The 144,179-nt window shown below is 42.3% G+C and overlaps 1 protein-coding gene across 1 annotated transcript; it reads right to left on the reverse strand.

The window, feature by feature from the left end:
- Positions 1–27,866: 27,866 nt before the first annotated feature.
- LOC147460839 (endoglucanase 24-like) lies at positions 27,867–91,903 on the reverse strand. The gene is made up of 6 exons (XM_086508529.1): positions 91,193–91,903; positions 90,632–90,918; positions 55,432–55,872; positions 55,073–55,220; positions 28,654–28,817; positions 27,867–28,501 (listed from the first exon to the last, which is right to left on the reverse strand). Exons 1-6 carry the CDS (start codon positions 91,407–91,409, stop codon positions 28,163–28,165), a joined length of 1,596 nt encoding a protein of 531 aa, XP_086364655.1. The 5' UTR covers positions 91,410–91,903; the 3' UTR covers positions 27,867–28,162.
- Positions 91,904–144,179: the final 52,276 nt, after the last annotated feature.

Genomic DNA, 144,179 nt, shown 5'->3' on the forward strand with positions numbered 1-144,179 from the left:
GTCATAAGCATTTTGCTCTTTAGCAGTCCATCAATACTTAACGTTCTTCTTTATTAAGTCATGTAATGGTCCTGCTATTTGAGAGAATTTTTCTATGAAGCATCTATAGTATGCACACATACCAATAAAGCTTCTTAGCTCATATAGATTCCTTGGATTAGGCCATGCTTTTATTACCTCCAACTTTGATGCATCCATATGGATACCATCTTGAGAGATAATATGACCTAAGTATTGAATCTCTTGAAGGAAAAAACCGCTTTTCTTTTGATTGAGAAAAAGCTTGTTCTCCCTCAATGCTTGAAAGATCACTTGGAGACGTTGCTTGTGTTCCTCCAAGGACTTGGAGTAGATGATGATATCATCAAAGAACACTCCAATGAATTTGCGGTAGGGTCTAAAGATTTTCTCCATTAGACGATGGAACGTGGGTGGTTCATTAGTGAACTTGCCAAAATGCATGACTATATATTCATAAAGGCCAAACATTGTACGAAACGCGGTCTTTAGGATATCTTCATCCACTATCCTTATTTGATGATAGCGAATTTTAAGGTCAATCCTACTGAAGTAGGTAGAGCCTTGTAGATTATCAAACAGATCTTCTACTTAAGGCACGGGAAATCTGTTTTTGATAGTGATATGGTTTAGTGCTCGATAGTCCACACACATACGGTATGTACCATCTTTCTTTTGCACTAAAAGAACTGGAGAACAAAAGGGAGAGGAGCTAGGCCTCACCATCCCTTTGTCTACCAATTCTTGTACTTGCCTCATGATCTCCTCTTGTTGAGCTTGGGAAACTCAATAGAGAGGCTTGCTAGGTGGTGAGCTTCCCGGTAGGAGCTCAATTCTATGGTATCATCCCCTCGTTTTGGAGGTAAGTCCATTTGGATATCATCGATGAACACATCTTGGAATCCTTTTAGAAAATTAGACAAGTCTAACTCTTCTTGATTCCTACCATTTACATTTGAGGAAACATCAGGACCTTTTAGGGACTCTTTGACAAAAATCATGTACACAGAAAGTGAGCTTTTCATTGATTTATCAAAAGCGGGAGGATTTACAAGTGGTATAGTAGGACCAGACTCACTAGCATCTATATACATGCTCTTTCCCCTATAGGTGAAGTAGATTCTCCTTTCAGGGAACTTCATGTTGGCAGCCATGCAGTTGAACCATGGTGCCCCTAGGATAGCATCCTCATGTTGGAGAGGAGAGATGAAAAATTCTTCTTTTGTCGACATAGATTTGGACATGAAGCATCAACTTCCCAATCAAGGGAGTAACGGAGGCTTGTTGTCCCTTGAAAGCAATGTTGGCCATTATAGTATCTCCCATCTCAAAAGCTTAAATGCCCAACTTGGTGGCCAACTCCATTGATATGAAGTTGTGATTAGAGACAGGGTAAAAAAAAAAGATGAAGGCATCATGCTTCCTTACCTTTCCCCAAGCATAAGAGAGAGGTGAGCGTTTTCAATGAGCATCCACTTTTGGAGCTTTGATAGTGGAAGCTCTAGGAGTCTCATTGCGGGCATTTCTCTTGGGGCAAGAACGATAGCCATGTCCCTGGTCCCCACACTTAAAACATTTCTGGTCTTTGCAAAAAGCTTCAAGTTCTTCAGGAGAGAGTTTTTTTTACCTTTGTAAACTCTCTTCTCCTTGGACTGATTGTTGTTGTTGTTGTTGTTGTTGTTGTTGTTGTTGTTGTTGTTGGAATTGCCTTGGGAAGAATTTTGGGCATTGGTTTTCTCCTTTACATCACTCTTGTGTTTGTTTTCCATGGGCTTGACATTCTGTTTAGCCCCTTGTTGGAAATTGATGCATGAAGCAACCATGGCGTGGTGCATTACTTCGGTGATAAACCAAGCCATTGAGAGTTGACGTACTCGGCCATCTCTTCAAGTAATCCTGCACAAAATTGTTGCTTTTGCTCACGAAGTCTATCTTTTGAAAGATAGTAGCCTTGAGATGTAAATCCCAAAACTTTTCCACATATTTGTGAATAGGCTCATGGGAGAGAAGCTTCAAACTTCACCATTCGGTAAGCACTTTGTCCTTAGCATCAGCTTCATGATGGAAACTCATAGATTTTTCCATATCTTTGGGGCTTTGCCCTTGTCATGAAGGCTAGCCCACCATTGACGAGCTGATTTTTGGAAGTGCATAGCTACATGGCGTAGCTTGGAGGACTCTCTGAAGCGCTCGTCTCCAAAGGCCGCATCAAATTGCTGGATGAAGGCCAATACTTTATCGGCTGCACCAAAGGTGCCATCATGGGTGAGAAAAGAGATACTCTTTCCTCCCTCTTTGAACTTCTTGAGCTTTTGGGACCTTCTCCATGCGAGGTAAGATTTGCGATGTCCTCCCCTCTCATATTCTCTAGGAGAATAGCCATAATTTTTGTCGGAAGAGGAGGAAGGTGAAGAAGAAGGAAAAGAGGGTGACTTCTTTCTTGCCCTTTTCTTCCTTTGTTTCCTCTCTTCCCTTTCAGAGTGACAAGGAGAAGGACTGTGGGTTGACCGTTTCCTCTTGGGAGGAGTTGGTGACCGTCTAGACCACCGTCTTCGTGGAGCCACATCTTCAGAGGAACTTAGGGATTCATTACTTTCTTGTTCTTTGGATTCCTCCTCTTTTATGGGAGAGAGTCTTCTTTTGTGGATCTCATCAAGAGGCCTCCTAAGCTCTCTCTCCTCTTAGAGAGGAAGGGAAATCCCATAAGCGCGAAGTTGTTGAGTAATTTTGGCTTGCAAAGCAGGGTTGCCCATAGCTTGCTGCAACCTAGTAGCAAGATAATTGACAAACATGGGGTCATCATCATTAGCACCTTCATGTGCAAAATCAAAATTATCAATGCTCATTCTGCTCTCTTGGTTATTATTAGCCATGCTAATTATACTTATGTATAGATTACTTTGTGCTTTGATACCCTCAAAAACCTTAGTTGCTACTCTTCTTTACCTTTGAAAATCAGCACTTAAGCATCTACACCCATGGCTCAAATAGATTAATTATAGAGAGTAGTGGAGTGGATCTAATATTGTAGAATTTCCGAGGGATAGCTCCTTTCAGACTTCTTATGTCTCAATAATGGTAAAGCCGTAGGCAAGTCTAAAAAGACCCCAATATTAAGATCAAAGCTCCCGAGGTGTGCACCATATCCCACATAGTGGGCTCAACAAAATCAATAATAGATCCCAATCCCACTTACCCTAATATAAGTAACAAAATCAACCATCAATAGGATACTTAAGGACCTCTCTTCTTAAGTAAAAAAAGAAAAACCAAATGCTCTGATACCAACGTGATGGAAATGGCCTATGAAAGCATTTTTATGAGACTACTTTGAGAACATAGAAGGTGGACTTAATTGACATTAGCAACATAGTCATAGTACTTGATTCACTTGGCATCAACAATACTTTTTCAAGAGAGAGAGAGTTTAGAGAACTTGACATCAATTGAGCACCGGATTTATGTGGAGCCGGTCCCCCCTCTAATAGGCATTTGTATTATAGATTCTCCCATCAAGAGAGACTTGGTACAATACAATCTTTGTGTTCCTTGTGACCTAGGTGACGCAATGACGATGAAAAGCTTCATGCATCACGAGCATAACATAGACTTTGTAAAAAGCATTAACTATCCCAAGCCTCAGTCACAAGGCCTCAAACACCTTTAAAGGTGGAGAGAGCTAGCGGGAATGAGGATAGGAAGAGGAAGAAGAAACATTCATAGGAGAAAGAAGTAGCTCCTCACTTATCATCACTCTTCTTGCTAGCATACATAATAGCATAGTAATGAATATGGACAAGATAGCAAGCTTAAGCATTGAAGCATGGCTCTTGGTTGATTTACACCAACACTCTTGGTTGATTTACACCAAGTGAATAATGAGAGAAAATGAGAGAGAGTGTGAGGGAGTATACCCCCCAAGCACACCCCTTGTTTGCTTTGGTCCAGCCCCCCTTGTAGTTCATGCTTGAAGCTCATTGGACCCCTCCAGTCCTAGCCAATCACATGCAAGAGGCATATCAAGCAACAAGGGTAGGTTTTGGACAAGTGTCCTTCTTTCCTCTTTGAGGGAGAGAGGCTTGATAATTTCTTAGATAATTATCTAATTGCCTAAATGCTCGTTGGACACCTTTTAAGCCTATCCAATAGGATTCAGGCACACCTTGAGGGCAACATGGGTAGGGCCTAGACATGTGTCCTTCTTGCCTCTTGAGGCTTGGGGTTACCTTGTGTGTGTGTGTGTGTGTGTGTGTGTGTGTGTGTGTGTGTGTGTGTGTGTGTGTGTGTGTGTGTGTGTGTGTGTGTGTGTGTGTGTGTGTGCTCTCTCTCATCCCCCTAGCTTTAGGGTTCAACCCTCTTTTGTACGGATTTTGTTGACTTTTGGAACAGAAGCACCTTAGGCAGCAAAGCACAACAAAGCACCTCAAGCTTGGGTAGTGCGAGCCACAAGCACCTCAAGCTCCCTAGTCGGCAAGCAGAACAAGCACCTCAAGCATATTATTCATCAAGCACGACAAGCACCTCAAGCATTTTAGTCATCAAGCATGACAAGCACCTCAAACATCTTAGTCAGCAAGTACAACAAGCACCTCAAGCTTGAGCCGGGTTCCCACCTCAAGCACAACCCTAGCTTACCTAAGGTCAAAGGACTTTTAAGACTAACCTTTGGACGTCTTCAATGAAGCTAACCCTAATGTCTTTAAGCTCCATAGGCTAGACTTGCTCTTTGACAGACCGTCTCTCATTTGAGCCCCTTTACCATTGGCCCCGTCTTCAGATAGATCTGTAAACCTTTTTCTCGTTTATTCTCCCACATTAAATTATCAGTTTAATATGAGAAAATCATTTGGATTGGTTAGATATTAGACTTTATGATAGTTTATTTATTACTTGCACAAACGAGTACGCACTCATATCTTGCACCTCATGGACAATAAACAAAACCAAACCACTAAGAACACCAATGGCACCATCACCACCACTCAACACCACATTAAATTTTCAACCATCATCTCATGCTAAATGCACCACTTCAAATCCACAACCTCAACCACATGTGGATAACCTAACACCACAACCCGCTCCAGACGCCCAACAATCTCTTGAACATTTAAATTTGGAGGATCAAACCATCGTACGGAAGATCTTTGGCAATTTTCACCATTAAATCATGCCAAATGTATGCCTATGTCGGATCCCCCACCACTCTCATCTCTACAGAGAGCCACCCAAGAAATAAGAACAAGTGAAGAAGAATACTGGGGTCCGCTACTAAATCAAAAGATCTTGATTGTCGTCTCACGACCCTTGTGTCTCAAGCAACCGCGTCAACTACACAGCAAAAAATTTGGCCAAAGGTTCAAACAAAAGGTGATAAGGTAATCACAGGTGACCCCGTATCCGAAGCGCGAGAAGCCGAAAGATTAAAAAGAAATGAGGAAAGGCAAAAGAAATAGGAGGCTGAGAGAGAACACAATAGAAGTAGGACGCAAAGAGAAGGAAAAGGGAGTAGGAGGAGTGGGAAAGAGAAGAGGCGAAGAGATCCCACCTGGAAAATTTACGAACATGGGTAGAGGCAGAGAAGAAAGTGGCAGAGAATATAGCTTAAGCCACCCAATAATCTACCATTGCGAGCTCTAAGACTTCCAAGATTCCACAGAGAGTCAAACAATGTGCAAAGAAGAAGAAGGACAAGCTTACAGTCTGAAGAACAATAGGCCCAAGAGGAGTAAAGAACAAAGTATCAAAATGACCTGCCTCAATGGGCCTGGCAGCCAGCTCCTCCATCACCGCCAACAACACAAAAGAAATAGAGATGGGGGGCTGCATGAGACAAAAAAGTATCAGAAGATTATCGAGCCGATCATACCAGAAGAGGCCTTCTCTGGGTGATGAGAGATATTACGGATGAATATAGTGATTCTATAACCAAGATACCTACCTTATTGGCCTTACATGACGCCGTCGAGGATATTTTGGTGCAACTGTTCTAGGATGGCGTTTCCTGTATGGTGCATGCAAAGAAAGTTACTTTGAAAAACACAGATTAAGCCCTTGCAATCAACTTGCAAAATGAAGGGCGCCTACATAAGAATTATATTCCCATGTAACATCTCTTTTTTGAGATTTATAATGTTTTCATATAATATCGATGACTTGGATTTCTTCATTTGGTGAAATTTTAACATTGATTGTGCACATTGTGTTCTTCTAGTAAGTGTACTTTTCAAGTTGTTTAATTTAGATTCCTGACTGCGATCATGCAAACCCGATCAAAATGTTGTCTTGTGAGTCGTGGTGCACAACTCCTTTTTTTTTGCGCCCATCAGCCCTGTTGGGCAACGGCGTGCATCGTGGGTATCTCGCCATGTCCATACGGTCTCCCTGCTCCTCCATGACATCTTTTTGAATAATGGCTAGCACCATAGTCATGTTTGTGAGTATCTAAATCTGAGATATAAATTGCCCAAGCAATACCTCTTTGTAATCAATGACAAGGTTGTTCGATCTAAAAAAGAAAAGAGCTTTCTTTGTGAGGACATTGTGTTTCCTCTATGTAATCTCAATCTGAGATATACATTGCCCAAGAAATACCTCTTTGTAATCAATGACAAGGTTGTTCGATCTAGAAAAGAAAAGAGCTTCTTTGTAAGGACATTGCGTTTCCTCTATGTATTTTGTAATTGATGCAAATTTTTCTCTCATTAATAAATAAGGTGTTTTGAATCTCATCTCTAAGCATATTTTTTCCATCTTTAAGTTTTTTGGGAGTTTTTTTTTTAAATCAAGATTTCAATTGAAATGTTCAATTTCATTGATTTGGAATGCCAATGCCTTTCGTCCCGATGTCTTTTGATGCTTTTTTGTGTGTTTATTTAAAAACTATAATTTTAAGTGCTTTTAAAAAAGGTGACTTGGGTATATAAGTCACTTCTAAAGTTTTTAAACTTCATTTCTCACATTCACAAAACTCTAGCTCTAAGCTCTCTTGACATCTTCTTTGCAAATGAACCCAGGGCAACGTCCTGGGATGCACTCCTTGCACAATTGAAAAAGGTTATGAACTAGTCAGTGCGTTTGAGGGAACGATTGACATGCAAGCCACTTCCAACCTGCATGAAAAGGCATTCCAAAGTTTTCTTAATTACATAGAGTAGCACGTATAGTAATATTCCATGGTATTCAAGGGATCCGACATGGCATGGTTTCTACTGGATTTCCTCAAACACCTCTAAACGGAAAACAAAAGATTTTGTTTTTCACTTACTGAGCTTTTTCAAAGGGCTCACCAAACGGGACTACACGACAAAGGATGAGGATGACCTCAAAGACTTGGTCATGGAGTGTATAGACACCCAATTCATTGTTTGGGACATGGTTTTGGTTTTACTTGTGCTTGAGGGCATGGAGAAGGGAAAAGCAAAGGAAAAGGCCAGCAATAAACCCCCTATGACCATTGTGGAGGACTCAAATGCAGTTGTTGTTGAAAAGGTTGATGAGCAGATTGAAGCATTTATGGCACTCGTCCTCTTGCAAGCCTATCTGCAATGAGGAGGAAGGTTGGATGATAGAGGGATATGAGGTGTTGGAAGAAGTTCTTGAACTCTGAATTCTGACTTTGCATGCAGTAGTGGTGGAGGGTCATCAATTTTTGTTCCTTGAAGACATAGCTAAAACACTTCACTTTTTGTTCCTTGAAGTCATCAAACAAAATGAGTCGCTCTCAGTGCTCACTATCTATGTGGGATGAAGGATCCAAGTGAAAAGGTAGAGTTGGCTAAATTTCAAATTGACGTTTAAGACCAAAGTCTCCCGGAAAGCCTCTTCTTCCTCCGCAATGAAAAAGAATAGAATTTGGTGCAAACAGTGGCAAGTACTCTAGTGGAGATTGAGTGCTTATGGTCATATATAGCAATCATAAACCCTCAAAGATTAAGCAAGATACACCCCATTACTAGGAAGTGTCAATGTTGGGATGCTATCTCCAAGGCATCAAAGGGAACAAGGTCTTAGTTCGCTTAGTGTTGCCAACTCAGATAAGACACATAATAGTCTTTTATGTAGCTCTCTACTTCTAGAAATATAAATACTTGAATGTAGTGTAGTGTCTTTCTCAAATCTACTTTCAATTACTAAATTTAACATACATTTCTCTAATAACCATGGATAAGGTGAGGAATATAGATAGAGAATGGAGGTGGAGAAGCACATAGGAAGACTATACATAGATAGAGAGAGAGAGAGAGAGAGAGAGAGAGAGAGAGAGAGAGAGAGAGAGAGCACGTGGTATGGGGAGGGGTATGGTGGCGGCTTGGTGGGTGATTGGTTGCTTGTGGAGAGATTGACCAGTGGTGGAGAGAGGGATAGGGGGAGTAGAAGTAGGTGGCAGCTTGGTGGAGGGGGTGAAAAAGAAAATTGCTCCAAACTTGTTTCATTGAATTTGCTCCATATGTATCCCTCCATGTGAGTCACATTAAAGAAAGTTTGAGGTCTTTTTTTTTCCTTTTAACATTTAGAGAGAAAGTGCTCTAAGTCAATGATGGGAGGGATTCTGTTACAAAATTTTCTTTTTGGAAACCGCTTTTGATTTTCTAAAATGAACTTTCTTTGGTCCACAATCTGAGATAGCTTTCAAGTACATGGTCCTTTTAACTCAAGAAGGTCTCTTTCACCGACCCAAAAGATTTTTTTGAATCATCTCACGACCTTCTTTTCCCTCCTTTTCCCACCCTCTTCATCTCACCTCCTCTTCATGTTGTTCTCTCTTCACCTTCATCTGCTCTGCATCCTATTCTTCTTAAGCAATGGAGTCCATTCGATCTATTTTCCCTAGCACATCCATTGAATCCATCATCACTTATGCCACATTAGATGAGCACAACCAATGGATCCCAATATCTATAACCAAAGGCAGTTGGATTATAAATCCAAAAACCCATTCTTGTCATACTTGAAAGGAAGAGTGAATGACTGTCAACTTGTTGGAGCCAAGAAGACATTGAAAGAGGTTCTAGTGCAACATGGTTTCATAAACAAGGAGCTTCATCTACAACCCAAAAGCTCAAATCTCCTATGCACAAAGCTAGCTACAAGTGGTTCACACTTCTCTTCTTTTTTGTTGTATTATGTCATAGAGGTAACTGTAAGTGGTTCACTTTGCTTTGGTTTGTTTGTGGTTCTCTACTTGATTGTTATAATTTTTGTTTGTGTTTTTCTACTATGTTCATTATAGACCTGTATCCCTCAAGCATAGAGGAATGATAACTACTAGAGTTTGTCATATATTTATAGATGTTTTGCATGGATCCAAGGAAAGGTGAACAACGAGAGAGAGAGAGAGAGAGAGAGAGAGAGAGAGAGACGAGTTTGACACGATAACAAAAAAAGAACACGCTTGCATTTCTCGATTTAACACCTTTACTAATTTTCCATGCTAACTCCATGCAATCTCCACATATATATTGCATATGTAATTGCATACCCTATGGCATGTTCCCCCACAGGTGACTAAACTAGTGACTAGGGCTTGGAAACCCAACACTTATCTCCCTCAAGTATCTCACCTCATTGGGAGCGAAGATCTTCCCATGTAATTTAAGTAAAGGGACTTTTAGGCCTTCCCTCAATGATTTCAAAAGGTGCTTTTCTCCTAGAAGTATGGACAATATTATTGTGCGCATACTCTACAAGAGGTAAGCACTCTTTCCATTGTGAGCGTTGATCTAATTCTGTAACATAAGTCTTTAGTAGACCGAGTATCATAAGATTATCTATCTCACTTTGGCCATCCGTTTGTGGGTGATAGGCCGAAGAGAAGTTCAATCTTGTACCTAGATTTTCAAAGGGACCTTTTCAAAAATTACTATTCATTCTAGGATCTCTATTTGACATGATGGATGTTGGAAATCCATGGTGTTTGAAAATATATGCTATGAAGAGAGTTGCCATTTGGTGTGCTTAATAGTCTTTTTGGTAGGAATAAAGTGTGCTTGGTTGCTAAATCTGTCGACTATTGTCTATATTCCCGTATTCCCATTGATAGACTTGAGTAATCCAAAGATAAAATCATGGATATACTCTCTATAAGGACATGGGTCATATGGGCAAGGCCACCAACACGGCGGACAGTGTGTCGCTAGGGGGAGGCTATAAGATAGCACGGTTGGGTGGAGACTAGCACACGCATTACCACCGTCCTTTCACTTGTATCAGAGCTATTTTTGAGAGGAGGGGAAAATCGGGTTACATGTGCATGTAACGTGCTACTTCTCTCACACGGTCCATGGACAACGAGTCTCCGTTGTGCAGCAACAAGAAGACATGCACAATTTCCTATGCGCAGGGCACATGCGTGAATAGACAATGACAGCCCACATACGCCCTCCACAGCGGGCGACCAAGAAAAAATCGACCGGCAGCACGACGGCACCGAGGCTCTAAATGCTTTCGTTGGCTACACGTGTAGGAAGTCCTTAACCCTTGCATGAAGGAGGGTTGAACCCACCCCATGAGGGTGAGAGACCAACACTTTACCATCAAAGCTATTGACCCTTGTTGTGTATAATAAGGAAAGATAGCATACTTGTGTTGAAAGGAAAGCTAGAAGGAAAGGGAAAGCTTCAAACTTCAAGGAAGTAGTTTCACCCTTCCTTTTCACTTCTTGGAAGAAGGCAAGTTTTCCTCCAAAAATTATTTTTTCCTCAAGGAGGTAGCTTCAAAGTGAGCAAAAGCCTTCAAAAAAATGACGAGTTTTTGTGAAGAGGCAACAAAGGTGTTCTTATGACGAACGACACGTGAAGCGATATAATTCCCGCAAGGTGAGGTTCGTATGCAACACAAATCACAGCATACAAAACAAAAAGACTTCAATTTCACAAAGTACGAGTTGAAGTTTTTTCTCTCTTTACATTAGTGTGTGTTTATTATGGCCAGTGAGGACATCCCCCCTACATACACTTTTGATTTTGAGCACGTTGATCAAAATCAGGGCACATGGGTGCTGCTGACACTAATATGCATGATGATGATGATCTAGGAGATCATGGGCTTGTAGATATGGCTTCTTTCAAGACTTTGGAACATCACCAAAGCGTACTTGAAAGCAAGCTCTCTACACTCAATGCAAATGTTACCAATCTTACGGAGTTACTTGTGAGATTTATGAATTCACAAACGGCTCAATGAGCCACAAGTGGCATGGTTCAAGAGAACCAAGTTCGCACGACTCAAGGAGTCCAAGAGACAAGTGCATCTTCGCTGCAGAAGATGCAGAAGGTAGCAATGCATTACTTAAGAATATGACCATTCTTGAGTTTCATGGGGAAGAGCGTGATCGCAACAAGGATGCGGTCAATACGTTCTTACACAAATGGAGTGATATTCATAGATTGAGACACACCCCGGATAAAAAGACGGTTGTGGAAATAAGTCTACCTCTTAAAGGCAAGGCCTATAAGTGGTGGATGACATTTCCAATAGATGTCCGTCCTCCGTCTTCAGTTGTGTTTCAAGCTTCTTTCTCCATAGAGTTTTTGGACTCCAATGAAGAAGATAAGGATTGGTTAGCATGGGATACATGTCGTATGTATGGCCTCTCTCTCACAGAGTACCTTTCAAAGTATTGGGAAATCATATTAAAACTAGAAATTCTAGATGAATTCCAAAAGATACAGGGTTTTAATAGGGGTCTTGACAAAGATTGTCGTCTTCATGTCGAGACCCAACATCCAAAAACTTTGGAAGAAGCCGTCAGTCATGCCCAAGATATGATGATGACCAAGAGAGTAAAGGAAATGTTCCCTACTCTAAGAATATTTTTGCTAAGAGCAATGTGGCTAGGAGCCAATGGCGAGGTAGATCTCCCACACGTTCCAAGAGGAATAAGAGACAATCTACCTCTCCACACCCACAAGAGGCTAAGAAGCCTAATCACTCACAAGATACTCCACGTGGGTCTCTCACCCACGGCTGATTTTGAGCGTGCAAAGAAACACAATTTGTGTTTTAGATGTCTTTCGGACCAACATAACAAGAAAGATTGTCCTCTTTTGCAAGGCAAAGAAAAGGCCATGCACACGGTGCAACGCCTCACATTAGATTCATCTCCTAAATATTGTGTTGTAGAGGTTCTTCATATGGAAGAAAAGCACAAGTGTTGTGTGTCTGCTTCAATGTGGCAAACCACCTTTGGCCCCCATGAGTTGATTCGCATGCATGGCGCTATTAACAGACAACGTGTTCGTATTTTAGCGGATGATGGTGCAACTCATAACTTCTTGAACTATAAGCTAGTGAAGAAATTGAAGCTTACACAAACTCCCTGCTCTCACAAGTATGTGGCGGAGCAAATGTCTAGGAATGATAAATAAGTATGGGACACGGTAGTTCAAGGGGTTGAGCTTATTATTCAAGATCATACAATGACCCTTGACTTCCAAGTTATGAACATGGACCATGCTGATGTAGTTTTAGGACGGGAGTGGCTGCATGGTTTAGGAAACACATTGCACAGTAGTTATGAACACAACTCCTTATCCTTCATGACCAATGGTAAACATGTGCTTTTGCTTGGTGAGAAAAATATACCATATGCACCTCTTATATGTACAGCCGAGCTTTCTATTTTGCAGAAAGCGGACTTAATAGATGAAGTCTTTTTGTTTGACTGCTTGTCTCCAAGTCTTGTGAATTCTCAAGAGCAAAGTGCGATGAATTCTAGTAACGGTATGCAAAGTGCAAAGAATTCTAATGATAAGGAAAGTGTTACCAAATCTAACAAGCAAAGTGCTCTCAATTTTAATTCTATAGAGCAATGTGAAACTGTTGTAAAACAAACATTACAGGAATTACAAGATTCTCCATCCCAGCATAACTCTAGTTTACTTTCTCCTTTTGCACGGCAAAAGCTGACTCACTTACTCACAGAGTATAGTGATGTGTTATCAAGTGATTTACCACCAGGTTTACCCCCTACACGTGATTTTCAGCATGGCATAGATGTCTTGCCATGCACTAAACCGTTGAGTAAACCACCTTATCGTATGAGTGCTAAAGAAGCCAAGGAGGTTGAGAGTCAGTTGGCTAACTACCTCGCTCGTGGTTTCATAAGACCTAGCGCTTCGCCTTGGGCATCACCAATTCTATTGGTAGAAAAGAAAGATGGTACTATGCGCATGTGCGTAGATTATCCCGGATTAAATGCGATAACCATCAAGAACAAGTATCCTCTGCCTCGAGTGGATGAGTTGTTTGATCAACTCCAGAGGGCAAGATACTATACAAAGATAGATCTTCGTTCAGGATACCACCAAGTGCGTATCCTACTGCAAGATATCTCCAAAACTGCATTTATGCCTTTTGGTTATGCCAATGCTCCAGCTACATGTATGACACTCATGGATAGTGTCTTACGTCCCTATCTTGGAAAATTTGTTGTGGTTTTCCTTGATGACATTCTCATTTACAGTAAGGCTGAAGATGAACACATAGAACACTTACGATTAGTGTTCGAACAGCTACGAGCTCACGTGTTGTATGCTAAGCAAAGCAAGTGCAATTTCTTTAAAACAGAGATACATTAATCTCGATCATGTGATCTCTTATTCTGGCATCAAAATGGACACTAACAAGGTCACTCCCATTCTTCGATGGTGGCCACATCCCAACACGGTTGAGGAGCTTCAAATATTTTTAGGCATGGCTGGATTTTATCGACAATATATCCGTGATTATGCCAGAATTGTTGTTCCTATGACGGGTCAACTTAAAGCAAAAGGTAAGACCTTTTCTTGGGAAGAAGCCCAAAAGCACAGTTTCAAACAGCTCAAGGTAGCTATAGCCACTGCTCCCATCCTCGCAATCATCGATCCACTTAAGCCGTTTGTGGTAGAGACTGATGCTAGTGATAAAGCAATTGGTGCAGTACTTCTCCAGGAGGGAAGACTTATAGCCTTTGAAAAGAAAAAGTTAGATAGAGCTCAACAGAATTATTCTCTCTATGAGAGAGAGATCTATGCCATAATTCACGCTTTACGACAGTGGCGACACTATTTATATGGTGCCGAGTTTGAAGTAGTTTTTGACCATGACACTATCAAATGATTTACTACTCAAACGGACTTGAAGGGTCGTAAAGCTATATGGGCCAAAATCCTTCAAGATTATGATTGTAAGCTATGATATCGCAAGGGGCGATATAATGTAGTAGCGAATGCACTAAGTCGGATGCCTCAGATTAATTCACTTGCTTTCACGAAAATAAAGAATGGATTTTTAGAGTCATTACGTGGCAAGTGTGCACAAGATCAATCATATGCTAAAGTGTGGAGTGCAGATTTAAAAAGGGATCCCTCACACTCACATGTCTCTATATAACCAGATCAACATGTCTTTGCACGCGCAGATAAAAACTCCAACACACAGAGCTCCACCCCTACTCCAGGAAGAGCTTAAGCGATGGAAGAATTTTTCCATTGATGATGACTACTTACTCCACAAAGGTAGAGTATGTGTGCCAAAGGACTCAGACACTAGGTGCCAAATCTTATTTAAGTGTCACGATAGTCAAAGTGCTGGTCATCTAGGTATTCGTAAGATGTATGCCTTAGTTCGACGGCAATTTTATTTCCCAGGATTATATCATGATGTTCAAGAGTACAAACTAAACTACCAACATTGCCAAGTTAATAAGGTAGAGAGTCTTAAGGTAGGTGGCCTTTTACATCCTTTAGAGATTCCCACAAGGTAAGTGGGAGAGTATCTCTATGGATTTTGTAGTAGGACTACCTACTACAAATCGTGGCCATGATGCCATATGGGTAATTGTAGACCGTTTTACCAAGATGAGTCGATTCATTCCCACTAAGACTACAGTTAAGACACCAAAATTAGCATGGCTATTTGTAGAGCATATATATAAACTTTACGGTCTTTCAGCTAGTATCATTAGTGACAGAGATCGAAAGTTCGATAATCACATTTGGAGAGCTGTGTTGCAAAAGTTGGAAACTAAACTTAATCTAAGTACAGCTGATCATCCAGAAACGGATGGTCAAACAGAAAGATTTAATCAAGTGTTAGAGGATATGCTATGAGCGTACGTTAGCAAGAAGCAAACCAATTGGGAAGACTACTTACCTATATTGGAATTTGCTTATAATAGTTCAAAGCATGTGACTACAGGGTTTAGTCCATTTATGCTTTTGTATGGATTTCAACCTAGATCACCTGTTACGGTGGAGTTGGCTAAGGAGAAGATATAGCAAGAGAAGGATTTTCTCCAAGACCACTTTGATATGCTTCGAGTTGCTCGACAAAATGTTAAGCAAGCTCAAGATTGATATAAGAAGTACGCACATGAGCATCGTCATCTTGCTACTTTTGAAGAAGGGGACATGGTTTTCCTCAAAGTTCCAGAGCATTCAGAAATTCTGAAGACGGGAAAAGTTGTTAAACTTTCACCACGCTATTGTGGACTGTTTACCATTCTCAAACATATAGGTCAAGTGGCCTATAAGTTAGCTCTTCCAGAGCACTCACGAGTTCATCATGTTTTTCATGTTAGCCGTTTACGAAAACAGCTAGAATAGAATGATAATGTCATTGACATAGGTGTGTTAGTTGACCTTATCAAACTGCCAAGCATCCCTCATGAGCCCGAAAAGATTTTGGATTCTCATGAGCTTCTCACCAGACATCATGTTAGACGACAGGTGTTGGTAAAATGGCTAGATAAACCAAAAGAAGGTTCTACATGGGAGAATGTCTCCACACTTAAGAAACATTTTCCTACGTTCGTTTTTGTCCTCGAAAACGATTCTCCAAAGGGGGGGGGGGGGGAATGTAGGACATGGGTCCTACGGGCAAGGCCATCGGCACAACTAGACAGTGTGTACGCTAGGGGGAGGCTATAAGATAGCACGGCTGGGTGGAGACTAGCACACGCATTACCATCGCCCTTTCACTCTCCCATGGTGAATTACGGATTGGCATTGGCTGAGTAATCCAAGTTGCTTCCATGTATCATACTTAGTCTTTTGGCATACTACACATTTTGAAACATACTCTTGTATGCCCACTTTCATGATAGGCCAATAGAAGTACATCTCTACTCCTTGGAGAGTAGGTTGAATGCCTCTATGCCCCGCATAGGGAGGAGCATGGGATTCATACATAACGTTATCACGAAGGGAGTGGGTAACACATAGCCTATTACCATGGAGAAGATAACCATCTTGTAAGGTGAATGGTTCCTCTTTATTCCCCAAAGCAAGGGCTGACATTATGTCTTTAAAGTCAGGGTCAGTAGCATACTCATCTATCATAGAAGATAGATCATTGTGAGTAGCTATAGAGACCGCAGTAACTTTTGGTCGTCGTGAAAGTGCATCGGCCACTTGATTGTGCTTCCCAGCAATGTGAGCAATATGAAAATAAAATTGTGAAATAAATTTTTCCATCTCATATGTTTGTCAAAAAGCTTGGTTTGCGTCATGAAGTACTTGAGGCTTAGCCGTGACCTACAAGAATCTTTTCAAAAGATTAAGGAGGCTATATCCATCTCTCAACAGAGGAAAAAAGCTGCTACTCGCAAGCACAAAAGGGCCTTAACGTTCAAATAAAATGATTGGGTCTTACTTAAGTTTCCCAAGGCTCGATTGAGGCAAATGACGGGCAAAAATCCTACGGGCCATCAAAAGTATTATGCTAAACTAGCAAAAAGATACTATGATCCTTTTCAAATTTTGAAGCCAGTCAATGAGATGGATTATCAACTCAAGTCTCCCAACCATTGGCTCACACACAATGCTTTTCATGTGAACCTACTTAAGCCCTACAAAGGAGAGCCACCAAGTGAACCAATTATTGAAGACCCTCCCAAAATCGAAGACCAAGAAGAGGTGCTACAACCCGAAGCTATCCTTTGGCATGAAGACAAGGTACTACAACATGGTAAGATTATCCGGTGCTATCTTATTAAGTACAAAAATTATCCTTTTGAAAATGCTAGATGGATGCAAGGAGTGCAGCTTAAGGATAGTCAAAACCTTGTCAATGCTTACAATGCTACAGTAGAGGAAGAAAATGTAAAAATTTCTTTTAGATGACCAATGTTCTTCTTATAAGACTAGTTCTCTTTTTATTGTGCACATTAAGTAGTATGCATACTTAGAATCATGTTTGTGATGACAACATCTCTCAAACACCAAGTAGGATTTGTCATTCTACTTGAGAGAATGAAATGGACTAAAGAGAAAACATGCTTGCGGAAGCTATGTCTCCCAAGCACCAAATGGATTAGTCATCCGTCTTGGAATGATATCGTAGGGTAAAAAGGGATCCTCTAAGAAACATTGAATAATGACTAAAAATTTATCTCTTCTACCTCATAGTCGAGGACTACTATGATTTCAAGAGAGAGGTAATGTCATAAAATCTAATATCTAACCAATCCAAATGATTTTCTCATATTAAACTAATCATTTAATGTGGGATAATAAACGGGAACAAGGGTTAGAATATAGACATGTGCTTATAGATCTATCTCAACACGGGGCCAATGGTAAAGGGGTCCAAATGAGAGATGGTATGTTAAAGAGTAAGGCTAGCCAATGGAGGTTAAAGACCTTACCAAATGTTAGTGTTAAAAGTCCTTTGACCTTAGGTAAGCTAGGGCTCTGCTTGAGGTGTGAACCCGGCTCAAGCTTGAGGTGCTTGTCATGCTTGCTGACTAAGATGCTTGAGGTGCTTGTCGTGCTTGATGACTAAGATGCTTGAGGTGCTTGTGGTGCTTGCCGACTAGGGAGCTTGAGGTGCTTGTGGGAACACTACCCAAGCTTGAGGTACTTTGTCGTGCTTGTTGACTAAGGTGCTTGTGTTCCAAAAGTCAACAAAATCCCTACAAAGGAGGGGACAAGTCCTAAATCTAGGGGAATGAGAGAGAACACACACTCGCAAACACACACACAAGGTAAGCCCAATCCTCAAGAGGCAACAGGGACATATGTCAAGGCCCTACCCATGGTGCCCTCAAGGTGTGCCTAAAACCTATTGGATAGGCTTAAAAGGGGTCCAATGAGCGTTTAGACAAATTAAACAATTATCTTAGCAATCATCAAGCCTCTCTCCCTCAAAGGGAAAAGAAAGACACTTGTCCAAAACCTACCCTTGTTGCTTGATATGCCTCTTGCATGTGATTGGCTAGGCTTGGAGGGGTCTAATGAGCTTCAAGCATGAGCTACAAGGGGGGGTGGACCAAAGCAAGCAAGGGGTGTGCTTGGGGAGTATACTCCCTCACACTCTCTCTCTCATTTTCTCTCATTCTTCACTTGGTGAAGTGCAAGTACTCCATCAAGCTTGTTGAGAAATTGAGAGCCTACACCAACACTCTTGGCTATGGAATGCAAATCTAACCAAGAGCCATGCATCAATGCTTAAGCTTGCCATCTTCTCCATCTTCATTACTATGCTATTATGTATGCTAGCAAGAAGAGTGATGATAAGTCAGGAACTACTTCTTTCTCCTATGAATGTTTCTTCTTCTTCTTTGCTATCCTCATTCCCTACTAGCTCTCTCCACCTTTGAAGGTTTTTGAGGCCTTGGAATTGAGGCTTGGGATAGTTAATGCTTTTTACAAAGTCTATGTTATGCTCGTGATGCATGAAGCTTTCCATCTTCATTGCATCACCTAGGTCACAAGGAACACAAAGATTGTATTGTACCAAGTCTCTCTTTGATGGGAGAATCTGTAATACAAATGCCTATTGGAGGGGAGACCGGCTTCAAATAAATCCGGTCCTCAGTACTATGACTATGTTGCTATTGTCAATTAAGTCCACCCTCTATGTTTTCAAAGTAGTCTCATAAAAATGCTTTTTTTAATTCTCTTAATTCCGTTATTCTCAAAGTTCCTAGGCCATTTCCATTACATTGGTATCAGAGCATTTGGTTTCTCTTTTCTTGCTTAAGAAGAGAGGTTCTTAAGTAGCCTACTAATGGTTGATTTTGTTTATTATATTAGGGTAAGTGGGACTAGGATCTATTATCGGTTTTGTTGAACCCATATGTGGGATATGGTGCACACCTCGGGAGCTTTGTTCTTAATAATGGGGTCTTTTTAGACTTGCCTACGGCTTTACCATTATTGAGCCATAAGAAGTCTGAAAGGAGCTATCCCTCGGCAATTCTGCAATATTAAACCGATTCCACTACTCTCTATAATTAATCCATTTGAGCCATGGGTGTAGATGCTTAAGTGCTGATTTTTTCAAAGGACCTAAAGAAGAGCAGTGACTAAGGTTTTTGAGGGTACCAAAGCACAAAGTAATATATACATAAGTATAATTAGCATGGCTGACAATAACCAAGAGAGTAGAATGAACATTGATAAATTTGATTTTGCACATGAAGGTGCTAATGATTATGCCCCCATATTTGTCAATTATCTTGTTACTAGGTTGCAGCAAGCTATGGGCAACCTTGCTTTGCAAGCCAAAGTTACTCAACAACTTCGCGCTTATGGGATTTCCCTTCCTCTCCAAGAGGAGAGAGAGATTAGGAGGCCTCTTGATGAGACCCTCAAAAGAAGACTCTCTCGCATACAAGAGAAGGAATCCAAAGAACAAGAAAGTAATGAATCCCAAAGTTCCTCTGACGATGTGGCTCCACAAAGACGGTGGTCTAGACGGTCGCGAACTCCTCCCAAGAGGAAATGGTCAACCCATAGTCCTTCTCCTTGTCGCTTTGAAAGGGAAGAGAGGAAACAAAGGAAGGAAAGGGCAAGAAAGAGGTCACCCTCTTCTCCTTCTTTTTCACCTTCCTCCTCTTCTGACAAAAATTATGGCTATTCTCGTAGAGAATACAAGAGGGGAGGACATCGCAAATCTTACCCTGCATGTCGAAGGTCCCAAAAGCTTAAGAAGTTCAAAGAGGGAGGAAAGAGTATCTCATTTCTCACCTATGATGGCATCTTTGGTGCTACCGACAAAGTATTGACCTTCATCCAGCAATTTCATGCGGCCTTTGGAGACGAGCACTTCACAGAGTCCTCCAAGCTACACCATGTAGCTATGCACTTCCAAAAACCGGCTTGTCAATGGTGGGCTAGCCTTTGTGACAATGATGAAGCCCCAAAGACATGGAAAACTCTATGAGTTACCATCATGAAGCAATTCCTTGCAAGTGATGAAAAGGACAAAGTGCTTACCGAATGGCAAAGTTTGAAGCTTCTCTCCCTTGAGCTATTCACAAATATGTGGACAAGTTTTGGGATTTACATTTCAAGGCTATTGTCTTTCAAAAGATAGACTTCGCCGCAAAAGTAACAATTTTATGCAGGATTACCTGAAGAGATGGCCGAGTACGTCAACTCTCAAGGGCCTGGTTCTATCACCAAAGTAATCCACCACACCATGGTTTCTTCATGCGTCAATTTCCAACGAGCGGCTAAATGGAATTTCAAGCCCATGGAAAACAAAGACAACAGTGATGTAATGGTGAGATTGATCCCTATAAGGCTCGACTTGTTGCAAAAGGTTATGCACAACAGAAAGGTAGCTCCCACTTGTCGTATGACTACCGTGCATTTTCTATGTGCATTGGCAACTCATTTTGGTTGAGATGTTCAGACATTGTTACTGCTTTCTTGAATGGTGACATATTTGAGCAAGTTTATGTAACGCAGCCTCTCGGTTTTTTTCAGAAAGGATGAGAGGATAAAGTGTGTAGATGTAAGAAATATTTGTATAGGTTGAAGCAATCTCCTCGTGCTTGGTATGAGAAATTTGACACTCATTTGTTCAAACCTCTAGTCAAACGAGGCTTTTGTAATAATCCAACAGAAAGCACATTGTATGTAAAGCGTGAGGGTGATGTACGTCTCATTGTGGTTCTCTATGTAGATGATTTGTTGATCACTGGACCAAATGACAAAAATATTGTTGAATTTAAGGCTTATTTGAATGCTACTTTCAAGGTGAAAGAACTGGGGCTGTTGCATCATTAGTTGTGTATACAATTTAAGCAGTGTGATGGTGGTATTGCCTTGTGTCAAAAAAGTTACATAGAGACATTGATATGTAGGTTTGGATTTGAGGATTCCAAACCTATTGTCACTCCCATGGAAACACGTTTGAAATTGAGTCTTCATGATGCTGGTGATCATGCGGATGTCACTCTTTACCAAACTGCTATTGGATGCCTCATTTTTGTATGCAACACGAGGCCGGATATTCAGTTTGCAATCTCACAAGTTAGCAGATTTATGGATAGCCCAAGGTCTAAGCATTGGCAGGTTGTTAAGAGGGTTTTTTGCTACTTGAGTAGCACTTTATATCTTGGCTTGTTTTATCCCAAGTGGCGATCATTTCCGCCAAACATACATGCTTTTTCGGACTCACATTGGATTGGTTGTTTTGACACGCGTGTGTCCACAAGTGGTTTTTGTTTCATGCTTGGCGGTTCATGTATATCATGGTTGATCAAGAAGCAACCTATTGTGGTCACTTCTAGTTGTGAGGCTGAGTACAAGGCAGTCTTCAGAGCTACGTTGAGTGTGTATGGCTCAGACGCATTATGGCTGATTTGGGTGTTGGACAGGACATTGCCAACACTATCTACACTCACAGTCAGAGCGCATTGGAAATTGCGAGAAACCCAGTTTTTCATGCTCGCACAAAGCACATTGAGATGCATTACCACTATGTCAAGGAGAGGTTCTCATCAGGCGAGATCAGCTTGGCTTATGAGCCAACACAGGACAACCTTGCAGATCTTTCCACAAAGGCATTGTCTTGTGAGAAGTTCGAATCTTTCCGCAAAGCTTTGGGCTCACTCCCCTTTGTAGACTGACCATGTCCTCAGGACATGGAGCTTCCCTTTACTCTATGTGCCAGCTCTCGTTCACCGCATCACTCGCAGGGGGATTTGTTATCATAAACATATGGTAGTGATGTGTGTGAACACACTTAGGACCACCGGGGCATTTTTTCCCTCACTAGGAGGTTTTCTCCCCCGTGCATTGTATATACGTCCATCATTCTAGGGCTATCTATCTTTCCACTGCACACTAAGTAATACACTCTCTGTTGTGTGCCTTGAGCTTCCTTCGTCTTCTCCAAGCTGTGTGTGTTTTCCTACAACCCTAATTCTAACAATTTCAAGGACTCGTGTGTCTCATGTGGGAGATGAAAAGCTGCCTGCCACCAAATATTCTTCTCTAACAAAACCTCAAAACATGTGTTTCCTTTCTCATTAGCATTTAGCTCAACATTGACGCCCACCAAGTTCATGTTCACCAATGTAATGCTTACCCTTTAGAGCCGTTGACCTTTGACAACCTGCCACTCATCAAGCTTCATAACAAAGATAACCTTACCATCACACTCTTCTTGTGTCACCACATAAAACTTGATCATTGACTCGTGGAGCTTCAACAAGTCAATATGCGCATTGTTGGACTCGTTGTAGTAGCGGAAGGATTTGATGTCTTCCAAGGGCATGACATCCTTCACATAATGAAATCCGCCTAACAAGCTTGCAACATCATTATTGGTGCATTTCTTTGTAACACTCACTCTATAAAGTATTGGAAACAACCTAAACATTCCCTTTGCCTTGTGTCCTAGCATGGCAATCTTGTGCAAGGCTTTCTAAGCCTTGAAACTTATTCCTACACTATTAGATACCTCCATCATCTCATGAGGAACAAAATATTCTTCAATTCATTAAAATACTTTTGGCGCAAAACTTTAATGATGCTAACATTGGATGGATCATCCAATAGCTCCAACAACTCCTTTGGCTTGATGATATATTGTAGAAGAGTACATCCAATCGCTTCAGCATCGAAATCAATTCCCATCATCATTTGAGTCAAATTATTGCAGATTGAAATAAAGTTATAGTAGCTTGCAAAGAATGTAGCAAATTGAAAGCATGCATTCTTGCCCTTACTCAGTTTAATGGATACATTTCTTTTGAGCTCACCACCTGAAGATAGCATAGACATCACTCCTCCCTTGAGTTTGTGAATGTGGAAGCCAAGGGGGTATGTGTAGTGTGTTGTAGTTAAACGTAATTGTCCAACTAATGCTCTTGCTCCTTTTTTTTGTTGCTTTAATTTCTGTTTGAGTGTCCCCGTTTCATTGTTGAGCTGCTTGGTCTTCTCATTGGATTCCTCTCTGACTTGCTAAATATCCTTCACATACTTCTCTTGCAAGAAAGATTATGTATCAAAGTGTTGCTTTCATTTCATTGAAGAAAGTTGAATGCAATCCCCTACAATAGCCAAATAGGTCATCTATTTCATCATTTACAAAACGTAATAGTTCAGTGACATTCCAAAAAAATGTTGATGCATTGTTTAGAGGATCGCTCGGATAAATAAGACCATCAATCCATAAGTTGATTGCTTTGCACCCAATCATCCATAGCTGATCTCCAGCACTGAGATTGGATGTGCCAAGATGCACAATGGCATACTCCTACTCCAAATGAGCATTTAGACGATATTACCGTTTTGGCCAATTAGTAATGTGTTGAAATAGAAGGGGATTCAATGAAATTTGGAGTTAGCTTGATCTAGAAAATTAGAGAGAGAAGGTTCAATGGTGATAGCTACAAGAAGAGAATGTTGGCTATGGAGAGAAGAAATAGAGAGTACTCAAAGATATGAAATTTAAATGATTTTATGGAGGGAAGAAAGGGAGGGAATGCTAGTTAATCTCCTTTGAATTCAAATAGTTTCTTATGAGTGTGTTAGAGAGAAAAATGTTGTTGCACACAGATATAATGGAGTATCCCATTGCTCTCGGTTGGAGTTGGAGATAGAGAAGCATGAGAGAGAGAGAGAGAGAGAGAGAGAGAGAGAGAGAGAGAGAGAGAGAGAGAGAGAGAGAGAGAGTAACGGAAGAGAGAGTGGGAGAGAGTAAGCATATCTACAACCTTGGAGGATCTCCACTTTTTGTGATAAGTAGGCAGCAAAGAATGTCCCTTGAATAATTGGGAGAGGAAAGTGACGAGAGAGAGAGAGAGAGAGAGAGAGAGAGAGAGAGAGAGAGAGAGAGAGAGAGAGTTGGCTCATATTTTAAAGAGAGAATACAGTGAGAAAATGTGAAAATACGCTTTTCTGAGAGGGGGGCTGAAAAGTTCTTCCTTTAATGACCTCAAAGCGAGAGAGAGAGAGAGAGAGAGAGAGAGAGAGAGAGAGAGAGAGTAATTTTAATGTGTGTGTGTGTGTGTGTGTGTGTGTGTGTGTGTGTGTGTGTGTGTGTGTGTGTGTGTGTGTGTGTGTGTGTGTGTGAGAGAGAGAGAGAGAGAGAGAGAGAGAGAGGCAAGAAAAAGGTATTTTAAAATTCAAAAATATATAGTATAAAATTCAGTTACTAACCTCCCTTTTTGGTGAAAATAGTCAATTTCTGAAAGAAAAGTATAGAAATTGCTTTTTTTTAATGCCCAACATAGGCCTTTTTGCCAACTCTTTCAGGCTTTGTCAAACTTCGCTTAAGCATTGAGCATTTCCTTAATCCTTCAAATAAAGAGGCCCTCCTATACCCCATTCACTTCCTAATGCAATGATACTATATGCCCTCCACAATGATATAGCATGCTCTCCCTTCATGCTCACCTTGGACATAAGCTATCCAAGCTAGATTTGTGGTTTTCCAAGCTTTGTAGACTTGATGCTCGTTAGAGTTTGTAGATTTAGCTAAACATTTCTCCATAGGTGCCTGGGAGAATGGTTTCAAGAGTAAAACTTATTTCCACCAACTAAGGAGATTGAGGTGACGTGGCATATACAAGCATGAGATATGGATGGGAGTGTTGAGTGTTGGTGTCACACTACATCCTCCCTACCCTTCTTATAGCCCATCAAGCAACACACCATATCAACTAATATGGGATTCTCTACTAAATGGCAAATCGGTATTGAAGTTATTTAGAGACTCATAAATTAAAAATATCATCATGAAGAAAAGATTTTGAACATTTTTAAAATGCTCTCTACTACTACACCTAATGTAGCTTCACTATTTAAACCTCTAGTTTCCCACTTGTGACATGACACTATTGTTCCACTATTTGGTCAAATTTCCTAGAGACTAGACTACAATGAACTACCTAATCTTCATCAAATTCTCAATACATTACATTCTCACCATCTTCTATAGCCTCCTTTGTATTATCAAATAAGAATAATAATTTCTAATCAAACATTAGAACACATCAAATGTTACATCCCGAGCATATATGCCAGTTGAGGAAAGCGCTGAGTCTTCCAACTTGAGCATAACCAATTCGCTACGATCTTTAGCTTTATTTCACTTGAAGCTTTGGGACTAACGCTTCACTCATTTGTTGGCTCAGCTGCACGACTGTTAACTACATCAAAGGTTCTTTTTTTTTACCTTTAAAATTTGACTTTATTGCAAAGAGCTTTTACAATGGTGTAAATCTTGGAGTAATGGAGTTGCAACTCAATGCTTGGTGAGGAAGAATGCTAATGCTAAACTTTGTGTAGATTTTGTTGACTTTAATTTTTGGGTCAATCAAGTTGAAGGTGACTTTAACCTTCTTGTTGTGGTATGGAGTTGCTTCTTGGGTGCCCGTCGTTGATTAGGAAATCCACTGGCACACAAGTAAGTAGTCTTTGTTATGGTTAAAAAGCTTTTGGAATCTATACCCTTGTTTCCTTCATGAATCCATATCATCTACTTTTTTCTTTTTTTTGGGGGTTGGGGGGGGGGGGGGGGGGGGGGGGGGGGCGGTTCACTACGATAAAAAATTGCCTATCAGATGGGTTCAACAATAGAAGTTTTTTCTTTGTATTTTTTCACATACTATTGGTTTTGAAAAATAAATTGAAAAAAAAATTACACATTGAATAGGAAAAGAGTCTCTTTTATTGGTGAAAAATTCAAAGCTAAGGGATTTTATAAATAGTCTTTGAACGCACGCGATACATAGGATTTACATATAGTGACCCCCCAAGATCATCTATTCATGCTAAGGTCTCCTTGCAACTTTGATCTTGTTAAATTTGGCTTTGGGTTGATTGGCAAGCCAAATTTTTCAATGGTCTTCGAACTACCCTTGTAAAGTAAGGAGATGCTTGGTATCAGCTTTTGCACCATATGCTTTTGCAGATTGTGTTGGACCTTGGAATCACATGTAGCATCTCTAAATTTGTGTTGCTTTTGCCTAAATATTTTTAACTTTTGCAATTTCTCTTTTTGTGAATCTTTTGTACATCTTTGTCTTCACAACCTTCACCCATCCATCCTTCTTGGCGTGACTCTTAAGTTCTCTATGCTAGCGGTAATCACTTTGGTGAGCTCTTCCAGGGTGTGTATGTCGGCTTTGATCATTTCTCCTTCTCTTGAGGACCGGTCTACCTCCCCATTGAGGAGATCAAGCTCCTCTCTCATCACCTCCTCCTCTTGTCCTCCTGAGTCTTTCACTCCTCTTTTTCTTGCTTCCACTGTTCCTTCCCTGCTTTCTTAAAGGCATATATCCTCCTTCCATTTTTCAATTCCACTTGAAGAAAATTTATTTGAGCAAGAGCTTGTGGTTCATCATGACTGCTCTGCATGCGCAAAGGTTACCCTTGGTGGTGTTTGCTTTGAGCTTGTCAAGATGGACAAAGTTGAGGGGCTTCAAATGGGTTGATTAATGAACATTACAGATGAAGTAATCACATCATAGAAAAATCATCTCATGGGGTTAATCATATCATACAAGAGAAAGGCTTAGGACTATAGTTTAAACCCCATTTCTCACAATAACCCTCCTTAGGATTTATGCTAACAAGATGTACTCATATCATATACATGGATTCTAGGCACGTCCATTCAACAAACATTGTGGTAGAGACCAAGCTCTCCTAGGCTATCTCAGACAAGATGCAATGCAAAAGAGAAAGGTACATCATAATGTTTTTCTTTACGAAATGTAAGAATCTTAATCATAGTAGACAAAGTGACTGTTGACAAAATGTAAGAATCTTAATCATAGTAGACAAAGTGACTGTTGACTGTTGAACTCGTGGCTTTGTCATCTTCTTAGCTTTGTTATTTTTGTTGTTATTGCTACTCCTCGATCTGTCTTTGGAGAAATATCTTGCTAGAGGTTATTCCTTCTTTCTACAATGAGTTTTTTATGTGGTAATAACCTTTGGATACATGTCCTACCTTAGCACATGTGAAACTTGGTCGAGTCTAATGCCGGTGAAGCAGCTATGTGAGCTCCTCCCCTTGAAGTAGATTGGGTCTCCCTCTTTTGTTTCTTCTCCTTAGTTTGAAGTGAATTTATGATATCTTGTAGATCAGGGGTTTTCCCTCTCTCTCTCTCTCTCTCTCTCTCTCTCTCTCTCTCTCTCTTTTCAACCATGGCCACTAAGTTGCTATACCTAAACATTTCCTCCTCTTTGCTCCAAAGTTTTTCTAAAGAACTTCCCATGCATGTGTGGATGTGTCACACTCATCTTCGAGTGGACATACTTGACGTATATAGAGCTGATCATAATTTCTAGAGCTGGTGTAGATTTGCGCGCTTTCACTAACAGATGGATCACTTAGAGTATGTTTGACAATTGCCCATAGCAATTTTCCCACTAGATAACATTTTGCTTGGTTTGGCATAGGAATTTCTTCTCACAAATGATAAGACGAGGAAAACTTTTGAGAGAAGGCGATTGAATGTGTAATAAGAAGAAAAGATGGGTCTTTCAAGTCCACTTGCCCCATGATGTCACATTACAATTCCACATTGGTGCATAAAACATAAACCCTGGTAGGCAAGTCTTGAAGCAAGGTGCCACCACTATGCAGCTGGTTAGCTCCAGACCATGAAGTAGATGCCACACAAATAGCCATTTCAGACACCATACATAGATACCATGGCGCAGTAGTAAACAAATAAATGATCCAACCATATCCATGTCGGTCTGTTTGAGGCAGGACGTGCCTGTAGCCACATCACTACAAAGAATAGAAACAAAATTTGACATAATCGCCAAAGCCATCGGGGTTGCTTCATCATAGATATGATGGAAAGCATAAAGTTCAAATGCCTCATCAAGATATATCAACATCTCATATCGTTGGACCAACTCATCTCACAATAGCAAACTGGTTACCCCCATGACCTTCATGCCCATGAGGAGAGAGTTACTTGCGTACTCGATGTCAAGCCAGCCATCAATCCAACCAAAGCTGCTGTGTTGTATGTGGTTGGTTCATTCTGCATAGTGTTGTTGCGGCTGTCAACAAAGCTGTCATTTTGAAAAGGCCCACCCACTAATGCACCTTCTGCAATGTGTGGATTTGCATCAGATGCTGAAAGCCACACAAATCCATCTTTGCACCCATATTTTTTTGAATCTGAAGGTATTGATGCAGCTCGATGATGGATTTTTTGTGGAAAGTTCGAGCCATAGCCAACAAGGTAGCTGATCCCAGCAGGGTTCTTTCCCAATAAATAATTTGCCTGGTTTAGCATATAAAACTTGTAAGACCAGATAGTAAGAGGCAGTTGAAAGAGAAAATAAGCCTCTTTGTCATTGATACTCTCCCGTGCCCTGCTGATGATACAGAGCTTCTTACAAGCACCTACAAATTTATCTCACAGGTGTTACGCACCTGAGATATAGAAAAGCTACGAAGATCCTCTGGCGAATATGACTCTCCTGAACAGTCCAGTGTGGATTTGCTTGTATAAAGGTAGTCACTGTATATAAGAGCTAAGAGGGCAGAATTTACGGCGTGTTGGATTGGATTCCATTGTATGACCCATATAAGTCCACCTGCATGAACATTCACAATGATAAAAATCACAACTTAAGGGAAAATAAACAAAAAATTGGGACATTTTTAGGTGTCAAGCAACTCCCACTGAGAGAGAGAGAGAGAGAGAGAGAGAGAGAGAGAGAGAGAGAGATTGAATTATCGTCCACAGAGGTCATATATGACCCATGGGACCAAAAAGCACAACATTACAACAATTTCTTCTCAGTCTGGATGATACATATCAATTAGGGACCGAGGGTCCATCAAGAGGGTAGAGTAGGGGAAAAGGGAGAACAAAACCTAAAAGGGTCAGTTGAGGGGAGAGCCGGTTTGGGATTTCGAAACTCCTGAATGATCGCTTTGCCACCTCGGTAGACTGCCCATTTGCCTTGCTTATGTGCTTCATGCATCTTCTTGAGCTTGCTCGCTTTACTCTTGAGTTGATTCATGGTCAATTCTTCAACAATCCAAAGCTTTTTCCCTTGATAAGTCGAGATTGACATAGCAGCTTCATACACTCATCTTTGTCCTTGAAAGTGAGTATGCAATGCTCGGATGGCACATGTCTACATGTATCGTTGATCCAAGCAACAACTTCGGGCTTGATGTAGACAGGTTGAAGAATGTCATTGAGCTTGGTGATTGCTTCCTCAAGGGTGTCCTCCGTGGTTTTAACACGGTGAATGTAGCCCCTCAATCATGACCTTGAGGCCAAGAGATTCTTGTAGCCGGCATTCTTGTAGGGCCGCCTGTATCTTGGTGTCAATCTTCTTATGTGTTGCTTCATGTGATTCTTCCTGCGCTGCCATGACAGTTTCAATGAGTGAGGCTTCGACTGCATGTGCTTTTTCAAGAAGAGCTTGGCTCTCTACTTCCTTCGCATCTTCAAGCTTCCGTAAACGTTCTTTGAGTCTCTCATTCTCCTCGAGGAGTTCTTGAGTATGAGCCTCGAGGACTGTGATTCATGCTTCCTGGCGGGCGACGGGGTCCTTCCTTGGTGCCGCTGCCACCGCAAAAAAGCTCTTGTGCGCAATAGGGGTACCAAAGGACGACATCGAGCTACAAAAGGGGATTTCTGTTGAAGCTGCGTGAGATGGAGGGCTTACTTGGGTTTAATTTTTTGAAGTAGCATTAATCCAAGCTGTGTAGGCGAGAAAGCAGAGAAGGGAGCTTTTCGACGAGCTGAGAGAGATGGGAAGAGAGAGAGTCTCTTGAACCAGAGACCTTGGTGTGCTGATGAGCAAGCAGCAGGAGGTCGCAGCAGGACGTCGCAGCAGAGTCGTAGTAGCAGGTCGAAGGTTGCAGTAGGAGGTCGCAGCAGAGTCAAGCTGGGCATGGGGGCATGGCTTGTGTGTTAACGCCCCCCACAGGGCCGCCCTCACCCAGGGGGGACACACAGAAACGAGGCTAGCACAGAAACGCTGCTACAGAGAGAGATATAGAGAGAGAGAGATATAGAGAGAGAGAGAGAGAGAGAGAGAGAGAGATGATTCGACCATCGTTGAAAGTTTAGCTAATCGCAATGGGACCACAGTAAGATTCCATCATGCGTCATCCGAGATGAAATAAAACATGGCTACTGGCTAGTTGTGGCACGTGCTCAGAGTTTAAACCCGTGAAGTCAGGTTGAGGGATCAGCCACAAGCGCAAGAGTGAACGAGAGCCTCTTTCTTCTTATGAGTCCCATTTCTGTTTTTTGTTCTTTTTTGCATTCCACGTTCTTTCGCGTTTTGTTTTTTGTACGTTGTTTTTTTCATTGCTCTTACACGCACGCGTGTGTATGTGTGTGCATGCATGTATGGTGTGTGTGGGCATGGCATATCAGCCAGTATGGGCCTCCGCTTTCCCTCGGCAGTTTTCCCCAAACGGTTCTGGGCTTTTGGCATCCTCCCAACTTCCCTTCAACGATTTGCGGTCTTCTTCACATGGGTCAGATTTTGGTCTCTATGGTCTTTGTGGCACCAGCGCAATTTTTGCATGTTCCATCAGCATGATGCGGATCCCTTTCCTTCGTATTTCGCTTAGGCAATCCTTACACTTTTCCCTCGATGTTGGGGACATATCCACGAATATCCTACAGCTCTCCTATGTTTTCTCTTAGAGCCTTCACATTACGAAACATTTCTATGTTCTTCCCTTTGTATCTGATCTTTCTGATGGGTTTTCCTCACTTTGAGGTCTCCCTCTTGTAAATTAATCAAAAATATATACAAAAAAGCCTGTGTATGGGCTAGCTTTCATGCACCTCCCAAGATAAATTCGTCCGACCATCGGTGGATTTTGTGTTTTGCCTCCTTTTCAGGCCCTTAGGCATTTGCTTGCTTTGAGGTGCAGAAGCCAACCATATGACATTATTGACATCCATTGCCACACCCCTATTGCCGTGCCAGATGTTGACCTCAGCCACCCCTTCTTGCTGGTTTTCTTTTTGTTTTCCTTGAATTTGTGTTTGTTGTGTTTTTCTTGTTTTTTGGTTTGTTGTCCTCCTTGAAGGTGGTGGCTCTTTCACAATCAATCGAGTGGCAAATTCTCTGAGGCTGTGTCAGCACGAAGATCTTTAAATGTGACGGTGAAGGCACCTCAATGGTTATGGAAGACCCTTCGAGATTCAAGATTGATGTACTTGGTTCCAATGGTTGCAAGAAAGGCACTGCTCACAACACACTACGGTTACAATGTTGTAGCAAAGCTGATAAAGAGCAGTTACAAGCTCACTATGCCTTGATGTCTTCTCGTAAGCATGACACAATAGCCTCTTCTTCTAGCACCTTCGTTGGTGCTCTCCCGAACGAAGAGCTGAGAGGTGTTTGTTAAAGTGTGTCACCTCTCCAGCCGGTCCTTGCAGAGCTGCTAGTGCCCCACTATCTCCCAGGGTTGATCATCCGGAGTGAGGATTGTCTTGTGGCTGTGCCCGGCCTATGTGAGGTAGTCTGCTCATTATTGGCATGTTCCCGCCATTGATTTGCTCGCCCTGTACAGCTGGCAGTGTCATATTGGTTACATCTCGGTGGCCCCAGATCGGGGGTATTTTTCCTACTACCCAATATCACTGGATTCCACCCACATGCCTGTTTTTAGGCTTTTTCCTTGTTTTCCCTCTTTTAGAATTGTGGGGTTATCTATTTGTTGGGATGAGAATAGGGAATTTCTGGGAGTCCCTATATAGGGACCCCACCCCCTTGTACATCTCAACAGTGTTCATTGTGGCATCCAGTGCAACAAAGCCGGCCAAATATTCCTCTTTCCAAACTGAACAACACAGCTAACCACTTTATATCCCTTGTTGCTGAAATCCACATACAATGGCCCTCCAACGCTGAAAAAATAGCACTCTTCCTGTCCCCCTCTGTAGAGCACCTAACCAAACCATCCTCCTCTATAAAAACTGAGAAAGACAGGGGCATAATTATTTCCTGCTGAAACACGCTGTACCCATCCTCCTTTTGATGGCTGAAAGAATACCTCGAACTGCCTACTTGCATGCTTCAAGAGGTCACCACCATGTCAGACAGTAGTAAAAGACAAAGAGACAATTAGCATCAAGGCCAGGGGAGAAAGAGTGATCCCCAGACGTCTGCCACAGACTTGTGAGGAGTTCCTGAGACGGCCTTTGATCTCGTGGCCTTGTGAGGAGTTCCAAGATGGGATCTGAAACTTCTATGTCACTGCTGACACTAAGGGTAGACAGCTGGGTCAGAGTCGAGAGATCACATAACTGATTGGGCTATTTGGGATGCAGGTTCTTCTTTGTCAAAGTGGTAGCTCTCTTGAATGCATATTTGTAGGAGAGGGACAAGTACGTCCACGATCTTGGAGCACGTGTGCATCTCAAGGCACCCATTCAAATCTCTCTTCTCGATGATGGATTATTTTAAAGGATGATATTCATGACAGTACCCCCCTCCTAGCACTCATGTCCCTAATTTTACTATTGATCAGGACCTCCGACTCTCTTACCTCATCTGGAAAGAGAGGGCTCAGGTGAAAGCCCTAGCATGGGATTTTGGAGAAGGAAAAACTAAGATGAACCAAGAAGTGGGGAGGCTGCCGCAACCAAAATTGAGGGTGATACTATAAGTCAATTCAAATGATAACTTCAACGGCTATGCACATTGCACCTACTTGGAAGAAAATCCAAAAACCAATCATTTTCAAAATCTTTATAGGGTAATTTGGCACTTCAGAAGTTTGAACACTACTTCAGCTTTCAAGGCTGCCATGACAATCCAGGATTGGTAAACAATAAGGATCCATCCAGGAGAACCTAGACCTTAGATTAGTTTCAATTGAAAAGGGCATTTGTCGCAATATGGGATGTCTTGATCTAAGAGAGAAACTATGACGAAACAATACGTACTACGGGTAACATGACGTGTCTTTACTTGTCCCAAGAGAACTTCGTAAACACTCATGCACACTTTGGCCTTTTGAAGGCCATGCTGATGAAGATAAAACACATGGCATCCCTCTTGTGGGACTCTTTTGAACCATCAATGAGGCAGCCCAAAATGAAGATGTGATCTGTGGTGGAGAAGGCTCGTATAAAACCTGCCTAGCCTGGGGCTCTTAACCCCTCCCTCTTTCCATGGGAACTGGGGAATTTTTCACTTGGAGGCCAAACACCTTGAGCACACAAAATTTCACCCACAAAGTGGTCTTTTCAATATGAAGCACGACAAGGTCAAAGTGGCCCCTTTTGCGATGAACCGACACACAGCCTAAGAGACGCCTTTCTTGAACAAGGGCTTATGTGCCAACCCTCCAGATGAGGTCCAAGAGGGACCATGCAGAATGAGGTGCGTCGACTCAATGTTTGTGTCAAGTCTTGAAAGTAGCCAAACTACTCAAGATACAGATTATGAAGTAGATCATATATTATAGTGCTTAACAAGCAGTTGAGAGCTCACACAAGCAAGCAATGCGATGAACAAGTCAGCAAGGCGAATGGCAATAGATCTCAAGTAAGTGAAGCCTCTTCAACTCAACACTTCAACAACTTTTATACACAAAAGGCTCCCAAGAGCCACGCAAAATAGATTACAAGAGATCACAAGTGTCTACTAACCGCTTCAGCCATTCATCTAGAAATCCTTGGGATCATAGCCAACAAGGAGCTGTAACGAATCTAGGCCTTGTGGGATATTCGAGGTGATAATATAAGTTAGTTCAAACAATTACTTCAACATGCACCTACTTTGAAGGAAATCCAAAAATCAAACATTTACGGGATCTTTATAGGGTGGATTGTTGCTTCAAAAGTTTGAACACTACTACAAGGTCACCATGACGATCTGCGATTCATAAATGATAAGGATCTATTAAGGAGAACTGAGACCTTAAATTAGTTTCAAATGAAAAGGGGCATTTGTCGCAATATGGGATGTCTTGATCTACGAGAGCAACTATGAAGTATCCATACATATTACGGGTAACACAACTTGTCTTTACTTTTCTCAAGAGAACTTCGCAAACACTCGTGCACACTTTAGCCCTTTTGAAGGCCACCCTCACGAAGATTAGAGAAATGGCGAACACCTTTATGGTTTTGCGACGACCCAAAGCTACTTCAAGCAGAAGACTTGGATCTAACCAAGAAAATTGTCAACCTTAAGACAAAGTCATTGGAAACTCCAACCAGTGTCAACGAAGTCTACAAGGCTATGCCCTAAAGAAGGCTAGCTACTTTTATAAAATGCAAGTGCTGCATTAGGGAGATATTCTACTTTGGATTCAACTAGCATTCTCCACGTGGACAATGCAATAGGTGTATTCAAACAATTTAGATTACCCAGAGTTACCAGGGAACGGCCCCTAGCCCCCGTTCCGGGGGGCAGTTCCCTTCCTGAACGTTCCGAAACATCCCGGAACGTTAGATGTTCCGAGTGGCCAGTGCAAACCGGAACAGTCGTTCCGGAACACCCCCGGAACGTTCCGGAATGCCCCTGGAATGGCCAACAGCTACAAACAAATTTGGCAAAAATTGAAAAATTGAAGTAAATGTTTGGGCTTCTTTTTGAAGTGTGCAAGGCCTCAAGGACTCATAAAATGCACCCCCCTCTCCCTTTCTCTCCACACGCTAATCCTCAAGGCTCAAGCTCTCTCCCTCTCACACTCTCAAGATCTCTCCCTCTCAAGACTCGCTCTCTCAAGGCTCAAGGCTTCAAGCTCTCTTCCTCTCCCTCCCACTCTCTCAAATCTCTCCCTCTCCCTCTCACTCTCTTGAGTCTCGCCCCCCCCCCCTCTCTCTCTCTCTCTCTCTCTCTCTCTCTCTCTCTCTCGTCATTTTTGTCATCTTGCTACTCTGACTTTGTATCAGATCCACCACATTGTAACTTTTTGGTCTCATAGGTCACTTTGGCCTTTTGAAGACGTTAATATAACATTTCATTTCTCTCTCTCTCTCTCTCTCTCTCTCTCTCTCTCTCTCTCTCTCTCTCTCTCTCTCACATATCATCTAGTCATAGCAAGGTTGAATGGTCTTCAAAACAAGTTTTTTCAGAGTATTAGAGTCAAAGCACTCTAATACTCCTTGTATTTAAACACAAGGAGCTAAAAAATGCACTATTTGGATGTTTTTTATACCTCCCGTTCTGCGCCGTTCCCGTTCCGGACCCCTAGTCGTTCCCCCGTTCCGCGGGGATCCCGTCGCCGTTCCCGTTCCGCGTTCCAGGTAACTATGAGATTACCCTTATACAAGAAAGGTGTCGTTGCAAGGCTACCTATGACTCAGAGATCAAAACAATGGTGTCAACATAAAGCATGATATAAATTGGAGTATTTGCAAGGTCTACACCCTCCACCAGCTCGAAAGATGTAGTGAGAGATCTCATCAATAAAGAGGCCAAAGAGAGTCGGGGAAAGTGGGCATACTTGTTTCACACCAATATTGTTAGCAATGGAGTATGATAAACCTTCAAGGCAACATACTCTCCCTATCATCTACTCGTATATGGCAGCTGGCTTGAATGGCCCAAATCATCTTTGAGGGTACGCCCACTCTCTCAAGGCACTGGAAAAGCCTCTCCCATGGGATTGTATCAAACGGCTTCGGGAATCCATAGAGCAACCGTGTGGTCTCTTCTTCTGCGCTTTTGCCCATCAAGGAGGCAGGGCAAACGATGATGTGATCTATGGTGGAGAAGGCTTGTCTAAAACCTGCCTAGCTTGGGGCTCTCAACCCCTCCCTCTCTACATGTGAATTGAGCTTTGCCTAAAGTATTGCTCTATAAAACTTGGCCATGGTATAGCCGATCATGATGGTCATGTAGTTCCTTGGGTCCAAGGTGTCACCAACTTTGTGAATAGGCACAATAGTGTGCCTAGTCCACTCATCTAGAAAGCCCTCCACCATTGCCTCGTTGAAGCTCTGTGCGATCGACGGGGCTATGGTGTCGACTGCATATATGAGGAGCTCACTCTGTAGTCCAATATGATGAGTATATTTGCCCTGTTATAGTCAACGGATAACTTTCCCCACCATATCTGCAACCAAAAATGTGGAGCTAGTAGGTTGTGGCTCAGATGGCTCTAGGATCCGAGGTTGTCCTGGTACCTCATATAATCTCTCTAAGTAGTCATGCCATGTCTACATGGGTATGGTCGAGCAAGACTCTCTAAGAGTACGCCATGTTGTCTCATTATCTAGGCTCGTAAATAGATGATAGAGGTCAAGCTTTTGTGCCTCTTCGTCGAAAGCTCGCCGTTTGCGGCATGTGAGGCACTTTATTTGTCGCATGGCCTCTTGCTCTATGATCTCTCCGAGGGCTCTCTATCATAGTTACCCGGAACGAGAAATCGGAATGGGGAACGGCAACATACATGAAATGCCATTCCTTGTTTCGGATACACACGTTTGAAACACAGAACGGGGATCTAGAACGGGAAATTGGGATGGGAACGGGGAATAGGGACCGAAAATGGCCATTCCCTGTAACTATGCTCTCTATGCTCGTATGTTGCGGTATAGCTCTCTACATTCATCATCATACCATTGATTCTAGGGTATAGTCCAAGGAGGAGGGGTACATTCGATGTGAGTTGTGTGTGGCAACTTGCAAGGAGCTAAGAGCTAATGCGTGCAATAGCGATGATAGCTAGGAGATGATTGTAGATAGTAGTGTTGATAGATGAAGCCTACAAAGGCCCACATGCACCGCAATTGAATATATAGAGGCTAGCTCATGAGTAATTATAGTAGGTGTGTGAAATGTGGCAGAGAGTGAGGTATGCTTGATCAACTCCAATGGGTATGGGTGGGATGGCGAAGGAGCTAATGAGATGTGTAGCCTCTCAGGGCCCCATGATGTAGTCAATTGTACCTCCCCCCCATCTAACACTCCATCTGGCATGCATGTCAAGCTCCTTGATGTAGGACACCGTGCCATCATGTTCTAAATAATAGGACTCTGCTCTAAAGCTTGAGCGATGTCCTCCTCTAGAGCATGTATCTTTGAGTCCTCAAAGGCATATGTCTCATATTGGTGGTTGCATGTCCTCGTGTTGAAATTTCCCATGAGAAAGGCTTCCAAACATGTGGAGTACTACATGTATCTCCTCCATCAAGCTGTGTATGATGAGTCCCCATCTCTCCCTTCTTCTGCTCAATCATACAAAATTTGTAGCCTGTGGGAGCAAAATAGTATAGAGCAATGTAAATAATCTGGTCCGAGAGAGAGAGAGAGAGAGAGAGAGAGAGAGAGAGAGAGAGAGAGAGAGAGAGAGAGAGAGAGAGAGAGAGAGAGAGAGAGAGAGAGAGAGAGAGAGAGAGAGAGAGAGAGAGAGAGAGAGAGAGAGCTTTATTGACATTTTCTGGAGGCCGAAATTGGCATCTCATATGGATTGAGGTACATGCATGTATTCTCTGGCTATCTTGCAAAAGAACTAAGGTACAAAACGAAGATACTACTGCCAATAAAATACTTGAAACTAGGGAAGATTGCATGGATACATGGTGATGGAGCTTTAAAGTAAAGCTCTGGAGCTATATGCTCAAGGAGTACAAACATGATATGCATGATTATCAATCTAGTTTCATCCGGTACCAAAATCCACAGCTATCATACATGGGTGAATTACGGGGTAAAGAGTCCACGAAGAATGGAAGCAAGATACAAGAAAGATTGCTCCACCCTCTATTGTTTGGCCCATTGATGCCACGCTCAAATCTCTCTAATATCCCAATATTGTGGCATGCCGATCAACACAATCTTTGTCTCTTGTAGTGAGCATAAAATACACAACATAATACCACAGAGTAAAGGAGCCGGTCAACACAATCTCTGTCTCTTGTAGTGAGCATAAAATACACAACATACTACCACAGAGTAAAGGAGCCACCTAAGGAAACTGAGTCATGGCCACGAAGCGGCCTCCTTCGTGAAGCCGAGGCGAACGAAACAAGGCTCTGAAACCATGCCAAATTAAGCAGCAAAAGACGTTGTGATGATACGGACTAGCCTCTAATACGATGCACACCTCGACTTCAATCTCGCTCAACTCCTGTAGGATCCTCTACCACAAGAAAACAACTACAAGTTCCACATACGCATACACGGTGTTAGAGTTTGTCACCTCTCCAATCAGTACTAGAAGAGCTGCTAGTGTCCTAGTAGCTCCCAAGGGCTGATCCTAGGGAGTGAGGGTTGTTTGCAGTTGTGCCTACCGCGTGGCCTATATGAGGTAGTTTTTTCATCTTCGCTATGTCCCACCATTGTTTTGCCTGCCCTACCCTGCTCTGGCAGTGACATATTGTGTGCCTTTTGGTGGCCCCAAGCTTAGGGCATTTTGTCCCAAAGCCCTATTCCACTAGTTCGCACCTACAAGCAAGTTTTTAATATTTTTCCCAGTTTTCCCCATATTTTTTAGTCGTGGGATTTTTGCAAAGGTAGGGCAATCTAGCTTCCTCCCTATATAGGGAGATAGGGTGCCCACCCCTTGGTTACTGCAATTGTATAGTCAATTGATCATCAAATATAGCTTCCTAACGTTTTGCGTCTCCTCTCTCTAGTGTTTCTCTCTAGCCTTTTTGTCGGATTGCCCTCCCTCTCTTCTGCCTTTGCGTTTTTGCACATCCCTCTCTGATTGTGCCCTCTCCTTTCCAAGGCGACACTCCAATTGCGCGTACTCTATAGGTATAGGAGATCACCGTGACGGGGTTGCTCTCAAAGGTTCCACATTCGGAGGTGGTTGCTGTCCCCCATCAGATACAAGAGGTTGTGCACATGTTGCCGTTGTTTTACATTGCCACTTCTCATATGGTATCAGAGCTCCAATGTTGAGATCCGCCCTTGGAGCGTTCTTGCGGTGTGAAAACTCCTTTCTGAGGTTTTTAGTGAGGAAGTAGCCTGCTATTTTCAGATTCAGATCTAGATGGTTTTGTCACATCCGATGCAAGTTTTTCATGATCTTGTACGAGCTTTGCAAGTATGAAGAGGTTGTCTATTAGCTGCAGTAAATTTTAGATTAGGAGCAGTGATTTTGATTGAGTATAGACTTGGATTTGAATTGGAGGTAAAGAAGTGGTCCAGAGGATGGACAGTATCCTGAGTATCTATTTGCGCCTCAGATTTTGTGATGATTTGGAGTTGTACAGATTGATTTGGAGTTGTTTCTTCCTAGTACCCAAGCCTATCCTCTTCACATGACCATACTCTTTCTATCAACACGAAGGATAGTGACTCAAATGGTGATGGTGTTGGACCATCATCAAGTGATGTGCATGAGAAGGAGATCGGTGACAAGTGCTACATGTGATGCTGTTGGACCATCTTGTTAAATGGGATGTGTATCAGAAGGAGATTGGTGACAAAGTGGTGAAGATACCTACCCTGCCACCTTTTCCGGTTGACCATTAGTTACATGGTACCAACTATATTACTCAGAAGAGGAGGATGGCAGTATTCAACTCATATGATCACGTGTTCTTTGTGACCAAGAAGGTGGAGAAGCCATCTACAGCGAAGGAGCATGCACTTTGGGAGCATGTCAATGCTCGAGTACTATCTTTTATCATCTTGAATTGTACCCCAAGGATTTTAAATAATGTGAGTACCAAACGTACTGTACGTGGCGTATATGTACGTATTGTACGTTGTTCCGTACAGGAAAAAAATTTATGTACGTAAAAATACGTACTCTTGTAAAAAAACCGCCAAGTACTAAATTTTCTAGGACATTTCCAATAAACAACAAGAGAGAAGCCAACAACTTATAGAGACATTAAAAGACACGTTTTACAAGACAACCACATACTGTGTAACTATTGCAAGAGACTTGGATTTTTATTTTCAATCAACACAGTACGGGCTCACCCAAAAAAAAAAAAAAAACGCCATACGGTACGGAACTGATCCGTACATACGTTTTGATCCAACCTTGACAAGTGCCAAGCAGATTTGGGATCATTTGGAATATATCCATGAGCATACTACCCTTATGAAGGGTGTTGCTTTGCAATTGCAGTTGATCAACCCAGATATAGCCAAAGCTACTTCCATCAAGTCTCATATCAACAAGATGCAATCATTGCAATAGAGATTCTTTGAATGGGGAAGAACATTGCATCCAAGGACATGGCCATTTATTTTATGTCCCACTTTTACTGACGTCTTACTCCGGTTTCTGTTCTTCATTGATTACAAGTGGATGACTGAATACTATTACGAGGAGTTAGAGCTGATGCTTTTGGCCCAGAAGGAGCAATTCAAATCCCAAGTTAGAACGAGATCTTTTGATTCAATCAAGGCTGGACAGAGTTAACCCACATTCTTCGCAAAACAATGTAGAGCGAGAAGCCTTGAAAGCCCATATACATTGTAACAATTGTGGAGAGAAAGTCCGTTACTAAAGGAATTGTCCTATGCAGAGAGCGGAGTCGGTAAGACTGACTCAAGCACCTGTTTGTATCAAAAAGGTAGTTTTCTCATTTTCGGCATGTTCCTATCATTGTCTGGCCCCCTTGTACTGTTGGCAATGTCATATAGTGTGCCTTTTGGTGGCCCCAAGCTTAGGGCATTTTATCCCAAAGCCATGTTCCACTGGTTTGCACCTATGGGCAGGTTTTCAGTATTTTTCCCAATTTTCCCCCTATTTTTGGCTTGTCGGGTTTTTTAAACCAGGTAGGGCAATATGGCTTCCTCCCTATAGAGCGAGAGGGGGTGTCCAACCTATGGTTATTCAAGTTGTATAGTCAGTTGATCATCAATATAGCTCGCCAACATTTTGGGTCTACTCTCTCCGATGTTTCTTTCTTCTCTACAAAGTTTCTCTCATGTTTTTCCCTCTCTAGCATTTTTCCCTCCCTCTAGCGTTTTAGCCAGATCGCCCACCCTCTCTCTTCAACCTTTGCCTTTTTGCAAGTGCATTTTTGCAGGTCTTCTCCTACGTCCTCTCCTGTTCTAGGCAACTCTCCAACTGCACGTGCCTACATATCTAGGAGATCACCGTGACACGGTTGCTCTCGGAGGTTCCACATTCACGGCTATTGTCCGGTATCGGACACCAGAGGTTTGCAGTTGTTTTCAGCCATATTCGTCCGGCATCCATCTTCCACTACCACTTCTCACACATGGCACTCGTGGAGAAGAGAGATCAGAGAGGTAGAAAGAGATGAGACACCTGTGTGTGTGTGTGTGTGTGTGTGTGTGTGTGTGTGTGTGTGTGTGTGTGTGTGAGAGAGAGAGAGAGGGTGTGGAGTGTGAGAATCGCGAATTCGTGCTCCTTTGTCGTGTGGATCTCCTCCGGGCAACAGCAGTTCTCTGCGCCCTCGCCAGAGTGTGTGTGCGCGCGCGCAAGGATGCAAGCACGTGTGTGTATAACGTGGTGTGTGTGTGTGTGTGCGCGCGCGCGCGTGTATGTGTGTTGGGGTTCATAAGTGCTTTTACAATCGCGTTCTCAATCCTGCACGAACGCGTTCAAGTTCAGGCCTGCGCGCTCAATCCTTTTGCGCCGACCTCTTCGGCTCTCAGCATCTGCATCATCGTCCTCGTCAGTAGCAGAGGCCAGTGTGCTACTTTGATTTTTTGCGGGTGTATGTGGGTTCGTGTGGCCAGGTATCCTCTTGTGCAGAATTCAGCACGTCCCTGCTGCTTCTTCATCAAGAGGGTGCCCGTTGAACTGTGTGTGTGTGTGTGTGGGTGTATGAGTGTGTGTGTGTGTGTCTGTATGTACGCGCCTCGGAGATTTGGGTGTGTGGTAAATCCTTCGGCCACTCGTCTGTCACTCAACTTTGTTCTGCACAAACATCTACCCTGTGCAAGCCCTTCACCGCGCGTCGGTGGTTGCAGTTTGTTTTCGCCTGCACGCAGTCCTCCTGTCGTTCTGTGTGTGAGAGAGAGGTGTGAGTGTTTCTGTACAGTCAGCCTTGTGTGTGTCTGTATGTGTCTATAGCAGTCAAATATCTAAAAACCCAAAAAAAAAAGAGTGCTTGTGTGTGTGTGACCTTCACACGGATTCGACTGATCAGTCTATATACAAGAGTCGGAAAGCCATGGAATCTTCGGATATCGATGCTTTAAGCCTTATCAAAGAATGTTTGCATGAGGACTTCGAGGATGCACGTCAAGCCAGGGAAGGATCTGCTCCCGTCATGGACGTGCGCATCCCTATACAGGAGCTTATGGATCCTGTTGCTCAATATGCTCTTAACACGATGATTCTTTTTTTCCCAGGTGTCACGTGACACACCCAACCCTATGTTCCGTGGACAAGCTACAGCATGACCAGGGTTCAGTTCAGTCAAGTCAATCTAGAATAGGAAGTGATCTACCACTTCTGTGAGTCTGTTCGCAAACCGTGCATGTCCAGACACTTAGAGTAGATGCATATCCTCTGGTTGCACACAACATGATCATCAGATTACCATCAGGAGCATTTTTACGGTGCAAAGACCTATTTTTGACATTTTTCACTTATTATTTTTAAGTGACTTTTGTTGGAAACTAGGTAGGGCAAATTTACTAAGTTTGTATATAAGAAAACCTAGCGCTAGCACTTTCTACAAAAGAGGCAGCAGGAGCACCTTGCTCAACAGGCAACTTCTCAACAGAACCCCATCAGAAGACCTAGCGTTTGCAAACTCCAACACCTAGCGTTTTGTGCATCAGATCAACCAACGTGTTTGCATTGCAACAACCTGGCGACAGAACCACAGCAGATCAGCACCAGCATTAGCAAATTCCCACCGCAGGAAGACATTCAGCCCTAGCGTTTTTGCATCAACCTGAGACGATCAGCGTTTTGCAGATCTTCGTGACAAATCTCAATTAGGACCAGCGTGTTCAGTTTTCAGCCTTTAGACACAGCAGAACAAGTCCCGAACCTCGCAGATCTCACCTTCCCGCAACAGTTCCTCGCCGCACGGTGGGATCCATCGAAGTTTACAATTTCAGCCCGGAAAACGCAGATTTCAGCATCTGCGTTTTCAGCGCGTAGTCGTCACATCGTCGCCATCGACATAGAAGAATTTAGCAAATAAAGATTTGCAGATTTCAGCGATTAGCGTTTTCAGATTTCAGCCCGTCTCGTCTTTGTCGACATCGTCGGCAAGTCCAAAGCATTGTAGAGATTTGTGCAATCAATAGTAGACCGCTCTCGCCCTAGAGAGTGGGGCCTTTGGAGGAGGGTTTGACAACATTCTGGTGTCGTATTCTTCTCTTTCTATCTCTCACTCTCATGCACCTTCATTCACATTGTTCATCACTTTGTTTGTGTCCATTGCACTCTCTCATTAAAGGAACGGAAGGCTCTCCCTTCCGTAAGTTAAAGGAACCTTGAGCACAGTTCGGAGCACTCATCTTGAGCAAAGTTCAAAATTCACTTCCGCTGCACCTTACACCGGGTAGAATGCCTACGGCTCAGGATGTAGGCCAATGGATTGATTTCCTACTCAAACAGCAAGCAGTCCGAGGGGTTTACTTTGGCGCGCAAGGGTTCTATGAAGTCTTGCTGGCTGACATGGATGCTCTGGATGCTTTGCTTCAAATGTCTCCTCTTTTTTTCAATACTCAGATAACTCATGTGCTGCCTTGGGCTCTCACCAAGGACTATCAGAGTCTCATTCGTCACAAGTGTCCCGTCTAGGTTGAGGTGGTCGACTTTCCTCGCACTTGGCGTCACTTTCTTCCTTTGTTGGCTGCTCAGCTGGGCAAAGTCATTTGCCCTCCTCAGCTGGACGCAAACACTAACCGTTTTTGTATGTTGTGGGACACAAATATTCCCACACCAGCAAGTATTTCGATTGATTCTGGGGATACAGTGGTTGGGAAGCGTCCATTCAAGCTTAAATGGGACAAGTTTGCAAGTTCTTGCTTCCGCTGTGGCAATTTTGGTCATATGCAATCCGAATGTCTGGAGCCGAATCTGCAACCACCTCCTTCAATTGTCCCTGCTCCTCAACCTCGCTCACTTCCGAAATCTTTTAAGGTTCAAACCAAAGGTGCTTCAACCTCCTCCCCCACAGCTGGGGCGAATAAAGTCAAAGGGAAACAAGTACAATTGTCTGCACTTTCTGCTTCTCCAAATACTAAAGACAAGGGAAAAGAACAAGTTTCGACCTCTCCAACTTGGTTGGTGCCCAAGAAACCCGCTAAAGTTGCTAAAACCCGTATCCCGGCATCTTCCCGTAATTATGTGTCCCCTTTGAAAAATGTTGTTCAGAAAAAACTCCCTTCTAATGACAACACTTCTTTGGTTGAAGCTTGAGACAAGGTGGTTCGCTCTTACAAGGAAATTGTTACCGGAGAAACCTCTTCATCGCAAGGTGCCTTTATTTTTAATCATCTGGATCTAGGTCCTGACCCACCTCCTCATGTACCTACAACTAGGGAGGATGTGTCGATGGACACTGGTACTTGACTTTTCTCCCCCTTTTTCCCGTTTCCTAGTCCATTGTATATACCATATAGAATGCATAGTTCTTTGAATTGCATCTCCTATAATGTGCGTGGATTATGCAATCGCCACAAGTGGCGGCTTACCTGGCACTATGTACATACATGTAAAGCCGACATTGTGGTTCTTCAAGAGCATAACCAGCATCAATTTGCAAGACAGGCTTCTTACTTTGCGGACTACTGGATAGCTTATGCAAGATCAGCTGGCTATTCTGGAGTGCTTATACTTGTTCGACATGAACTCTTCCCGACCTTGGTTTTCAATGACTCGACTGAGAGATGGATGGTCATCCAATGTATTGTTAATGGGGAAGTTTTCGAATTTGGAGGATTATATGCATACACAGCTTCTGCAGATAGGGCACGATTGTGGAGTGCTATCTCCTCTTATTGTTTGCGTTCCAATGCCTTTCTCTATGGGGATTTTAATAATGCACCAAACCTTGCAGATAATACTACAGGCCATTCTCACATGCTTCATATGGAACGGCAATCATGGGACCAATTTATTTCGACATGTAATGGGCTTGATTTGTGGTTCTTTTTGCATGCGACTGATCCAGGATTCACTTTTCAGCATAATGCTCAATCTATGTATCGCGCTCGGCTGGATCGCTGGTATCTTTTTCACATGCAACAATATAATGATTTTGTATGCAAGATGAGGATTGATTATGCTATGTGTCTCTAGAATCATTTTCCCGTATGCTTGAAACTTAGTTTTCGCTCTTTTGATGTCGATGATCGCCTATCCAAGAAGAGACTTTTGCATATCAATAATGCCTACCTCAAGCATGAACCTTTTCGCACTATGATTGTGGATATCATTCCACCTTTGATCTCCCAGATGTATGTTGATATGGACATAGCCTAGTTCCGCTTTGTTATGCGTGTTCAATGTGTTATCCAAGATTATGACAAGGATTATTTATCACGATTAAGAGAACAAGTTAATCGGGCAAAGGATGCTTGTAGCAGATTAATACACTTGGCTAATCATTCTTCTCTTATTGCCACTCAAATGACTGAGTTGCTTTCTGCTCGTGCTATGCTACGACACAATGTTGACAGGAAATTGGTCAAATGGTAGACTCGAGCTCATCAACAGGCTTTTGCAGATAAAGGATGTGCTTCTAAACAATTCTTCTAGCATTTGCATCACTCCAGGCAGTCTCAAGCTATACGGAGAGTTAAATTACCGTCAGGGGAGTGGACCTCCACTTTCTGAGAGCTGGCACTAGCCCTACACTCTCATTATAGCAAGATTTTTGAGGCCCCTTCTTCTCCCAAGAGAGAAGCTCGCCAAGCGCGTCACATGTTTCTATCGCATGTTGCTCCCATTATTTCGATGCGGCAGGCTCAAGACTTGGAAGTTGTTTTCACTGAGTCGGAATTATATGCTGGCTTGCTTGATTTGGGTCAATTGAGAGCTCGTGATTGTGTCTCTATGGAATTATTCTTGTCTTTCTAGGATTATTTGAAGCTGCCTCTGTTGTTCATGATGAATACAGCTTGGGAACAGCAGGAATTGCCTTCCACTTGGAAAGAAGGGTTGCTCAAGCTGATACCTAAGCATGCATTGTGTGAAGAATTCTCTCATTGGCGCCCTATTACACTCATGCCCATGGTATATAAATTAATGGCAAAAATGCTTGCTAACCGACTCAAGTGCTTTTTGCATGAAGGTTTGCATCAATCTCAATACGGCTTCATTCCACGACGTCAAATTACTGATAACCTCGCGAATGTCATCATTAGAATGGAATATGCAAAATATACTCGACAGGATGTCTTGATCATGCAAGTCGACATTGAAAAGGCTTTTTTTGTTCTTTGGGATTATATTGGGGATACCATTGAACACTCGGGCTTTGCGCCTAGGCTGTCGCGTGTCGTGCTTTTCTTGTATGCAGAGCACTTCTGCAGGCTTGCTGTATGGATCTCGCATAGAATCTTGGCCTTTGGGACAATCGGTAAGGCAAGGTTGCCCTCTGAGTGCTTTGCTTTATGCGATTGCTACTCATCCCTTGTTTATGTATTTGGATTCCTTGACTTCCACTAGTAGGCTACATGGCCTGACTTTACCTTCTGGACGACACTTTCCTGGTCAAGCTTATGCGGATGACTCTTTCTTCATGCCTCACAATAACTATCATGATGTACAACAGATTATGAATACTCTTCACTTGTTTGGATTGGCAATAGGTCTCAAAGTTAACTTTTGCAAATCCAAGCTATTGTCTCTAAACGAATGTAGTTGGCATAAGATATTGTGGCCTGGGGAGATTGGTCCTCCACAAGTTCTGTGTAAGGTCTCTGACCCCAACCAAAAAGAGCACCCTTGTATCATGAAATGATCATAATGGAAAAAAGTTACTATTTTTAGCAGTTTTCTGAATTCTGTCAGTGCCATGATGTTTAAAATGTCATAAAGCTTCCAAATGTGAATTAAAATAATTTTTGTGAAAATTTTTCAAATATAGTAAGTTTTTGGTCACCCGACCCATCTAGTTTTGACCGTCTCGAAAATCTGCACTAGTACCCCGAATTTGAAAAAAATGCATTTTCGGACCCCGAGGGCTGCTAAAAATGGCAGGTACTCGGTGGCAGGTACTCGGGCCAGTACGCCTTAGTTAGAGCTTGTTATAGCAATTTTTGGCATCAAAATCCGACTCGTATGACCCGTTTTAGCCTAGAACCAATTTTCCTAAAAATTGTCCGGGGAGGTACCGGGGGCCCGGGACTGTGTGGGAATAAGTTCCAGCCCACTCCACATCAGCTATAGCAGCTAGAGGGCACCCTCTTGCTTTGTGGGAGTCCTGTGAGAGTTTCCAAGCCAGCAACTCAGTCTCAGAACCAGTTAACCAAGCCAATCTGACACTTGGTGGGCAGGGAACTGGACTTGCCATGCTTAACTGGAGAAGCTCCCATATGCATTTAGCAACCCAAATCGATTTTCAGCTTGAGGAGGCCTATTTAAAGACCTGCACACACACCCACACACACACACACATATGCTCACACACACACCTACACACACTCTGGGAAGGTGCTGTCGGAACACACACCTTTTGAAAGAGAAGCAAGGAGGGAGGTGCTGTCGAATTCTCGCCTCAAGAAGCTTGATTAGATCAGAGAATCGAGAGGATTATCAGCCCTTAATCACGGTAACCACGGTTTAATTAATGCTTTCTGCAAATCCTTTTCATTACCGCCTAAATTTCTCGTCTATTATGCTTATTCCTAGTCGTAATTCTCTATAATTACTCTCTAAATTCTCATTAACCATATTCTATTGTGTAATCATCATCCCATAGCTAAATTATCAGCCATTCATCACTCTCAATTAATGATTAGAGAATAATTACCAGAATTTTCTCTCTCTAGGCAATATAGTAATTAATCGGTAAGCTAGTAATTGTGTAGACTGATGAGAACCACTCTTTCTATCACGCATTAATATTGGAGCTGATTTAGATTCATCTCTATTATGCATTAAGATATAATTAAGGTAAGATTAATCTGTCATTAAGTCTCTAAGAGATGGTTTTTCTCACACCTATGCATGCGGTGACTCTGCACCCTCTAATTGCTAGGAAAGAGATTAATCATACTTAATTCATCTCTCTGATAATTCCATTAGTGAAATCCTATTATTATTAATCATGTAAGCCGAGTAATTATCTTTAGAGCCGGTTCCCATAGGATTATGTGTCATCCTTAATGATTGCTTTATGAAAAATCTAGATCTATCATATAGGAGGGATTAATTAATGTCACTAATCTACCCATTGGACTGTTATGATGCTTGCGAACCTTAGCTCTTTCTCCAAGCTAATCATTTAAAGTAGTGAGAAATAGCCCCGGTTAAGAGGACTCGCTTCGGTGGTGCCCACGATCGCGAGGAAGGAACGAGCAATGTCAACGGGAAGGGGAAGGCTCCCATGGAGGAACAAATACCGGCCATCTCACGGGCCATCGATGAAGAAGGGGAAGAGGTAGATCATATTTTTATTCAAGTTGTTTAAACTAACATTGCATACGATTAGTTAGGAATGCTCATATCCCCAAACATGCTGGAGAAATCCGACGGAAACCTTGACATTGAAAGCATTGTACATTAAGTTCTAAAGTAGGAAGGAACTGATTGATGGGAATGCTGTTTGCAATAGGAAAGAATGTCTGCTAGGGAAAATTTAGCTCGGCATGTTCATTCTATTTCCAATGTTGAATTAGTCATGAACCCCCTCCTGATCACAGGGGCAGAGTTCCTGATTAAGGGCTCTTGAATCCACGACTGCTGGTTAAGCGATGGATACCCACGTCTGCTGGTTAAGCGGTGGGAATGTCCATGTCGTGCTTTCTATGCGGTGGACATACCTAGTTGTATGGGCAGCTAGGCGACAACGAGAGGAGTAAACTCTCGCTGGAGGGGGGATGTTGTACCTCCAGAACATTGGAACTTTTATGAATAAGTTTGAGTAGAATTTTTACTAGAATTCTGTCTTGGTGTTGTTTGCAATACTGGTTGAAGGACTGTATTAACGAACAATGTGATTCGGAATTAAACAAGGAATCTTTATGTTGAACAACCTTTGTGGTAGTAATTAGGTCACACAAGGGAGTGTGAGTGTGGGGGTGGAAAGTGGGGGCTTGGCTCAGGTTGCCAATGCCTACGAGATGGGTGGTCCCGATTGGTCGGGAACTCTCTGTCCCCATTGTGCTTACTTCGATATTAGTAATACTCATTGCCCCTAGAGCGGTGAAATCTCGAGTGTACGTGCCTCTGAAACATGGGGAAAAAGGCGCTCGGGGTTTCTCTCCTCTTGGAAGGTGGGTCTTAGGATCGCTAGATAGTTCGAGTACGCTTCCCCTGCGAGGTGGAGCTAGATCTCCCTGCTAGTAGGCTCGAACTCGACTCACTTTGTGATGAGAGATCGTCCGCTAGTCAAATCCTGAACCATTTTGTTTGCTTCCGCAATAGATCTAGTGGCCACCGGGTTCACCATCAGATCCGCCATTGGAAACGGCGGGGTGGGGACCTCACATTCTGGTTCGCCATTTGGGTTATATCCGCTGGATTGGAATGTATCGACTATGCAAAAATCGGATTGGGTGCTCCAACATCTGCATTCCAAGTTGAATTATTGAAAACTGTCAACGTGGCCACTTCATGTGCGTCTCCGAATTGTCCAATGCATCCTTGTGGCTTATTGCAGTTTGACTTGACCTTGTTATCTTGGCCTTGGTTGCGTTTGCAGTTCCTCATGTCCGGTCTTTGGCTTCTATGTTCTCCCAAGCGGCTAGGAGAGTTAAATATTTTGGACTTGCGATGTCATCTGCTGGCTCGGAAAGCTATGTTGTTGCCAGTTTTGGTAGAGCAGCAACAACCCTGGGGCTCTCATGGTTGCACATTTGTGTACGCACATTGTCACCCCATCTTTTGGTCATTGAAAACCGACTTATTGGGACGTGGTTTTTGAGAAGCTTGAAGGACACATTCTTTAATGTCCTTTACTTCTTCTCTAATTGTTGACTGGAAGGTTGTCACTTCGCATTTAGCTTGGAATGTCGACAATCCTCTATGGGTAACTCTCTTCGCTTAGAGAGTCTGCATTGGAGCTCACTTTTCTTATCGAGCGTGGTTGGATCGATGGTATTTGCTTAATTTGCAAAAATATGAGGACTTTGTATGTGCATGAGCATGGAGTACGTCGTGCAGTTATAGGATCATTACCGTGTTTTGTTGAACTTAAGTTTTGAGCAATCTCTTTGTGATTGGCCTCTTTCTAGGAAATGTCTGCTGCATATTAACAAAGCTTATCTTACTCATGAGGTGTTTTGTGACATGATTTCTCATATTAATCGCCGTCTGCTTCTTCACATGCATCTTGATCTTGATGATGCCTATAGGGTATTGCTTTGTTATGAGGGTGCAAAGTGTTAATTATGACTATGGCAAGCATTACATGCAGTGCACTCAGGGGGATGTCAAGGATGCGAAGCAAGCTTGTCAACGCCTGCAAGTATTGGTTGATTTGCGGTCTTTGTCTAACTCTGAGATGTCAGAGTTGTGTGAAGCTTGTGTGTGTATTTAGCATAATGATAAGCGGAAAATTGCTAAATGGCAGACGCGTGCCCGTTAACAAGCTTTTATGGATAAAGGTTGCGCTTCGAAGCAATTCTTTAAGCATTTGCATCATACAAGGGTCTCACAAGCAATCAAGCGGGTTATGATCCCCTCAAGTGTTTGGACTTCTTCCAAGCAAGAACTTGCTGATGCCATGGTTTTGCATTATCGACAAGTGTTTGATGCTCCTTCTCAGGCATCTTCGGCTGCTTGCCATGCACATCAATTGATGCTTTCTTTTGTTCATCCGATCATATCCCCGCAAGATGCACGTTGCCTTGAGGAACCGTTCACTAATTCAGAACGGCATAGTGCATTGCTTGCATTGGGCGTTGGTGGTCTCTCGGTTGGGATGGACTTACTGTGGAATTTTTCCTCTCCTTCTAGGAGGGTGTTGAACAGCCGTTGCTTTTCATGATAAATGCAACATGGGAGAAGCACGATTTGCCTCTTTCTTGGAAAGAAGGTTTACTTAAATTGTTGCCTAAGCAAGCGCTTCGCGAGCGATACGAGCGATTCTCTCACTGACACCCTATTACTTTGATGCCGATGGTTTACAAGATATTGGCTAAGATGCTGGTGCACCGCATTAAGGACCATCTTTTTGCAGGACTCCATCAGGCTCAGTATGGTTTCATTCCACATTGCCAGATTATGGACAATCTCGCTAATGTTATGATTGGCATGGAGTATGCTAAGTACACTCAGCAGCATGTGCTAGTGATGCAAGTTGATATTAAAAAGGCCTTTGACACTGTACAGTGGGACTAAGGTTCGGTCTGAATTGGCCAATGAGGTTTATTTCTTGTATGCTTGTAGTACGTCTTCGAGGATCATGGAAGGTGAATTAACAAAATCTTGGCCTCTTGGCTGTTCGATCACACAGGGTTGCCCACTTAGTGCTATGTTGTATGTTATTGCCACTAACCCCTTGTTGATTTATCTTGATTAGCTGACCTCTGTTGAGCGTCTTCATGGTTTACGGTTACCCTCGGGTCGCGCCTTCATTGGCCAGGCTTATGCCGATGACTCGTTGTTTATGCCTCGTAATCAACAGGATGATGTCGAAGTGATTATGGAAGCCTTGGAATTGTTTGGCATTGCGACCGGACTTAGAGTCTTTGTAAATCAAAGCTTCTGCCTCTTCGTTCTTGTGATTGGCATAGTCTATTGTGGCCAAGTGAGATTGTGTCTCCAAATGTGATTACTAGCCATTTGGGTTATCCAATTGGATGGAATGTCACTTACTCTCAGAAAGTGGATTGGGTTATGAAATATTTGAATGTCAAATTGCATTAATGGAAGTTATCCACCTGGCGATTACATGTTCGCGAATTGTTCTGAGTATCATAATGGCATATGTTCAGGTTTTTTTGCCACTGATGCATTGGCCTCGTCGTTGTCTTCATTCTCTTATGTCCGATATTATGTCCCATTTGTGGCAGACCCATGCTCAGAAAAAAGGCTTGCGGTTGATGTCGATGGAGAAGCTTTGCACTCCTAAACATCTTGGTGGTCTTAATATCTTGGACCTGCACAGGCATGTTCTTGCTAGGAAAGCTATATTGTTGCCTACACTTGTGCAACAAATTCAACCTTGGACTCTGATGTTTGCATATCTCGGTCAGCGTGTTGTTACTTCCTCATTTGGCCAATCGAAACGCCTTTTCTAGATATTTCTACCAATCGAATTTATGCTCTTCTTCTACCACAACCTTGGCTTGCTGATCATTGTAATGCCCTTTGGCACATGCACAAATATGATCTCTAGTGGAGGAAGCTTCTCTCTGCCTTGTGGAAAAGCCATTTGCCTTTGAAGGAGCGACAATTTCTTTGGTGCTATTTGCTTGGAGTGCTCCCAATCGGCACTTTTCTTAGGACACGTCATATTCGCCCTTCTTGTGTTCGTTGCTCAACTGCAGAAGAGAATGTCTGCCACTTGTTGTGGGATTGTTGCATTACTAGAGATTTCCTTCGCTGTGTATCGGCCTGTATGCGGCTCTGTTTTCCAGGGATTGTCTTCCAAAAAAGGTTCTGGGCATTTGGCATTTTCTCACCGACACTACAGCATTTCACGGTTTTCTTTATGTGAGTCAGATACTGGGTTTATTGGACCCTGTGGCATCAACGTAATGCTTACATGTTCCATGGTACTCATGCAAACCCGTTCCCACTCTTCAAGCTCTCTCTTAGGCAATCGTTACGGTTTGCTTTGGAAGTTGGTGATATCACCGTAGAGATACATCAGCTTTCCTATGAATGTTTCTAACTACACTGTACAACTGAGTAGTTATGTGTTCTTCCCCTTGTATATGATCCTTTTGGTGGGTTTTCCTCGCTTAGAGGTTTCCCAATAGTAAATTAATCAAATCGATTTACCAAAAAAAAGTGAGAGAGGGGGGGGGGGGGGGGGGGGGGGGGGGGGGGGGGGGGGGGGGGGGGTAACAAGCTGCACATACAAGTGCCGTCATGGCAAAGTTCGGCATACATGAGACCTGCCCTTGTATGAGCATTGAGTACCCCTGGAACGGTAGACTGCAGCTACAACTTCCTCCTGCATACTACTGGTGAGACCTCAAACATGGCCAACAACCCTAGCAAGCTCTGAGAGCAAAACACTGCTCGTGAGACATCAAATGTAGACACTACATGGGCAACGACCCTAGCAATCTCTGAGAGGAAAACAGTACTGCCCTCCTCCTAGCAAGAGGAGTCGGGATAGATCTGGAAGGAGGAGACATGATTCAAGGCTTACCTCTAAAGGGCATGAAATCTCTCCTCTCCATGGCGTGCACCCTGTAAGAGGGGTTCTGCATCTGGATCAAATTTCCTCTGTGTAGACGCTTGAGGTGAAAACGCTAGGGAGATCACTCGGCTGTCGCCCATCATGAAGGGTTGCCCATAACGTAATCCAAAGCTGCATGCACGGCTGCTTCCTAGGAAAAAAACACAAGGTTGCCCCATCATTAGAGCTGCCCTGAGGCGCCGTAAGGGGCTGCCCTCAAGGGCATCTGATGAGCACACACTGCCTCTAGGTACCCCCTGCCCTCACATATATAGCCCCCAGGGCTGGTCAGCCAGCTACAAGGCTACCCCATGACCTGGAAAATAGGGAGAAAATATGAATACTATGGAAAAAAGGCACCAAAGGCACCTAGGGCCTAGTGAAAAAATAGGCAACGGTGGGATAAAATATCCCGAGCCTGCAGGAGGCTACAAGGCCCTAGAAAACTCCCTTACTCCAGCCGAGCACAGCCACAAAACAACCCTCACTCCCTAGGAGATATCAGGACCAACAAACCCAGGGAGATGCCAAACCATAACAAGAAGATGGTGCAGAAAAAAGGGCGAACACAAGTGCACTACACATAATGGCAGCTGAAGCGAGTAACATGTACTGGAGACTCCTACATGTATGTCATAGCCCATATCATCAGATAGGAGCACGAAGTTCTTCAACTGCATCAAGAGCTTATATGCATTGACATCCAATAAGATGACTGTTTAGAGACAGGTGAGGGTTCACCATTCTCTTCTGAATTTGGAACAACTTCCTAAATTACACACACACACAGGGTATCATGTTGCTGTATTTTTAAAAGCCCAATTTTTTCAATGATATTGTCATACCACAAGTTCTATAAGTTTTCACTGTCCCTTTTGGATTGTGATGGATGCTCAACTTCCCTGGAGTACGAGTTGTCTCAAGAGCAAGAAACTTCCTGATTTGTTGGCCTACATGTACTCATCTATAATGAAGCGAAGGGAAGAGTTTACAAGTGCCTTCTTTGGTTTAAAAGTTTTAGTAGAGGGTAGAAGTGAAAATAATCACCCATTTCACTGCACTCGTATAAACTAGAATTGTCATGGCTACTATAGCCTACTGAAAACACATGATGTCAAAAGTAAAATTAACAAAAGTTTTTTGGAGCATGTCGACGAGGGAGTACTATAGGAAAGGCACAGTAGCGTCTAGTAATCATCCTGATGCCCCTCCATTCAGCTGCATATGTAACAAAAACATTCTATTCATGTGGTTCTTTATGCAACTCATTGAGACAAGGGAGTTGTTTCTCAACGAAAAAATCTTCCAAAGCAGGTTATAGTCTAGTTATTGCCCACAAAATTTATTGAGAACACCAGTTCAAACCTCATAATAATCACATGCCACATTCATATAGGAATTTTGCTACAGCGAGTGACTGCTTAAATTCAATTTGGGCTCTGAAACAGAAACCGATAATAAGTGTACCATCTGTGCGATCTTTTGTTGCAGTGGGAGAGTCTGGAAGAAGAGCACACATCAACTCATTTGCCGTCTTCTTGTACTTGGTAAGTCCAGTTGTTGTTAGGCTGGAGCCACCTTGACTGCTCAAATATTGTTGCCGAGACAAGAGAACCTACATCACTACATCTCTTCAGTAGTTTGTGACACTCCCAATTTGGTTAAGACTGTTAACTAAAGCAGAAGATTTTGCTGATTGCACCAAGCTAGTACCTTGCTGAGACTTGAAAGTAATCCTTAAAATCTACCTTTAAAACGAAGCCATACACTATGACTTCGCTTCTATGAAAAAAGACTAAGCGGAAAAAAAAAAAGCAAAGACCAACCTGCACACCGGGAACCTTGTTGTCCCAGCTGAGCCAAGCAGGGGCTTTTTCCCATTCAGCATAAAGTTCCCCATCGCTTCCGGTAGCATAGGTTAAAAAATTATCCTCACCAGTTGCATGGTAAAGCCATGAAGCAGCCCATAATAATTCATCTCCATAACTCGTCGAATTGTAATATGTTTGCTCCACTGGATAGCTAGAAGTGTAAGAATCTCTTGATGTATTTGCAAAATGAAACAGCTCCCTTGCATGCTTTAGAAGATTCTCAGAATATGAAGCCTGATCTTTACGAAAAACCAGTGAGGCTGAAGCCATAGCTGCCGCTACCTCTGCTGCTACTTCTGAGCCTGGCATTGACGTGTTCAACATGTAAGATGGTCTTGAATCATCCATATCTTCCGGGCGTTGCCAGCAAGCATGATCGATGGAAGGGTCTCCAACCTACAATGATTGGAAAGTAGATTTTAGAACTTGGCAAAACAGAGTCAAGAGCTTTGCAAAGATACAAACATGACATAGCTGGAGATATAACTTAACATCATGAAAGAATTAAATGGATGTATTTAACCTATATGGCAGTGAAAGAACAGTTATATAGGGGACAAGGATACAAAAATCTCTCAATCTCTCTCTCTCTCTCTCTCTCTCTCTCTCTCTCTCTCTCTCTGTGTGTGTGTGTGTGTGTGTGTGTGTGTGTGTGTGTGTGTGTGTGTAAGGTGCAACGGAAGTGAATGTTGAACTTTGCTCAAGATGAGTGCTTCGAACTGTGCTTAAGGGTTCCTTTTACTTACGGAAGGGAGAGCCTTCCGTTCCTTTAGTGAGAGAGTACAATGGACACAAACAAAGTGATGAACACTGTGAATGAAGGTGCTGAGACAGAGATAGAGAGAGAAGAATACGACACCAAAATGTTGTCAAACCCTCCTCCGGAGTCCGAAGGCCCCACTCTCTATGGCGAGAGCGGTCTACTTATGATTGCACAAATTTCTACGATGCTTGGACTTGCCGACGATGTCGATGACGATGAGGACGACGACGAGACGGGCTGAAATCTGAGAAGGCTAAGGGCTGAAATCTGCAAATCTTTATTTGCTGAATTCCGACTCTATGTCAATGAGGATGTCGATGACGACGATGCAACGACGACGCACTGAAAACGCAGGTGCTGAAATCTGCGTTTTCTGGGCTGAATCTGCAAACTTCGGGGATCTAACCGTGCGGCGAGGATCTGCTGCGGGAAGGTGAGATCTGTGAGGTTTGGGACTTCTTCTGTGGGTTCTAACTGCTGAAAACTGAAAACGCTGATGCTTCTAAATATTCCGTCGCAAGCATCTGCAAAACGCTAGGATGGTATGCTGATCCAAAAACGCTAGGGCTGAAAATGGTTCCTGCTGCAAAAAAGTTGTGAATCTGCTGGTGCAAACCACTAACGCTAGTGCCGATCTGTACTTTGCTATCGCTAGGTTGATGCAGATGCAAAAACGCTCGCTGATCTAGGTCCTTGATCCAAAAACGCTAGCTCATCTGCTGTGATGCAAAAACGCTAGAGAATCTTGGGGTCCTGCTGAGAAGTTGCCCGTGAGCAAGCGCTCCTGCTGCCTCTTCTCCAGGAAAGTACTAGCGCTAGATTTTCTTATATACTAGACTTGCTAATTTGCCCTACCCAATTTCCAACAAAAGTCACTTAAAAATAATAAGTGAAAAATGTCAAAAATAGGGAAAATAGGTCTATGCACTATAAATATGCTCCCGATGGGTTTTGATGGAAATATGATGATCATGCTGTGTGCAACCACAGGATATGCATCTGTTCTAAGTGTCTGGACATGCAAGGTCTGCGAACAGACTCACAAGAGTGCCAGAACACTTCCTATTCTAACTGAACTGAACTAAACTAAACCCTAATCATGTTGTAGCTTGTCCACGTACACATAGGATTAGATGTGTCACATGACACTCTCTATGTGTGTGTGTGTATGTGTGTGTGTAGCATTTTTGGCGGACCTCGTCTACCAAGAAGGGTCTTCGGCTTCTCTCTATGGACAAGCTGAGTTCTCCAAAGCGGCTTGGAGAGTTAAATATTTTGGACTTGCGACATCATCTTTGGCTCGGAAAGCTATGTTGTTGCCAATTTTGGTGGCGCAATAGCAACCATGGGCTCTCATGGTCACACATTTTTGTACGCACATTGTCACCTCAGCTTTTGGTCATTAGCAACCGACTTATTGGGATGTTGTTTTTGGGGAGCTTGAAGGACACATTCCCGAATGTCCCTTTACTTCTTCTCTCATTGTTGATTGGAAGGTTGTCACTTCGCATTTGGCTTGGAATGATCGACAATCTGATGTGGGTAACTCTCTTCGTTTGAAGAGTCTGCATTGCAACAGGGCCTTCGCTTCGACTTTGGTTTAACAGTCTCCTCGCCAAGCATATTTTCTTTCCCAAAAAGGAATCTATCAGGTGCATCAGGTGTTTGATGACTTGAGTTATGTTCTTTCGTTCGCTGATGCAATGTCCCGCTTTTGGTTGGGTCCTCACTATTCTTCTCTCTGGCAGGATATTCAAAGGATGCTTGTTGATCAGTTACCCATTCCTCCTTTGAATGTGGACTCTCGCTTCTCTGATTGGAATCTGGCTATTGCTAGATTGGATTGCATCTGAGTCAGCAGTGTATATGCCATCCTTCAGTCAGATATATGGATTGTGCATCATGGTAATCAGCTGTGGTTGCTCTCCGAGTCATCCTTGTGGTGGCAACACATATTTTCTCGCATTTGGCAAAGTCATCTACCTTTGGAGGAACGTGTTTTCTTGTGGCGCTGCTTGGTGGGAGCTCTACCTGTTGGCAGTGTGTTACATGCTCGGCATATTGCGACTTCCCACTGCCCCGGATGCCTTGAAGCTGAGGAGACCGTGCCACACTTACTATGGTGTTGTCGCCACTGCAGAGCCTTCATTCGACAAGTGTCGACTGCTCTTCGGCTGCGTTTTCCTTCCAGCTCTTTTCACATACGCTTTTGGCTTTTTGGGGTGCTCCACTCAACGTATTCTCAGTTTGCAGTGTTCTTCACCTGGGTCAAATTTTGGACTCTATGGGCCATCTGGCACCATAGGAACTCCTTAATGTTCCAAGGCACTTATGTTGACCCCTTCCCCTATTTCAAATTATCTCTTGGTCAAACACTACATTTTGCTTATGACGCTGGAGAAATCACTCTTGATGCCTACAAGATTTACTTTGATTGTTTCTAGCTTTCGGAGCCTCATAGTGCTCCGCTCTTTGTATCCCTTTCTTTTCGTGGGTTTTCCTCGCTTTGAGGTTTCCCACTTGTAAAGTAATCAAAGCAGACTTACAAGAAAAAGTGTGAGTGTGTATGTGTAGCTGTTTAAATCTTAACTAATAAGACATAATTGAATTTTTACATTCAAAAGACAGCTGGCCAGGGAACAATGAACAGATGAGTACAAAAATTAGCTCAGTATTAGAATTATTTAGGTACAATGATTGTAGGAAAGAGATCCTCTTCCAGTTAAACAAGTAGTAAAAGAACTTCCCCGGTCCCCAGTGAGTGCTTCATTAAAGTAGGGTAGCTTGCCAAAGAAAAGAAAACCCTCCAAGATAGAATAGAGTCCTTACCTGCATCCATCCAAACAAGACAACAATTCAATTAGCCTTGGATGTGTTTTACAAGTATCAATAAACCATAACAGTTGTTATCCATGTCCATCTTACAGAATTTAATTTACTTTAGCCAAGCTAGGTCATTTATTTAGAACTTATATTTAATTCATTACTTCCAAAATGAGTGGTTCAATCTACCTTCTAATCTGAGTGGTGAAGTCCACCAAGAATCCAAATATCAAGATTTTATTCTTTAGAAAATCTAAAATAGCGAAGTTTATTTGTTAGCCATAGCTCAATAGCGATTCTTAAGCCTACAGTAGCAACCATATACTTACCTTCAGAAGTAGCAATCCCAATGTTTCATAGGCCTCCCTTTAAACAAAGAGAGGTCATGTCCGACTTTATCAGTGTAAGATGCCTAATTATCCTTTTGTTCATTAACCAATGGTACCTAGATGAGGGTTTTGAATACCTCCCTTTTTACGACCAGTAAAAAGACAATATAACCAATTAGTAGAGTAGCGAGACTTCATCTTTACAAAGAGGGACCTTATATCACGAGCCATAGCTCAGTGGCTATGCCAAAGCTAAAAGTGTCATCCATATACTTACCTTCAAAATCCCAAGATTTCTACAAGTCATTAGCATTATAAAGAACGGTAGTGTCCGGCCCTATTTGAGTAAGATTCCTTATTGTTTCAACCACAAAAAAGGTACTAGATGAGATAAATAATAACCCAAACTTTTGCCTCATATGAACTCTTGAGGACAGTACTGTACGCATGCCCAGGTGTGGCAACATTCTAACAGAGAGTGTTTTAAACAAGTAGTTTCCAATCATGCCAGTCATGCCTCATGTTATGTTGTTTATCAGAAAATAGATTAAGAACCATAGCTCGATTATTATGCCAAGAACCCAAAGTAGTTGTTTATATACTTACCTTCAGAAGTAATAGACCCATGATTTCATTATACCAGCTATTAGCATCCCTTCAAACAAAGAAAGGTAATATCCGGCCAAGTTTGTGCAAGGTATTAGTTCATTTTTTCCATACTGTGTACCATCCAAAGGTACCAAACGAATGACTCTACTTCCTAATGAGAAAACCAGTTAAAACAATGACATAGCCAGTCTTAATGCCGGTTTATGCAGTGTCTTGCAGTGGCTAGAGCGGAGCTAAAAGACCCCAACCAATCCTCAAATGTTGCCTCACTTTACTCAGTCAGAAAAAACCAGTTCCCCGTCAATCAGTATATGTGTCCAGATGTAGCAGATGTTAAGAGCGGCCATGCTATCAAGCCAAACCATCATACTCACACACACACATATACACACACATACACACACTCACATACATACAACAACTTATGCAAGGGTGAAGTCCTGCAACGGTGAAGTCCAATATCCTGTAGCAAAAAAAACTAGTCCATGCACGTGCTTGACAGAGATACCACCGCTTTTTGTGCAAACGAGGTTTCAAGACCCAAAAACCCCGGCGCAACGTTTTGTGATCAGGACCAATCAACAATATATATAACAACCAGTATAGTATTATAATCATGCATAGTACCACAACGGAAACAAACTGGAACTGATAGTAAGGTAGAACAAACACAGCACCTGTGATGTTTGAGCAGCCAGCTCCATTGCTCAACAAGTTTAGACAATAATGACACACAACAGAGAGAAAAAACCCCAATCCAAGGCTAAGTGAGGGCCAAGGTATGCCCTCACCTCTGTTTAAATAGGTTGGCATGTATGCTTCCAAAGTGGGTGAGGTGAATGCGCCCGGCCGCCCCTACTGTGAGAGCCCCGTTCTCGGCCTACGAGTGCCATCGCCTGGGGAGGTCTATAGTCAGTGAGTAGCAGGGGCCGCCTTCCTCGTATAATGATGGCATGGTCTTATTTTCACGCTTCAGTTAAGCAAGGGCATTGCCCCATTATAGTGTAAGTGGTATAGCAATAAAGCTCTATAATTCCTTCTTTTTCGGTTAAGCAAGGGCATTGCCCCATTATAGTGTAAGTGGTATAGCAATAAAGCTCTATAATTCCTTCTTTTTTCTTTTTTTTTTTTGGGAGGGGGGGGGGGGGGAACAACCCGAAGGGGGTGAGAGATAGGGTTGTAGCAAGCAATCCCCAGTACTTTTGTGTGTGTGTGTGTGTGTGTGTGTGTTGGGGGGGGAGGGGGGGGGGGGGGGGGGGGGGGGGGGGGGGGGGGGGGGCGGACTGAATTCGTTGGTTCCTGCACGTCTTCACCTCTGTGAACTGGGCGTTCCGCGCGCCCTGCGCTCCTCTCCACAACAGTCCTCTTGCGCGCAGCAATCAGCACCTGCTTGCTCGCGTTTCGACTGATGTTGCTGGTCTGCTTCAGAGTGTGTGGGTGTGACAGTGTGTGTGTGTGTGTGTGTGTGTGTGTGTGTGTTGTAGTCAGTGGCAGCGTGAGTAACAAAGCTGCACCCCTGTAATCATGGCAGGAAATTGTTTTGTGCACGAATCTGCATCCTACGCGCAGACAGTAAGTGGAGACGGCCTGGTATCTAAGTGCATTCTACAGATATAGCCTCTCTTGCCCACCTGTATCTGCTCGCTACTGTCAAAATTTAGTTCGAACTGCTGCATTATCAGTGTTGGACAGTTTACAAATAGGCACAATTTACAGTATTACAGGCAGAGTTTTTAGCAGATGTATGAGTTCTGTGGGACATGTACATATCTCTGAGGTGTCTGTAAATAGATAAAATGTCAAATTACCAAAAAAAAAAGGAAAAAAAGAGTCTTTGATTTAGTTCTCGGTCGTGGTCCGGTTGATGCAGTCAAAGTTCCCGTGCGTCTTCAAACGTCGTAGAGCCATGGAGAGTGCTTCTGAAATCAAAAATTGTATGTATGAAGACTTCGAAGAAGCCCGAAAAGCTTGGAATGGTCAGGCACCTGCCCTTGAGGTGCGAATTCCAGTACAGGACCTTATCGATCCGGTAGCGCAATATGCCATGAATGCGGTCATTTTGTTTTTCCCTGGCAAAATGCCTGTTGCGCAGGATGTCGGACAGTGGGTTCATTTCCTGCTCAAACGCCAGGCTATCCAAGGCGTTTATGTTGGTGCTCGGGGTTTCTATGAGGTATTATTGGCAGATATTGAGACTAGAAACCTCTTGCTAGAGATGTCTTCTCTCTTTTTTGGCATGCAGATGACTCGTGTTCTGCCTTGGGCACTTACGAAGGACTATCAAAGTCTTATTCGTCACAAATGTCCTGTGTGGGTGGAATTGTTGATTTTCCCCACACGTGGAGGCATTTTCTTCCTTTGTTGCCTACTCAACTTGGCAAGGTCATTTGCCCGCCGATTGGACACGAACGCTAACAGGTTTTACATTTTGTGGGATACCGATAAGCATACCCCGGATAATATTACGGTGGATTCAGAGGATCCTTGGGTGGGCAAGTGCCCTTTTAAACTTAAATGGGGCAAATTTGCTAACTCCTGTTTTCGATGCGGTAAATTCGGTCACATGCAATCTAAATGTCCTGAACTTGTTTTGCAACCCCCTCTTTCGGCTGTTCCTTCCTCCCCTGCCCCTATAGGAAAATCTGTTGGTGAAGCTAAATCGAATGGAATCCCTACTATGAAGGTGGCTTCTAATGCAAATAAAAGGAAAAACAAAAATCCGCCGTCTGCGGATGTTGGGAATGTAAATGCAGGGAAAGGCAAAAATGTTGCGTCGACTCATGTTGGCTCGTGGGCGATACCTAAAAAGACAGTGAAAATTCGTACTCCACCTTTATCCCGTAATCATGTTCCTCTGGTTAACGCCAATAAGAATGAATCATTTAAGCAGCTTCCCTGCAATGACAATCGCACGTTGATTGACGCTTCGGAAAAAGCGATGCACTCTTATAAGGATGTTTTGGGCGAGGCTTCCACTGCTCAGGCACTCTCTATGGACAAGTTTCCTGCTTTGACTCAGCGGATGGGTTCTGGCATGGATGTGGTGGATGGAGATGTCTATATGTGTTGAGCGCGCGGCGGTGTGTGCAAGTGAAAGAGCACGCGAGGAAGTGCAGTGTGTGCAGAGAGGGGTGGCGAAAGCCAGCAGGAGAGGAAGCGCTAGCAGAACGATGAGGGAGAGAGAGAGGGCTCACGTTTTTGGGAAAAACTCAATAAGTGAGTTTTGGGTTTTCCCACTTTTATTATAAGTGACCTTTAAAAAATGTGTCCAAGTTCATATTATAAGTGACCTTTAAAAAATGTGTCCAAGTTCAATATGAACTTGGACAAAGTATAAAAATGTACAAAAAGGGGTTATTTAGGCCTTTAACCCAACAACCTCCCACTTAAAGACATAAATGACGCCTTTAAGTTAACCAACTCCCACCAACTGTATGCAATGCTCATGTTGAACCTTAGCAAGACTCTTGGTGAGAACATCTGCAAGGTTATCCTGTGTGTGAATCTTAGTCAAGGTGACTAGACCATCCTCCAATACCTGTCGTATGAAGTGGTATCGCACATCAATGTGCTTTGTCCGTGTATGAAACATGGCATTCTTGGCCAAATAGACAGCACTTTGGCTATCACATCCCAAGACAGGAGTACTAGCAAGCATACCAAGCTCTTTGACAAGTCTGCCCAACCATATGGCCTCTTTAGAAGCCTCAGTGGCTGAAATATATTAACCTCAGTAGTACTCAATGCCACAATTTTCTGCAGTCGTGAACACCAAGAGACAACACCACCAGCAATAGCAAACACATAGCCACTAGTGGACTTCCTAGTATCCAAGTCACCTGCCATATCTGCATCACAATAGCCCTGCAACTTCAGGTCACTTTTGCCATAGCATATACACCTAGATTGTGTACTTGACAAGTATCTCATAATGCATTTCACAGCTTCCCAATGTGCTTTGCCGGGATTGGACATGTATAACAACTCCCACCGCATGGGCAATGTCAGGACGAGTGGCAACCATAGCATACATAAGAGAACCACAAGCTGATGCATAAGGGATTCCCTTCATAGCATTCACTGCCACGTCATCCTTTGGGCAATCGGCTTTGCTAAGTTTTGTGTGTGGAGGTAAAGGTACTCCTAAGTGACTTAGCTTCAGTCATGTTAAACCTGTACTTTACCAATGTACTTTTCTTGAGATAAGAAGAGCAATTTTAGCTTTCTATCTCTCTTGATTCTCATGCCCAAGATGTGCTCAGCATCACCTAAATCCTTCATTGCAAAAGCTGAATTCAGCTAACGTTTAAGAGCATCAATGGTAGACTTATGCTTCCCAACAATCAACATATCATCTACATATAGCACAAGGATTATAGGACTTCCATCATTATCCTTCTTTGTATACAAACAATGGTCTGAATGGTTGCGTTTAAAGCCTTGAGACAGCATAAAAGTATCAAACTTTTTGTGCCACTGACGTGATGACTACCTCAAACCATATAGTGCCCTTCTTAGTTTGCATACAAGTTCCTTTCTATCAGGAACTACAAAACCTTCAGGTTGTTTCATGTATATGTCCTCTTCAATGCCACCGTGCAAAAACGATGTAAGAGGCTCACCCTCATCTGTCAACATAACATGATGCAAAGAGGGGTCAAAGCGCTGTATCAACCTTCTGACACGAGTAGACCTGCCTACCCAATGATCTACATTCTCAGGCACAGGTTCTACATCAGGAGGCAACTCATTTTCAGCATGCTCATGTTGCTGAAAATCATTTTCAGCCGTGACAGGTAGCTGTCCATCCTCATTTGGAGCATCTAAATCATGTCCTACCTCTTCTGGCTCAAGGTTAACCGGCTAATTATCAATTTCAGCTTGCGGTAATGCATCCTGAGGCTCTTTTTCAACATCAATAGGTGGCAAGAGAGGCTGAATTTGACCGATTTCTTGTCAATTTCAGAAGATGTAGCATTTTTCAGCAATTTAGCCTCATTGAACACTACATCTCGGCTACGTACTACCCTCTTAAACTGAGGCAACCATATCCTATAGCCCATTTCACCCTCTTCCCCATAACCTAAGAAGAGTCCTTGGATGGACTTGGCATCTAGCTTTGTCCTCAAGTCATTACGAACATGGACAAAAGCCTCGCAGCCAAACACTCTCAAATGATCATAAGAGACAGGTTTGCCAGACCAAACCTCCTCTGGAATGTCATTTTTCAGCATACTATTAGGAGAGCGATTGCATACATGAACTGCATTTTTCAAAGCCTCTCCCCAAAACCCATGAGGGAGATTAGCCGTGGACAACATGCAACGCACTCTCACATAAAGTACGGTTATACCTCTCAGCCACACCATTAGAAGATGGATTATAAGGGGCTGTCAACTCCCTTTTAATCCCATATTCTTCGCAATAACGCTGAAATTCAGCAGACGTGTACTCCGCCCCATTGTCAGATCTCAGACATTTAAGCTTACCACCCTTTTGCGTGCTCACAAAAGCATGAAACCTCTTAAATGCATTAAATGTCTCACTCATATTTTTTAACAAATATGCCCAGCCTTTCCTAGTACAATCATCAATGAATGTAACAAAGTATAATGCACCGCCAATAGACTTAACAGGCACTGAACATATATCGGAGTGAATTATATCAAGAGCATTAGCTTTGCGCGAGACACCAGAATAATAAGAAGACTTCTTTTGTTTACCATACAAACAGTCATTACAAAAATCTAACTTGGTGCCCTTTACATCAACCCTCTTCAAAGAGGAGAGCACATCAAGTCCCTTCTGGCTCATATGGCCAAGTCTTTTGTGCCACAACTTCAAATGAGAAGCAACTTCGGCCACTGCAAGAAACTTGCCAGGCAAAGCTTTGCCATGTAAATAGTACAATGTACCACTCTTGCATCCCTTGACAATGAGCATTGATCCCTTAAGCAACTTCCATAAACCCCCAACAAAAATGGTTGTACAACCCTGTGCATCCATCTGGCCAACAGACAATAGACTCTTCTTGATGCCTGGTACATACCTTACATCTTTAAGCATAAACTCTTGACCATTGTTTAATGCCAAGCGCACAATGCCCATTCCTTCAATGTCACAAGCATGGTTATCCCCAAGGTAAACCTTGCCATACTTGCCTGTATGATAAGAAGAAAAACACTCCACAAATGGAGTCACATGAAATGAGGCACCCAAGTCTACTATCCAAGACTGTGTAAGGCCATCATTTGCACTTAGCAATGCATCAATGACATCTCTACGTGAGATAAGCATGTCTTCTGCATTTGCTACAACAAAATCTGAGGGGCATGAAGCTGCAACCAAGATCTCCTCACTGTCGGATAACTCTGTCATAACCACACTAGAGGATACATTGACAGTCTCCGAATCCTTGAAGGAGGTACCTGCTGATTTTTCCCCTTTCTTATCCTCTGTCTTCTTCTTCTCCTGTGATTCCTTCTTTCTTTCCTGCTCTTTCTTGAAATACCTGCAATCTGCTTCTTATGGCCTTTTCTGCCACACTGGTAACAAGTCACATCCTTATCCCTAGACTTTCTTTTGCTCCTGTTTTGAGTCTTGGTACCTGTATTTTGCTTCTGACTTCTGCCTCTCGCATTGTAAGCAGAACTGCCACCTTCCCCACGACTAGACTTGCGTCTAATTTCCTCATTTAAGATGGAGCCTCGCACTCCATCATATGTGAGGTTGGGGCTATTACTAAAAGAAACCACAAGCGTTTCCCAAGAGTCTGGCAAAGTCATCAACAAAAATATGGCTTTCAACTTGTCATCAAAAGGTAGAAGCCCAGTATCCTATAGCTGACTCATAATACTGGTGAAAGCACATAAGTGCTCAGAAGCCGACTTGGCTTCGTCAAGCATCATGTTCACCAGTTTGCGCATCAAATGCACCTGATTCACAGGGGTGGCATTCTCATAAGTGGCCTTCAACTTGCGCCAAATTGCATGTGCACTGTCCAAGCCATTTATGTCCACCAGAATATCATCGGTCACAGCCATTTTGATGTAGGCCTTTGCCCTCTTGTTGAGCTTGGCCCAATCCTCATCCGGCATATCCTCAGGCTTTACAGCCAAAAGAGTGTCCTCACAATCCTTGAGGAACAAAATCCCCTGCATCCTGTCATGCCATAGGTCCAAACCTGTACTGTCAAATCGCTTGATTTCCATCAAGCTCTTGGCATCAAACGACGAGGAAGTAGAGACCATTTGCACGGATAAAAATGCAGCAGAAAGTGTCTACACAAAATCTGAAAATTTTCAGTGATCACAATGTACCGCACGTTGCATACAATGTGCTGAAAATTTCAGCAATTAACAAGTATCCCCAATGCGTACTTGCATAAACCCACAAAAGGCGTACATAAACCTCAATTTGTGTACATAAAAACAATCCAATTCTGAATTTTCTGCAAATTTACTGTTTTGGCGTATCAATTTGCATCAAATGGACCTGTTTTGAGTGGGAAAAGCAAGAGGCACTCACGAGAATCGATTTAGAACACCTGCGTTTTGCTGTTTTGACCTGTAATTTTCTGGTTTTTACCTGTTTTGACCTAATTTCAGCCTGTTTTAGGCTGTTTTGGAAACCCTAATTACCCTATGTGACACCGGAAGCAAGGGGCTTCGCAATGAAAGCGGAAATTTGATGCGAGAGAAGCCTTTCGCCTCCTGTCCAGCCACCTGCGCAAAGCTTCTGAAACCCTAATCTGGCTCTGATACCCGTTGTCGAGTGCGCGGCGGTGTGTGCAAGTGAAAGAGCACGCGAGGAAGTGCAGTGTGTGTGCAGAGAGGGGTGGCGAAAGCCAGCAGGAGAGGAAGCGCTAGCAGAACGATGAGGGAGAGAGAGAGGGCTCACGTTTTTGGGGAAAACTCAATAAGTGAGTTTTGGGTTTTCGCACTTTTATTATAAGTGACCTTTAAAAAATGTGTCCAGGTTCAATATGAACCTGCACATATTGAACCTGCACAAAGTCTAAAAATGTACAAAAAGGGGTTATTTAGGCCTTTAACCCAACAATATGGGCATCTTGACTTGATCCTTCTGTTTCGTGCCGTTGTAAATATGGTTTTAATACACAGTCATATTAAATGCATTTCATATAATGTGCGTGGGTTATGTAACCTGGATAAATGGCGACTGACCTGGCACTATGTACATACATGGAAGGCAGATATCGTGGTTTTGCAAGAACACAACCAGCATGACTTTGTTGGTCAGTGTTCTTATTTTGCAGGTTACTGGATTACATATGTTGGTTTGCATGATTACTCAGGTTTATTGATGTTGGTTCGGCATGAGCTTCAGCCAGTTCTCTTGTATAATGATCCACACGGCCGTTGGATGGTGATTCAATGCTTGTTGAACGGTCAGGTGTATGAATTTGGAGGTATTTATGCGTATACATCATCTGGACAAAGGGCTGCTCTATGGCGAGACATCTCTTCTCGCTCATGGACCTCGAGGTGCATTCCTTTGCGGTGATTTTAATAATACCCCTAAGATGGATGATAGTACCACTGGCAATTCACATATGTTGTTTGCGAAAAGACAAGAATGGGATAATCTCTTTGCTGCTACTCAGATGACTGATATATGGCAGCATTTACATCCAAATGCGTCTGGTTTTACTTTTCAGCATGTTGCCCATTCTTCTTATCAAGCGCGGTTGGACAGATGGTATTTGCTTAATTTGCAACAATATGAGGAATTTGTATGTGAGGTCAACATCGATTACACCTTGCAGTTATCGGATCATTACCCTGTTTTGCTGGATGTGAGTTTTGGACAGATTCGTTGTGATCGGGCTCTTCCCAAGAAAAGTCTGCTACTTGTTGATAATGCTTATCTCACACATGAGGTTTTTCGAGGAATGATTTCTGACGTTATTCCCCTTCTGCTGGTTCATATGCATCTTGATCTTGATGCCGCTTGGTAACGCTTTGTTATGAGGGTGCAAAGTGTTATTTGTGACTATGGCGAGCATTACATGCAGTGCACTCGAGCGGAAGTCAAAGATGCGAAGCATGCTTGTCAACGACTCCAAGAGTTGGCTAATTTGCGGCCTCTGTCTAATTCTGAGATGTCGGAGCTATGTGAAGCCTCTGTGTGTATTCAGCGTAATGACAAGCGAAAGCTTGCTATATGGTAGACGTGTGCTCGTCAAGAGGCTTTCATGGACAAAGGTTGTGCTTCGAAGCAATTTTTTAAGCATTTACATCATTCAAGACTCTCATGTGCAATCAAGCGGGTTATGCTTTCCTCGAGTGTTTGGACTTCTTCAAAGCAGGAACTTGCGGATGCCATGGTTTTGCATTATCGACAGGTGTTTGCTGCTCCTTCTCAAGCATCTTTGGCTGCTTGCCATGCGCGTCAATTGATGCTTTCCTTTGTTACTCCGATTATATCCCCGCAAGATGCATGTGGTCTTGAGGACCCCTTCACCGCTTCAGAATTGCATAGTGCGTTGCTTGCTTTGGGCCACTGGCGGTCTCCCAGCTAGGATGGGCTTACTGTGGAATTTTTCCTCTCCTTCTGGGAGGCTCTTGAGCATCCGTTGCTTTTCATGATTAATGCGACATGGGAGAAACAAGATTTGCCACTATCTTGGAAAGAAGGTTTACTCAAGTTGCTGCCTAAGCAAGCGCTTTGTGCGCGATTCTCTCATTGGCGTTTGATTACTTTGATGCCGGTGGTTTATAAGATATTGGCTAAGATGTTGGTGCACCGCATTAAGGATCGTCGTTTTGCAGGACTCCATCAGGCTCAATATGGTTGCATTCCACGTCGCCAGATTATGGATAATCTAGCTAATGTTTTGATTGGCATGGAGTACGCTAAGTACACTCAACAAGATGTGTTGGTTATGCAAGTTGACATTGAAAAGGCCTTTGACATTGTATAGTGGGACTTCATTGCCGCCACCATGACGTGCTTAGGGTTTGGTCCTAAATTCGCCAATGTGGTCTATTTTTTGTATGCATGTAGCACGTCTTCGGGGATATTGGAAGGTGAATTAACTCAATCTTGGCCTCTTGGTTGTTCGGTCAGGCAGGGCTGCCCCCTTAGTGCTCTGTTGTATGCTATCGCTACTCACCCGTTATTGACTTATCTTGATCACTTGACCTCTGTTCAGAGTCTGCATGATCTGCGGTTACCTTCGGGTCCTACATTCGTTGGCCAGGCTTACGCTGATGATTCGTTGTTTATGCCTCGTAATCAGCAGGCAGATGTCAAGGTGATTATGGAAGCCTTGGAATTGTTTGGCGTTGTGGCTGGGCTTAGAGTCAACTTTTGTTAATCGAAGCTTCTGCCTCTTCGTTCTTGTGATTGGCATAGTCTGTTGTGGCCAGGTGAGATTGTGTCTTCAAATGTGATCACTAGGCATTTGGGTTATCCAATTGGATGGAATGTTACTCACTCTCAGAAAGTCAATTGGGTCATGCAACGCTTGAATGTCAAATTGCATTACTCGAAGCTTTCTACTTGGCCCTTGTATGTTCGTCTGCGAATTGTTCAGAGTATCCTGTTGGCATATGTTCAGTTCTTTTTGCCACTGATGCATTGGCCTCGCCGATCTCTTGATTCTCTTATGTCGGACATTATGTCCCATTTGTGGCGGACTCATGCTATGAAAAAAGTCTTACGCTTGATGTCGATGGAGAAGCTTTGCACTCCTAAACGTCTTGGTGGACTTAATATCTTGGATTTGTGCAGGCATTTGTTTGCGAGGAAAGCTATGTTGTTGCCCACTCTTGTGCAACAAATTCAGCCTTGGACTTTGATGTTTGCATTCCTTGGTCAGCACGTTGTTACTTCTGCTTTTGGTCATTGGCAACCCTTTCTCTGGGAGGTGGTTTTTGGCAAGATGGAAGGACACATTTCTGGATGTCCACTTGCTTCCACTTTAGTATCTGCCTGGAAAGAGGTTACGATGCATTTATCATGGAATCCTCGACAAGAAGGTGATTCGATCAGTTTGGAAAGTCTCCATTGGAGATAAGCACCTACATTCACTTGTGGTCACGAGACTGTGGAGTACACAGATGCATACACTTTTCATGGGGTAGTCTTCACTGGGCCAAGGTTTTCTTTGAAAAGAGAAGTAGAGACTAGATTCAGCAGAGCGTATGTGGCCTTGGGAGGATTGGAGAGGATGTGTTCGCAGGTTCAATTCCAAGAACCCCGAACAAAGCTCTAAGACCTTGGTAGCTTCAACTATGCTCTATGGGGTTCAGGTTTGGGGACCCTTTGTGGGTCAGGATGGGTGGAGAGGTATGAAGAGGCCCTTGGTTTCTATGATCTCTCAATTGATTAGAGCCAAGGCCTCCATGCCACAAGAGATCATTAGAGCGGAGTTAGCAACCCCCCCTATGGAGATAGAGGCACTTACCAGATCAATCTCCTTTATGCACAGCTTACGAATATTACCTAAAACAGATATGTCGGATTGGCCCTTGAATCCTCCAAACAGTTAGCTTTACAAAGGGACACATCATGCTGGTATGCACACATGTCATCATGAATACATGGCTTCAGCATGGATAGCTTGCCTCCCTTCCAATACTTCCTTGATGCACCATCATTGTCTCTTACACGGATGAAAATTACTAGACTTATTCGCCAGGGCCTGATCGAGTTGTGCACCAGGAAGACATGATAGAGCTGACACAAGAGTTGGGCACGAAGATGGGGATGGGTTTGTGATTCGACCCAGCTATATGGATACACATCTATCTCATGGATTACGATGTACCATTGGTCAGATATGTGTCATCATATATGAGGTAGTGATGTGTGTGAACCCACTTCAGACCGCTGGGGCATTTTTTCGCTCACTAGGAGGTTTTTTTTCCCCTATGCATTATATATATGTCCATCATTCTAGGGTTAACTTATCTTTCCATTGTGCACTAAGCAATACACTCTCTGTTGTGTGCCTTGAGCTTCTTCATCTTCTCCAAGCTGTGTGTGTTTCCCTGCAACCCTATTTCCAACAATTCGTATCAGACCAAGTTGCCTCCTCCCAGGCATAGTCGCCGGCATCACAAGCACACACCTGTTCATTTTCTTCGTTTTGGGTGAGCTTTGGTGAGCACAGCAGGTCGACAAATCCTTCGGGATAGCTCAAATAGCTAAGTCTACTCAAAATTTTCACTCGAGCTCAGTTCGGCCACCATTTCCACTACAAGCAATACTACGCAGGCAAATTCGTCCTTTACTTCAGAATTTCTGTCAGTGCAATTCTCGGCAGAACACGTCCCTTACAATCTTCTTTGGGTTGTGCTATATAGCACGTGTTGGTCTTACTTCGTTTTTCCTCTTTCCGGACAGTTTTCACATCAGGTGCAGTCACTCGCCATGACTGACAAAACACAAACGTTTCAAGATGTTTGCTGTTGAGGATAAACTGGATGAAGATAACTACTCAATAAGGGCTGCAATATGCAACATGTTCTTGTGTCAAAGGGCATTTAAAATGTTATGCACGGCATTGATGTACGTCCCCTTTTGTGGATGCAAACACTATTGAGGATGTTGCAAGTTTTAGTGGCAAGATTGTTGTTGCTAGAGTTGTTTTGCCTACAGCTGAGCAGTCTCGTTGGGATTTTAAAGATGCGCAAGCTCATGCATTGATTGCAATATCTGTCAAGCGCACTATTACTCCTTACATTCACTCAACTAAATCAACAAAAAAGGCTTGGGATATTATGGCTGGTCTTTGTGCAAGTCGCAATGAGGCTAAAATTGCATTGGAGTCAAAGACTATGCATGAGGAAGATGACATGGACACTTTCCTTGCTGGTATCAAGGATATTAATGAGAAACTCATTTCTACATGCGAAGTCATTTTTGACAGTTCACTTGTGCGAACTGTTCTTGATGCATTGCTAAATTCTTACCAGACTTTTGCTAGTACTTGGAGACTTACGAGCCAAGGAAATCCTGATGTTGTCAAGTTTGATACATTAAGCATATTGTTGTTACAAGAGTCACGTTCAAGAAAGAATAGGGCTCAACACCGTGCAGTTGAACAAGCTTTTGTTGCTGCTCAAAGAAAAGGTGGTAGCAGCAATGTAGCCACTTCTCATGGTTCTTCACGAATCTTCAACAAGTGGCAAATCGCCTATTCCTAATGCTTTTGCTGGTAGCACCTGAATTGGAAATTCTCGTAAAAAAGGCAAAAAGAAGATGCGTTGCGATTATTGCAAGCCTAATAATCACTTGATAACGCAGTGTCCTAAACTGAAGGCAAAAGAGGCTAGTTCCACTACAAGTCCAACTATTGTAGAATCTTCTCTGAAAGGAGATTGTGATACTGATGTAGATGCAAAGTGGGCATTTAGTGCAGAATGCACTTATGATCCTTCTATTCATGATGCATGTATGTCAGTTGCTGCAGATTCACATGTGTGGTACTTTGATAGTGGTGCTACAAAGCACATCACTTCACATCATGACTTGTTTACCTCTCTCGAGTTTGTCCTTCATGGGAATACAATCACTTGTGCCAACAATGCCTTTTATCCGCTCAAGGGAGTTGGAAAGATTGTGCTAGCTGTTGCAAATGGCAGTTCTTTCACACTTGTTGATTGTAATGGAATTGGCCTATTAACTTGAGAGTAGCGGAAATTAAAGAGAGTACTTTTGAGAAATTACTTTGTGAGCATAGCGGGTGAACATAATTGAAGATAGCAACATAAACATAGCAATTAGTTAACTTGGCATGAACAATACTTTTGCAAGAGAGAGAATTTAGAGAACATGACAACAGTAGAGGACCGGATTTATGTGGAGCCGGTCCCCCCTCCAATAGGCATTTGTATTGTGATTTCTCCCATTAAGAGAGACTTGTTACAATACAATATTTGTGTTCCTTGTGACCTAGGTGATGCAATGAAGATGGAAAGCTTCATGCATCACAAGCATAACATAAACTTTGTGGAAAGCTTTAACTATCGCAAGCCTCAGTCCCAAGACCTGAAACACCTTCGAAGGTGGAGAGAGCTAGCAAGGAATGAGGATAGGGAAGAGGAAGAAGAAACATTTCATAGGAGAAAGAATTAGTTCCTCACTTATCATCACTCTTCTTGCTAGCATACATAATAGCATAGTGATGCAGATCGAGAAGATGGCAATCTTAAGCATTGAAGCATGGCTCTTGGTTGGATTTGCATTCCATAGCCAAGAGTGTTGATGTAGGCTCTCAACCTCTCTACTTGCTTGGAGAAGCAAAGGGAGCTCTTGCACTTTGCACTTCACACAATGAGAGTGTGTGTGTGTCGGAGAGTATACCCCCTAAGCAAGCCCCTAGCTTCCTTGGTCGACCCCCCCTTGTAGCTCATGCTTGAAGCTCATTGGACCCCTCCAGGCCTAGCCAATCACAAGCAAGAGGTAAATCAAGTAACAAGGGTAGCCTTGGACCCTTTCGGCTCTTTTGATCAAGGAGTTGGCTTCTACTTCGTCCAGATCGCAACTCTTGATATTCCAGCGTAGTAAAATTAGCCATCACACGCAGACCGCACTGATCTTCCACGGGTGTCTTGATGCACTAAAATTACATACCCAAGCAATCTCATACAATCAGGAATATTCAGGAGTTGGCTCATCACAATGCAACACAAATGCTCACATTTGCATGTTACAAGACATATATAAACATAAAGTCATGATGAACACTCCTCCCGCATAACCTAACAAGGTCCGAGCCGGGAGATAGAGGCCTTTTACAGCCAAATGTCCCCCAGACCGCAACCTGCGTCGTTTGGAGGTGCTGAGAGTAACCACTGCTCAGACTTCATAATACTCCTCTCGCATAATCAACAATCAGTAAAACAATAATTCTCGCTTCTCCACCCGGGAGTAAAATTACCAATCAATGAAACCAATATTAAAACCGAAGTCAAACAGTTCAAATCAGCACTAAGATAGGTTCAAAATAGATACCATCTATTTCAAACAAATTTCAAACAAGATCACCAAACAAGTTCTCAAACAGAACTCAAACTTAAAAAGCAATCTCAACATCAATCGAGCTCGAAAAGTCGACTGACTTTCCATCCTGAAACTTGCACCAAAAATTAGGGTTAGGTTCCTTTCATAAGGTCGTAGCCGACCACAACATGGTCCGTCAGCTCTTCGACACACAGTGTTCCTTTGGCGGCGATGGTAGTCCGAAGACAATGCAATCACACTGGACCTCCAAGGTTTTTAGCTCGAAAAGAGACAGCTACTGAGAGATGTCGAGAAATTTCAAGATATAATCTGCAAGGGTTTCCATGGAAAGCATTTCAGGATACCCCACTCTACCAAAAGTTGCACTCCCAAGGAAGATGTAGGAAGCCATATAACTTCGGGCAAAAAAATTTCTTGAAAGCTTGCCAAGTCTTTGGAGTGTGCGGCTTGGTAGCTATAGACATCAACATCTGCAAGGCACTGCTACTGAGAAAAACAGCGACTAGAAACAAATCTGGATCCTTCTCTAGCAAGTGATCTTTATGGCTTATGCCCTGTAAGACATGAGCAGTGAAGATGAGAGTGCGCCCAATGCGCGATAAAGTAGAGGTGGGAGTGGCTAATAAGCCCGGGGTCTGAGCACGAAGCTAAATTTCCAATGAACTTTGGAAGTGCGATCTTGCTCTGTCTACTCCACAATCGATTATCAGTGATCGTGATCCTCGCATGACCAGTTTGTTCTGGAGAGGATTGTTTGAGAACATGGGCCCTACGCTCAAGTTCTCGTCTTCATTTCATCCACAAACTGATGGACAGTCAGAAGAGGCTAATTCTATTGTCTTAGATCTACTGAAATGCTATGTGTCAGATAATAAGGGCAAGTGGGAACAGTATTTACCTATGCTTGAATATGTGTACAATTAAAGGTGCAATCGTCAACCGGCAAAGCACCTTTCGAGATTGTTGAAGGTGGCAAAAAAGTTCCTCCCATTTTACATACAAAGGACAAGATCTTTGAGGCAGATCGATATGTTGAGAACATGGATGAGATGAATAAGAAAATTAAAGTTGCCTTGGGAGAAGACTAAGGCAAAGCAGAAAAAGGCTGCTGATCATCACCGTCGTGAATTGCAGTTATCACCTGGTGATTGGTGTTAGGTGCAACGGAATGAATGTTTGCGCTTTGCTCAAGATGAGTGCTCCGAACTGTGCTCAAGGTTCCTTTTAGTTCTTATGGAAGGTAGAGCCTTCTGTTCTTAATGGAAAGTGCTATGATCACAACAAAGTGAATGGACACCATGCGTGCAAGTGTATGAGACTGAGAGATAGAGAGAGAAGAGAGATACGACACAAGAGACGTTGTAAAACCCTCCTCCGAAGGCCCCACTCTCGTCGGCGAGAGTAGTCTACTTATGATTGCACAATCTGGTACAAATGAATGCAGGTGACTGGTGCAAGTCTAGGCTATGTCGACGATGACGACGATGATGACGAAGTCGACCTAAGGGCTGAAATATGCAATCTTTTATCTGCTGAATTCTGACTCTATGTCAGTGACGATGTCGATGACGACGACGCGACGACGACGTGATGAAAACGCAGATGCTGAAATCTGCGTTTTCCTGGCTGAATCTGTAAACCTTGCGGAAACTGACCGTGCGGCGAGGAACTGCTGCGGGAAGGTGAGATCTGCGAGGTTCGGGACTTGATCTGCGAAGTCTAACTGTTGAAAACTGAAAACTTTGGTCCTAGGGTTGATTCTGTCACGATAGATCTGCAAAACGCTCAGGTTGCTGGCAGATGCAAAAACACTAGGGCTGAAAATGGTGTTTCCGTCGTCGAGGTTCTGCAAATGCAAAAACGCTAGGCTGATCTGCTGTGATCTTGTCGCTAGGGATCTGCAAGGGCAAAACGCTAGCTAATCTGTGGTGGTCTTGTCCAAAAACGCTAGCCAAGCTGTTGTGAAGCAAAAACGCTAGAAGTCCTTGGGTTCTGCTGAGAAGTTGCCTGTTGAGCAAGGTGCTCCTGCTGCCTCTTCTGCCATTGAGTGCTAACTTGGGTTTGCTTATATACAAACTTAGCAAAATTGCCCTACTTACTTTTGTTGGGAAGTCGCTTAAAAATAAGAAGTGAAAAATGTCAAAAATAGGGAAAATAGGCTAAAAGCACTGGAAAAATCCCCTAATTGATTCTAATGGATTCTGATGGGAATACTGATGATCATGTTGTGTGCAACCAGAGGATATGCATCTACACTAAGTGACTGGGCATGCACGGTCTACGAATAGACTCACAAAAGTGCCAGATCACTTCTAATCTAGACTGACTGGACTGACTGAACCCTTGCCGTGTTGTAGCTTGTCCACGGACACATGGGGTTGGATGTGTCACGTGACAATTGGGTTCTGTTAAGGTTCGAAAAGGCAAGGTTAAAGAAAATGAAGGGCAAGGAACGGTTGTTTCCTAAGCTCAGTATGCGTTACTATGGGCCTTTTCAAGTGCTTGACAAGATCAGCGATGTGGCTTACAGGTTGAAATTGCCTTATGCGTGGAAGATTCTAATGCGTTTCACGTGAGTCTTCTAAGACCCTTCGTGGGTGATGTGCCAGAAGATATGCTAGATGAGGATGTTAGGGAATAAAGGCCTAAGTGCCTTGTACTTATTAACTTATAAGTTAAAAGACTTATAAGTGAGGGGGCCCAAGTGTGAATGGCCCCTAGTCACTTACTCATATACTCAAAGGTCAAGCCCAAAATTATAATTGTGACCTCTCCCAGATTTTGACGTGCGTTCTCTCTCTCTCTCACGTTTTCTCTCTGCGTGAGCTTCTTCTGCGCCACTCTCCTCTTCTCCTTCACTCTCATTGCATAGGATAGCAAGTGGGCTCTCTCTCCTGCTCCCCCACACATGGTATCAGAGCTTTAGGGTTTCCAAGAGAGCCATTTTCGCAACACAAATCAGAATTCTGTTCTTGCTCGCTGCGGGAAGGATTTTCAACCGTTTTCGATCAACTCTGTCGCGAAGGGATCCTCTCACCGTGTAGAATCGACCTCTGGTGACAGTTTCCCCAAAATTAGGGTTTCAAAAACTGGCGAACAGCAGCCTATTTCTACTGAAATTGACCAATTTCGGGGTCAATTTGATGCAATTTCATTAGGGCAAGTCTCACAGGTCAATCTTACAGGTGTTTCCACTAACGAGGTTCTGAAAATTCAACAAAACAGGTGTTTACAGGTCTGATTTTTGTCCTAAAACAGGGAATTTCAGCAGGCAAATGATGTATACACCCTGTGGAAACCTTTGGTAAGGGTTTGGCAGTGAATGTACGCCGTTTTGGGGTGATTTCGCGTGAAATTTGCTCGCTGTTTTTCTGTAACAGCAAGCTGTTTTTTGCCCGATTGCGCACATTTGGGCGTGTTTAGGTCGGCAAAACAGGGTTTCAGTGTTTGCAATCACTCAGAATGGCTTCTAGCAGTGAAAGTGGCAATTTGTTGCACATTCGCAAGCTTGAAGGTACCCATAACTTTGCTATATGGAAGAAGCAATGTTATAATGTGATGTTGCAGAAGAAACAGGCGAAACCTATTAAGTTACAGGGTGTGAAACCGGTTGATATGGAGGTCGAAGAATGGGAAGAAGTGGACGAGTTGGCTCGCTCCACGATCATGCTTTCGATGTCTGACAATTTACTCTTCAATGTAGAGAATGAGCAGACAGCATGGGACATGTGGAAGCGTTTAGACGAGTTGTATGCACAGCAGAGTGCTGCCAGTAAAGTGTATTGGCTTAAGAAGCTTATGGATCTCCGCATGAAGGAGGGCACGCACATGTCAGTGCACCTCAATGAATTCAATTCTATTTTCAGCCAACTGACAGAGCTGAAATTCACGATTGATGAGGAGTTCAAAGCTACTTTTCTGCTATGCACATTGCCCGAGAGTTGGGATGTATTCCGGACAGCTCTTAGTAACTCAAGTGCGTCACTTAAGTATGCAGATGTAGAGAGTTCTCTCTTGATGGAAGAGATGAACAGGAAGAACACTACAGGTGGGTCTTCTAATGCATTGCACTTGAGAGGCAGGTCTCAACAGAGGGAGAAATCTGACAGTAAGGACAGGGCACGCAGCAAATCTCGTAGGAAAGATGTTGTGTGTCATCATTGTGGAAAGAAAGGGCATTATAAACGGGAATGCTATGAGTGGAAGAAAGAGAAGAACAAGGGTGCTGAAACTGATGCAAAGGACAAGGGAAATGCCAAGAAGAGCACTGTGTTGATTGAGGAAATCAACGTTGCTAGTAGTTGTGACAATGACAGCAACACTGATGTACTCAATGCCTCTTCTGTGGATGCACATACCCTTGCTATGGGTTCTGATGTGGACATGCATACTTGGATTCCTGATTCAGGTGCCTCCTTTCATGTAACACCTCATAGGGATTGGTTTACACAGTACTCAGGTGAGGTGCAGGGCACTGTTTATTTGGGAGATAACTATGCATGTGATATTGCAGGTATTGGCAGTGTCCAGTTTTCCTTTGCTGATGGTATGACTTTTGTTTTGCACAAAGTGCGCCATGTGCCACAACTCAAGAAGAGTTTGATTAGTACAGGGCAGCTAGATGATGCAGGCTATCACACCACTTTTGGTGATAGCAAGTGGAAAATTTGTAAAGGGGCCCGGATTGTAGCCAAGGGTTGTAAATCGGACACTTTGTATCCTTTGCATGTATCTAGTGTGCGTGACCATGTTGTCGCCGTAACCGAGCAGCCAAGTGTTTCTTTGTGGCATGGCCGGTTGGGACACATGAGTAAAAGAGGAATGGAAACTCTGTCTCGTTGTGGTTATTTGCCGTGTTTGAGGTATGCTGATTTTTCTCATTGTGAGCATTGTATTTATGGTAAGCACAGTCAAACACCGCACAAAAGGTCTCTTTCTTTAAAGTCTGACAGGTTAGACTTAGTGCATTCCGATGTATGTGAAATGCCACAGTTGTCCTTAGGGGGAAAGAAATATTTTGTCTCGTTTATCGATGATGCTACACGAAAGGTGTGGGTGTATCCAATACGTGCTAAAAGCGATGTTTTGGATACTTTCAAGAAGTTTCTTGCGTTTGTTGAGAATCAAACTGACAAGAAGCTTAGGTCTTTGCGCTCAGACAATGGGGGGGAGTATGTATCAAAAGCATTTATTGACTTTTGTGCTACTAAAGGTATTAAAAGAGAGCTCACGGCTCCTTTTAATCCCTCTCAGAATGGAGTTGCAGAGAGATTGAACCGGACTATCCAAGAGAAAGTTCGGAGTATGCTGTCACATGCTGCATTACCTCATGGTTTTTGGGCAGAAGCTGTGCAAACAGCTATTCACTTGATTAATCGCTCACCTAGCAAGGCTTTGGGTGGAAAGGTGCCTGAGGAGGTGTGGTCTGGCAAGCCACCCTCATATGCACATTTAAGAGTGTTTGGTTGTGAGGCCTATGTTCACATCCGGAGTGAGCTGCGCACCAAACTAGAACCAAAGTCTCATAAATGCATTTTCCTAGGATACGGTGAGGATGGTGAAATGGGGTATAGATTATGGGATCCCGCATTACGGAAAATCATACGTAGCAATGATGTCATCTTCAATGAGAATTGCATGCACAAACAGCCCACAAAGGTCGAGGAAGTGCGCCGGGTTGTTTTTCGTGAAGATGTTACATATGGACAGCCAAGAAGGCCCAATGTTCAGCAGCCTTTACATGCTGAAAATGGTGCTGAAAATCAGCCATTAGCTACTGAAAATCAGCCCCAACAAGTTGCCATTGATGCACCACAGGTAGGGGAACAGGTTGATGCTCCTAGACCGCCCGTTGTTGCGATGCAACCGGCTGAACAGCCTGCTGTTTTTGATGGTTTACAGGCTGAAAATCCACCTGTTATGGATCATTGGGTGCGTAGGTCTACTCGGGTGACAAGGCCCCCCGATAGATATGAACCGTCTTTGGACTATGTCATGCTTACTGATTGTGGTGAGCCGTCTTGCTATAAATAGGCTATGCAACGGGAAGACGGTAAGAAATGGTTCAAAGCAATGGTTTCGGAAATGCAATCTTTGGAGAAAAACCATACATGGGACTTGGTTGATTTGCCTAAAGGGCATAAGGCTCTGCCATGTAAATGGGTTTACAAGACCAAGGTCACATCTGATGCTTCTTCTAAGTACAAGGCACGTTTGGTTGCTAAAGGGTACAAGCAAAAGCATGGTGTGGATTTTGATGAGATTTTTTCTCCTGTTGTAAAGCTTGCCACATTACGTCTTATTTTAAGCCTGGTTGCTTCTGAAGATATGGAGTTAAAGCAAATGGATGTCAAAACAGCGTTTTTGCATGGCGATTTGCTTGAGATGATCTATATGATGCAGCCAGAAGGTTTTGTGTCAAAGGGGCAAGAGAAGAAAGTATGTAGACTCTTGAAGAGCTTGTATGGTTTGAAACAGTCTCCCCGTGCATGGTATCACAAGTTTGATACATTCATGAGGTCTCAAGGATACAAAAGAAGTAATTCTGATCAATGTTTGTATATCAAAACGGCAAGTGATGGATCCCTTCTATTGCTGATTTTGTATGTTGATGACATGCTTATTGCGGGTAAAAATGTCACGGAGTTGGATGCATTAGAGCAAAGCTTAAAGAATCGCTTTGACATGAAGGATCTTGGTGATGCTAATCATATTTTGGGCATGCGTATCTCTCGAGATAGACCCAACAGGCATCTGTATCTATCTCAACGAGATTATGTTACTAAGGTGCTACATCGTTTTCATATGGATGGGGGAAAGGCACTTGGTACTCCGCTGCCTCCATATGTAAAACTGACTGCACATGACTGCCCAAACACAGATGATATGCGGGCTGAAATGGCCAAGATTCCTTATGCATCAGCCGTTGGCAGTTTGATGTATGCTATGGTTGCTACACGTCCGAACATTGCATTTGCGGTGGGAGTGGTAAGCAGGTACATGAGCAATCCTGGCAAAAAGCATTGGGAAGCAGTGAAGTGTATCTTGAGATACTTGAAAGGCACTAAAGACTTGTGCATTTGTTTTGGGAAGAGTGAGACATCTGTGCATGGCTTTACAGATGCAGATTTTGCTGGACATCCAGATTGCAGGAAGTCTACCTCTGGATATGTGTTTACATTCACAAGAGGTGCAGTTTCTTGGATTTCTAGACTGCAAAAATGTGTTGCTTTGTCTACCATTGAGGCTGAGTACGTGGCTGCCACTGAGGCATGCAAAGAAGCTTTGTGGCTCATGCGTTTGGTAGAAGAGCTTGGCATTAAGTCACCGGTTCCTGTGCTACACTGTGATAGTCAGAGTGCTATTATGCTTGCAAGGAATCCTGTTTTTCATGCCAAGACAAAGCACATAGAGGTGAAGTATCATTTTATCAGGAGTGTGCTTGATGACAAGAGCATTACACTTGTCAAGGTGCACACAGATGACAATCCTGCAGATCTTTTGACCAAGAGTCTTCCAGCAGAGCGGTTTGCATATTGCCGTCAGATGATGGGTGTTGGATGAGTAAGTGCATGATCAGCTGATGTATCATAGTTAGCTGATTCTTTGATCTCCCAAGGTACATTGCCTTTAGGTGGGAGGTTGTTAGGGAATAAAGGCCTAAGTGCCTTGTACTTATTAACTTATAAGTTAAAAGACTTATAAGTGAGGGGGCCCAAGTGTGAATGGCCCCTAGTCACTTACTCATATACTCAAAGGTCAAGCCCAAAATTATAATTGTGACCTCTCCCAGATTTTGACGTGCGTTCTCTCTCTCTCTCACGTTTTCTCTCTGCGTGAGCTTCTTCTGCGCCACTCTCCTCTTCTCCTTCACTCTCATTGCATAGGATAGCAAGTGGGCTCTCTCTCCTGCTCCCCCACAGAGGATCAACCAGAAGTTGAGGAACTTGATGAGATCCTAGAACCTGAGCAAGTTTTGGCAAATAAGGACAGAAAAGTTAAAGGACGGATTGCAAGACGTTAGTTGGTGAAGTTCAAGAACTATCCGCCTATGGATGCAAAAAGGATGGAAGAGCATGAACTGTCATAGTCACCAAATGTATTGCAGCTTTCCCTTGAAGCCTTTGGGTTACAACCTACCTATGCCCCAACCCAACGTGTGCAAAGGAGGGGTAATGATAGAGCTAGACAAATGCACATATGAATTCAGTGTAATAAATGGAAATGACAAAAGTATGAAGGTCTCATTAAGTCATTTGTATCTACGTGTACAACCTTTCTTGCGGATACATGCGATGATAAAAGAGTGTTCATAGCACAAGATCATCAGTGGCGTGTATTTATGGTATGCAATCGAGGACGTTTGCTATTTCAAGAGAGGGGTATATCACGGAGACATGGCAATTGTTAACTATGTCACGTGGACGTGGCAACTGCTAACCTTAGTTGTTGGTTTCTTTCTAATGATTTTTGTTTTATTCTTGAGACCCTCTTTTTGAAGTAGCAAACGGTCAGACATTGTATGGCCAATGTGAACGGTAGTTTCACCCGCAGACGAGAAGTGGTCTCACTGAAATTCGTATAGTAAGAGGATGTCTAGGCTCAGAGCAAGATCATTTAGGTCACCCGTCGCACTTAGCAAGTTCGTGGATACTAGGAAGTGAACTCAATAAAGACATAAAGTCAAGGTGGGACTAACAACAGAAAGTATCCGACAGTTGGGCCACATTGCACTTTTGGATGCAGTCCCAATGAGGATAGATGTTCAGAAGACCATTGGGAGCCCAGCGGAATCATTTTCTAGAATTTAGGGAACTGCTATTTTGGGTCGTGAAATGTGTTCGCGTCATTACCTTCAGTATGACTAGGGGAACATTTTACAACTCTGCCACGAAGTCAACTGAGCAACCAATCGGGAGATTTTTAGGCCACAAACCCGAAACGGGGAAATGCTTGTGAATGCGCCAAGTGGCACATTTCTGTGCACTTGCCTCATGCATCAAGAAATGGCACTGAATTTATAGCTAGGAGGCCCATTTTTTAGTTTCCATTCACAGGTTAAGAGCTACGGAGTGCTTTCTTTCCCTCTCATGTACTGTGTGGTGCTAGGACTAATGCCCTGCACGCTACACACTGCTCTCTCTCTCCCCTACGTGCAGTTATGTGATGACCTACAAGAGGGCTCCTCATTTGATTGATGTACAGTTGTGTGGGTTCATGCTTTTGTGCCGAGTCAAGAGTCTCCTTGAGGAGGAATAGGGGTAGCTAGCTGCTACTCCAAAGCAGGCACCGGTGAGGGTCATAACCTCACCGTACAGGTGCAAATTCAGCGCTGTGTATGCACAAGAAATTGACTGTTTTTCAGTCATACTGACGCCAAAACCCTTGGGAATTGTGCAACACTGGCAGAGGACAGCTAGGGGATTGTTTGGAGCTGAAAACAAGGCAAAAACCAGTAAATACAGCGAGCTGAATTTACTATTTTTGGGCACGAATCAGAGGGTATACGCCAGTCGAAGTGAGTTCTAGCAGGGGAATTGGTTTCGCGCAAGTTTTGGAGCTGTTATACTGCCGAAATTTGGCCAAATCATGTAGTATTGTAAGGTGCAACGGAATGAATGTTTGAACTTTGCTCAAGATGAGTGCTCCGAACTGTTCTTAGTGAGAGCCTTCTGTTCTTAGTGAGAGTGCAAAGATCACAAACAAGTAAATGGACATTGTGTGTGAAAGTGTATGAGATTGAGAGATAGAGAAGAGAATACGACACCAGAGACGTAAAACCCACCTCCGAAGGCCCCACTCTATGGCGAGAGCGGTCTACTTATGATTACACAAATCTCTACAATGCTTGGACTTGCCGACGATGAGGACGACGACGAGACGGCTGCACTCTGCAAATGCTAATGGCTGAAATCTGCAAATCTTTATCTGCTGAATTCTGACTCTATGTCAGTGACGATGTCGATGACGACGGTACGACGACAACACGCTAAAAACGCAGATGTTGAAATCTTCATTTTCCGGACTGAAACTGCAAACTGCGCGGGATCTGACCGTGTGGCGAGGAACAGCTGCGGGAAGGTGAGATCTGCGAGGTTCGGGACTTGATCTGCGGTGTATAAGACTGAAAACTGAAAACGCTGGTTCTATGGCTGATTCTGTCGTAATGATCTGCAAAAACGTTGAGGTTGATCTGCAAACCAAAAATGCTAGGACTGAAAACTAACCTTGCGGAGAAATCTGCTAACGCTAGGAAATCGGTTGTGTTGCTGTGGGAATTTGCTAACGCTAGGGCTGATCTGTTGTCTATTGTCGCCGGGAACCTGCAAGTGCAAAAACGCTGGCTGATCTGGTGCAAAAACACTAGGCCTTCTGGTGAGAGAAAACGCCAGCATTGTCGCGGGGGTTCGTCTTGCTGAGAAGTTGCCTGTTGAGCAAGGTGCTCCTGCTGCCTCTTCTGCCAATTAGTGCTAGCCTAGGTTTGCTTATATACAAACTTACTCAATTTGCCCTACTTACTTTCCAACAAAAGTCACTTAAAAATAATAAGTGAAAATGTCAAAAATAGGAAAAATAGGTTAAATGCACTGGAAAAATCCCCTGATAGATTCTGATGGGAATGCTTATGATCATGCTATGTGCAACCAGAGGATATACATCTAATATAAGTGTCTGGACATGCACGGTCTACAAACACTCACAAAGTGCCAGATCACTTCTAAATCTAAATCTAGTCTTGTTGTAGCTTGTCCACGGACACATAGGGTTGGATGTGTCACGTGACATCCCCTCCTTTTCTAAGTGAGGTACTGGTACCGAACTATATGGCGTTGAGGGAGATCGCCAATAGCATCCGGAATCCTGGAAGGGACTCTTCGCCGGCCCACTTTGATGTGTGGGTCGTGCGGTACTTGAACTTCATAAAGGTCTGCAATGCTTGCTTCTTTGGGCCGCGCCGAAAGCGACACAAAGTCTTCTGTGGCTCCTTCAATGCTTCAACTTCGTCGAGAGTCATGCTTCTTTCTTCTTCAAGAATCTCCATGGCTGAAAATCCATGAAACCATTTCCAACACAAAACCATGAACATACCTATTCCATGTAAATTGAGTGGAAAAAATCATATCGTCCTAAGAGACTGTGCATGCAATGTAGATGAACAAAGAGACGAAGTGCCAAACCGTTCACCACACACACGCAAACAATGAGATGGAATCTTTCTCTTATAATCTAGAGCAATCAACTGTGGCAGTTCACAACGGAAATGCCCATGCTTGGTGCTCATACTTTCATGTGCTCTTTCTATAAATGTGTCGAGCCAAGAAAGAGACATGGAATGTGACAAACATACTTTTCAGCTTTTCGTGAACAATCCACATACATTCGTCCTCATTCATGAGTGAAACGTGCTCAACGTACAATATGTCATGCCTAGTAAAAGGAATCACATAAAGACGTTGACTAAAATACAGGAAACGATCACGAATGAAACAGTCGAACAATGTGTGCTGACTAATCATGCGAACACATAGTACTTTCTCTGAGGGTTCTTTGGACCTAGGCTCAAGAGCCAAGATCGGTTCTTCGTAAAGGGGTTCTTTGGATCTCGACTCGAAAGCCAAGATCCGTTCTTCGTGATTGATCGAATCTGCAATGAGGTTAGCTTCACTAAAGAAAGTATCAACTAACACATCATCCTTGTGAACAATCACATCATCTTCATGCAAATCATCATGCTTGTGAGAAATCACATCTTGATCATGCAAATCATCATGCTTGTCATTGTCACCCAAATCATCATGCTCATCATTATCATTCAAATCATTGTCATTCAAATCATCATGCACATCATCATTATCATTCAAATCATTATGCTTCTCATAATCATGCAAATCCTGTGTGTCATGCTTGGGAGAAGAAGAGACTGAGAGAGTCTCCTTTTCCCGAATCTCTTCCATTTGTGCCTGCACTTTAGAAAAGTTTCGCAAGAACTCTTTCATGTGTTGGTCGCTCTTTTCTTTGATGGCGGCTGCCATTCTTTCTTGGTGTTTGCGCTCCATATCTGCTTTTCTTTCTGCCCTTCTTTCCGCGTATCTGCGATCCATTTCTGCATTTCTTGCTTCGCGTTTTAACTTCCTTTTCATAAACATCTGGTCCAAAGCCTCCATAGGAGTTAGGGAAATCCTTGACGTAGATGGGGAAGGGGGAGGGTTGGAAAAACCTCCTGGTGGAGAAAATTCTTCTTCGCCTCTCTCATGCTCGTCACCTTCAAGCGAAGTATCCATTCTGCCTCGAGTGATGACCATTCTGAAGTCGTGGGTTCTTGTGGTCTTGGGTTCTTAAGTGGGTTCTTAAGTTCACGAGGAACTTGGGTTCTCGGGGGTCTTGGTTCTTAAGTGACAAAAGACAAAATATTCTTGTCACAGCGAAGAACCACGGGAGCAACACCTTCGATTGAGAGAGAGAGAGAGAGAGAGAGAGAGAGTGTTTTCATTCCAACTAACTTATGGATCATAATCTTAAAACCACTTGATGCCAAAAATCATCACATCCTTTGAGAGGAGAAATCACAAACTTACGACAAAAACCGACATTTTGAACTAAGACTGTCACATTAGGACATTCATGCATGAAGGAGAAGTACATGCTAGGAGCAAATCCAGAAATCACAATGAGATCTATTGGAAAAGCTTCTAAACGTGCACTCTTCACGAGTCACTTATCACATCATGCATACTACCAAAATCAAACAAGATCACAATGTATTGACTATTCACATGACCACAACACTACATAAGAGACTCATCTATATGATCATTAGAAACTTGGGACACATTAGTGTTCTCACTAATTGCAATAACAGACAATGTGGATTTTGTGGATTCTTTAGGTGCTTTCTAAGAAAAAACTCTTTTTATGTGACCTTTAGTGTGACATAAACATCCTCCGTCCTTTGCATACGCGATTTATTCTCCAAGAGTTAACCAACCTCCTACTATTCCTTGAGCAGATTTTTCATCAGGAGTCAACTTAGGGTTTTCTTGAGTTTTACATTTTTCTTTACTTCACTGAGAGGCAAAAGTTATGTGCTCTAGGTGGAGAAGAAGATTGAGAAGAGGAAGAATTACCGTCATTCTTACCATTCGGTTGGGTCTGAGGAGTACTTGACTTGTTCTCCTTTGGCTTACCTTTGTTGTGCTTCATTTCTTATGCTAGAGAGATTCTTACGGCATCATTGTAGTCCGTAGGGTTCAAGACTTATAAATCGACTTGATATACTCGTCCAACCTGAAAAGAAAAGCCTCCTTGAGATCCTCATTCGATTTACGGAATTGCGTGCCAATCTGCAAAGTACGATTAGAAAAAGACATAACAAGAGTGCCATTTTGCTTAAGACTGTCAATCTTCTTTTAACCGATCAAGGTACTACGATGGCATAAAACAAACCGTAAGCTTGTCGTGGAAGTCCACCCAACTAAAAGAGAGGGGTACGCAAACCACGGCATGCTCGAGATGCTCACCCAACTATGACTCCTGCCAAGCTTGATACCAATTAATGGCATCACCCGCTGGGTACATGGCAACAGTCAAAACTTTATTGTTGCTTGTTTTCTTGTTAGTCGCAAAGTACGCAATAAATTGATGCAACCAAGAATGAATAACAGAAGCATCCATCTTGCCATCATATCATACTTACTTCTAAGTGACTGGATTGTTGGAGTCGTAGTCTCTACTTATGCTATGTGATGACTTGCCGGCCTCCTTGAGTGGCTCGGTCTTCGGAGAGAGTACTTGTAGAAGCAACTTCTGTAGGCGTTTGTCCCGATTTTCTTTGGCCGCTATGCATTGAGCCTCGCGTGCTTGCTCACGATCTCTCTCCATGGCGGCGTGTTGAGCCTCTTGTTGTAGCATCATCCCCATCATAGACTTGACCAGAGTCTCCATAGCACTTATTAATCCGTGGCGTAGATGGGGATGGGGGAGGATCAAGGAACAATCCTCCAGGTGTAGAGACTTCGTCTCCTCCAACTCCATTCTCATCACCTTCACACAAAGTATCCATTCACTTCTGGTGATGACCATGCACCGAGTACTTGGGTACTTGGGGTACTTGGGATACTTGGGTAGAGCTCTTTGTGTTTATTGCTTGGCTATGGTGCATGCATCAATTGGCACAAGTTAGATGGAATCTTAATACGAGTAGCATCCAAAATGCCAGGCATATACTACAAGCACAATAGAATATCATCTTCTAAATGTTGCAACTTTGCTAAAGGCATGCTCAAATCTCTAAAAGCAAGCTGCTGACCTCTGAGGAAAATTGACATGGCCTCTGCAACGTAGCCCCCAATGGTCCCTACACTCTTCATTGAGCGATATAAAACAAAAACACCTCTAATACAAACCTGCGGAAACCCAAGGGGACTTTGATTGCCCAAGCTCCATAGTAGGCCATTATACATCTAGGTGAGATCTCTTCATAGGCGTCATCATATTGTAAACTTGCTCCAAGTAGTTTAAGATAGCTCAAGCATTAGTAATACCCCGAACATGACCAAGTGCTTGCTACGTACAATTGAGGAAGATAAAATCCTTGCATTAAGCCAATCCCAATCTTGTTGAAGCTCTACAAGCTTCTCCAACTCCTTTAAAGAAAGAGACCCATTTGTAGGAGCCTTAGGCCGCTCAATCTCATCATGCACCATCAAGATAGGGTCCTAGGTCTCCAATACCACCTCTGTAAGCACCGTCTAGTCCTAGTAGATGGTGGCACCTTGCTTTTGATCCTTTGGAAACACCAAAATCTTCATCTCAAGTAGCTCTAACATTCTAGTGGGAGACTTCAGCAATAGACTCCGATTTTGCATAATTGTGATAGTGTTAGTACTATCCAACTGGCACAAAATCCAACACAGAGGCAAAACACAATGATGTGAAGTATCATCTCAAAAATAAAGTGTTTGGAAAAGTGAATCCAATTTGTCCAAGTGCACAAAAATGACAACCTTGCAAATATTTGTTTATGAAGAGTTATCCTCCAAGTAGTTTGCACAATATAGAATGATTATAGACCTTGGATGAGGCCATCTATATGCAATTCTTTGCATTCCCATATCCATCTTGTTCCTAAAGGAACATTGGCTATTAAATGCAAGGTTGTTGGGGTAAAGGTTGTTGTGCCTCCCCACAATATAGACACACTCCATTCTCACTAAACACATGTTTTCCAGATGAAGAATAAGATGTTCAAAACTACAATCACGAGATAAGTTGATCTTGTGTGCGCACGCATTGAGTGTATGGAGCTACTTTCCCATGAGAAATGGGTCCAATAAATTTGGTTATCAAGCATGCACTTCACCCTAATCTTGTCTTCCAAACCTCTTCGGACATCCGAATGTGAGTGGCAGGCATGTATGTGTGCAACTGCATGTGCATACAACAGTCTTCCGTCACATAAAGAGAACAAATTGTCAAGGTAAGATAGTTGTGTATAAGTGAGTGTGTGTGTTGAATACTTGTAGGATGCATGGTGCGTGTCTTTCTGGATAACTTCAGGGTAATTTCTCACATCAAACAACATCCGCATTTGCATGCTGAATAACACCAATGCTTAACAAAAATATGGTGAATCAACCTGAAAATACAGTTCGTTACTAGATGGGTGTGTCTTGAGTAAATAGTCTGTGATCCATTTGATGTTGCTCTTCGCTGCATTGAGCTGCTTTGCTGCAGCCATTTGGGAACTATACTCGAGAACACTCCATGACAGCAAGGTGGAGGTAAATGCCATGGGAAAGCTGAACTTAATGTGGTCACCAGCATCATACATCCCTCCAGTGAGATCGAGCCCAACATCTTCGCCATCATTCAACGCTGAATCCCCTCTCCAGCCTATGGGGTTATCTTCAGGAAGCTTGCCCGCTGTAGACAACATTGCACTATATGTCAGCATGCTCCCTCACTCCTGCAACTAGTAAGTATTACATTAAGACTGTGGGGGAGAACAACACAAGTGCCAACATTGTTCACAACTACTACAGCAGAGAGCATGAACACTACGTTGAGCATGCACACCCACGCACATTGTGCAACAATAAGCAACATCAATCGCGCAAATGTGGGTCAGCAGAAGTATGGCTAGTGCGTAAGAGAATAGTGCACAGACGTGAAAGAGGGCGGTTTCAAGAGGATGTACACTTCTGCATGTCAAGGAAGGTGAGCGAGAGGCTGAGGGCTTCTGAGTAAGTGGCAGATCCAAGGTAGGGAGCCTTCTCATGTGACGAGGAGCCACTTCCACTCTTCTTGTGTTTGATCACCAGTGTAACTACTGCGGCTGCTACAACAAGCGCTGCTATGCCTAGAACCAGTACCCACCAAAAGCAACCTTTGGTGCTTCTTGATACAACCCCCATCTCTCTCTCTCTCTCTCTCTCTCTCTCTCTCTCTCTCTCTCTCTCTCTACTGCATGCCCATAGATCCAAACTCTTCGTCTTCCAGCTTCAGGTATAACCTCTCTCTCTCTCTCTCTCTCTCTCTCTCTCTCTAACAAGCACTCATGCCGATCTTGATGGACGACACTTGCGGTAATAGATCACTTCTACACATTGCACTTGAAAGAGTGCAAGAGCAGAAATCTCAGAAGCCAGACCTCTTTCAGAGCTGTCCGTTAAAAGTAACGAAGGCAATGAATGCTCAGCGCACCCCTGCCCCAAGCATACTCTCTCTCTCTCTCTCTCTCTCTCTCTCTGCTATAGAAAAGAAGGGCAGCAGAATAGGCCTGGAGGGATGTCAAAATCTCTCACGGTTGGTCTCTCCCTCTCTGGCAACCCGCCACAGAGGGGATGAGCTTGCAGAGCGCAAGTCTAGTTCATCGTCGCCAAAATGTCCCGTTCACCCTTCGCACATTGGCCCGCCACTCAGTTTTTGCGAGCTGGCTCTCGCCTTGCTAAAAGCTTACGTTTAACTGCATTTATGTCAATTCTAAAACAAGCCAATAGCTAACGAATGGGTACTAGAGCGGTAGAAATTCAAAAAATTATGGCATTTTCGAAGTGGAAAAGGGAAGGGTTTTACACTCACGGAAAAAGAGAAGAAGAGCCACGTGGAAACACTTATCTCTGTTTTCCTTTTCATCTCTTTCGTTTTCTATTAGGGAGGCCGATTGTCGTCTTGGAGACTCTCTCTCTCACTCTTGTGTTGGCATTAGAAGCTGATGTTGGCAGCGAGAGTCGAGTGCTAGAGACGCACCCAAGTTCTGAGGTCAAAGAGGAGGAAGAGCTTGGGAGCATATCTTCAGGAGCAGGAGATACAGGAGGCTAGAGGGTGAAGACCCAGAGGTCATAAGGTGGTAGAGCGAAGGGGTAGAAGCGAGGTGTGCAATGCCCAGCCCTCTCTTTCTCTTCTCTCCTTGCAATGAAAGCACTCCTCTTAGAAGCTTAGAACCTTAGAGCTTTTGTAAAGCATGGAATCTTTTAGGAAACAAATAGGTTTTATTTTAAGTAATGCTAATATGAGAGTTGAGTAGTTGTGCCTAGATTTAGGAAAAGGATTATTAAGCAAATTCATTGAAAATGGAACCCAATAGGAAGAGAGGGGGGGTGGGGCGCTACATGGCAAAGGTGAGAGACACATGCGTGTAGATTGGGGGGGGGGGGGGGGGGGGGGGGGGGGGGGGGGGGGGGGGTGGCAGTAGTTGACGCACAATCTTTTGAAGCGCAGTGCCTACTAGCTCCACGCGACAAGGGATGACTCAGGACGGGTTGTTTTTTAGAACCTCTTTATTCAAGAGGGAACTAGGATAACCAATCTTCCACATTTGGGTCATAGAAAGGTTTTTTTGGTTTGCTCTTCTCATTCACGTGCACACACAATCGCCCTCCTCGTACTTTTTAACATCACAGGAACACTCTCACCAGAGAGGAGAGAAAGTAGAAAGGAAGATAGGAACAATCCCGAGAGACCTCAAAGATCTATTCGATGAGTCTTGAACTCACCAATTATGATTAAGGCTAAGACTAATGTTGGGTTTTGATGAGCTGGAACACAACTCAATGAACCTGAGGCATAACCGACTCATGTGATGCAATAGCTTTTCATTTGCGAGGGGACTAGCTCTCTTGTTGTTGGGGTCCGAAGGAAATAGCTTTTTCCCTCGAGCACGATTGGTTGTAGCCCTGGCCCCTCCCAACTCATCCAATCACGATAAAGTTCGTATTGCCTTGAGTCATTTAGTCACAAGTAGGGCACAACCACTACTTGTAAGGTGTTGCCTCAAGCTGATGAGCCTAAAACTGCATTTATTTACAAAGACCAAAACTCTCCACTACACAAACCTTGATAGTCATCAAGGTTTGTGTAGTGGGGTCCACGGTAGTTGTCATCAACTACCGTGGCCTCTAACGAGGTGAGAAACTCACAAGGGCTTGCCTATTTTGTCGATGGTTGTGGGAAGATCACTTAGTTTCACACTCACAAACACACACACACAAATCAAGGTGGTGGTAGCCTTGAGAGCGTTGAGGGTGGCCATGTTGCTAGTTTGTTTCTTATATGCTTGGTATACATTCCAAAGATGGTGCATAGTGCTTTGTGGCTTTTGTATATTGCCTCCGAAGCTCAATACTAATGTGTGTGAAGGAGATCTAAGAAAATTTTTGGCATCATCATCAGTCCGAAGTTGATTAAACATTTTGTTAGGTCCGATGTCGTTAACGGCCCGGTTAATTTGTAAAGGGATCTTAAACTCCTATTTATCAGTTCATCCAAGTGTTGGTGCTGCTAACAGCCCGCCTTGGCTACCGATTACATTATACTCAGAGTTTGAATTGATTAATTGAAGACTATGGTGATTGCCAAAGCCATATGCATCTGTTTTTCTTGTTCTATGTCACACCTCCTACAGCAAGCAGCCCGGCCTCCGAAGCTCAATACTAATGTGTGTGCATTTAAATCTTTGTTGTGTGAATGGCCTCTAAGGTGCCTTTTAAAGTCAAAAGGGTATTTTTTTCAAAGATGTAATTTAAAGTATGCATGTGAAAGATGAACACTTGTAAACCCTGCCCGTATGATGCATTGACTCACTGCTTAGGCTCCAAAGATGTCGCAAATTACTGACTCCGCCAAGGTGCTTTAGACACCATATGTGCAGGCTGCTTGGCCTACCTCAAATTAGACATGAACACGTTGCTCCTCAGACTGGATGTAGGTGATGGTTGACTTCCATGGTTTCAAATCGGGATACCAAAGGGAAGTTGTTGCCTTGGGTTGAAAGTGTATCTAGCTCACTTGCTAGGCACAAAAAGATGCCACTCTTGCTACCAGAAGGTCACAAGATTGTTGCTTGCCAATTGCTTGTGTGTGTGAGTAATTTGTGCATGCCCTTGAAGATGGGACACTCGTGTGTGCGGCCAAATGCAACCTGACTAAGTCATTATATTCTAGTGTGCAATAGGAGCCTTGCTTCGCATGAAGTCTGTCAAAGCAATTTGCTTTGCACAACAGAGAAATCTTTCTCATATGAAATGTTAAAGACAAATCAACAAATAGAACTTCAAATTGGCTGACCTTGTCGCTCTTCTGGGAGTAGTTGCCTCCATCCCAATCTCAAGTGAGAAAACATGCAAACATGTTGCAAAGTTTCCGCAAGTTCGTATGCTCATAGCATGTGTCAAAGTTTGGAAATTTCTATGCAGTATGTCTGAAAGTGAAGTCGTGCTTCGCATAAGGGTATCTTGTCGAGCTTGCAAAAAGAACCGGCCTTGCCAAATCGTGCAACTGATTAAGAATCATGAGATTGCCTAATATTACAAGAGATAGTTGTGCAACCTTGTTATCACATGTCATCTGACTACCAATCTCCTCTTGACCGAAGCAACGTTTGCTTGTCAAGTTGGCATTGTAGAAAATCTTGCAAAAGTGAATAAGTGCAAATTGAAACTAAAAGTAAACCTACTTAATGACTGCCCTTGGCATCGGAAGTCATAGCATCCCGTATGTGTGGTGGTTGACATTGGATTCAACTCATAGTTGTGGACGTCCATGTGTGTCTGGCAAGTAATAATTGCTTTGGAATAACCACGTCCCCTAAATATGGGTAGGGAGCCGTGCTCCTAAAAGCCTTGCTTTCCCCCCCACTAGTCGATGTAACGCAGTAGCCAGTTTCTTGAGTATCTTTATACGGAGCCTTGCTCCTGTGATTGCATCTTATGACATTGTCATACATGAGACATGTAAAAGAAAAGTAATCGTGGTGATTGTCGACCTTGTCGAGTAATATACCGGACCAAGAAATTAAAAACACCTATACTAATTGCAAAAACATAAGCGTACCTGGTGTGCACCAATGCTATTGGCATATACCCTTGAAATCCCGTAGGATCTATCTTGTCCACAATGAGTTGAGCATGACCATTTCTTAGTGCATCTGATTTAGTAAACTAGTCTAGGAACCATGTCCCAAAACTCAGAGCTAGAAGAAAAAGATGCCTACCGGCTTCGTCAAAAGGTCAGCCATGCCGAGCACCTGTGCCTCCTTCATGAAGGCTAGCAACATGCCATGTCGATCTCTGCGAGATTCTCAAGCACTAGTCTCTTGCGAGGCATGGGAAGAAGCCTTGCTTTTAAACGAGATCATTTCTCACTCAAGCCTTGCTTGACTGTGATTGAGTGTTAAATGGTGTTTTCCAAAATAAAAATCATGCTTTTGGTAATGATCACAAGCCTTGCTTGTGCCTTGAGTGCTCAAATTGCACAAGCATGAAAAAATATCCATGGCAATGCACATATCCATTGCATGTCATAACCACACCGCAGTAGGTTCATGAACAATTTGCCAAAAAAAATCAAACAATATTGCATACCTTATTAATTAATCAAATCATCTTGCCACCTCGGCTATATGGCATCTGCTTTCGATTATCCTTGAACCTCAAACCGCTACCAATCTGTGGTTGGTTTCGCTTTCCTTCATTCCCCTGCTAACAATTGAACAATCTTCCAAGTATCCATTTGTCGCTTTCCAGAAGCTTTGAAAAGCTTGTTGCACTTGAACTTGAATGGTTTCTCATAACCATGGTTGTCAACCATTGAGCATGAGCTATGCAATACCCAAGCCTTTAAAATTTTGGTTTTTTGTAATTCAAAACCGCCGCTCGAATTTTCCAATTGCTCGAATTTCTTGATTCTCTATAGATTTTTTATTTTTTTTTTGAAATTTCAAATAATGATGTGCTTGGTGATCACCTTCGATGATGCAATGGTGGAATCTTTGCCTTCCCAGTAGTGGAAGCCTTGCTTCTCTTGACCTTGTGAGAAAACAAGAAGAAGAGGGGGGGACACCCTCCACGGCACTAAAGGGCACGGGTAGAAAGAGATGGGATCGACGGCCGAGGTTGAAAGGGGGGATCTCGAAGAAGATTGAGGGCGGAAAAAAATGTGCGCCCGTTGCAAGCATGGAGACTTGAACCCTCGCCACCCCCACAAGAGCCCAATGCACTAACCGCTACGCCCACGACAGGGAATTTAACATTTTGGCAAACTATATAATGATAAATAAACTTGGACAGGTCCCGCTGCTTGTCCAAGTTTACTTTTCCATGTCCTAATTTACCCCGGCATCCTACAGCTATGCGCATCTCGATCTTCGCTGCCGTGGATCCCACCGCCTGGGCTTCATTAAATGGCCCGTGCCCTTTAGTGCTGAGGGGACACCCTCCCTTTATGGCCCTAATTAACTTTGGGCGTTCACCTTGGTCTCCAAGTGAGAAAACAAGGGCAAATGCTGCGGAGCGATGGCGACAAGCTAAGGTGAGCTCAAAAGAGCTTAAAGCTCTGCAGGTCAGCACCGGAAAGCATTGCCTTTTGAAGGCTTGAAGCATCTCGCAGAGGTGGAAGCCTTAAAGGTTTGCAAAGCCAAAGCAAGGGAGATTTTTTATTTTTGAGAGCAACACTCGGGCAGCCACAGCAGACCACCGGGCGGTGATGAAGCTTAGAGATTAGAAGCATTAGGGGGAGCAACCATGTGTGTCGAGCAAAGAAAAGCCAGTAAGAATCGAGCTTGATACTCGAAGCAGCCAGGAGCAGTCGAGCAGCAGAGATTCGAGCTTGGAAGAGAGTCATGAGGCAAACATTGAAGCTTGGAGCATAAACACACACATTCTCTGCAGGCGTTCAGCAGGAGCAAGCGAGCAAAGGCATCGAGGGCTCAAAGGGGTAAAAGCTTGAAATTGATGCAACCAGAGAACCGAGCAGCAAATCAAGCAAGTGAGAGGCAATTCGAGTGCAAGCACTGCAATCGAGGGCTCAATTGGGCGCGAGCAGCTCATAGGCAATCAAGAAGGACTCGGGCCAGCCAAAGTCAATTGAGGGGGATGCTTGAGAGCAAAGTCGGCAGGGACGGCAGCAGAGAACCGAGAGCAGGCGAAGGCAATTTGGAGACTTCACCTTGCTCTATTTCTGTGTTGTGTGGTGGTGGTGTGTCCACACACTTTTTTTACTAAGTGCATTTGATTAATTTACAAGTGGGAAATCTTCAAAGAAGGAAAACCCGCAACAAGAAGTTGATACATCAGGGTGAACACTAATGTGTTCAAGTATGAAAAGGTTCTAGAAACAAACATAAGAAAGCTGATAAAGGTCAGGGGATATATCCTCAACGGCGAGGGCAAAGCGCAAGGATTGCGGAAGAGACATCTTAAAGTAGGGGAAAGGGTCCAGATCAATGTGGTCAAACATGCGGGAGTTGCGTTGGTGCCAAATACTCCAGGAGGCCCAATATCTGGCCCATACAAAGAAAGTAGCGAAAGGCTTTAACGCCAATGACACGAATCCAAAAAGCCAGAATTTCTTCCCAAAGGCCGCACACGTGCACACACACACACACATGCACACACACTCGCACATACACCTCCATCTGCAACCACTCATTTTGGGCAGTGCTGAGCTTTTGGAGTAGAGACAGAGTGTGAGTCAGTCGGCAGAACTCGTCTCACACACACACACACACACACACACACACACAGTCCCCGGATGTCGTCAGACCTGTCAGAGTTCCCATCGGTAGTTTTGGCAAGTCTTTTGACAGCATAAGCAAAAAATAAATAATAATAAAAATTCTTAACTTTTTTTAGAATTTCTTCCACACAGACACTCGCACATAGAGTACCTCCATATGCAGCCACTCATTTTGGGCAGTGCCGAGCTTTTGGAGTAGAGACAGAGTGTGAGTTAGTCGCCAGAAGTCGTCACACACACAATGTCGTCAGACCCGTGAGAGTTCCCATCGATAGTTTTGGCAAGTCTTTCGACAGCATAAGCAAAAAATAAATAATAATAAAAATTCTTAACTTTTGCTTATACCCCCTTTGTGTGCAAGGGTGCAATCTCACCGGAAACGCCCCCCCCCCCCCCCCCCCCCCCCCCCCCCCCCCCCCCCCCCCCCCCCCCCCCCCCTCCCAATGCTCACAAGACAGAGCATTTAGCTGTGCATGACATGCCAATAGACTCTGTAGAGGCAGAGGTAGAGCGACAGTGCTCTAGTGAGACACAACAGGTGTTGTCAAACTTTGTGCAGATAGAGGTGGAGCAGGTTTGCTCCCTAGAGACACAGACAAAGCTGACAGATATGGAGTTTTTTTGTATGCTCGTGTTAGAGGCTAATGAGTTGGTGCCAGGACGCACATTTTTGCCTATGGGTGAGAGGGATGTAGCTTCCCCAATGTCGGTGTTGACACATCCATACGCGATGGGTAGTCGTGATGATGTAGTGATTGCAAATAGCGCAGGGGAGGCGAGTACAACCAGGTTTGTGCAGATTTCATCAGTGTTCGGGCGTCTCATGTTCGACTTGTTAGTGTTGAGGCCCGATCTAGCAGCTGCAGTGGGAGCATTTGCAACAGGGTTTGTGAGTCGTGCAATGGCTGACACTGGCATGATGCATAGTGGAGTTTTGCAAACCATATAGAGTAGTCTACGGGATTTACATGCAGGCTCTAGCGTGGGTATGTACACTTGCCTACCTTTTAGTGGAATATTGTTGGGGTAAAGGCGCTCCGCCTTTTGCCAAGGTTGGACGTCCAATGTCCGACCGCACACCCATTGTGTATACACACTTCCTTATTCTTTCTATACATAAGAATAAGGAGCACCTAACTCACACACTGAGTTAGTTCCAAAGGTTGCTCCACCCAAATCTCGTGCTCTTCCCCTTCCCCGCACGCACGTACACATCCGCGCAAACGCGCACTCACACCCCCTCCCCTGAGCTCTAATACCAGTGTAAGACTCTGGGTAATTGCAATAACCTCCCAACCGTACTATATATAGGCCCTTGGTCCTCTGGCTCTTGGCTACATATAGACCCCCATATTGCATGCGAGTTCTGACCCTTGGCCCTGGCTTACCTTAAGCCTGACACCATGTCTCACGAAGAAAGTACACACAAGGAAGCATAGCAAAGAGGATAAATCCCAAAATTCCTAACAACCTTTGTGGTTGATATTTTCTCCACCTATTGAGTTTAGTGTCAAGTAATATTAGGATTAGCTTAAGAGATAGGACAAGATTAGGTTTAGTTAGAAGCATCAAAAAGCGTGTAAAAAACTATAATTAACTTCTTCAGTTTGTAAGTTGTGTTTTTCTAAAACAATGGTGCAAAATCTAATATTTCCTTGTTTTTTGCACTTTAAACTTCCCAAAGAGGTGGCTAACTCTTTGCATCAACACTAGAGTTTTTCCTAGAGTGGATAATGTTACCAAGAAGAAGGTTGCAAGCACCAAAAAATGCATTTTGTCCCTCGTATTGTTTATGAGCCCCTCGTATGATTTTGGGCTCAGGGTGCGTTTTTGGAGTCTACAATGGGCTAAAGGCTCTTAGGATCCCTTGAGACCCATAGATCAACTTAAAAATACATTTGGGTGCCAATGACCCAAATCGACTTAAACAAATTACCAGTAATTAGCAAATGAAGTTAGCCATTTAGGTCTTCAAGGAGCTCAACCTTGCTAAAAAGGTACCGAAATCTCCTACTAGCACAAAACAAATTAAGCCCATATTGTTTTAAGCTCTTTAGATTTTTAGTGAATTTTTGGGGTGTTGACCACTTAAGGTTTTGCTCTCAAGGTCCAAGACCTCTGGTTTGATAAAATACTAGTGTTGGTCCAAAACAATCTGAGCACCAAAGGAGGTTCCAAAACGTTTTGAGCCATATCAAGAACATCTACCCTCTACTCAAGAAGTTCTAACTTGCGTACTCACTTCCCAAAAGTAATTTTTTGCTCATTTGCACTCATAAACTACTTTGAGGTGGGAAATTGAGAAAGACATATCCTTAAGCACTTTATGCACTTAAGGTTCGACACCACACTACTCTTTTTACCCTCTAGGGCATCTACTCATAGTAGTCGGGCAGGACCATCCAAGGATCCCTTAGAAACTATCTTTGAAGAGGATCTAGTGTCTGATTCCAACGGAACTACCTCATGCAACACTATTTCGATGTGGCATCAACAGTCAAAACTTTTGAAGTGGCTAAACACATTCTCTATGAGCTATATTGAGCTTCTATACCAATATTGTTGGTGCATGTGTCTACATGATCAAAGATGAAGCCAAGGATACAATCCATATGCCATTTTGCATGAGGATATATTGGGATGGGTATACAAAATGTATTATTGTAAACACAACTACCCACTTGAGTGCAATCATTTTGTATATGCTAATGAGTCTACAACACTTCAGTTTTATGATAGGTGGGGAGCAGAGTACTTCAAGTTCAATCCTTACAATCTTAGGGACCATACTTACAATAGAATACCTCTTTTTCCAAGGAATGTTAGAGGTGAAAGAGTCAATGACTAGACATTTACTAATCCAACTCTCGCATCCCAACCCCATGGTTCTCAATATAGAGCCCAAACCTCTCAATATCCACCCAACCCATGGAATCTAAGGGAACGACTTGAACGGGGACTACAAGACAAGAAGATAAACCAAGCCCATGTTTCTTTTTCTCCTACTCCTCCTGTCCCACGTTCAGATCCTAAGGATCATCACATTAGTAGGGGGAACAATCCATAAGTCTAATGTTCCAAAGGATAATCTCAAGGTTGCTTTTTTCACAATACGAGTTACACGAGGCAGCTCCAAGGAAGTTGTGCAAGCATCATTACACAGAAACACTGATCCTTGTGATTATGTGGTACAATTTTGCCAATTTATCTATGCAAAAAGGGTTGCCAACGTTCACACCGTGGTCCAACGATTTGAACTTACCATGGAAGGAAAGTCCTTAGACTGGTTTCAAACCCTACAAATGCCTATTTTGTACAACTTTGAATTTATGTTTAAGGCAACTTTAAAGGAATACACCAAAACTGACATCAAGCACAACACATTAACTCAAGTTTTAAGTTTTATGCACGACCTACAAAAACGGTGTGAGATGCTATTGACCCATTAAAGCAATATATCTGAAGGTGTCCTACTTCAGAGAAGCCTTCAAAAGAATGACTTATCTCCTTCTTCCCTGAAGGGCTCAAGGAAAAAACCTTGTACATACACCTCTTTGGTAAGCATCACTCCCCTTTGAAATGAGTGCTACAAAGATATTTTATTATATGCAAATAATTGCAACCTAGACAGAGCTACAGATTGGGCTGAGAATACCTCAAAAGTTTCTAGCTCAACCACTTGCCATGCTAATTCGGAGGCTATAGTAGATCAAGTATTACAATGTATGTAATAAAAGCTAGAGGAACAAGGTACTACATGCAAAATCAACCATCTTACGATATGAACTATAGGGATAAAGGCTAATGGCCACCCACATGACTAATATTCTACACACTAACTCACTAAATTGATTTTCTCTTCAAGTGTATATACAATATAAGAAACACATATTGTCTGTTCAATATGTGCTATTTTCTTCAATTATTGTCTCCTTCTTCTTTCCCTTCCCTCACACACGTAGGCACACCTTGTGCCCTTCAATTGGTATCAGAGCACGACATTGGCACATCCCTAGCTTCTCAAGACCCTCCCCTCCCCTTGCATGTGCGATGATTGTAGATTTGGAAGGAATGAAAAATGTTATGAATATTAATTTGTAACCTTATAAAAGTATTTTCCAACTTAAATTGGCCACTTAATCCATGGAAAATAAAAAGAGAACAAGTGAAATTGATTAAGTGCTAATGGACCAACCAAGTCAAGGTGTCCAAAAAAGAGCAAGAGTAATTGCTAATTAATTATCTCAATCATAGGTACAAGTCAAGGAAAGATAAATGTATCTCGGGATGCCTTGACCAAAGGTACACGACAAAGGAGATGATTGAGAGAAATTATAGGAGTCTAAAAATAGAAAGTGATTATGCTAAACTCAAGTCATTAGGATAACTCTTTAGACTCCAAGTATGAAGTATGGAAAGCCTTAGGGTGAAGTTTTAACTTGCCACAAATTGTCTAAAGTTAGCCTGGTCTAAATTTAGCAAGTTTTGGAGGTAGCCTGGCGACAACACTGTGCTAAGGTTTCACACAAAGCCCAAAGAGTGAGTTTTATTTTTTGCCAAAGTTTATCCTAATCTAAAAATTCCTAAATTAGTAGGTTGGTTGTAGCCCCGGATCAGCTTCATAAGCCTCCAAAGTTTGTGCAAAGGTCTTGCACCCGCCTTAATTGATTAAAAGGTAAGCTTATGGTTTTTATCAGAGGCTAAAGACTAAGGTTAGATCACCCCTTCCTCATTTAGTAAGTTGACTAAGCTTGACTAGGCCACATATCCAAGGTAGCACATGCTTGCTTTGTGTGAACTTAAACAATTATGTGTGAGTACGTGTGGTGTCTCCACTTGCCAAGATAAGTTCCAGAGGGGGGGGGGGGGGGTGAGTTATAGCATGCAAGGCAAGAGGGACAAGTGTTGGAACATGCTTGAGTTGCATTAGGAGGTGTTCCCACCTCAGTCAAGTGTAAAGCACTCTATCTTAAGACTAGTTGTACTCTTGCATAGCTATATAAGAGAGGGCTCGTTGAATTTTTGAGGCTCTTACTCCTCTTCATAGTTAAATTCCAACGATCTAGCAGTAAGTGTTACATTCTTTGACATTGGTATCAGAGCTAAGGTTTCTCTTTTCTTGCCTAAGAAGAGAGGTCCTTGAGTAATCTATGAAAGGTTGGAGTTGTTCATTGCAATAGGGTAAGCGGGACTGGATTTATTGACTTTGTTAGCATGCCCGTTTATAGGGTATGGGGGACACCATTGAGAGCCATGGTCTTAATAATGGAGTCTTTTGGGACTTGCCTACGGCTTAACCATTATTGAGCTATTAGCAAGCTCGATAGGAATTGGTGCCAACTTTGCAGTGTTAAACCCACTCCACTACTCTTTGTAATTAACAATATTTCAAACCACGGGTGTAGTTACTTAAGTGCTAATTTTCAAGGGATAAGTGGAGCGATAGCCAAAGTTTTGGAAGTGCCAAGCAAAGAGCTAGCATACACATAAAAGAAAATTTAATAATGGCCCAACATAATAAAGAGAACATAATTAATATTGACAACTTAGATTTGGCTCATGGTATAGCATATGATAATGGTTGCAGAGTTGTCGACTACCTTGTTGACAAGTTACAAGAATCAATGGGAACTCTATTTTGCAAGCGAAGGTTTAAAGACAAACTCAAGCCCTTCAAGCTCAAGTTCCCTCAAATGCCCAAGAAGAGAGAATTCCTTTGAGGCCTCCTAGTGAGACCTCCAATAGAGAAATCTCTTTGGGTAATGAGGAGGAGATGATGGAAGAACCTTCAAGGAAAACTGGTCGAGACGAAGAAGTGCGCCCTGAACTTTTAAGGGAGAGGTATGGCAATGACTCTCCACCTACCTCAAAAAGTGATGCTACCCCAAGAAGACGGTGATCACCTAGTCCTCCCAAAAAGAAGAGGAAATCTTCAGGTACTCCATCACATGCCAATCCAAAGAAGGGATGAAGAAATCCAAGTAAAAGGAATCAAAGAAATTGGTCATCATCTTCGCCTTCTTCCTCCTCTTCCTCTTCAAAATCATCACCATGTTCTGACACAAAGGACAATGACTTGCCACCCAAGAGAGAGAAGAGAAGGGGTAAATGGAGGAGCTATGCGGCATGGAAGAGGTCACAAAAGTTGAATAAATTCAAATAGAGAAAAGAACACCATATTTCTTACCTATGATGGAACCTTTGGAGCAAGTGACAAAGTATGGGCCTTTATCCAACAATTTGCGACTTTTGGAGATGAAGAATTCTCAAAATATTTAAAGATCCAGAATGTTTCTATGCATTTCCGAATGTCAGCCTGCCATGTCAAAGTCAACGATGCAGAAGCATAGAGCAATGGGGAGAATACGAGAGAGAGAGAGAGAGAGAGAGAGAGAGAGAGAGAGAGAGAGAGAGAGAGAGAGAGAGAGAGAGAGAGAGAGAGAGAGAGAGAGAGAGAGAGAGAGAGAGATACTACTGAACCAACCAAACTTGGCAATGAATTGATGATTATACAATGGGGGCTAGGTGTACTTATATAGTCACCTTAACAAATTGCCCTACCCAGAGTTTGACAGATGCCATAACTTTAACACCCTCTTTGCAACTCATAGTCGACATAATAGGTGAGACCAAGTTGATGAAGAGGCTACCATGGATATCCCAGCACCGGCTGGGATGCTGGATACACCTTGGTTATGCTACTCTCACCTTTCTTACCTTTGAGCAATGGTTGGCTTTATAAAATTGAACTGTAGACCATATTACGTCCAAGAATCTCCATTTGTGAGTTGTGAACACATCACATCCAAATTTTCCAAACTATGAAATTTGAAACATATCATGTCCATAATCCGACCAACAACAATGGATTGATGCACTCATCCATAGTGTTTTAGATACGTCTGATTGACTCCCTACCAAATGCATGTGCTTTGAACTCAGACCCACAAGTTCAAACACCAATAAGTTGAACTCCAACAAAAGGGTCCAAATTATTTATAAGGAGCACTGCCCCTCTTTGCCACTCACAAGCCTTTCTCTGGATGAAGCTAGCAACGACAATTGCCTCTTGACTAGAAATTGGTGTCGTAGCCATTGTGGTCACCACCATGTGTGCCATGCCGATCTTCTCTGTCAAATCTTTATCACCATTATCTTTGTTCAGCTTCCCTTTTCTTCTGTCTCTTTGGGTCTTGGTCTTTGTGGGTATTGAAGCAACTAATTGAGTATTGGTACTACCATCCTTGTCAAGCTTGCCTTTGCCTTTGTCATCTAGAAAACTCGTACATTTGCTTTTGGCTTCACAATCTTGAGCCAAAGAATTTGTTGATTTCCTTGAGAACTTTGTCCGTGCATAGGCCGCTAATTGAATGGTTGTCGATGCCCTATCCATAGCCTTGGGTTGGTGTTGATTCTTCATAGCCATTGGAGAAAATCGTGGGAACAAACTCCTAAGGCTCCAGTTGATAACATAAATATAAAAAAACGGCAATCAAAGTATCAAGCACCTTTCTTGCTTTAAACTATTCCTTTGGAGTCATGTAGTAGCCACCTCAGAGCTACATCTCAATACAAGCGCTCGCCTTTTGTCTTCGTCAGCACCCAGTCTTGTCGCTAGAGCCCCCTCTGAATGCAACACTTTAGAATACTTTAGTCCTAGAAGAGTGGGCTGCTGGCTTAGTGCCTGCTGTCATTGTCCACTGCTTTTCAAAAAGTGCACAAAGTAGCAAGGTTTATCCCAACATTGCCGTCATCCACCACAACGTTTCAAAACATGCACACAGTAGACCAAGAGACATCCAAGCATTGATGCATGCCTGGCTTGCCCCCTTCTACTTGCAACATTTTCAAAACATTGCTTATTGAAATGTTGCCAAAAACACGGGCAGTTTTGAAGACAATTCACCAGTGTGATTGGCTTCTCCACAAGCTTTCCCCCTTTGTGCCGATTCTCTCCCGTGATCAAAGATCCAGAATCTCTAATACCATGCCAAAGTCAACGATGCGGAAGCATAGAGAGAGAGAGAGAGAGAGAGAGAGAGAGAGAGAGAGAGAGAGAGAGAGAGAGAGAGAGAGAGAGAGAGAGAGAGAGAGAGAGAGAGAGATTATGTCAGCTCACAAAGACCTAAAGCTATTACAGAGGTCATACATCATACTGTTCGCTTTGAGGATTCATTTCCAACAAGGCCGACCAAGAAAGGCTTTAAGCCAACAAAAGCCAAGGAACCAATTGAGCCAAAGGGGAAGAACAATGCCACACATAATTCTCCCAAAGCTAACAACAACAACAACAACAACAACAAAGGAAAGGCAAAGAAAAGGGCTACAATGGTTTTAAAAAAATTCTCTTTTAGAGGTTGAACATTATCGTAAAGATAGCAAGTGTTTCAATTATGGAGAGTGTCATAATAATCAATATCTAATTCTCCTAAATGATTTTCTCAAGTTAAACTGATCATTTAATATGGGGAAGTGCCAGGGGAGAAAAAGCTAGAATATTGGTTAAGCTAGCAGACCGGCCATAGTAGGGATCCAAAGGAGGCAAAATAGGGATCCAAAGGGGGGGTCATCTGCAAAAGAGCAATGTGAAACAATGGGCTTGAAAGACCCTAAGGTTCAGCCCATTAAGACTTCCAAAATGCTAAGGTTCCAAAATTCAAAGGTTGTGTCCAAAGGCCAAGCACTAGGGAAATTGGATGCTTAGTGTGTGTCACAAAAAGTCTTTATCAATCCCTCCTATGTAGGGGGCGATCCTTGCAAGTAGGGATGAGAGAGAAACTCACACACACACACAAGCTCCCTTTACACAAAGGGAATGAGGGACACATGTTAGCTCCCTACCCCAGATGCCCACAAGGTGTACCCAATTCCTATTGGATGGCCTTGGAGGTGGACCAATGAGATTTAGGTTAGAGTAAATCTAGTTTAATTAATTAAAAAACACTTAATAAAAGAACCAATAAGAATTAAGCTCTCTAGAAGACTATTGGACAATCTCCCAAGGGGACCAACGAGCATTCAACAGCCCAATGGCTTGCCTGATTCCTATTGGCCAGGAGGCAAAGGGGTCCAATGAGAGTTTAGTTGAATTAAATAATTACCTAAAGCTCTCACAAAAGGGTAAAGGGGGACATATGTCAGAAGGCTATCACTTATACTGCTTAATTCCCATTGGCTAAGCCTGGGGAGGTCCAATAGGACTCTAGCAAGAGCAAATTGGAAGGGGGGTCGACCAAGAGAGAGAGGGAGATGATTTTTGCAAGGATTATCACACACACTCACACAATCTCATGTGGGAAGTAAAGAAGACTCTCTCTCCTTCTCAAGCTTCAATGGAAAGCTTACCACCTACTCCAAGCTTATGAGAAGGGAGGCCTACACCAACAACTCTTGGCTTTGTGATGCAAATCCAACCAAGATCCAAGCTTCAATGGATGCTCATCTCCTCTACCATGCTAATTACTAAGCTAAGCTATGCTAATATGAGTGATTATGTGAGGAAATGTACATCTTTCTCGTAAGAATACTCCTTCTTCCTCTCAATCTACTCTCATACCTTGCTAGCTCTCACCATCTTTGAAGGTGTGTGAGGTCTTGGGTCTGAGACCGTGAGGGAATTGATGTTGTGTTTGATAAGTGTTTTGTTTAGTGCATGAAGTTTCCATCTTCATTGCACTAGCTAGTATTGAAGGAACACAAATAATTGTATTGTAAAATGTCTCTCTTGATGGGAGAAACCATAATACAAAGCCTTTTGGAGGGGGGACCGGCTCCATGCAAATCCGGTCGTCAAATGTTGTCAATTGCTTAATTTCTCTCTCTTTTGAAGTATTGTTCATGCTATCTAACTATGTGTTATGCTTTTTGTTGCTCTCTCCACCCAAGCACTCTTGTTATTCTCATTAGGAAGCTATTCTAATGAAATGCTCACTATGTTCATGCTATTTTTCGCTACACACAAGTTACTAGACCATTAAATGTTACATTGGTATCAGAGCACAAGGTTTCTCTTTTCTTGCTCAAGAAGGGAGGTCCTCAAGCTAGCTATAAATGGTTGGTACTATTAATTGCATGTGAGTAAGTAGAATAGGGATTTTTCAGCCTTGCAGTGCGCCTGCCTTTGTGCAGTTAACGGGGCATCACCGTCGAGAGCTATGGTCTTAATAGTGGAGTCCTACGGGGCTTGCCTACGGCTTAACCACTATTGAGCTATTAGAAGCTTGACAGGAGCCGGTGTTGTTTTGGTGTTGAAGGACCCTCTCTTCTATTCCTTGCAACTAATGGTATTCGAGCCACGAGTATAGTATCTTGAGTGCTTTTTCTAAAGGTGTAAAGAGGAGTAGCAACTAGGGCTTGAAGCGCCAAAGTACACCTAAAAAGTTTACACCTAAAAGTTGTTAGAATGGCTGACAATAGTAAAGAGAGTGAAATTAATGTTGATAACTTTGATTTTGCTAATGAGCAAGCTACTAATGATGCCCCGATGCTTGTTAACTATCTTGTTTCTAGGCTTCAACAAGCCATGGGCAATCCGTCTCTCCAAAGTAAAGTGCAACGACAGCTTCGTGCTCATGGGATTCTTCAAGCTCCCCGCCATGACGAGAGAACACCTAGGAAGCCTCCTTGTGAGACTTCCAAAAGAGGTCTCTCTCTGATTCGGGAAGAAGAAGAGGATCCCTACGAAGGGCTTAGAAATTTGCTCCTTGATGACGCATCTCCTTCTCAAAGGAGAATTCAAGAGCCTCCATCGAAGGAACTAGAAAGAACTGAGTCTCCCACCACCTCGGCGGAGATGGCTCCACGAAGACGGTGGGCTAAATGCTCTCCATCACCTCCAAAACGGAGAAGACCATCGCATACTTCTCCACACCATACTTCAAAGAGGGATGACAAAAAGCAAGAGAAGAAAAAGGCACGAAAGAGGACACCCTCTTCTCCATCTTCTTCATCCTCTTCCTCTTATGAAAGTGATAGTGAAGACAAAGAAGATCAAGGAAAGAAAAAGGCGAGAAAGAGGTCACCCTCTTCTCCATCTTCCTCAAATTCTTCATCTTCTGAAGAAAGTGATGGTGCAACCTTTGAACCATAAAAAAGAAGAGGCCATAGGAAATCCTATGCCACGTGGAAGAGGTCGTCCAAGCTCAAGAAATTTAAAGAGGGAGGGAAGAGCATCTCTTTCCTTACCTATGATGGCACTTTTGGTGCTACGGACTAAGTCTTGGCCTTTATCCAACAATTTGATGTGGCGTTTGCAAATGAGGGCTTCACGGAGTCCTCTAAGCTACGCCATGTAGCTATGCACTTTCAAAAGTCCGCCAGACAATGGTGGTCTAGCCTACGGGCCAACGATGAAGCTCCACGAACATAGAAAGCTTTAAGAGCTTCCATTATGAAGCAATTTTTGGCCACCGATGCCAAAGACAAAGTACTCACCGAATGGCGAAGCTTGAAGATCTCTCCCTACGAATCCATCCACAAATATGTAGACAAGTTTTGGGACCTACAACTCAAAGCCACTGTCTTCAAAAAGTTAAATTTTGGAGAGCAAAAGCAACAATTTTGTGCGGGCTTAACCAAAGAAATGGTGAAGTATGTCAACTCCCAAAGGCCACGCACCATATCGGCGGTAATACATCATACTATGGTGGTCTCTCGAATCAATTTCCAAACAGGGGCTAAGAGGAATTCTAAGCCCCCTAAAAACAAGGGTTCCAATGAGCCTAAGGGGAAGGACAATGTCCAAAAGTCTCCTAAGGGCAATTCCAACAAAGCTAAGGAGAAGGGAGTTTAAAAAGGCAAAAATAAACTTTCTCTTGAAGAGCTTGAGCGTTATCGCAAGGATAACCGGTGTTTCAAGTGCGGCGAACAAGGGCATGCGTACCGTGCTTGTCCCCAAAAGAACAACCGCCACGATCCTCCTAGAGCTACCTTGGTCGAAATCCAAGAGGAGGAAACTCACCACAAAGGATCTCCTCTATGCCATGCTTGGGGAAAGGTAAGAGAACATGATGCTTTTATTCTCTTTGACCCCGGTTCTACTCATAATTTTATATCTATAGAGTTGGCCACCAAGCTAGGAATACAAACCTACGAGATGGGAGATGTTCTACCTTGAGACGATGCTTTCAAGGGGCAAGAAGCTTCAGTCACTCCCTTAATCGGGAAATTGAGGCTCCATGTCCAAAGCTATGTAGACAAAGAGGAATTGTTTATCTCTCCTCTCAAGCATGAGGATGTAATCCTAAGGCCACCATGGTTTGATCACATGGCTGCCAATGTTAAATTCCTTGAAAGGAGAATCTCCTTTAAGTTCAGGGAAAAAGATATGTATATAGATGCTAAGGAAATGGGTAACACTATACCCATTGTACATACACACGCTTTCAACAAGTCAATAAAGAGCTCTATTTTCGAGTACATGATTTTTGTTAAAGATTCTCAAAATGAACCTAATGTTTTAGCAAAAGAAAATATACACATTCAAAAGGAATTAGAGTTATCCAATTTTCTCAAGGGGTTTCAAAATGTCTTTATTGACGACGTCCCTTGTGAGCTACCTCCTAAACGAGGCAATGATGACCATGCAATTGAACTTCTTCCAGGAAGTTCACCGCTTAACAAACCTCCTTATAGAGTTTCTCAAGCTCAACAAGAGAAGATTATGCGGCAAGTGCATGAGTTAGTTGAGAAGGGCATGGTTAGGCCTAGCTCATCTCCATTTTGTTCTCCTGTGCTACTAGTGCAAAAAAAAGACGGCACATATAGTATGTGTGTCGACTATAGAGCACTAAATAGGATCATTATCAAAAATAGGTTTCCCGTTCCACAGGTAGAAGACCTATTTGATAAGCTACAAGGGTCCACCTACTTCAGTAAGATTGACCTAAAAAGTGGCTATTATCAAATAAGGATAGTTGATCAAGACATTGTAAAGACCGAATTTCGCACTACGTTTGGTCTTTATGAATACATTGTCATGCCTTTTGGCTTGACCAATGCACCAGCCACATTCAACCGCTTGATGGAGAAGCTATTCAGGCCTCACCGCGAACCTTTAATGGAGTGTTCTTTGATGATGCCATCATCTACTCTAATTCATTAGACGAATACAAGCGACACCTCCAAGTAATATTTCAAGTTCTAAGAGAGAATAAAATTTATGTTAGTCGAAAGAAAAGTGAATTTTTCTTACAAGAGATTCAGTATTTAGGTCACATTATCTCTCAAGATGGCATCCAAATGGATCCATCAAAGTTAGAGGTAATAAAAGGATGGCCTAAACCAAGGAATCTCCATGAGTTAAGAAGCTTTATAGGTATGTGCACATACTATAGACGCTTCATAGAAAAGTTCTCACTAATAGCAGGGCCAATACATGACCTAAAAAAGAAAAACGTTAGGTACACATGGTCTGACAAGGAGAACAATGCTTTCGAAAAGCTTATCTCTCAACCTGTGCTTACGCTACCGGATCTCTCAAAGCCATTTGAAGTCCAATGTGATGCTTGTGGTGATTGCCTTGGAGCTGTTTTGCTTCAAGAAGGGCATGCCATAGGCTATGAAAGTCGAAGGCTCGACCCTGTTGAGCAAGCTCTAGGCAAATATGAAAGGAACTCCTTTCATTCTGCAAACGGATCGCCAAACTCTTAAGTACTTCATGACGTAGACCAAGCTCTCCAACAACTGGGCAAACTTTCTTTCACAATTTCATTCATATTGCTCACATTGCTGGCAAGTCTAATGAAGTAGCTGATGCACTCTCAAGACGGCCGAGAGTGAATGCAGTTTCCATAGCAACTCACAATGATCTATCTTCTATGATAGATGAGTATGCTATTGATCCCGATTTTAGAGATGTGATTTCAGCCCTTGCACTAGGGAAGAAAGAGGAACCATTTACTATACAAGATGGTTATCTTCTCTATGGCAATAGACTATGCGTTACTAGCTCACTACGTGAGAAATTAATGTATGAATCTCATGCTCCTTCTTATGCAAGGCATAGAGGGATTTAGTCTACCCTAAAGGGGATTGAAACCTATTTCTATTGTCCTACCATGATAGTAAACATACAAGAGTATGTTTCTAAATGTGTGGTATGCCAAAAGACGAAGTTTGATAGAGGGAAGCAACCTGGATTGCTTCAACCTTTGCCAACCCCTAATTCACCATGGGAGAGCATATCCATGGATTTTATCTTTGGATTGCCTAAGTCTATCCATGGGAATACGGGAATATGGACGACAGTAGTCAGGTTCAATAAACAAACTCATTTTATACCTGTCAAAAAGACTATCAAAGCCCATCAAATGGCAACCCTCTTCATTTCACAAATCTTCAAGTACCATGGCTTGCCAATGTCCATAGTGTCGGATAGAGATCCTAGAATGACCAATAACTTTTGGAAGGGTCTCTTTGAGAATTTAGGAACAAGGCTAAACTTCTCTTCGGCCTATCAGCCGCAAACGGATGGCCAAAGTGAAATAGCTAACCTAACAATTCTCGATCTACTAAAAGCCTATGTAACGGAAGTAGATCAAAGATCCCAATGGGAGAAGTACTTACCCTTAGTGGAGTATGCCTACAAAAACAATGTACATAATTCCACGGGGAAAGCACCTTTTGAGGTAACTGAGGGAAGATCAAAAAGTCCCTTGCTACTTAAGGTACATGGGAAGATCTTCGCTAGAGATGAGTATAGCCGAGACCTACAAGAATCTTTTCAAAAGATTAAGGATGCTATCTCTATCTCACAACAAAGGCAAAAGGCTGCTGTTGACAAGCACAGAAGAGCCCAAGCCTTTAAAGAAAATGATTGGGTCTTACTCAAATTTCCCAAGGCTCAAATAAGGCACACGCCGGGCAAGAATCCTACGGGACACCAAAAGTACTATGCTAAGTTAGCAAAAAGGTACTATGGTCCCTTCCAGATTCTTAGGCCTATCAATGAGATGGCCTATCAACTCAAGTTGCCCAACCATTGGCTCATAGGCTTTCCATGTGAGCCTACTAAAGCCTTACAAAGGAGAGCCACCTCAAGAACCAACTATTGAAGACCCACCAGAGATCGAGGACCAAGAAGAGGTGCTGCAGGCCGAGTCCATTCTCCGATATGAAGACAAGGTACTAAGAGGCGGTAAGACTATCCGACGATACCTTATTAAGTTTAAAAATTATCCTTTTGAAGATGCTAGATGGATGCAAGGCATACAATTAAAGGATAACCTAAACCTTGTCAATGCTTACAATGCCTCCCTAGAGTAAGAAAATGTACAAATGTTAAAAATGAACAAAGTTTTTGTCTTATAAGACTCTCTTTTTCTTTATTGTGCACAAAAATGAAATAGTAGTATGCATGCTTAGATCAAGTTTGCGGAGACGACGTCTCCCGAACACCAAGTAGAGCTTGTCACTCTACTATGGAAGACTGATAGGACTAATGTGCAGACATGCTTGCAGCAGATTAGGCTCTCAAGCACCAAATGGACTAGTCATCCATTCTGGAAAGATGTCGTAGGGTAACATAGGGATCCTCTACCCTATAGGAAAAGGACTAATGAATATGATTTATCTTCTCTACCCCATAGCCGAGGACGACTATGATTTCTAGAGAGAGGTAATGTCATAATAATCAATATCTAATTATCCTAAATGATTTTCTCATGTTAAACTGATCATTTAATATGGGGAAGTGCCAGGGGAGAAAAAGCTAGAATATTGGTTAAGCTAGCAGACCGGCCATAGTAGGTATCCAAAGGAGGGAAAATAGGGATCCAAAGGGGGGGACATCTGCAAAAGAGCAATGTACAACAATGGGCTTAAAAGACCCTAAGGTTCAGCCCATTAAGACTTCCAAAATGCTAAGGTTCCAAAATTCAAAGGTTGTGTCCAAAGGCCAAACACTAGGGAATTGGATGCTTAGTGTGTGTCACAAAAGTCTTTATCAATCCCTACATAGGAGGGGGCGAGCCTTGCAAGTAGGGGATGAGAGAGAAACTCTCACACACACACACACACACACACACACACACACAAGCTCTCTTTACACAAAGGGAATGAGGGACACATGTCAGCTCCCTAGCCCAGATGCCCACAAGGTGTACCCAATTCCTATTGGATGGCCTTGGAGGTGGACCAATGAGAATTAGGCTAGAGTAAATCTAATTTAATTAATTTAAGAACACTTAATAAAAGAAACCATAAGAATTAAGCTCTCTAGAAGACTATTGGACAGTCTCCCAAGGGGACCAATGAGCATTCAGCAGCCCAATGGCTTGCCTGATTCCTATTGGCCAGGAGGCAAAGGGGTCCAATGAGAGTTTAGTTGAATTAAATAATTACCTAAAGCTCTCACAAAAGGGTAAAGGGGGACACATGACAGAAGGCTATCACTTATACTGCTTAATTCCCATTGGCCAAGCATGGGTAGGTTCAATAGGACTGTAGCAAGAGCAAATTGGAAGGGGGGTCGACCAAGAGAGAGAGTGGGATGATTTTTGCAAGGATTATCACACACACACACTCACACAATCTCATGTGGGAAGTAAAGAAGACTCTCTCTCCTTCTCAAGCTTTAATGGAAAGCTTACCATCTACTCCAAGCTTGTGAGAAGGGAGGCCTACACCAACAACTCTTGTCTTTGTGATGCAAATCCAACCAAGAGCCAAGCTTCAATGCATGCTCATCTCCTCTACCATGCTAATTACTAAGCTAATCTATGCTAATATGAGTGATTATGTGAGGAAATGTACATATTTCTCGTAAGAATACTCCTTCTTCCTCTCAATCTACTCTCATACCTTGCTAGCTCTCACCATCTTTGAAGGTGTGTGAGGTCTTGGGTCTGAGACCGTGAGGGAATTGATGTTGTGTTTGATAAGTGTTTTGCTTAGTGCATGAAGTTTCCATCTTCATTGCACTATCTAGTATTGAAGGAACACAAAGAATTGTATTGTAAAATGTCTCTCTTGATGGGAGAAACCATAATACAAAGCCTTTTGGAGGGGGGACCGGCTCCATGCAAATCCGGTCATCAAATGTTGTCAATTGCTTAATTTCTCTCTCTTTTGAAGTATTGTTCATGCTATCTAACTAGGTGTCATGCTTTTTGTTGCTCTCTCCACCCAAGCACTCTTGTTATTCTCATTAGGAAGCTATTCTAATGAAATGCTCACTATGTTCATGCTATTTTCCGCTACACACAAGTTACTAGACCATTAAATGTTACAGAGAGCAAGGACATGATTCCCGTGCATGCCCCAAGAGAAATGAATGTAATGACCCTCCTAGAGCCACCATGGTGGAAGCTCTAAAAGAGGAGCCATTGCAAAGGAGCACCACTCTTTTATGCTTGGGGAAAAGTAAGAGAGCATGATGCTTTCATATTGTTTGACCTTGGCTCTACCCACAACTTCATTTCTATTGAGCTAGCTACCAAGCTAGGAATTCATGACTTTAGATGGGAGATGTGGTACAAGCTGATGGAGCTTTCAAATGGCAAGAGGTCTTAGTCACTTGGTTGATTGGGAAGCTAAGGCTCCATGTGCAAAGCTATGTTGACAAAGAAGATTTCTTCATCTCTCCACTCAAGCATGAAGATGTTATCCTAGGGGCACTATGGTTTGATAGCATGACTACCGCTATGAAGTTTCCAAAGAGAAAAGTCCTCTTTTCCTATTGAGGCAAGGATGTTGCGCTTGATGTTAACAGTGCGGGCAACACTATACCCTTGTACAGACTCAAAATTTAGATAAAGTAATGAAAAGCCGTCTTTATTATTACATGGTCTTTGTCAAGGAGTATAAGAAAGATGCATGTTCTCCTAGTGAAGTTAAAAATGAAACTGAAGAGGAATTAGAACTTTCTAGTTTCCTAGATGAGTTTCAAGATGTGTTTATGGATGACATTCCCACTGAGCTACCTCCCAAAAGGGGACAACATGATTATTCCATATAACTTCTACCTGGTAGTTCACCTCCTAAGAAGCCTCCTTATCAAGTCTCATCGGCTCAGTAAGAGAATATTCTGAGGCAAGTGAATGAGCTTGTGGAAAAAAGAATGGTCAGGCCTAGTTAATCTCTATTTTGTTCATGAGTTCTACTAGTACAAAAGAAAGATGGTACTTGTAGAATGTTTGTGGACTATCGATCGCTTAATCGGATAACCATAAGAAGGTCTATTTGATAAGCTACAAGGGTCTACATACTTTAGTAGAATAGATATGGAAATTGGCTATCACTAGATAAGGACATCGCCTGAAGATATTCATAACACGGCCTTTCAAGCAACTTTTGGCCTATATGAATTCTTGGTACTCCCTTTTGGACTTACCAATGCATTGGCTACGTTTAATCAAATGATGGAAAGGCTCTTCATACCTCATCAAATCTTCACGGGAGTGTCTTTGACGACATTATCATCTATTCGAAGACTATTGAAGAGCATAAGCAGCGTCTTCATGTAATATTTCAAGTTTTGAGGGACAATAAGGTTTACATTAATAAAAAGAAAAGTAAATTCCTCTTAAAAGAGATTTAATATTGAGGTCATATAATCTCTCAAGAAGAGATCCAAATGGACCGTGCAAAGTTGGAACTTGGGGGTAATAAAGGATTGGTCTATACCAACAAATCTACACGTATTAAGAAGCTTTACAAGAATGTGTGCATAGTATAGATGCTTCATAGAGAAATCCTTGTTCATAGCAGGCCCATTGTGAGATTTGACTAAAAAGGATGTTAAATTTGTATGGACTACAAAAGAAAATGAAGCTTTTGAAAATTTAAAGGCAATGCTTATCTCTCAACCTATGCTAATATTACTAGACTTTTCAAAGCCTTTTGAGCCTTGGAGCTTTTTTCTTCAAGAAGGGCATGCCATAGCATACAAAAGTAGGAGCTTGGATGAACAAGAAAAGAATCTAGGTATATATGAAAAAGAGCTTTTAGCTATCGTACATGCCCTAGATGCTTGGAAGCATTATCTGCTAAGCACTCCATTTGTTTTGCGCACAAATCATCAAAGCCTTAAATAATTTTTGACGCAAACTAAATTAAATGATAAGAAAATGAGATGGGAAAAATATTTTCTCACATCTTAATTTTCATATTGCTCACATAGCTGGTACACATAACCAAGTGGCGGATGCACTTTTACAAAGACCATGAGTGAATGTTGTATCAATAGCTGCTTATAATGATCTATCCTCTATGATAGATGAGTACGTTACAGATCCAAACTTCAAAGATGTAATGTCAGCTATTGCAATAGGGAAGCAAGAAGAACCATACAATGTGCAAGAGTGGTTATATTCTCTATGACAATAGGCTATGCGTTACACATAATCTACTGAAAAGGTTATGTATGAATCTCATGTTCCATCTTATGCATGACACAGAGTGATTAAAGCTACTCTCAAGGGAGTAGAGATGTACTTTTATTGGCCAACAATGAAGGAAAACATGCCGGATTATATTGCCAAATGCATTGTATGTCAAAAGACAAAGTATGATAGAGGGAAGCAGCCTGGCTTGCATCAACCATTGCCTATACCTGATTCCCCATGGGAAAGTATATCCATGGATTTTATCTTTGGATTACCCAAGTCCATACATGGGAATACGGGTATATGGACAACAAGCAAGTGCATTTTATACCGGTCAAAAAGACTATTAAGGCACATCACATGGCAACGCTCTTTATTTCACAGGTCTTTAAAGTACCATGGCTTACCAACATCTATAGTATCCGGTAGATATTTAAGAATGACTAGCAATTTTTGGAAGGGTCTCTTAGAGAATTTGGGTACAAAGTTGAATTTTACCTTGGCCTATCACCACAAATGGATGGCCAAAGTGAGATAGAAATTTCAACCATCATAGATCTACTTAAAGCCTATGTTATAGAAGTAGATTAAAGAGATCAATGGGAAAATTATTTACTCTTAGTAGAGTATGCATACAATAACACTATCCATACTTCTATAGAAAAGGCACCCTTTGAGGTAATTGAAGAGAGATCCAAGCTCCCATCGATAGCCAAACACTTGGGAACATATCTGCTCTTGATGAGTATAACATAGATCTTAAAGAATATTTTTGAAAGATCAAAGAATCTATATCCATCACGCAACACAAGCAAAAGTCTTCTACTAATAAGCATAGACGAGCCTTGAACTTAAAAGGAAATGATTGGGTATTGCTCAAGTTTCCAAAAGCAAGCCTAAGTCATACTACGGGCAAGGGAAGACAAGGACGCCCAACGGATCACCAAAAAACATTATGCTAAGTTGCCAAAAAGAGATTATGGACCATTTAAAATTCTTAAACCTATCAATGAAACATATTATAAGTTAAGGTTGTCAAGTACTTGGCTCATTCTCAATGCTTTTCATGGGAGCCTCTTGAAATATTATAAGGGTGAGCCACCCAAAAAACCGATAATTGAAGAACCACCTCAGTTTGAGGCTCAAGGAGAGATTTTGTAGCTAGAGAGCATCCTATGACAAGAAGACAAGGTTTTAAGAAGTGGTAAGACTATCCAATGATATCTTGTCAAATTCAAGAATTATCCTTTTGAAGATGCAAGGTGGATGCAAGACATCCAGCTAAACGATAATGTAAACCTTGTAAATACTTACAATGACTCCTGTCAAAGGTAAGAATCATGTATGAACAAATCATATTTTATAAAGAATGCTACTGCGTGGCCATGCTCAAAAAGCTGGGGAGACGGGTGCCCAAGTGTGACAAGGGTCTAAGGACAGTATATCCTGCTCACCGAGCTGACACTATGTTTAGCTTTGATAGATACCGGTGAGCTTTCTTGTTACAAAGAGGTCATGCTAGCCAAGGGTAAGACTCAGTGGGAACTTGCAATGAAAAGTGAGTTTCTGCCTCTTGAAGCACCTATCAAGCATTTTTTTTGGCTTGAGACCATCATGTGTGCCACTTATGTATTGAACAGGTGTTTTACAAAAGCTTTGCAGTCTGTGAATCCATATGAAGTATGGCATGATAGAAAGACTTCTATTGAGCACATGTGTATTTTTGGCTGCTTGGCATATGCTTTGCTTTGTTTCTGGCCGATGCGGTGCGTTTCCCAGTTTAATCAGGTAAAGCAAACGATTAGAGGGCATCATGAGTGAAACAAACTCGACCTATTCTCAAACTTTAAATAGGTAAGCGGTCGAGGTTTCTTTGTTGAACCCCAGTGCAGAGGTGCCACAAATGCAGTGCAAGAAATTGGACGATAAGACTGTCAAATGTATTTTTGTTGGTTATAGAGGTTGTATCATCCACAAACAAAGTGAATCTTGGTCTCACAGGACGTTTTGTTTGTGGAAGATTCTGTTCAACCCTTGTTGTCATGTACAAGAGACAATAATGTAAGCTCATATGAGGTCGAGGTTTCTCTGTTGAACCCCAGTGCAGAGGTGCCACAAATGCAGTGCAAGAAATTGGACGATAAGACTGTCAAATGTATTTTTGTTGGTTATAGAGGTTGTATCATCCACAAACAAAGTGAATCTTGGTCTCACAGGACTTTTTGTTTGTGGAAGATTCTGTTCAACCCTTGTTGTCATGTACAAGAGACAATAATGTAAGCTCATATGACATTTATGACACTTTGTTGCCTCTTTTTAGTGATGGAAGTTTGAATGTAATTTCCAATGAGACAAATGTACAGCCTATAGGGGTTTGTGAAAATGTTACAGATCAGCCTATTACTGATGCAGATGTACATAATGTACTTGATAAGGAAAGGGCTGAGAATGAGCAAGCTAGAGGTATGCCTAACTGGCTAGTGCATACTTTGCATGACTGATAAATTGGATGCACCTTTGTCTAGTCGTACATCAGATTTTTATGCTTTGGCTATGTCTAGCTTACACGATGTTGAGGAACCTCTCTCTTTTGATGAAGCAAATAATTCAGACAATTGGATGGCTGCAGTGCAATTAGAATATGATGCACTTATAAAAAATGACACATGGACTTTATGCAATTTTCCTCCTAGCAAAAAGGCCATTGGTACAAAGTGGGTTTACAAGCTGAAATTCAAGCTGGATGGTGAGATTGATCGCTATAAGGATTGACTTGTTGTTGCAAAAGGTTATGCATAGCAAAAAGGCATAGATTATGAAGAGACTTTTGCTCCACTTGTCATATGAATAATGTGCGTTTTCTATGTGCATTGGCAACTCATTTTGGTTGGGATGTACATCATTCAGACATTGTTACTGCTTTCTTGAATGGTGACATCTTTGAGGAAGTTTATGTAACGTAGCCTCATGGTTTTGTCAAGAAAGGACAAGAGGACAAAGTGTACAAATGTAAGAAAGCTTTGTATGGGTTAAAGAAATCTCCTCATGCTTGGTATGAGAAGGCTGACACTCATTTGGTCAAACAAGGATTTTGTAACAGTCCAACAGAAAGCACATCGTATGTTAAGCATGAGGATGATATAATGCTCATTGTGGTTCTCTATGTAGATGTGTTTCTGATCACTGGACCAAATGAGAGACATAATGATGAATTTAAGGCTGATTTGAATGCTACTTTCAAGATGAAAGAACTAGGGATGTTGCATCATTACTTGGGTATACAGTTTAAGCAGTGTGATGGTGGTATTGCCTTGTGTCAAAAAAGTTACATAGAGACATTGCTATGTAAGTTTGGACTTGAGGATTGCAAACTTATTGCCACTCCCATGGAAACAAGTTTGAAGCTGTCTTCATGATGCTGGCGATCCTGCCGATGTCACTCTTTACCAAACTGCAATTGGCTGCCTCACCTATGTATGTGACACGAGACCATATATTTATTTTGCAGTCTCATAGGTCAGCAAATTAATGCATAGCCCAAGGTCTAAGCATTGATAGGCTGTCAAGAGGATTTTTCAATACTTGAGTGGTTACATCTTGGCTTGTTTTATCCCAAGGGGGGATCATTGTTGCCATATTTACATGCTTTTTTGGACTCAGATTGGGCTAGTTGTTTTGATGCACGACTATCCACAAGTGGGCTTTGTTTCATGATTGGCAGCTCATGCATATCATGGTTGAGTAAGAAGCAACCTATTGTGGCCACTTCTAGTTGTGAGGTTGAGCACACAGGGCAGCCTTCATAGCTACGATTGACTATGTATGGCGCAGACGCCTTATGGCTGATTTGGGTGTTGGACAGGACACTACCAACACTATCTACACTGACAGTTAGAGCGCTTGGAAGTTGCAAGGAACCCAATTTTTCATGCTTGCACAAAGCACATTGAGGTGCATTAACACTATGTCAAGGAGAGGCTCTCAGCAGGAGAGGTCAGCTTGGCTTATGTCCCAACACATAACAACCTTGCAGATCTTTTCACAAAGGCATTGTCTCATGAGAAGTTTGAAGCTTTCAGCAAAGCTTTGGGCTTACTCCCTTTTGTGGAATAATTATGTCCTCATAGGGCATGGTACTTTCCTCTAATCTAGGTGCCAGGTCTTGCTCACCACGTCACTCCCAGGGGGCATTTTTTACCATATACATGTGGTAGTGATGTGTGTGAACACACTTCAAACCGCATAAGCATTTTTTCCCTCACTAGGAGGTTTTTTCCCCTGTGCATTGTATATACACCCATCACTCTAGGGCTAACTTATCTTCCCATTGCACATTAAGTAATACACTCTCTATTGTATGCCTTGAGATTCCTTTGTCTTCTCCAAGTTGTGTGTGTTATCCTGCAACCCTCATTCCAACAGGAACATTTGGTGTGCAGACTAAAGAAGAGTCTTTATGGTCTATAGCAAGCATCTAGGAAGCGATATTATAAGTTTGATACTTTTATGTGATCCCAATGATTTATGTGTAGTACTAAAGATCCATGTCTTTATGTGAAAAGATCACGGAATGGATACCTTATTGTGCTTATTCTTTATATGGATGACATGCTCATTGCTAGTCATCTTAAAAAGGACATTGTTGACCTAAAGCAAAAGCTACATAGTCACTTTGACATGAAAGATTTGGGTGATTCCAATCATATTTTGGGTATCTGCATTACTTAAGATTGTAAGAACAAATTGTTATACATGTCTCAAAAAGAGTATGTGCAAAAAGTGCTTGAGCATTTCAATGTGCAAAAGGGGAAGCCATTGAGTACGCCATTGCTTGCCTATATGAAACTCAACACAAATGATTGTCCCAAATCTCATGAGTTAAAAGCCATGATGGCTAAGGTTCCTTATGCTTTAGCTTTTGGTAGTCTCATGCATGCCATGGTGGCTACAAGACCTGACACTACGTATGTAGTGCGAGTTGTCGACAGGGTATATACCCTATCCTAGAAAGAAGCATTGGGATCAATTCTCAGATACTCGAGTGGCATAGTGGATAGATGATTATGCTATGATTATGGGGAATTATCCATCAAGGGATATATTGATAGTGATCATGTAGGTTGTGTTGACAATAGTAAATTGGTCACTGGTTGGATCCATGCTTTTTTTGGTTCTACTATTTCTTGGAGATATGTTATTCAAGATTCCACATCAATTTCCACTACAAAGGCAAAGTATGTTGCTTTGAGTGAATCATGGAAAGAAGCTATATGGATTACTTGTGTAGTGGTAGATTTTGTACTAGAGCACAAGATACCAAATCTTCATTGTGACAATCAGAGTGCTATTGGCCTTAGCCAAGAATGCAATGTTTCATGCAAGGACAAAACACATTGATGTGCATTATCACTTCAATCATGATTGCCTAGAAACAACAAGCTTAACTTGGTGAAGATACATACATTAGAGACCGTAGCAGATGCACTCACTAAAAATCTCTCTAGCAATCAGTTTCAACATTGTTGTTAGTTGATGGACATTGGGTGAAGATGCGGTATTCTTCACTCACCCTCCCACATTGTCCATCAAGTGGGAGAGCCATTTATAAACAAATCTGTCATTGTGTGCTACAAAGAAGAAGAGGGTTGGCTCTCCCTCACCATATATGTGTCATGTGTGTTGAAGAATAGGTATCACATACATAATTAGCATAAGTTGCACTTACTTCATATAAGTTGAATTTTAAATCAAAATAACCATGGTTGATCACCCTTAGTCATGAGTCAATCAATCATGCCATAATTGGTGGGGAGGAAGTCACTTTTCCTATAATTAAGGCAAGAAAAGTGGAGTTGTCTACCTATCACTAGGGAAATTTTTCACATCTGATTTCTCTCAATCTAGGACAAATTTTGAGGAGTTTTCAAAAGCAAAGTCGTAGCTCATAATTTCATCTATTAGCATATCAAATCTCATGGGTAGCTGATCTAGCCTCCTCAAGTTATGGTCTCTACGGCACAAGAGGAGGCTAGGTCATATTAGTCTCCAAAGCATTAAGCATTTGAAGAAGGAAGGACTTGTGGAAGGTTTACCGGCTTTGCAAGTCAACGAGGAGCAACATCCATGTCCATCTTGTTAGTTCAAAAAGCAACAAAGAACTAGATCCAATAAGAGCACTTATAGAGCAAGGCAACCCTTGGAGCTCATACACTTGGATGTTCGGGGACCGAGTCAAAACACATCCCTTGGAGGAGCTCATTACTTCTTAACACTTGTGGATGATATATCAAGAAAGGTATGTATTTACTTCTTGAATCAAAAATCTGATGTGTGCTCTTATTTCAAGAAATTCAAAGCAATGGTAGAGAAGGAACGTGGAAGATTTATCAAACTCTTAGATCGGATCAAGGGGGGAGTTCAAGTCCAAGGGGTTTGAAGAATTTTTCTTGCAACATGGAATCCTAAGGCAATACACATGTGCTTACACTCTACAAATAAATGGAGTTGCTGAGAGAAATAATAGATTTATTGTAGAGCATGCTTGAACTATGCTCAAAGAAGACCTTCCAAAAGTTTATTGAACTGAAATAGTGAACACCTCAATTTATCTCATAAATAGGAGTCCTATAGAAGCTCTCATGAAGCTCACTCCCAAGGAGGCATACACAGGTATTAAGCCCAATGTCTCCAATTTGAAAGTTTTTGGATGCATTGTTTACATGCAGATTTTGGAAGAGAAGAGAAGGAATCTTGATGTCAAGTCAAAATGGTGTGTATTCACAGGTTATGACCTTAATTCTAAAGGATATAGGTTGGTAAACCTGGATACAAAGAAGCTCTATGTTGATGTCAAAAGTCAAAATGGTGTGTATTCACATGTTATGACCTTAATTCTAAAGGATATAGGTTTATGGAAGCAAACTCCAAGCTCATCAAGGATGATGGATCTAAACAAGTAGATTCTTGTATGTATAGAAAGCTGGTTGGAAGTCTCATTTATCTTACAATCACAAGATCGGACATATCATATGCCGTGAGTATTGTAAGCCAATTCATGGAGATGCCAAGGAAATCACATTGGATGGCAACCAAGAGGATTCTTAGGCACATCAAAGGCGCGGTTGATCATGGTTTCTTTTATGAAGCTAACTCTCCTTTAAAGCTACTTGCTTACACAAATGCAGATTGGGACGAAAATGTTGAAGATAGAAGGTCTACTTCAAGTTATTGTTGCTCACTTGGAAGTGGCTTGATCAGTTGGTCAAGCAAGAAGCAACCCACAATTGCTCTTTTATCAACCGAAGCCGAGTATAAAGGAGCATCCAATGTCACTTTTGAAGTCAAATGGCTGAGGAGAATTCTTGAAGACATAGGAATCAATATCTCAGATCCTACAGAGATATTTTGTGACAACCTCTCAAGCATCTAGCTCGCCAACAACTCAATTCTCCATGTTAGAACCAAGCACATGGAAGTTCACTACCATTTCACTCGAGAGAAGGTTCAAGAAGGAGAAGTCACACTTCTTCATTGCTCTACAAATGAGAAAATTGTTGATATCTTTACAAAGCCTCTCGCCTTTGACAAGTTTCGTAAGCTTATGGTTGGCAAGTGCAAGCCTGTTCAATCTTGCACTTGAGGGGAGGTGTTGAAGAATAGGTTCACATGCATATTTAGTATAAGTTATGTTTACTTTATATAAGTTGAATTTTAAGTCAAAATAACCATGGTTGATCACCCATAGTCATGATCCAATCAATCATGCCATGATTGGTGGGAGGAAAGCCTTTTTCCTACAATTAAGGCAAAAAAAAGAGAGTTGTCTACCTATCACCAAGGCATTTTTTCACAACTGATTTCTCTCAATCTAGGGCAAATTTTGAGGAGCTTTCAAAAAGAAAAGTCATAGATCATAATGTCCTCTATCAACATACCAAATCTCATGGACAATTGATCTAACCTCCTCAAGTTATGGTCCCTGAAAATAGACCCTATAGTGCTGCTTTTTCTGTAGTAGCACCTACGAGCTGTTGGGGTATAAAGCCCAATGTGGTCGCCCAGGTAAGTGGGCGGGCCGCCAGGTATGTACACATGTTCTTTTGTAAAAACCTAATAAGAACTCACTATGCTCTACACATTACAGTAGAGAGAGTTCACCATATCGTCGTGCTCTTCTTCTCGCACTCTTTCTCGCGTCGCACTTCCGCTCGTACCCCTTCAACTGGTATCAGAGCTCAGATCGAGGCTCGGGGCAGCACTGCACGAGGCTAGAGTCACCAGCTCAGATTGGAGTGAAATTCGACAGGCTAGAGTCACTAGCTCAGATTGGTGTTCTCAGAATTTCATTATGAGGTCATCTCGGCCACCGTTCGGCTTCGACAAAGGTCTGCGCAGGCCATTTTCGACTACGTGGCCTCGACGGGTGCAGATCCGACTCTGCAAATTTGGGGTTTTTGGCCTATGACTGCAGGTGCTGAGGATATCGACACTCCCAGAGTGTTGACTTGTGGCTGTCTACACATCAAAGGAAGGCTCACAGTTCTTGGAGGCGTGTCACATACGACATGGGCGCATCTACACACAGACTGTAGGCGACATCCACTAGTTCATCAGGTAGCTTGTGTTTGCTGCTTGATATTCCAGATTTCATCCTGACATTGCAGGTACTTCCACATGGGATGTATTGTCAGAGATGATGTATGTCTGTTGAGGGTTTGCTGGCTGTGGGTCACGCAGCAAACAACCGCCGTAGCGGTTACAACATACAGTGGGAAATTTGTGGATGTATGACTTTGTGGGAAGTCTATGTACTGTCAGATTTACTGCAGCCTTTGTTGAGGGTCGAGTGAGGTTTTATTGAGCTGGGGGATTCTCGAATGTTGAGATCCTTTCGGTGATACAGGTCTTGGAGCGATCCCTCGAGCACCCTTAGATAGGCAGCTAGGATGTATTGACTGTGAGTTAGACAGTTGGGATTGCATCTTTGCTTTACTGCCGTTGAGGCATTTTCATAGTCTATGCTTACAGGACAGTGACAGGACAGTGACAGGACAGTGAGAGACAGTACAGGTGTAGGACAGGTTTACCCGCAGCTTACAGTGTCAGAGAGACAATGTTTTTTGAGCTGTTTTTTGGTCTGTTTTTTGAGTACACCAGAGCCATTTTACAAAGGAGACTCTGCCGAAATTTATGCAGAATCTGAAGCTTTCTTGGTTCATTTGAAAGGTTGATATTGGTTCAGAGGTCAGTTTACAGGGGAAACTCTGCCGAATTTTTCCCAGGAAAGTAAACCACTGTGAAGCGTAGCTATGGCTGGATCACAGGACACTACTCTTTACAATATCAAGAAGTTGGATGGAACCAATTTCCCATTGTGGAAGAAGCAGATTTGGCACGTGTTGGTACAAAAGAAGCAGATAAAACCTATAAAGCTCAAGGGGATAAAACCAGAAGATATGGACGAAGATGAATGGAGCAAAATGGATGAATTGGCACTTTCTACCATTATGCTGACTTTGGCAGAAAGCGTTTACTTCAATGTAGCAGACGAGATGTCGGCTTATCAAGTGAGGAAAGCTTTTCCATGCATGGGAACCCCCCCATATATTTTTGCCCTTTTATCAAAATATTTCCCATTATATAAGTTACTTTTGATTTTTTTTCTTCCTTTTTCACAAACGTTTTAGCCTTTATTAAATAAATAATACTTATGCTAATCAATCACGATGTAGCATAATAAGTAAGCTTTCTTTGTTGATCTCTCTTTTGACCTTAAAAATATTAAATATATATATTCTAGTATTTTCTAATATTTTTTTTTCATGTATGTATATTATTCCACTCTACCAAATATTTTATTCACTAGTTTTCATTTTCAAACCTCAACCCCACTTTCAAATTTCAATAATACCTCCATCTAGATGATTGCCAATCTTTTCAACACTCTAGGTCATGTTTTCATACACATGAAGGAGCTTACACTTGAAGGCAAGAGAGAAGTCCACTCAAAGGGGACCACCAAAAGACTTTTGCAGCCACAAATAATACATTATTTGGCTGAATTTTTTAAGTAAAGAAGAACCCCGAATCTGAAGGAGCGTTCAACATGAAAGATGTAGCTCGTGATCTCAAATTTTTTCAGAATTTTTGGAGTTATGAACACGGAGATATGATTTTTGTAGTGGACCCCAGTTTTCTCGTGTAATGGTGACACAGGCCATCCCCACTTTTCTTCCTTCTAGAATGGCTATGGTTCTACAAGTCTTCAAGCATGATTACAAGAGACAAGGCTCTTTTAATGAGGTCTTGGCTAGTTTAGAGTAATTCTATCACCATTTTTGGAGGATCCATCCTCATCAACAAATATCCACCTTCGACAACCTCTCTTATAATTTTCTTACCTCTCTCTTCTCTCCCTAATAAGCTTATGTCTATCCAAAGCTAGACTATTGTAAATATTTCCTATCCTCTACATCCTACCCACATTCTCTCTTTTTCTCTCTCTATTGACTCCGGTATTTTAAATAATGAGGAGACAAGATGGGAGCCACAATCACATGCACCCCATTTTCCTAGTCACCAAAGTGGGACACTCACCTCAAATAGAAATATTGCTAAATCCTTCCCTCCTTCCCTATATAAGGAGGCCATGAGAGCTCACTTGGGGGGAGAGAACACACACACACACACACCTATCCATACACACTCTTGTGCTACATGCTTGTAGCATGAACCCTAATCACATAATCACAACACCATCATCATCACCATCACCATGCACAAAAGATGAGCACCACACCTCCACACCACTTGTAATTAAGGGTTGAAGGCACAATTTCAAGAAGAAGAAGGGTGGACACACTCATGATATTCCTCGCCATCAACTCCCATCTCTCCATTATGCCTCCTACGATCTTGTTCCCTTCTCATTTTCCTGCCATACGCTACCTATTGTATTCATCTTTTGCAAGCAATCAATACACTCCATCTTGGTGCCATACTTTGTGTCGCTTTGGATACATCTCATTGTGAGTATGGTGTATGCTTGTTCCTTGCCATTTTTTTTCTGCTTATGTAAAGGTGTGCGGATTCGCCACCATACACACACACTCTCTCTCCCTCTCATATTCCTATCATCTTGCTACTTCCATATTGAGGTGTGCAGATTCGCCACCTTTTGTATGAGAAGTGAGCATACTTGCATGTATCCCTGACCTCGTTATCTTCCTTACTACATGCACGAGTAGCGAGCCCATTCTCACTCACTCACCCCTCCTCTCACCTTATTCTCTGATCACCCCATTCCACATTTGGGCGTGGATCTTGAAATTGTTTTGCATGGCATGTTTCATTGTGTATATGTATGCGTCCTAGCCGCATATCTTGCTAGGTGGTGCCCCTATTGTGTATTCCCCATGATGAGGCCATTGTGCATAGTCTTGGTGTAGAGGCCACCGGGTCTATTTTTTCACTTCTGCCTCTCACAAGCATGGTTAAAGCTGAGTGATCTTTATGAGAAGCAGAGTGTAGCTTCACAAGTATATTGGCTTAAGAAGCTTGTTGACTTGAAGATGAAAGAAGGGACACCTATGTCCAATCATCTGAATGAATTCAACACAATCTACAGTCAGTTGTCAGCTCAAGGTGTCAAGTTTGATGAACCTGTTAGAGCTATGTTCCTGTTGATCACATTGTCGGAAAGTTGGGACACTTTTCGCATAGCTTTGAGTAATTCTGCACCTCCAGATGGTTTGAACATAGTAGGTGTAGAAGGAAGTCTGCTTACTGAAGAAACCAATAGAAAGACAACGGACAAAGGCAAAGGAACAGCCTTAGTTGTCAGGGGAAGGACCAAAGAAAAGTACAAAGGTGGAAAGAGGAATCAGTCTCGTAGCAAGTCCGGCAGTGCTAAAGGCAAGAGTGACATAGAATGCTACCATTGTGGCAAGAAGGGTCACATGAAAAGAGACTGCAGAGAATGGAAAGCAGAAAAAGGCAAAGAGAAAGCTGAAGACCATGGTGAGAAGAACAAGTCCTCAGTGAAGATTCAAGAAATAAATGTGACAAACACTGTTGCAGTGGATGACAGTCTAGTGTCAGGAGACATCTACTTCTTGAAGAATACAATGGACTCAGCTCTTCTTACAGCATCTGATGGAAATGCACTGAGTGATTGGTTTATAGACTCAGGGGCATCACTTCATGTGTCTCCAAACAAGGAGTGGTTTACCTCTTATGTGCCCACTAAAGATCATGTTCGGCTAGGCAATGGGCAGACATGTGAGATCTTAGGTGTTGGAGATGTTCAATTGAAGTTTCAGAATGGCTCTTCTTTCACGCTGAAGAATGTGAGACATGTTCCCGCAATTACAAAGAGCTTGATCAGCACAGGTTTACTTGATGATGCTGGCTACGTCACCACTTTTGGACAGAACATGTGGAAGATATCCAAGGGTTTTATGACAGTAGCACATGGAGTAAAGTCTAGAGGACTTTACATGATTTATGTATCAAATGTCTCTAAAAATGTAATCAATGTAACCGAGCAGCCGAACGTTTCTTTGTGGCATAGCCGGTTAGGACATATGTCCAAGAAGGGAATGGAAATCTTGTCTCGTTCTGGTTATTTGCCTGGATTTTCATTTAATGATTTTGAATTCTGTGAACATTGTGTGTATGGTAAGCAAACACAGCAGCCACATAAGCATAGAAGCAGTAGAAGAGATACACAGTTGGCACTTGTTCATAGTGATTTGTGTGGACCTATGCCTAACCTATCTCTAGGGGGAGCTTCTTACTTTATGACATTTATAGATGATTACTCGAGGAAAGTATGGGTTTACTTTCTCAAGCACAAGGATGAAGCGTTTAGTGTTTTCAAAACGTTTGTGACACTTGTGGAGAATCAGAGTGGCAAGAAGCTTAAATGCTTACGCACTGACAATGGTGGAGAGTATGTTTCAAAGGCCTTTCAGGACTTTTGTGAGTCAAAAGGTATAAAACGTGAACTTATTGCTCCTTACAATCCTCCTCAAAATGGTGTTGCTGAGAGGATGAATACGACCATACAAGAGAAGGTCAGAAGTATGTTGTCTAATGCACAGCTGCTAAATGGGTTTTCGGCTGAAGCTGGATCAACAGCTGTTTATCTTATAAATAGATCTCCTAGCAAGGTTTTGCAGAAGGATTCAGTGCCAGAGATGGTATGGTCAGGCAAAATGCCCTCATACAAGCATCTCAGAGTCTTTGGTTGTGAGGCATATACTCACGTTCCAAAGGAATTTAGGAACAAACTTGAGCCAAAGAGTAGAAAGTGCATCTTTCTAGGCTATGGTAATTCTGGTGAGATGGGGTACAGACTTTGGGATCCCGAATCCAGAAAGGTTGTCCGCAGCAATGTTGTTCACTTTAATGAATTCAAATATCATTCTAAACCAGAGAGGGTTGAGGAGATTAGAAGAGTTGTCTTCCAAGAAGATGGACCTGCACGTGCAAGACAAAATGTCAGGGCTCAAGAGGAGCAAGGACAGGATAGAGTGGAACCACAGGTTGTGGCTGAGCCTGAGCCACCTATTGTGCGTAGATCTGGACGTGTCACACGACCTCCTGATAGGTTTGTTCCATCTATGAACTATGTCATGTTGACTGATTGCAATGAGCCTTCATGTTACAAGGAAGCAGTGCAAATGAAGGACTCCGGGAATTGGCAATTGGCCATGCAGTCAGAGATGATAGCTCTGCATAAAAACAAGACATGGAAGCTAGTTAACTTACCACAGGGCAAAAAGGCTCTACCTTGTAAATGGGTTTACAGGTATAAGATCACTGCTCATGATAGTCAGCCAAAGTACAAAGCAAGGCTTGTTGCCAAGGGCTTTAAGCAAGAACAAGGCATTGACTTTGATGAAGTCTTCTCTCCGGTGGTCAAGATGACTACATTGAGATGCTTTCTTGCATTGGTTGCCATATTAGATTTGGTGTTGCACCAAATGGATGTCAAGACAGCGTTCTTGCATGGTGATTTAGATGTGGAAATTTACATGCAGCAACCAGAAGGGTTTGTTGAGAAAGGCAAGGAAGATTGGGTATGCCAGTTGTTAAAGAGTCTTTATGGCTTAAAACAATCACGGAGGGCATGGTACCATAAATTCCACAAGTTTATGCTTTCTCAAGGCTACAGACGTAGTGAGTTCGATCACTGTCTATATACAAAGAAGGCTAAGGATGGCAGTTGGCTGATCCTTATTTTGTATGTGGATGACATGTTGATTGCTGGCAAGCACTTGGAAGAAATTTCAGTTTTGAAGCCAAAGATGGCAAAATCGTTTGACATGAAAGACATGGGTGAGGCAAGTCATATACTTGGTATGCGCATTGAGAGAGACAGATCAAAGAAGTTGATTTGGTTATCTCAAACAGAGTATATTGACAAGGTTTTGCAACGTTTCAATATGGAGAAGGGAAAGGCATTGAGTGTTCCATTGCCACCATATGTGAAACTTAGCAAACAAGATTGTCCTGTGTCTAAGGAAGAACAGGCTGAAATGGATAAGATTCCATATGCGTCTGTAGTGGGTAGTTTGATGTATGCAATGATTGCTACTCGCCCAGACATTGCATTTGCAGTGGGAGTAGTAAGTCGATACATGTCAAACCCAGGCAAGAAACATTGGGAGGCAGTGAAAGGAATATTGAGATACCTGAAAGCTACAAAGAGTATGCGTATATGCTATGGGAGTCAGGAGCTAAGTGTAAAGGGTTTTACAGACTCAGATTATGCAGGTGACTTAGACAACCGAAGGTCTACGTCAGGGTATGTCTTTACATTGGCTGGTGGAGCAGTATCATGGCGTTCTAGATTACAAGATTGTGTTACTCACTCTACTACAGAGGCTGAATATGTTGCAGCATCAGAGGCATGCAAAGAATCAATTTGGCTTAATCGACTAGTAATAGATTTGGGAATCAAAGAAGAGATGCCTGTGTTATATTGTGATAGTCAAAGTGCTATACAATTGGCTCGCAATCCAGTTTATCACTCAAAGACAAAGCATGTGGATGTGAAGTATCATTTCATCAGGGAAATGCTCGAGGATAAGCAACTTCAGCTTGTCAAAGTTCACACCACAGAAAATCCTACTGATCTACTTACAAAAGGACTTCCCTCAGAGAGCTTTGCGCATTTTCGCAAGCAGTTAGGTGTAGGGTAGTACATCACTTCTCTACATCTCTTGTATATTAGCTTGTATAGTAGCTTCTCTCACACTTAAAGTACCACATTGGACTTTAAGTGGGAGGTTGTTGGGGTATAAAGCCCAATGTGGTCGCCCAGGTAAGTGGGCGGGCCGCCAGGTATGTACACATGTTCTTTTGTAAAAACCTAATAAGAACTCACTATGCTATACACATTACAGTAGAGCGAGTTCACCATATCGTCGTGCTCTTCTTCTTGCACTCTTTCTCGCGTCGCACTTCCGCTCGTACTCCTTCACGAGCTACCTACCTAAAGCTCTATATAAAGAGCTATGTAATACCTGCCCATATGAGGTGAGAAAGAGGGTAATCATAGAGGTTTAAGGGCCACATTAGAGTCTTATCTCAGCACTTTGTGATTGGGGATTGAGTTTACTTTCCCATTGATTGGTGTATCCCAAATTGGCCTCCTACATTTCATGTAATTTCGCCATTAGTAATATTATCGAGTGTTCCTCATCAAATCATCTTGTTTACTTATTCTCTTGATTAGGGTGTGTGATTATGTCATTCAATCACTTCATTTTTTAACCCAATTACTTTCATTTCCGATGCAATTAGCACAAGTATTGTAAGTACTAGTTTGTAGTGCTTACATAGTGCTAGAGTGTACCTTGAGAGATGCGTGTAGTTTGTGATCTTGTGCTAGATTTGTTTTAACAATGTGCTCTCTCTGTCTCTCTCTCTCTCTCTCTCTCTCTCTCGTGCTTGTGCTTGTGTGTGTGTGCGTGTGTGTGGGCATGTATTTGACTCCGCTCTTCTGCTTCCCTTCAAGTGAGACCCTTTTTACCTTCGCCACTGGCAATGTATGCATCACTTTTCATTTAGGCTCCATAGATTTCCTGCGTAACTCTTCACTTAGTAAACTATAACATTGTAGGCCGATTTTCCCTTAAGTGTAGAGTTACTAATTGTTGTGCAAAATATGTCCCATGAAGATGGTAAAGAGCACAATTGGAAGGTAGACCATACTTTGTTTTCAAAACTGAGTCGTTGTGACATCAATTGACAAAAAAAGTACGTTGAATACATTCAAATGCTCATAAACTGTGTCACCTTCTTTCATATGAAGCTCAAAAAGCTTCTTCATCAAGTACACTTTTTACTTGCACTTTAGCTCTCATATGTTGCATAGCTTGTCCCATAAGGCTTTAACGATAGCTTCACCCATTATGGTGAAATACACAGTTTGAGGTGTAGACATAGACATATAGTGGACTTAACTTTGGTACCAAGCATCTTCCACTGTGCATCTGTATAGACATCACCTTCTTAGTGCTCAAAGATTGGCTCCAAATAGCCCTTTTGGATTAACACATCATCCTAACTTTTCTCTTTCTACGTAGAAAAATTTGTGCCATCAAACTTTTTAATATCGTAAATGTCCTTCTCAAAAGAGGATGCCATATCTACAAGACTTGAATACTATGTTGAGAATGCCAAAAACTATGACGAGAAAACTTGGCAAAATTTTCGTAGAACTTCTTCTGTAACAAGATAAAAAATTTAAGCCAAAACGTTGTTCAAAGTGTCATAAAGCATATAGGTGGACTCACGAGAAAAATCCAAAAGAGTCTCCTTTGTATGGGGAGCTCAAAATCAACCATCAAGCAAAATATTCCATAAGACACATAACCTATGGCAAGGATATCATAAAGAGAAACTCCAACAACCTATCCAAAGATAAGCAGTAAACATAAAACATTAGCCACAGTCTCAAAAAGGGTTCTTTCATTCTGAGTGTCGAAACGGATTGAAAGCTGCCCAAAAATGTCTCTACACATTATACAAATGGTAATGTCTACAACATAACGTAGCGTACAAAAAGGCACCAAAATTAATACAAGCAGTGTGTCAAATAGTGATAGGGATACCGTGCTCAAAAGAGCTCAGTGTCATTCTAGGTGCTTTAAAAAAAGCATCTACCAATGCATAAGCCTCCCATCATTACCAAAAACTCGTGCAAAGCTTGTATCTAGCAACATGTTATCCTTGGAAGCTGACAAACTATGTGCAAACAATGTGCAAGCAATATCCCTACGAGTGTGAACTCCACCTATGACGTCAATGCCAAAACTATACCTCAATCAAAATAAAATCCTCGGTTGAAACTCCAATGAGACCACCTATGATATCAATGCCAATATTATGTGATTAAGCAGTGTGCTGAGGAAATTGATCGCTTGAGAGATCGTGAGCGGAGCCAAAATGTACGCTTCCATAGCAAAATATCACTCAATATAAGTGTAAGTCGGAATGTCGTCGATCCGTACATGTGTGTCGACGATAAGCCAGAACGAGCCGTTGATGTCAAGGTTGACACTGAGTTGATGTGATGCTAAAGATGATGTGAGTTGATGTTGTCTATTGTTGCTAGATGGAAGTGTCGAACCTGTGTGCCAATGTTGGGTTCATGGATGGTCAAAATTGTCGAGATGCAAAGCCGCGGGCTTGCCAATGCTTAATGAACCGAAGCGGCAATCGAAAGCCAAAACTCATAGAATCCGCTCTCAAACTCTCCGGTGCCTCCAAGGAAGAGTATGATGGTGGCCATCGATGTTAGGGCTCCCATGAACTCCTTCGTGTGTATGTGTTACACATTCTATGTGGTGTGCGTGTGTGTGTGTGATACACTTCCTTGTTGAAAAGCGAAGGCTCCGATGCAAGGTCTCCAATGCCCAAGCTCACACACACAAGCTTGTGTGTGTGTATATGTGTGTCCACAATGAAACACAAAACATTTCCCTTTGAGATCTTGCACATAGGCCTTAATTTACTAAGGTTAAAGCTTTTTGAGAACTTTGCAATCGTAAAGCCTTTCTAAGGTTCAACTTCCCCCTTCTCCAAAAACGCTTCAAGAAATTGATTTTTTGTTTCTTCCTTCCACACATCTTTGAAGCTAAGGTTTCAACGTTCTGTTTTTTTTATTCTCTTTTTTTTTTCCAAGCTTGTCTGTTGCTTATTTTCCAAAGCAATGCAGCTTAGCTTCTCTAAGGTTCAAGATTCTTCCAAAAGCATCAAGCTAACATTTATGTTTCTTGCACTTTTTTTTAAAAGCTATTTAATGCCAAAGAATCTAACAATTACTTTTAGATTCGAGGAAATTCAACTATGAAAGGAGATAGTTTTTCTTTAAGAGAAAGATATCAAGAACATAAGTTGTGTCGGGCTGATATCTTTATACAAAGACACATTGAAGATAGTTTAATCATACACATAATTGAAAGAGAATAATCAATTGAATTTAACTAATCGATGTGAAGACCAGATTTGCTATGAGTCGACCGGTCCCCCTTCCAAAAGCACTTGTATTATAATCCTCTCAAAGGAGAGCTTTGTTACAATATATGTTCGTGCTCTTACAGAGCCTTACTTGAATCAAGAAGATGGTGTCTTCAAAATTCCATGGTATAACACTACTTCCCAAACCCTAAACACCCAATGGGGAGAAATGAATGCGACGAAAGAGGAGAGTGAAGTTGGAGAGAAGTATTTTTCAAGCAAGAGAATTGTAATTCCATGTATACTTGCTCATGGGCAAGCTCTTAGCATAGCTTAATAATAGAATAGTAGAGATGGAGAAGAAAAAACTTTCATTGGCTTGGATTTGTATCCATAGCCAAGAGCTTGAGCATAAAATCCATCTCTAGAGCTCCCATAAGAGAGAGAGAGAGAGAGAGAGAGAGAGAGAGAGAGAGAGAGAGAGAGATTTCTTTGCCAATCTTGGACATTGAAGAGAGTGTGTGAGAGGAGAAAGAGCCTCAAAACTGCAATGAGCCCTCTCTTATATAGCTATGCAAGAGTGCAACTAATCTTAGGATAGAATGCTTCACACCTGACCAATGAGGTGGGAACACCTCCTAATGCAACTCTAGCATGTTCCAACACTTGTCCCTCTTGCCTTGCATGCTAGAAATGTCCCCCCCCCCCCCCCCCTTCTTGAAACTAATCTTGGCAAGTGGATACAACACACGCACTCACACACACTTGTTTAAGTTCACAAAAAGCAAGCATATGCTACCTTGGACATGTGGCGTAGTCAAGCTTAGTAAACAAAGACTAAAGCTAACTTATTGAATGAGGAAGGGTTGATCTAACCTTAGTCTTTAGCTTTTCTCTTTCATTTAAATATAAATCATAAACTTACTTTTTAATTTATTAAGTTGGGTGCAAGACCTTTGCACAACCTTTGGAGGTTTATGAAGCTGGCTCAAGGCTACAGCCTATACCTACTAATTTAGGACCTGTTAAATTATGATAAAATTTGGTAAAAGTAATAATCACTCTTGGACTTTAAAACTTTCACCTCTTATGCAAAACCTTAACACAGTGCTTTGGAGTTGCCACTAAGTTGCTCCCAAAACCTGCTAAATTTAGACTTGCTAACTTTAGATAATTTGTGGCAAGATAAAATTTCTCCCTAAGGCTTCCCATACTTGTACTTGGAGTCTAAAGTGTTATTCTAATGATTTGAGCTTAGCACAAATACTTTCTATTTTTAGAATCCTATAATTGCTCTCGATCGTATCCTTTGTCATGTACCTTTGGTCAAGGCTATTCGGGATACATTTATCATTCCTTAACCTGTACCTATGACTGAGATAATTAATTAGCAACTACCCTTGCTATTTTATGGGCTTTTCTCCTTTGGTCCCAGGCCATGACATGGTTGGTCCACTAGCACTTAATCAATTTCACTTATTCTCTTTTTATTTTTTGTGGACTTTAGTGGCCAATTTTAGTATGATATTACCTCTCTCTTGAAATAATAGTCGTCCTCGACTATGGGGTAGGAAAAATAAATTCATAGCTAGTCATGTTGCTTTGGGTAGAGGATCCCTTTTTACCCGTCGACATTCTTCCACAGTGGTGTTTAACTCCACTTGGTGCTTTGGAAGGCTTAGCTATTGCAAGCATATCTTTACTTAGCCCTGATCATCTTTCTTAGTAGATTCGCAAGGTCTACTAGATGCTTGAGAGGCAAATATGTTGCAAGCTTGATTAATGGTATGCATACAGTTAAAACTTATGAGCAATTAAAAGAGATCTTAGAGTTAAAACAAAACAAAATTCTTTATATTTTTTTTTTTCATACATGATTCTTACCTTAGACCGGAGTGATTGTAAGTATTTACAAGGTTTACATTACCCTTTAACTGGATGTTTTGCATCTACCTTGCATCTTCAAAAGGGGATAATTCTTGAATTTAACAAGGTTTTGTTAGATAGTCTTACCACTTCTTTAAACCTTGTCTTCGTGTCGTAGGATTCTCTCTAGCTACAAAATCTCTTCTTGACCCTCAAACTAAAGCGGTTCTTCAATCATTGGTTCTTTGGGTGGATCGCCCTTATAAGGTTTTAACATGCTCACATGAAAAGCATTGAGAATGAACCAAGTACTTAGTAACCTTAACTTATAAATGGTCCATAATATCTTTTTTTTCAACTTAGTATAATATTTTTGGTAACCCGTTAGCATGACATTACCTCTCCCTTGAAATCATAGCGTCCTCGACTATGGGGTAGGAAAAATAAATTCATAGCTAGTCATGTTGCTTTGGGTAGAGGATCCCTTTGGGTAGAGCACCTCAAGCACATGCCTAACTTGCCTAAGGTCTAAAGTATCTAAAGGTCCTAGGTCTAAGGACTTTTAACACTAACCTTTGGAGGATTTAATGAAGCTAACAGTAAGGTCTTATAAGCTCCATTAGATGCATGTTGCTCTTTGATAGACTATCTCCTTTTGGACCCCTATTGAGATGTAGCCATTTGTCCTCTTGGTCCCCTACTGAGATAAGTCTAGAAGCACTTATTACACATTACTCTTTGGTAGACCATCTCCTTTTGGACCTTTATTGAGATGCAACCATCTCTCCTTTCGGTCCCCCGTTGAAATAGGTCTAGAAACACCTATCTATATCTTAACATTTTTCCCTTCCTATCTTCCCATATTAAATGATCAATTTAATATCAAAAAATCATTTGGTAAAGTTAGATATTAGATTTTATGACAACCCGTTAGCATGATATTACGTATCCCTTGAAATCATAGTCATCCTCGACTATGGGGTAACAAAAAAAAAACCTAGTCCTATTGCTTTGGGTAGAGGATCCCTTTTTACCCGTCGACATTCTTCCACAGTGGTTTCTAACTCCACTTGGTTCTTGGAAGGCTTAGCTATTGCAAGCACGTCTTTACTTAGCCCTCGTCATCTTTCTTAGTAGACTGGCAAGGTCTTCTAGAGGCTTGAAGACAAATCTATCGCAAGTTTGATTCATAGTATGCATACACTTAAAACTTATGAGCAATTAAAAGAGATCTTAGAGTCAAAACAATATAGAATTCTTTTTGAAATATGTTTTGTTCATACATGATTGTTACCTTTGACAGGACTCATTATAAGTATTTACAAGGTTTACATTATCCTTTAGTTGGATGTCTTGCATCCAGCTTGCACCTTCAAAATGATAACTCTTGAATTTGACAAGATATCGTTGGATAGTCTTAACACTTCTTAAAACCTTTTCTTTGTGTCATAGGATGCTCTTTAGATGCAAAATATCTTCTTAACCCTCAAATTGAGGCGGTTCTTCAATTATTGGTTCTTTGGGTGGCTCACCTTTATAATATTTCAAGAGGCTCACATGAAAAGCATTGAGAATGAGCCATGTACTTGGTAAACTTAACTTATAAGTTGTTTCATTAATAGGTTTAAGAATTTTAAATGGTCCATAATATCTTTTTGTCAACTTAGCATATATTTTCGGTGACCCGTGTAACGGCATTAAGCTAATGACTTTGAGTGTAGCGGAAATAGATTAGCCATAGTGAGCATTTCATTAAGAAGATTCCTAATGAAGATAGAGAGTTCTAGGTTGGACATAGAAACAATTTACACATTCCTTATTAACATGGCATGAGCAATAACTTGCAAAAGAGAGAGAGAGAAATAGAGAAATTGACAATAGTTGAGGACCAGATTTACTTGGAGCCGGTCTCCCCTCCAATAGGATTTTGTATTATAGGTTCTGCCATGAAGAGAGACTTGGTGCAATACAATATTTTGCTCTTTAAGACCTCTTTGGTGTCATGAAGATGGAAAGTTTCATGCACCAAACTTATGTGAAAACAACAATTACTCTTCTTGCAATAAACAATAATCTGTCCCCGGTCTCAATCCCAAGACCTCAAACACCATCAAAGGTGGAGAGAGCTAGCAGGGAGTGAGGAAGATGAAGAGAAGAAGATGTATCTCTACAAGAAAGAAGTAGTCTCCTCACATATAATCACTCTTAGAGCATATCTTAGCATAGTGATAATGAAGATGGAGAGATTGATAAACATTACTTCAAGCATAACTCTTGGTTGGATTTGCATTCCATAGCCAAGGGGGTGTTGGTGTAGGCTCTCCACTTCTCAAGGTTGGAGAGGGAGATGACTTGTGTGCACAACACACAATGGGAGAGTGTGTGTGTGGCTTGTGGAGAGAGAGAGAGAGAGAGAGAGAGAGAGAGAGAGAGAGAGAGAGAGAGAGAATTCAATTTTGCTACTTTACTCTTGCTACAAGCCTATTGGCTCAAGCTCTAGGCTAGCCAATGAATGGCTCCAGTTATAACAAGCAAGGGGTGTAGCATTTGAACAAGTGTCCAATGAATGGCTCTAGTCATAACAAGCAAGGGGTGTAGGATTTGGACAAGTATCCCCCTTTTCCCCTTTGAGAGAAAGATCTTAATTGTTTAAATGTAGCATTTGGACAAGTGTCCTCCTTTCCCCGTTTGAGAGAAAGATCTTAATTATTTAATTGTATTAAAATTCTCATTGGACCTCCCTACAGGTCATCTAATTGTATTCATGCACATTATGAGGGCAATATTGCTAAGGGCTTGACATGTGGCCTTAATGCCTCTTAATTCTTGTGCTTGCCTTGAGTGTGTGTGTGTGTGTGTGAGTGTTCTCTCTCATGTCCCACTTGAACACCTCAAGCACCTTGGTCATCAATCACGACAAGCACCTCGATCACCTTAGTCATTAAGAACGACAAGCACATCAAGCACCTTAGTCATTAAGCACGACAAGCACCACAAGCACATGCCTAGCTTGCCTAAGGTCTAGAGTACCTAAAGTTCCTAGGTCTAAGGACTTTTAACACTAACCTTTGGAGGTTTTAATGAAGCTAACCCTAAGGTCTTTTAAGCTCTAGTAGATGCACATTGCTCTTTGGTAGACTATCTCCTTTTGGACCCCCATTGAGATGTAACCATACCTCCTCTTGGTCCCCTAATGAGATAAGTCTAGAAGCACTTATTGCACATTGCTCTTTGGTAGATCATCTCCTTTTGGACCCTATTGACATGCAACCATCTCTCCTTTTGGTTCCGTGTTGAGATAGGTTTAGAAGCACATATCTATATCCTAACTCTTGTTCCCCTTTTATCTTCCCATATTAAATGATCAGTTCAATATGAGAAAATCATTTTGTAAAGTTAGATATTAGTGTTTATGACAACTCGTTAGCATGAAATTACCTATCCCTTGAAATCATAGTCATCCTTGACTATGGGGCAGGAAAAATAAATTCATAGCTAGACATGTTGCTTTGGGTAGAGGATCCCTTTTTACCCATCGACATTCTTCCGCAGTGGTGTCTAACTCCACTTGGTGCTTGGAAGGCTTAGCTATTGCAAGCATGTATTTACTTAGCTCTTATCATCTTTCTTAGTAGATTGGCAAGGTCTACTAGATGCTTGAGAGACAAATATGCCGCAAGCTTGATTCATAGTATGCATACACTTAAAATTTATGAGCAATCAAAACAGATCTTAGAGTCAAAACAAAACAAAGTCACACACATTTCTAAAACTAAAAGTGTCCCTCATGGACAACCAATAGTGCATAGCCAAGTGGTAGAGTGTCCGTGTTTGACGATAGCCGTCAGAGCTCAAATCTACTCCACCTTGTCCGCGTGTCACTTTTCACAGTTGGCCACACATTTTGGAAACTTGGCCAATGGGGTGAGGCCGCCCCTCTGACACAAGCTGAAGGCCATCTTCTGCTTTTTGTTTTGCCAATGGTTGTTGGCCACCTCAGCTTTTGGCCACTCATTCCCTGTCCCATTGTGACAGGGGCCTTAGATAGCACACTAAAGTTTCTAGGACCGTCAATTGCAATGCTTGCATCTAATGCTCTATTCATAAGTGTTATTGTGACTCTCTGAACTTCAGTCTCTTTGACAAGCTCACACTCATCTAGTTTAATCACAAAGCTGAAAAACACCATTTTTCTCTTTGGGAGTAACTTCAAACATTGACACAATGTATGTCTACATAGCAGTCAAATCATAAAAAATATTTTTGCACTTTTCATTACCATTTTATTTATTGATGGTGATCTATATATCAATTCAATGTGGAAAGGGCTTCCCAACGTTTGTAGAACTTCCTCACTGACTTTCCATCTTGTGTTTTAAATAGAGAAAGGGTTTGGTAGTAGTGTGTGCTTGAGGTAAAACTTTTTCCCTTGTTTTTTAATAGACGTGAAAAGGGACTTAAGTCAATTGAGGCCCCTTGTAGTGCCGTGCATTACATTATAGTACATACGTATAAATCATAGCATATCCTTTATTCGATGTATTAGATTCATCTAGAATGGATTGAACGTCCCATGCATGGAGATGGTTCTCTTTCAAGAGATTGTCAGGTTGTTTTGGCAACGATTTTTCCATATAGCTTGTCTTCTAACAACTCAAGAACATTTTCGCAGTTTAGTATGAGACTGTATGAAGCAAAGAAAGTGGTTCTGCTATGCTTGACATCTTGCTCAGGATGAAGCAACAATATAAGCATTCAAGTCTAAGGTAAGAAACATGTATGAGAACCTACAAATTAAATGAACTTACTTGATGGCTTGCACTCTTTTCTTAATTCCTCATGAGACAATCTTAAGCCCCTTAATGTCTCATAGTCATCTCTCTCTTTGTCAAGTACCTAGCGTAGTACTTTTGTCTTTGAGCTTCTATGGTCATTCTTGCCTTTGAGTTGTTGAGCATAGTGTGCAACATTTTGGCTCAAGCACAGATTCTCTTTGCATGCACTGTCTCTCTCTAGCTTTGGAACATCATTATGTGGGTGTAGTGAAGTGCTCAGTTTGAGGGAGGTGGTGTGCACATGCATGTGCGTGCAAGAAGGGGAAGAAGAAGAGAGGAGTTATTGGGGGAAATAGTACACAGTGAGTAGTCACTATGTGTTTCCTTTATTCTATACACACTTGAAGAGTAAATCAACTTACTATGTAGAGGGTGTTAGTCATAGGTGAGCAAAATGGGACTTTACCCCAACAATCTCCCACTTAAAAGGCCAATGTGGCTATAAGTGGCTGTGGCTAAGCTAGTATGTACAAATATGAAGCACAATAGTCTCACCCTTGTACTACTTTGCTCTCCCTAAACCCATTAAATAAAGGCAATGTGGAAATTGCTCCATAGCCAAGCTCTTTGAGAGTATCCATTGGATTATCACCAATGTGAACCTTGACAAGCTCCAATAACTTAGGGTCAACACATCCCATATCTCACCTCAATGTGTTTTGTCTTGGAGAGAAACACGATATTTCTTGCCAAAGCAATGGCACTTTGACTATCACAATGCAAAAATGGAATCTGGTAAATTTCTAAATCTCCCACTAAATGTGCCAAGCATATAGCTTCCTTGTTGGCATCTGATGCTACAATGTACTCAACCTCCCTTTTGCCATTAAAATCCCTTTGCAACCGATCCAGCCTTGTACTTAGGCCTTAGGATCATAAGATGTAAACTTCTTCTTGTAAAACCATTTGCAAGATAAGGCTTGCTTACCCTTTTGCAATTCAACCAAGTCCCATGTATCATTGTTGACAATTGAGTGGTACTTAGATTGCATGGCCTGCTATCACTTGATCTTGGCATCCATTTGCATGGATTCTTTATAAAAAGATGACTCACCTTAGCTATCCGCATAACATAGACCAACCCTAGTTGAAACTGCTCAGGTGGCTCTCAGGTGGATGTGAGGATCCCGTGAGGATCTAGTCGATTATCTCAAAGCTTGACTATACTCTTTGCTCTATCAATTAGAGGAGTGCTACCATTTAACAACAAGCAAGGGATATAAAGCAAGCGAGACAAATGAGTTGGTAATATCTTATATTTGGAATCCTAGTAATACTTTACTGTACTTGACTATATGTTTAGCCCATCTTTGTATATAGACTATGTATGCTCCATTTTCCTTTTTTGTTAATTCCTCAACACCATGTAGGGTATTAAATGAGCATTTTTAATTCTATATTATATTTATCACAACTCTCTCCTTGAGTAAGTATTTACCACACACTTTTTGAAGAATTGATGAGGTCAAAGAGCATGTTACTGATGTGAGAAGAAACCGAAGAATTCATAAAATTTATCATTAGTAAAATGGCCATAGTCATTTGAAGGCCAACCCACAAACCACCTATATACTTGCACAACAATCGTGGTATGCTTGCCATAAGTTTGAGGCATAAACATCCATGACTTCTTTGTCATTAGAACCATAAGCATAAAGCTTTTTGACATAAG

The sequence above is a fragment of the Adiantum capillus-veneris genome, chromosome 3, assembly GCF_014529385.1.
Source record: "Adiantum capillus-veneris isolate H3 chromosome 3, ASM1452938v2, whole genome shotgun sequence".
NCBI lineage: Eukaryota > Viridiplantae > Streptophyta > Polypodiopsida > Polypodiales > Pteridaceae > Adiantum > Adiantum capillus-veneris.

Bases quoted from the DNA above. Each gene is read 5' to 3' on its own strand.
- LOC147460839 (XM_086508529.1), bottom strand. From the start codon at position 91,409: ATGGGGGTTGTATCAAGAAGCACCAAAGGTTGCTTTTGGTGGGTACTG. The intron at 55,873-90,631 runs GTTGATTCACCA...CAATCATTGTAG, and splicing joins GTAACGAACTGTATTTTCAG to GTTGGAGACCCTTCCATCGA. The intron at 28,818-55,072 runs GTACACTTATTA...ATGTTCATGCAG, and splicing joins AACAAAAGATCGCACAGATG to GTGGACTTATATGGGTCATA.